At 41.9% G+C, this 144,179-nt stretch overlaps 3 protein-coding genes across 4 annotated transcripts; all 3 read left to right on the top strand.

Moving 5' to 3' along the window:
• Nucleotides 1-22,750: 22,750 nt before the first annotated feature.
• akirin1 (akirin 1) lies at nucleotides 22,751-46,958 on the top strand. 2 transcript variants are annotated; one of them, XR_013548999.1, is made up of 6 exons: nucleotides 22,751-23,303; nucleotides 33,461-33,604; nucleotides 35,451-35,582; nucleotides 37,486-37,557; nucleotides 39,311-39,387; nucleotides 43,544-46,958. XR_013548999.1 is itself a non-coding variant. In XM_078423382.1 (5 exons), the coding sequence occupies exons 1-5, from the start codon at nucleotides 23,114-23,116 to the stop codon at nucleotides 43,552-43,554; spliced, it is 549 nt and encodes a 182-aa protein (XP_078279508.1). In that variant the 5' UTR covers nucleotides 22,752-23,113; the 3' UTR covers nucleotides 43,555-46,958. The 2 variants fall into 2 exon arrangements, 1 of the variants encoding a protein (XP_078279508.1); XM_078423382.1 differs by lacking the exon at nucleotides 39,311-39,387 and having other exon boundaries at nucleotides 22,752-23,303.
• A 13,411-nt stretch (nucleotides 46,959-60,369) lies between these two features.
• On the top strand, nucleotides 60,370-111,656 carry rhbdl2 (rhomboid, veinlet-like 2 (Drosophila)). The gene is made up of 8 exons (XM_078423213.1): nucleotides 60,370-60,512; nucleotides 83,489-83,730; nucleotides 86,101-86,249; nucleotides 87,170-87,282; nucleotides 91,897-91,997; nucleotides 101,262-101,322; nucleotides 102,919-102,980; nucleotides 107,270-111,656. The coding sequence occupies exons 2-8, from the start codon at nucleotides 83,527-83,529 to the stop codon at nucleotides 107,447-107,449; spliced, it is 870 nt and encodes a 289-aa protein (XP_078279339.1). The 5' UTR covers nucleotides 60,370-60,512; nucleotides 83,489-83,526; the 3' UTR covers nucleotides 107,450-111,656.
• Nucleotides 111,657-124,679: 13,023 nt separating this feature from the next.
• gja9a (gap junction protein alpha 9a) lies at nucleotides 124,680-126,224 on the top strand. The gene has a single exon (XM_078423421.1). It carries the CDS (start codon nucleotides 124,680-124,682, stop codon nucleotides 126,222-126,224), a length of 1,545 nt encoding a protein of 514 aa, XP_078279547.1.
• The last annotated feature ends 17,955 nt before the right edge of the window (nucleotides 126,225-144,179 follow it).

The raw sequence follows: 144,179 nt of genomic DNA on the forward strand, positions 1-144,179 counted from the left end.
TTGACAGTCGATGAGGGCGTGGAGGACCACTGTGAGGGAGGGGGGAAACAATGAAGGATCCGGAGTGGGGGAACCGCTGTGGTGGGGGGGGGGGGGGACAAAAGGGGGAGCCGGCATGCTTCGTAACTCCCAATAACTCCCAGGGCGGCACGGTAGCGCAGCGGTAGAGTTGCTGCTTTACAGCGAATGCAGCACCGGAGACTCAGGTTCGATCCTGACTACGGGTGCTGCACTGTAAGGAGTTTGTACGTTCTCCCCGTGACCTGCGTGGGTTTTCTCCGAGATCTTCGGTTTCCTCCCACACTCCAAAGACGTACAGGTATGTAGGTTAATTGGCTGGGTAAATGTAAAAATTGTCCCTAGTGGGTGTAGGATAGTGTTAATGTACGGGGATCGCTGGGCGGCACGGACTTGGTGGGCCGAAAAGGCCTGTTTCCGGCTGTATATATATGATATGATATGATATGAATAGATTTCTACTGAAACTTACAAGCTTTTGTGCTCATTCTTATATAAATGGAAAACAATTAAAATAAAAGGATGCCTCTTTTCCCAGCTTCCAATTTTTCCTCACCATCAAATCGAACCATCACATCCATTCAACAGAATAGGCAATTACATTTCTTGTTATACTGTATAGGTAAAGCCTCAGGGTTCCAAACTAACCAAAATCAAATGATATGCAGTATAGGAAATTACTGTCAAATTTAAATAATCACTTTGAAAATTCAACCCTCATGAGAATGCCCAAACGATATGCCCTGCACTGTAAAAATAGTCGCACCACCATTGACAGCCAAGCTTTCAAGCTGTGTTCCAACCCTCTACAACCCTTTTTCCTCCCATCCAAAGCTTCTAAAAATCAACTCTTTATACAATTTTAGGTCATCTGTCGTCGTATCTCTTTACAGTATTTGGTGGCAAATTTTGCTTGTTAGCGCTCCTTTAAAGCACCTTGGGGCAATTTGAAGTATTAATATTTCATATAAAAAGCTATTGTAGATTGTGTAGATTAGAGATGTACGTCTGAAGTGATGAATCTGCACCTTTGAATATTATCCATTTAGGGGAAAGAGAGTTCTTGTTCTTTAACTACTCTGAGTGTATTTGAGCTTTAGTAGCCCATTCAATCATTTATACTTATTGAAGACACCATAATATAAGGGAACAACAGGAGGGAACTGTGGTGTAACTCTATCATACATTCTTGAGCAAGTGTGAACAATGGTGAATTGCTGTCACCTGACGGAGACCGTGGATTAAAAATTGTTTTTCTGCATTTTAATCACATTAGAAGAATATTGTGAGTCGCCTTGTGTGAAAATCACATAAAATCAAGGCCTTCATTATGAGCTTCATAGAACAGTGCCGTCAGGTTTCTCCCTATGGCACTGTGCTTAAAATGGTATTATCAAATTCATTGCTGCGCCCTTTTGACGCATTGCAAGTTTTTGCGGCTGCCTGCATTTAGCAGAGCAGTTGCAATCTCTGCAATCAGCTTTTAAACAGACGTACAACAAGACGTGCAATATTCTTCTAGCTATGGGGAACAATAGCTATCAAATATCCTCCTATTCACAGACAAAGCCCTAAACGGGTTGCCCCCCCTATATCAAAAATCTTCTAACCCACCACTCTATCTCCAGGTCCCTCAGGTCGGCCGATTTGGGGCTACTGACTATCCCTGCGGTCTAGGCTTAAGCTCAGGGGTGACCGCGCTTTTGCGGTTGCAGCTCCTAGATTGTGGAACAGCATCCCTCTCCCCATCAGAACTGCCCCCTCCATCGACTCCTTTAATGTCCAAGCTCAAAACCTATTTCTACTCCCTAGCGTTTGAGGCCCTCTGAGGGGGCGCTGTGAACGGTTTATGTATGTGCTGTTATGTTTGTGTGCCATTGTATGTTCTTTCTTAGTACCTGAACTGATGTACAGCACTTTGGTCAACATGGGTTGTTTTTAAATGTGCTATACAAATAAAATTGACTTGACTTGACTTGAAATGAACTAATCCTCTAAAGATGCTACACGTGTGGAAACTTGGGGGTCAGTTGAACTGTATGAGCTGGTATAGAACTGTGTCCATAGGAAGTATCTTCTACATGAGGGTAATAAAGACATTCGCAAGCTCCATTCAAGTGCTTATGGCAGGAGGTTCCGGAAAGATGTAAGGATGTGATTCCAGTCTCGAATAAAAATTATGCCTTTTCATATCAATGTGATTATGAAAAACCCAATAGAGCCAAGTTTGCATGTTGCACTACCGTTGAAAACATTTGAAGGATTTTTGTACTGGAAAAAGAAACTTGGACAAAATGGTTCCATCTCCCCAGCGTCCCTCCTTTATTTGATTCCTCAACGCCTTCCTTATTTTTCAGATACCAATATCTACAGCCTCTTGAGTCTCCACTTATCACTTTCCAACCTCTGCATTACCTCCATCTTCCCCTTCCTCCCTGAACTCCATCTACTTTTTTTCCCTCTCTCTCCTTATCTGTCTCCACCTGTCACTCACCAATGGCTCTCTCCCAATCCCAGTCTCCCTTTCCCCTATCTGGCTCCACTTGCTCATAATCTCGCTCCTCCTCTTCTACTCACACTGGAAATCTTCCCTCGACAGTCTCAGTCCTGACGTTGGGTCTCAACCTGAAACATGGCTGACCCTGAGTTTCTTGAGCAAAAACACATGGTGCTGGAGTCGGGCAGCATCTCTGGAGAACATGGTGACATTTCAGGTTGGGACCCTTCTTCAGACATATTGTATTACGGGAGAGAAAGATGAAAGAAACGTGGGGGCAGGAAGAAGCCAGTCAAGCGAAAGGTGGATACAAGTGAGGGGAATTCAATGTTCATACTGTTGGGGTGTAAGCTACCCAAGTGGAATATGAGGTGCTGTTCCTCCAGTTTTCCTGTGGCATCACTCTGGCAATAGAGGAGCCCAAGACAGAAAGGTCAGTATGGGAATTTTAGTTTTGTTTAATTTAGTTTAGAGATGCAGTGCAGATACAGGCTTTTCAGCCGACCGAGTCCGCACAGACCAGCGATCCCCGCACACAAACGCGATCTGTACACACTAGGGCCAATTTTCACTTATACCAAGTAGCCAATTAACCTACAAGCCTGTACGTCTTTGGTGTGTGGGTGGAAACCAAAGATCTCGGAGAAAACCCACACGGTCACGAGGAGAATGTACAAACTCAGTACAGACAGCACCCGTAGTCGGGATCGAACCCAGGTCTCTGGCGCTGCAAGCGTGTAAGGCAGCACCTCTACCGCTGAGACACCGTGCCAGGAGTTAAAATGGTCAGCAACGGAGAGATCCAGCAGGCCTTGGCAGATGGGGCATCAGTGTTCTGCGAAACAGTCGCCTACTCTACACTGGATCATGTTGAATTCTCCAATTTTAGGTAACTAACGAATGATCCCCAACCTCTCTTTTTAATCCCCTCTCTCTTTCCTGTGCCCCACACGGATTTGCACCCATTTCTCTCACTATCCACTTCCTGCTGTCCCCTTCACCTTCATCCCTTCCATTGCCCTCACAATTTACACCTCTTATCTCCTTATCTGGTCCTTGTCCATCCATCTGCCAATAAACCCCCTCACCTTTATCCACCTATCAGTTGTGTAGGAAGGAACAGCAGAAGCTGGTTTACACCGAAGATAGACACCATATGAAGAAGGGTCTCAATCCAAAATGTCACCCATTCCTTCTCTCCAGAGATGCTGCCTTTCCCACTGAGTTACTCCAGCATTTTGTGTGTATCTTCCACTTATCAGTTGCCTGGCTTTGTCCAGTCCACACCACCTCCAGCTTTCTTCCCCACTACAATCAGTCTGAAGAAGGGTTCTGATCTCAAACATGGCTTATCCATGTTCTCCAGTGTTGCTGTCTGACCCACTGAGTTACCTAGCACTTAGTAGTTTTTGCTCAAGATTCTGCTTCTGCTGCTTCTGCTGTCTCTGTTTGTTGTCGTTCGCCTGACTGGGGTCAGTTGACAGGGCTCACCACGGGGAGGTCGACAACGGCAGCTGACCTACAAGCAACACCTTGAAGCTCTCCGTGCTAAAGTCTCGGCACGGAACAACCCCCTGCGTTGCTTGGCCGGATTGTCATGGGGCGCCAGGACATCTACTCTTCGAACCAGTGCTCTTGCACTCGTGTACATTGCCGCTGAGTATGCCGTCCCAGCATGGTGCCGCAGTGCTCATACCAGCAAGGTAGACGCCACCCTCAACGACACCATGCGGATCATCACCGGCTGCCTATGCCCTACTCCGACGGATCTCCTGCCGGTGCTCGCAGGTATCGCACCCGCCAAGCTTCGCAGAGAGTTCTTCACTCATAGGCTGGTGTGCAAGGCCCCATCATCCTCTGCACCACCTCGCCCAGGATTCACAGCAACTGGGACCTGAAAGACTGCCATCTCATCACCCTTTCTCCCGTCATGCAGCGACCCTCTGTGGCTCCGGTTTCAACATACTAGGAGCATGGAGAACCAGCTGGGAACAGACATCGCGACCTCCTCAATTCACTGTCGCACCGAACACCACAGCCCCACCCGGCTCGGACATGCCCCGCAAAGAGTGGGTCGCCCTGAACCAGCTCCGCACAGGGGTCGGCTGGTTCAATGCCAACATGCAACTTTTGGGGGGTTGCGTTCATCGGCAGCCTGCGTGTGTGGAGCAGACCAGCAAACAGCGCAGCATGTCATTTTCGACTGCACTGTCTTCCGTCCCCCTGGTGGAGGGGCCCTCGACAACAGCACATTGCATTGGCTACAGCGCCTGGAGGGCGTTACATAACTTCTGCTGCCTCAAACGCAAGAAGAAGAAGAAGCAGCTCAAGATTCCAGCATCCGCAGTTTCTTGTGTCTACATGTTCATCTAGCAGTTTGCTTTCCCTTTTTATTTCAAGTCTATGACCTTTCATCAGAACTAAGAAAAGTTGAAAATCAAAAATATTTTAAGTCGCAGAAAAGGGAGAAGAATGGAAACAACACGAGGGAGAACTGTGGATTAGGTGAGAAACAGGTGAGACTGAAGGACACTCGTGATGATGCCAGCTTAGAAAGAACATTGAAGACTTGATAATGGTGGGCAATCCATTACAGGGAAATGAAAATAGAAGTGCACAAATGTAAACAGAAAAGAAGAGAGAATGTGCAAGTAAAAAATGTTTGGAACTGTTCGGATACAAAGCACTGCTGATACTAAACACTGCAGATGCTGGAAATCTGAAGTACAAATAGAGATTAATGCAATACAGCCAAACATCTATGTAGCAAAATAAACAAATTTAATAAATCAGGTTAATGATCTTTCATCGGAAATGAAAAGGCTAGTCATCTGAAATTGTTAAATTGAATGTAATATACCAGCAATTATTATATTTTAGCCATTGTGTCGTCAGGAAGTTAATGACAGAAGATTCTAAATACTGCACTGTTTTCTCAGTTTTGTGTTTGATAAGAAAATATTTAGATTGTTAGAATGAAAGCCTGTGGCGACTTTGCTGCAAACAGTCATGACAAAACAATGCTGCTTCAAAACACTGGAAAAACATTATGTTTATTATTGTTTGTAGATGTCCATGGTGATGATTATGAATCACCATTTGGTGATGGGAAATTTCATCCAACATGATGATCTGTAAAATGGATGGACAATAGCAATATAAATGGCTAAATGTGGCTAGTTCTTTAGGGGCAAATGTTTCCAGGTGGTGAAAGTTTCTTCCACCAGTTTAAATGATGTGTTAAGGATGTCCATAATTAAATCATGAAATGACAGCTATCCATATCTATAACTAATGAATTTCTTAAAACTGCTTTATGAATTAGTTAACATTCACCTTTTCTAAACGTTATCAAAGTATCTTGGAATTGTTTGCAAGGTCTACGTAACGTTTTTGCATGATTTCAGGTCATCACTTCGAAGGAGTTTCTACCAGCATCAAAAAACTGTTGAGAATTATTGGAAGCAAGTAGAGGGAGGACTCTTTATTCTGTCACATCTTTAACATTTGTTCAAAGGGAAGACTATATTTGGGATCTTCTCTTATGTCAAATGAGCACGTAATTGTGGTTCTAAATAATTTGTGCCAATGTGCTGGCAATTAAATTGAAGATACTTTAATAATTTGAATCAATAACAATAGACAACAATCTACCTTAAGTAAATAATAAGTTTATTAAATGGTTAGAATCACATGGAGGTATATGTATCAGCATGTAACCAGTTAGGGTCCTGAAGATGTTAGTTGAAGGGCAATAGGGACGGGTTACATCTTAACAGCAGGGGGACAAACATTCTGGCAGGCAGGTTTGCTAGTGTGGCACCTGTGGCTTTAAACTAAGTAGTGGGGGGGAGGGGTTAACAAATTGTGAATATGAAGATGAGGTAAAAAAAGGGAATACAGGAGATATTGCAAAAGACTCTCGGAAGAATGGGAACAGAAGTTCTAGAGGGGAAAAGAAATTAAGGGCAGGGCCAATTGTGACCGATGTGAGAGGGGAGGTAAATACAGAAGTTAAAGTGTTGTACTTAAATGCGCGTAGTATAAAAAATAAAGTGGATGAGCTTGAAGCTCAGTTAGTCATGGGCAAGTATGATGTTGTAGGGATCACTGAGACATGGCTACAAGAGGACCAGGGCTGGGAACTGAATATTCAGGGGTACACAACGTATAAAAAAGACAGACAGGTGGGCAGAGGGGGTGGGGTTGCTCTGATGGTAAGGAATGATATTCATTCCCTTGCAAGGGGTGACATAGAATCAGGAGATGTTGAATCAGTATGGATAGAAATGAGAAATTGTAAGGGTAAAAAGACCCTAATGGGAGTTATCTATAGGCCCCCAAACAGTAGCCTCGACATAGGGTGCAAGTTGAATCAGGAGATAAAATTGGCGTGTCAAAAATGTAATGCTACGGTGGTTATGGGAGATTTCAACATGCAGGTAGACTGGGAAAATCAGGTTGGAAATGGACCCCAGGAAAGAGAGTTTGTAGAGTGCCTTCGAGATGGATTCTTAGAACAGCTTGTACTGGAGCCTACCAGGGAGAAGGCAATTCTGGATTTAGTGTTGTGTAATGATCCTGATCTGATAAGGGGACTAGAGGTAAAAGAGCCATTAGGAGGCAGTGATCACAACATGATAAGTTTTACTCTGCAAATGGAAAGGCAGAAGGGAAAATCGGAAGTGTCAGTATTACAGTATAGCAAAGGGGATTACAGAGGCATGAGGCAGGAGCTGGCCAAAATTGACTGGAAGGAGGCCCTAGCAGGGAAGACGGTAGAACAGCAATGGCAGGTATTCCTGGGAATAATGCAGAGGTTGCAGGATCAATTTATTCCAAAGAGGTGAAAAGACTCTAAGGGGAGTAAGAGACACCTGTGGCTGACAAGGGAAGTCAGGGACAGCATAAAAATTAAGGAGAGGAAGTATAACATAGCAAAGAAGAGTGGGAAGACAGAGGATTGGGACTCTTTTAAAGAGCAACAAAAGTTAACTAAAAAGGCAATACGGGGAGAAAAGATGAGGTACGAGGGTAAACTAGCCAATAATATAAAGGAGGATAGCAAAAGTTTTTTTAGGTACGTGAAGAGGAAAAAAATAGTCAAGGCAAATGTGGGTCCCTTGAAGACAGAAACAGGGGAATTTATTATGGGGAACAAAGAAATGGTAGACGAGTTAAACCGTTACTTTGGATCTGTCTTCACTGAGGAAGATACACACAATCTCCCAAATGTTCTAGGGGCCGGAGAACCTAGGGTGATGGAGGAACTGAAGGAAATCCACATTAGGCAGGAAATGGTTTTGGGTAGACTGATGGGACTGAAGGCTGATAAATCCCCAGGGCCTGATGGTCTGCATCCCAGGGTACTTAAGGAGGTGGCTGTAGAAATAGTGGAAGCATTGGAGATCATTTTTCAATGTTCTATAGATTCAGGATCAGTTCCTGTGGATTGGAGGATAGCAAATGTTATCCCACTTTTTAAGAAAGGAGGGAGAGAGAAAACGGGTAATTATAGACCAGTTAGTCTGACATCAGTGGTGGGGAAGATGCTGGAGTCAATTATAAAAGACGAAATTGCTGAGCATTTGGATAGCAGTAACGGGATCATTCCGAGTCAGCATGGATTTACGAAGGGGAAATCATGCTTGACAAATCTACTGGAATTTTTTGAGAATGTAACTAGGAAAATTGACAGGAGAGAGTCAGTGGATGTGGTGTACCTCGACTTTCAGAAAGCCTTCGACAAGGTCCCACATAGGAGATTAGTGGGCAAAATTAGGGCACATGGTATTGGGGGTAGGGTACTGACATGGATAGAAAATTGGTTGACAGACAGAAAGCAAAGAGTGGGGATAAATGGGGCCCTTTCGGAATAGACAATAGACAATAGACAATAGGTGCAGGAGTAGGCCATTCAGCCCTTCGAGCCAGCACCGCCATTCAATGCAATCATGGCTGATCACTCTCAATCAGTACCCCGTTCCTGCCTTCTCCCCATACCCCCTCACTCCGCTATCCCTAAGAGCTCCATCCAGCTCTCTCTTGAAAGCATCCAACGAACTGGCCTCCACTGCCTTCTGAGGCAGAGAATTCCACACCTTCACCACTCTCTGACTGAAAAAGTTCTTCCTCATCTCCGTTCTAAATGGCCTACCCCTTATTCTTAACTGTGGCCCCTTGTTCTGGACTCCCCCAACATTGGGAACATGTTTCCTGCCTCTAATGTGTCCAATCCCCTAATTATCTTATATGTTTCAATAAGATCCCCCCTCATCCTTCTAAAGGAATGGCAGGCAGTGACCAGTGGGGTACCGCAAGGTTCGGTGCTGGGACCCCAGCTATTTATGATATACATTAATGACTTAAACGAAGGGATTAAAAGTACCATTAGCAAATTTGCAGATGATACTAAGCTGGGGGGTAGTGTGAATTGTGAGGAAGATGCAATAAGGCTGCAGGGTGACTTGGACAGGTTGTGTGAGTGGCGGATACATGGCAGATGCAGTTTAATGTAGATAAGTGTGAGGTTATTCACTTTGGAAGTAAGAATAGAAAGGCAGATTATTATCTGAATGGTTCATGTTAGGAGGAGGGGGAGTTCAACGAGATCTAGGTGTCCTAGTGCATCAGTCAATGAAAGGAAGCATGCAGGTACAGCAGGCAGTGAAGAAAGCCAATGGAATGTTGGCCTTCATAACAAGAGGAGTTGAGTATAGGAGCAAAGAGGTCCTTCTACATTTGTACCGGGCCCTGGTGAGACCGCACCTGGAGTACTGTGTGCAGTTTTGGTCTCCAAATTTGAGGAAGGATATTCTTGCTATGGAGGGAGTGCAGCGTAGGTTCACTAGGTTAATTCCCGGAATGGCGGGACTGTCGTATGTTGAAAGGCTGGAGCGATTGGGCTTGTATACACTGGAATTTAGAAGGATGAGGGGGGATCTTATTGAAACATATAAGATAATTAGGGGATTGGACACATTAGAGGCAGGAAACATGTTCCCAATGTTGGGGGAGTCCAGAACAAGGGGCCACAGTTTAAGGATAAGGGGTAGGCCATTTAGAACGGAGATGAGGAAGAACTTTTTCAGTCAGAGAGTGGTGAAGGTGTGGAATTCTCTGCATTCGTTGGATGCTTTCAAGAGAGAGCTGGATAGAGCTCTTAAGGATAGCTGAGTGAGGGGGTATGGGGAGAAGGCAGGAACGGGGTACTGATTGAGAGTGATCAGCCATGATCGCATTGAATGGCGGTGCTGGCTCAAAGGGCTGAATGGCCTACTCCTGCACCTATTGTCTATTGTCTATAACATTTAAGGATGCAAAAAAAGTGGGGGATATTGCATGGGGAACAACTGCTAAATATTACAGATAAATGAAAGGAATCACTGAACATATTATATTACCCTTGTGAATGCAGATATTAGACTTAAACCATACCAACGTACATTAACTGTTCTATCTTAGTGCATTTTCTCATATCACTCATTTTATTTTTCAAGTATCAGGCCTATGCATGGAGTCTGAACATCAAACTCTTGATCAGCTATTGGTTTTATTGCATTTTCATAATTGATCAGCCAGTAAAAATTATAGAGCTGTGTACTTGTCCTAATGAGCAGTAGAATTACTAACTCAGTGTTGTGATAAATTCAACTGTCAATATTTATTTTTAAAAGTATTCAGTCTGGTGTCATTCTTTCCACTCGTGTTGCAGAGAAGGTTCAGTGGAAAGCTGTAACATTGTTCACCAAGAGTCTGGCCTCATGTCATGGGCACAGAATCACTTTTATAAAGAGTAATAGATGTTGACCAAGAGAACACATCTGAAACTGTGGATGTTGGAATCTTAAGCAAAACACCAAATGCTGGAGGAAGCCAATTTTAATTAAAACTGAAAATCCTGTAAATACTCAGGTAGCATCAGTGAAGAGATTTCTGAAGAATGACTATGAACTTCAATGTGCCTAATATTTTCACTCTCTATCCCAATCCTGATCTCCCTGCCTTAGGCTTTCTACGTGTCCCAATGAAACGGAACATAACCTTGAGGAACAGCACCTCATTTTCCAAGTTAACACAGGGAGTCTTTAAGACTTAACAAAGAATCCAACAATATCACATCATCAGCCACTTTCACTATGAATACATTTGTAGATGCTGTTTATTTCTCTCTCCTCTTCTGGCAGATGTCATTTGTCTCGTCTAATTTATTCCTTCTCTAGACATGCCTAATCATGCTCATGCAGTCAGAACCTCCACCACTACATGTGTCATTCAGTCTCCCTTGAACTCCACTTGATTAGAGATCTTTCCTTTTGTTCTCTTCACTGCTTCCTGTTTTCCCCATAACATAAAACTTGGTTCCTTTTCTAACTTTCCCCAGTTCTGATGATAGATTTTCAATTTGAAACATTTCAAATTGTTTCTTAAATGTTGGACCTGCTGAATTGGAGGGGCAAAGTTTAAAGGAGATATGTGAGACACGTTTTTTTAACACAGAAAGTGGTGGGTGCCTGGAACATGAGGGAGATACGATAATGCCATTTAAGAGGCTTTTGGATAGGCACATGGATATGGAGAGAATTGAGGGATATAGATCATGTGCAGGCAAGGAAGATTAGTTTAACAACATCATATTCAACATGGACGTAGTGGGCGGAAGGGCTGGTTCCTGTCCTATACCGTTCTATGTAATATTTCTAACATTTACTATTTTTATATTGATGTTCCAGCATGTGCAGTGTTTTGCTTCTGAATGTCACTTTTTAAATTCATAGGACAGCATAATACTTGAATAAAACTAACCACAATTCTCTAAACTAGACCTCTCCCATGCCTATCATCAGATAGAGTTAGACCCTGGAGCTCGAAAGTTCACCACGATTAACACATACAAAGGTCTCTTTGAGTATACCAGACTGCCCTTTGGGATATCCAGTGCACCAGCCATGTTCCAGAGAACAATGGAGAGTCTGCTAGCCGATATTCCCATGTGCAAGCCATACCTTGATGATATCATCATCAGCGGAAAGACTGACGAAGAGCACCTCAGGAACCTGGAAGCGGTCCTGTCAAGACTAGAGACCAATGGGTTATGTCTGAAGAAGAAGTGTGCACTGATGCGAGAGTCAGTCGACTATCTCGGACATCGACTGAACAAGAATGGTCTTCGTCTTCTTCAAGACAAAGTTGCTGCGGTGCGGGAAGCAAAGCAGCCTGGGAACCAAAGCCAACTCCAGGCATACCTCGGTTTACTGGGGTATTACAGGACGTTTATACCCAACCTGTCACAGGAGATTGCACCATTGACTCAGATGCTGAAGGCAGAGTACAGATCAGCAGATTCAAAGTGTGGCAGGAGAAGCAGCAAGCCTGATCCCAAGTTCAAACGGGGAAAGGAACAAGAGCAGGCATTCCAGGGATCCAAGCGTCTTCTTCAGAGTGACAGTGTGCTGACGCATTACGATCCAGCCAAACCCATCCTGCTCCAAACGGATGCAAGCCCCTATGGCTTAGGTGCTGTGATAAGCCATGTTGAATCAGATGGACAAGAACGCCCGATAGCTTTCGCTTCACGCACTCTCAAGCCCAGCGAAGTGAACTACGCACAATATGAAAAGGAAGGTTTATCCATAATCTTCGGACTGAAGAAGTTCCACGAGCAGTTACATGGAAGGTCTTTCACCATTGTGACTGATCACAAGCCGCTGATGGGACTCTTTGAAGACCACAAGCCTGCCAGCCCGATGGCCTCTACTCGCGTAGCAAGATGGCATATGATCCTGTCTGCCTACAGTTACAAGATAGTCCATCGAGAAGGCAAGAAACACCAGAATGCAGATGCGTTGTCGCGCTTGCCAATCCACGAAGAGGACTCTTCATGGAATCATCCAAAGCTTGCCGAGCTTGATGAAGCACCAGAGACACTCATCAACATGCTCACCGATCTGGACACACGCCCTGTTGATGCACAGGAAGTGAAGAGAGCCACCAAGAAGGACAGAGTTCTCTCCAAGGTGAAGAACCACATCATGGAAGGGTGGCCAAGTGCAAGGAATCTTCCAGAAGAAGTAAAGCTCTTTGCCAGCAAGAAAGAAGAGCTGTCAGTTGAGGATGACATAATCCTGTGGGGATCATGAGTGGTCATCCCAGATAATCTGGAGATAAGGACTAGAATCCTTGAAGAACTTCATAGCACGTACCCTGGCAGTGTGAAAATGAAGGCATTGGCAAGATCAAACGTCTGGTGACCAGGAATCAACAAAGAGTTGGAACAACAAGTGAGAAGTTGTCCAAGCTGTCAGCAGAGTCAGCATAGTCCTGATGCAGCCCCAATCTATCCATGGGAGTTCCCTGAGAGACCGTGGAGTAGAATTCACTGTGACTATGCCAGCCTTGACAATGAGAATGTGCTGATTGTGGTCGATGCTCACAGCAAATGAATTGAAGCCATTCGGGTGAAACACTCAACAGCAGCAGCAACAGTGATTGCCCTGAGGCGGTTGTTTGCAACTCACGGGTTACCAGAAACGGTGGTCACAGACAACGGTACGCAGTTTGTGTCTGAAGAATTTGCCAAGTTCCTCAGCAGCAACAACATCTGCCACATTCAAACATCACCCAAGCACCCGTCCAGCAACAGACTAGCAGAAAGAGGGGTACAGACGGTGAAAGCAGATGTGAAGAAAGGAAAAGGATCAGACCTGGAACTAAAGATCCAGAAACATAGATACATAGAAAATAGGTGCAGGAGTAGGCCATTCGGCCCTTCGAGCCTGCACCGCCATTCAATATGATCATGGCTGATCATCCAGCTCAGTAGCCTGTACCTGCCTTCTCTCCATACCCCCTGATCCCTTTAGCAAAAAGGGTCACATCTAACTCCCTCTTAAATATAGCCAATGAACTGGCCTCAACTACCTTCTGTGGCAGAGAATTCCACAGACTCACCACTCTCTGTGTGAAGAAATGTTTTCTCATCTCGGTCCTAAAAGACTTCCCCCTTATCCTTAAGCTGTGACCCCTGGTTCTGGACTCCCCCAACATCGGGAACAATCTTCCCGCATCTAGCCTCTCCAACCCCTTAAGAATTTTATATGTTTCTATAAGATCCCCCCTCAGTCTTCTAAATTCCAGCGAGTACAAGCCCAGTCTATCCAGTCTTTCCTCATATGAAAGTCCCGCCATCCCAGGGATCAATCTGGTGAACCTTCTCTGTACTCCCTCTAAGTCTTTCCTCAGGTTAGGAGACCAAAACTGCACACAATACTCCAGGTGCGGCCTCAGCAAGGCCCTGTACAACTGCAGCAGAACCTCCCTGCTCCTAAACTCAAATCCTCTTGCTATGAATGCCAACATACCATTCGCTTTCTTCACTGCCTGCTGCACCTGCATGCTGCTTTCAATGACTGGTGCACCATGACACCCAGGTCACGTTGCATTTCCCCTTCTCCCAATCGGTCACCATTCAGGTAATACTCTGCTTTCCTGTTCTTGCCGCCAAAGTGGATAACCTCACATTTATCCACATTATATTGCATCTGCCATGCATTTGCCCACTCGCCTAATCTATCCAAGTCACTCTGCAGCCTCCTAGCATCCTCCTATCAGCTAACACTGCCACCCAGCTTCGTGTCATCCGCAAACTTAGAGATGTTGCATTCAATTCCCTCGTCCAAATCATTAATATACACTGTAAATAACTGGGGTCCCAGCACTGAGCCTTGCGGTACCCCACTAGTCACTGCCTGCCATTCCGAAAAGGACCCGTTTATTCCTACTCTTTGCTTCCTGTCCGCCAACCAATTTTCTATCCACCTCAACACTGAACCCTCAATACCATGTGCTTTAAGTTTGTACACCAATCTCCTATGTGGGACCTTGTCGAAGGCCTTCTGAAAGTCCAGATATAACACATCGACTGGTTCTCCCTTATCCACTCTACTAGTTACATCCTCGAAAAATTCTATAAGATTCGTCAGACATGATTTGCCTTTGGTAAATCCTTGCTGACTTTGTCCGATGATTTCACCACTTTCCAAATGTGATGCTATCACATCTTTAATAACTGACTCTAGCATTTTCCCCACTACCGATGTTAGGCTAACTGGTCTATAATTCCCCGTTTTCTCTCTCCCTCCCTTTTTAAAAAATGGGGTTACATTAGCTACCCTCCAGTCCTCAGGAACTACTCCAGAATCTAAAGAGTTTTGAAAAATTATCACTATTGCATCCACTATTTCTGAGGCTACTTCCTTAAGCACTCTGGGATGCAGCCTATCTGGCCCTGGGGATTTATCTGCCTTTAATCCATTTAATTTACCTAACACCACTTCCCGACTAACCTGGATTTCCCTCAGTTCCTCCATCTCATTAGACCCCCGGTCCCCCGCTATTTCCGGCAGACGGTTTATGTCTTCCTTAGTGAAGACAGAACCAAAGTATTTGTTCAATTGGTCTGCCATCTCCTCGTTCCCTATGATCAATTCACCTGTTTCCGACTGCAAGGGACCTACATTTGTCTTAACTAATCTTTTTCTCTTGACATATCTATAAAAGCTTTTGCAGTCAGTTTTTATGTTCCTTGCCAGTTTTTCCTCATAAATCTATTTTCCCTTTCCTAATTGAGCCCTTTGTCCTCCTCTGCTGGACTCTGAATTTCTCCCAGTCCTCTGGTATGCTACTTTTTCTGGCTAATCTGTATGCTTCATCTTTTGTTTTAATACTATCCTTGATTTCCCTTGTTAGCCACGGATGCACTACCTTTCCTGGTTTGTTCTTTTGCCAAACTGGGATGAACACTTGTTGTAGTTCATCCATGCGACCTTTAAATGCCTTCCATTGCATGTCCACCGTCAACCCTTTCAGCATCAATCGCCAGTCTATCTTGGACAATTCACGCCTCATACCCTCAAAGTTACCTTTCTTTAAGTTCAGAACACTTGTTTCTGTATTGACTTTGTCACTCTCCATCCTAATGAAGAACTCTACCATATTATGATCACTCTTGCCCAAGGGGCCTCGCACAAGACTGCTAACTAACCCTTCCTCATTACTCAATACCCAGTCTAGAATGGCCTGTTCTCTCGTTGGTTCCTCGACATGTTGGTTTAGAAAACCATCTCTCAAACATTCCAAGAAATCCTCTTCCTCAGCACCCCTGCCAGTTTGGTTCACCCAATCTATATGTAGATTGAAGTCACCCATTATAACTGCTGCACCTTTAGTGCATGCATTTCTAATTTCCTGCTTGATGCCATCCCCAACCTCACTACTGCTGTTAGGTGGCCTGTACACAACTCCCACTAGCGTTTTCTGCCCCTTAGTGTTTCGTAGCTCTACCCATATCGATTCCACTTCCTCCAAGCTAATGTCCTTCCTTTCCACTGCTTTAATCTCCTCTCTAACCAGTAACGCTACCCCACCTCCTTTTCCTTTCTGTCTATCCCGCCTGAATATAGAATATCCCTGGATGTTGAGCTCCCAGCCTTGGTCACCCTGGAGCCATGTCTCCGTAATCCCAACTATATCATAATCATTAATAACTATCTCCACATTTAATTCATCCACCTTATTACGTATACTCCTTGCATTGAGACACAAAGCCTTCAGGCTTGTTTTTACAACCGTCTTACCCCTTATACAATTATGTTGAAAAGTGGCCCTTTTTGATTTTTGCCCTGGATTTGTCTGCCTGCCACTTTTACTTTTCACCTTGCTACCTGTTGCTTCTACCCTCATTTTACACCCCTCTGTCTCTCTGCTCCTGCTCCCATCCCCCTGCCACATTAGTTTAAATCCTCCCCGACAGCACTAGCAAACACTCCCCCTAGGACATTGGTTCCATTCCAGCTCAGGTGCAGACCGTCCTGTTTGCACTGGTCCCACCTCTCCCAGAACTGGTTCCAATGTCCTAAAAATTTGAATCCCTCCCCCTTGCACCATTTTTCAAGCCACTTATTAATCTGAAATATCCTCCTATTCCTACTCTGACTAGCACGTGGCACTGGTAGTAATCCAGAGAATATTACCTTTGAGGTCCTACTTTTAAGTTCATCTCCTAGCTCCTTAAATTCACCTTGTAGGACCTCATCCCGTTTTTTACCTATATCGTTGGTGCCAATGTGCACCACGACAACTGGCTGCTCACCCTCCCCCTTCAGAATGTCCTGCAGCTGCTCAGAGATATCCCTGACCCTTGCACCAGGGAGGCAACATCCCAGCAGGAAGTCCTTGCTGACGTACCGAGTCGCACCTCAAGGAACGACTGGAAAGTCACCCAGTGAACTGATGTTCAGACGAAAGATCCACACTAAACGTGACAGTCTGCGACCCGATCTCAGCAAAACTGTTTGAAGGAAGCAAGCCTCAATGAAACAGGCAGCAGATCGAGGAAGCAAGAAGCGAGTCTTTGATGTGAATGATCATGTCATGGTCAAGAACTTTACACCAGGTCCCACTTGGCTTTACGGAATGATAGCAGAAGTCATCAGTGAAGTCCTGTGCAATGTAAAGTTGAGTGAGGGAAGGGTCGTTCGTCGTCATGTCGATCAAATGAGAGTGTACTTGCCAAAAGGTGACGAAAACACCAACTTCCAACAGAGAAGTGGTTCAATCAAGCGAGGAGCCACTGATAGTTCTGCCAACTCCAACCGTAGGTGTAGATCCTGAAGGCACCCCAGATGGTGTAGATCTTGAAAGCATTTCAGAGAGTAACGAACCTGATATCCACAGTGATAACACAACATCACAACCAGAGCCTGATATTTCAGAACACATGAAAAAATCCAACACGGACAGATAGACGCATGTCTAATAGAACTACAAGAACACCTAAAAGATTTGATGATTTTGTTCTTTATAAGTGAACCTACATATACACAAAGCAATGTGTCAGGTATTTTGTTTGTCACACATTTTAGTTACGATATGCAGGTCTATTGTTTGATATTATGTGACTTTAGACATTGGTATGGGTGTAGTTGATGTAAAGAAAATCCATTGGTAATATTAAGGTTTTGATATATGGTGTTATGATGAATCTACTTGTAAGTCGATTTTCATAATATTATTTGGAGAACAGTGTATTGTTCAATTATATACACATTGTGGTTTTACACATTGCACCTGGGATCGCAGATCACGTTTTTTGTGAGTTACATTACATTTATTATACATAAGAGGAATATTCTCACTAAAGAATATATCCAAGACCGGTTTAAAGTTGTAAACTGAGGTTAGTTGATTTACAAGAAGTCACTTGTACAAGCTAAGTTTTGGAAAATAAATTTCATAAGTTGTCTTAAGTCACAGAGTATGGATTTGTGTAAAAGATCATATACAGTGAAGATGAAATTGTGTTACCTGCCTCCAAGTTAAAGGGGGAGGAGTGTTGTGTATAAGAATATGATATGCATATTGAATGACTTGCGCGAATGTATGCCTGCACGGGGCAGACTCAAGATGGCGATAACATGACAACAGCACGTTTAAATACTTGTGCGTTCCGAGTTTTATTCTGAGTCCGATTCCAGCACAAATACAAAACAGTAATGCAAGCAAGAATATATCCAAATCTACAGCCACTTGACACTACCAAATGTTGGTTGTTTAAATACACTTTGAGAATGTTATCCAACTGTGGAGGCCACAATGGCCAATTACAGTTGTGACACCAGCCAACATCATCAAGGTTACCTCAATGATCATCCCAAATATGAATTGTGGTTATTTTTATTCAAGTATTATGCTGTCCTATGAATTTTAAAAGTGACATTCAGAAACAAAACACTGCACATGCTGGAACATCAATATAAAAATAGTAAATGTTAGAAATATTACATAGAACGGTACAGGACAGGAACCAACCCTTCCGCCCACTATGTCCATGTTGAACATGATGTTGTTAAACTAATCTTCCCTGCCTGCACATGATCTATATCCCTCAATTCTCTCCATATCCATGTGCCTATCCAAAAGCCTCTTAAATGCCATTATTGTATCTGCCTCATGTTCCAGACACCCACCACTTTCTGTGTTAAAAAAACGTGCCTCACATATCTCCTTTAAACTTTGCCCCTCTAATTCAGCAGGTCCAACATTTAAGAAACAATTAACATTTCAAATTAAAAATCTACCATCAGAACTGGGGAAAGTTAGAAAAGGAACCAAGTTTTATGTTATGGGGAAAACAGGAAGCAGTGAAGAGAACAAAATGAAAGATCTCTAATCAAGTGGAGTTCAAGGGAGACTGAATGACACATGTAGTGATGGAGGTTCTGACTGGATGAGCATGATTAGGTATGTCTAGAGAAGGAATAAATTAGACGAGACAAATGACATCTGCCAGAAGAGGAGAGAGAAATAAACAGCATCCATAAATGTATTCAACTTTTCTCCTCCTTCTAGTTCCTGCAGTGGATCCTCCAAAGTTGGAAGGGGATACTGTTCGACTTTCAGCACCTTATTTGCTGTGAGCTTGTAGTTGCCGCAGACTCTCATTCTCCCATCTGGTTTCAGAACAGCTATGAGAGGGCATGCAAAATCTGCTGTCTTCACAGGCTTGATAATGCCATCCTGCACCAAGTCATCCAATGCGGCATCAATCTGCTTTCTAGCAGCATATGAAACAGGAGCTGCCTTGTAAAACTGTGCTCCACTGTTTTCGTCTTGTGGATATACCTTGGCTTGGTATCCCTTCAATACTCCATGGTTGCTGTTATCAAACAGTTTGGCGTGTTTGTTGAGTACTGTGTCCATGGCATCTTGCAAACTGTGCATACTACTTGGTGGACTTAATCTTTGATCTGGCGTGTTCTGGCTGGCTAGATTTGACAACAATTCAGGGTACTTCCTTAACCAGTCTCTTCCCATTAGGCTTGCACCTTTCTTTACTACCACTAGGGTCAGCGTTTCTGGATTACTGTGAGTTTCGAACTGTACCTTTACCGCTGCTTGTCCGTAGATGTCAACCTTCTCGCCAGCTTGATTTCAGCTTGATGCTACTGGGATCTAGTCTAGGGTCTTGACCGAGTTTGCTGAAGACTTCTTCTGGTACGATAGTCCATGGACTTCCAGTGTCAACTTCTATTTGTACCTCAATGCCGTTCACTATCAAAGTGGCTGTATACGAGTCAGAGTTCGTCAACTTGTTGATTGATTCATCGTCCAAGTGGCTCATGGTTTCCTCTGATGATGAATTCGAAGCTGCCTCCTCCAAGTGGTTTGCTTTTCTCTGAGATTGTCCTCTCCTCCGCTGGTAGGCTCTAACAGCCTCACACTGACTCTTGGTGTGGCCCATTCCAGAGCACCTGAAGCACCTACCATCTCGAAATTTGCACGTCGCTGGCTCGTCGCTGCCACCACATCTCCAGCATTTCTTAGAGGAGTGACCCTTGTCTTTGGGTGTCCTTGGTTGACTCCTTGTCTTCTGTAGTCCAGACGCCTTCCTTTGAAGCTGATTGACGGAGGTAGGATCCTCTTGAGGCCTTCCGATCTTCTTGATCTGTTCTACATCTTGTTTGGCAACCTCCATCGCTGTCGTAATATTGACTACGTTCTCAAAGGTTAATTTTGGTGTACCCAACAGTTTTCGCTGGATGTTAACATCTGCACACCCTCCCACCAATCTGTCTCTCAGCATATTCTCCAGTTCCTTGAAATTACATCTATCACTTAACTGCCAAAGCTTTGCTAGGAACTGAGGGATTGTTTCATTTGCTTGTGTGCAGGTATAGAATCGCTATCTTTGCACTATTTCTGTTGGTTTTGGCGAGAATGAGCAATTAAAGCATCCTTACATTCCTTATACGTTTTACTTGCGGGCTTAGCTGGCTGCAGCAATGCACGTAGGGTGTGGTAACCCTTGCTTCCTAAACCTGTAAGGAACAATGCTCTTTTCTTCTCTTCTGACGTGATATCGTTTGAAGTGAACCAAGCCTCCAAGACTTCAGTCCATTTCTCAAAAGTATAACCAGATTCTAACTGGGGCACATTCCCAACGATTGGATTAGCCATGGTTACACTATTAATACTCGGTTACACAACAACACTATGTAACTCAATACAGTCACCACTTCATATGCATATGACCAATTACTTGGCGTAACATTCATTCATATATAACACTGCCCAATCGATCAACTCAACCATTAGATCGATTACTAACTTAGGACCAAATCTTGGTTCTAATAGCTTTGAGATATTCTCAATTCTAACGTTAGTCTAATCATATTTCACGCCATATACATGCACGCACAAAAGATGTCACATCGATTTATTTTCTTCAATGATCAATACCAACTGAGTTCATTAAGTCCAGATCTTGCTGCAATGAATTCACCGGTTGACTTGACTGTAGACCAAACTGTCTCTGGACTCAGGTGAATGGGTGACTTCTCGGGCTGGCCTCCTGGGCTGGCTTTGCTGGCTGATGCTACTGCTGGCATCATCTCACTTTCAGGTTACGCGACATTACTGGCTGGGCGACACGGTAGACCTACGGCTGGGCTAGTTGGCCACATCAGGGCTGCACCGCTTAACGATGTGTCGTTCTAACGTTATCACCGGCGCTGGTCTGCTCTCAAATACTCGGATACTCAGCTTCTCGTCGCGGTCGCTGGTGACAAGATGGCGGCGGCTGGACTTGAGCCATGGGCTGCACGGCACTGGAAACTCAATAATAAGCGAACACGATTGATGTTCTGCTGGCTATAGGCACTCGCCGATCGTGGGTTCCATGATTCCAGTCCAAAATTTGCGGCGAAGTTTCCAAATACGTAACGCGTCATTAACTTCATGTCCGGTCGTGAGAAAAGCTTCAAATTGACTGCAATACTGTTCCTGTTAGAGGAATCCCATCTTCGTCGCCAAATTATTATGTATTTGTGCTGGAATCGGACAGAGTAAAACTCGGAACACACAAGTATTTAAACGTGCTGTAGTCATGTTATCGCCACCTTGAGTCTCCCCCATGCACGCGTACATTCGCACGTCATTCAATATGCATATCATATTCTTATACACAATTACTAATTTGGAAATGGAAGAAAATTTAAACATGAATGGAATGTTAGCATTCGTAGCAGCGAATGGTATGTTAGCATTCATAGCAAGAGGATTTGAGTATAGGAGTAGGGAGGTTCTGCTGCAGTTGTACAGGGCCTTGGTGAGACCGCACCTGGAGTATTGTGTACAGTTTTGGTCTCCTAATCTGAGGAAAGACATTCTAGCCTTAGAGGGAGTACAGAGAAGGTTCACCAGATTGATCCCTGGGATGGCAGGACTTTCATATGAAGAAAGACTGGATAGACTAGGCTTATACTCGCTGGAATTTAGAAGACTGAGGGGGGATCTTATTGAAACATATAAAATTCTTAAGGGGTTGGAGAGGCTAGATGCGGGAAGATTGTTCCCGATGTTGGGGAAGTCCAGAACCAGGGGTCACAGCTTAAGGATAAGGGGGAAGTCTTTTAGGACCGAGATGAGAAAACATTTCTTCACACAGAGAGTGGTGAGTCTGTGGAATTCTCTGCCACAGAAGGTAGTTGAGGCCAGTTCATTGGCTATATTTAAGAGGGAGTTAGATGTGGTCCTTGTGGCTAAAGGGATTAGGGGGTGTGGAGAGAAGGCAGGTACAGGTTACTGAGCTGGATGATCAGCCATGGTCATATTGAATGGTGGTGCAGGCTCGAAGGGCCGAATGGCCTATTCCTGCACCTATTTTCTATGTTTCTATCTAAAAAAAGGTGATGACGTGCTTTTAACCATCCAATTGAAGGAAGTTAGCAGGTGTAAATTGATAAGCCTTGCAAACTTACTTTTCTCAGGACAGTTTCACACTTTTACTATATGTCTCAGTGATGCAATAGATTTCCTCAAGTGTTTAGTTTTGAAGTAAATTGGGAGATGGGTGGAACTCAGGACTTTTAATGCTGATCCCAGCCTATGGAGGCCTGCAGACGGTTCCTGTCTCTTTAATAGTGGACCTGGAAATGATAAGGGAAGGGGAGGGGAGAAGGGGAGGGGAGGAGGTGAAATCTAAAGGTAGACAATCACGCAGAACTTAACCCTTAAGTTCAGGAAATGAATATTGGATGGGGTTGTTAGTAATTAAGGATGTGATTGTGGGGTGTGGGCGGCCAGCAGGTTTGGCTGAGGCTGGTGTGTTTTGCCTGCGTATTGGCTGCCTCCCCCCGCAGGGGCAGTGAGTGGCGCCGGCCGCATTGTGACGCGGGCGGCGCGGCTGAGGGTGAGGCTGGTGCGGGCAGTGCGGCCGGAGTCGCCATTACTGTGTGAAGAGCCAACGCTGCGAGTGGCTCTGGGGGAAGCGCCACACCGACAGGGCGGCCTCACTCCACTGTCCCCGTCCCCCCCACCAACCCCCAGCCTTTGTTTTCTACAGAAATCCACCCCTCCCTTCCCCCCACCATCCCCATCCTTCGCGAACGATAAATCAGAAGGTTATCAGTAGGTTATTTTAATTGGTGAGCGAGCGGGCGGGCGGGCCCCCGGAGCGGTCGGACGTTGCCCCCTCTCCCTTCCCGGGTCGTCGGCGTCGCGAAGCTCTGGGCGTTTGAAGCAAGTTAGTGTCGGCGGATCATGGCGTGCGGGGCCACACTCAAACGCAGCGTCGAGTTTGACGCCCTGCTCAGCCCACAGTCGCCCAAGAGGAGGCGGTGCATGCCTTTAACAGGGCCCGGCACTGGGACACCTTCACCCCAGAAGTATCTGAAGACAGAGGCGGCGGCCTTTGGAGGAGAGAGCTCATCAGCGCACAAACTCACCCCAGGTAAGGCAGCGAGGGAAGGGAAAGCGGTGCCACAGCCACAGAGCGACGGCACGGCCAGACAATGGCAGTAAAAGCCGGCATTGATACGCCTGGGTGATAGAGGGTGCAGCTTCCTAGGGAATACTCCAACCTTGCATTCCAACTCAGCTTCTTGTCGTGGAGCCTCCTGCACCCGGGTTTGTAAAATAAAACACCCCCCCAAAAAAACGTTCTTTGCCATAGTTAAACTATGATTTGCAAATTAAAAAATCGATGCAGTTGATCATTTCTTTTCTTTCACTGCCACCCACTCGGAAATGGCTGCCATTTTCGCTTAGAGTTGTCTTTGATCGGTGTTACATACACCTCGGAGGATTTTCACACGAATAAGTCAGTATTTTAATATACCATTTGTCAGGGACGTGAGGACTTTGGGTGCTGAAATGCGGTCCCCCAGCTTTGTTCCTTTTATCGTCTGTACTGGGTGTCGTAATTACCCTCGTAATGTTTAAAAAACACAATTGAGGCCTTTTATTTATTGTTTATTAGTGTGCTGGCGTAGTAATATTTGCAACACAGGAAGAAAAGAAAATGACTCGCGTGAAATATTGTCTTACAATCTTGTTATCTAGTAACCAAGTGTACACGGCAATTAAGGTCAGTTTTTAAGTGGAGCCAACGGATCTTTCAGGATAATTATAGGCGTATGTATATTGCGTTAAACTGAAACAAGGACCAATCAATCTGTGATTAAAAATGGTTGTTTTGTTTTTGAGATGAGCGATTTGCTGATGATACAAAGCTAGATGGCAGTGTGGGCTCCGAAGAGGATGCAGAACGGATTCTGGGGTATATGAACAGGTTCTGGGAATGGGTAACACCATGGGATACGTGGAACATTGAGATTATGTACTCTGATTTTCAAAGTAAAAAGAAATGAAGATTTTAATGAAATAGCGAAAGATTGGATGTTATTGGTGTCCATAGGGGCTTGGGTTCCTTGTATTTTTTGTCTTTTTTTTTTACAAAGTAGCTAAGGTTAAATCTATGTTTCCCTTAAATAAATTGGGTGCCAGTAGATTTTTTTTTGCACTGATTATATAGACTTTGGTGAGATGTCACTTGGAATATTTTGTATGGGGCTTGTCTCCCCAACTTGAGAACAATTAGAAGTGCAGCAAAGACTCAGTTTTCTGAAATGGTGTGATTGCTCTAGGAGGATTAATTGAACTTTAGTACTTTGTTCTTGGAATGTAGAAGATTGACACTTTGAAATTTCCTGTGGAGTCTGCAAAGAGTGTTCAGCAAGTTGGTGGTTTCTCGGGCGAGTATGTCCAGAACTAAGGGTTACGGTCTCAAAAACGTCAGCCGTTTGGGGAAAAAATAATTCCTCCACATGAAGTGGTAATCATTTGCCATTCCCTCCCACAAGCGAACCATAGAAGTATACTGAGCATATTGGAAAATTATTATTATTTTTTTGGTTGTGGGACATATGTAGAAAATTAGTTGAGCGAACAGATCAGCCACGTTATTGATTGGTGGAATATGTTTAACCAATTGGATTTTTATTTGATTGTTGCTATCTTGATGGAACATGTCTGTATTTCTTTAAACACAGTATGAAGTGTTCATTGATGTATTTTGAGTTTTTGTGCAGATTCACATATGTTGGGTTTTTGTGCAATTGGTGAATTTACATATTAAGCATTAATGAACCCAAAGTGTTTGTTGGATTAGTGTGCTTTAGAGTAACAGCAAAATCCTATTTTTACACTGCAATTTTTTTCAAGTTTGAACACAGCAGTGTTATCTAATTTTGTATGTGCTACAACATTTGAGGGAAGTAAATTATGTTAGAAACTGCATTTGATTATGAGATTAACTTTGTGGCAATGGCCTCCCTGCATGTGCTTTCACAGAATTGGCCCCGAGCAGACTGTTCGTTTGGTGTGTGGGAGGTGGAGATGTTGTTTAGAGAATGGTAGTGTTAAATTTTTTGGAGCAGAGTACTCCTTACACTGTAGCACCGCTGACCTGAAATGGTCATGGAAGATGCCTAAACTAGCATTTCTTTTTGAGCATGTCTCTAAAATGGCATCTTCCATCATGGAAACTTGGTTTATTGTTATTATTCTAAGGATGCCGTTCCGCATTTTTCCTGATCTTATACTTGTTATAATTTGGCACTGAAGTAAATTCCAAATTATAGCCCTGCAGTTTTTATCTCTTTTTTTACTTGGTATTTTGCTTTCTCAGTTTCTTCTTTCGTGTCAGAATTTTCCATCTCCAGTCTCATATTTTTACCTTTGTTATATGTTGATATTAGACGGTTGTCTTCTAATATTCTTTCATTATTGTCACTAAGCACTTGACATTGCCCTACCTGTAGACCTAAATGCCTCTGAACTATTTTATGTGCTTGACCTTTTTTCTATTTGCATAAACTGTAGTTTTATTTGTTTCTTTTGTGTCCGTTGTCTGGATTTTTCCATTATCTTTTGTATTTAGCTGTATGGTGAACATGTGTCAAACAACAAGGGTGAATATATTTGTCTTAAATTTTATCTTCCGGCTGGAACATTCTTTAAACAAGATTTTAGTATAGTCCATAAATTTGATATTATACATTCATAATTTTAACAGGAAATGATTGCTATTGTTAACAATTTTATTTAGCCTGAAGCTATAATTGTTTACTGACTCGTGGGCTTAAATGGAAAGGCGAAAGTCGATACTGTATTGTTTTGTATTTATTTTTGATAAATGTGCAATAAGTAAAATCCCATAATATACCCATTCCATTGAGATGGCATTGTTTTAAAAATCCGCTTGTCTGTTGCTAATTTTGAGATTTGTTCAGTTATGTAACTGTCTCAAGACATAAGTGCTGTACAAGCATTTTGAGTACATAAAATAAGGAAGCAATTATTTGTTGAATTTTCTTTAAGCTGGAGCTATGTATATCTATACAACTAGTTCATTTTCAAAGCTAGTCTTGGCATCTTGCCAAATAGCTTTTTAAACGCAGCACATTTGATGTTTTCGAAATTACATTCTAGTGCCTAAAATTAGTATTTCTCTAAGTAAAGATGCTTTACAGATCTGAGTAATTGCTATCATTAATCTATCAGCTGTATTATTCATGTGTTGCCGAATCATGAACACATTTAATTTTGTTAACTTTTAACGTTTAAAAGATTGAAATCCTATTAATATGTTCTAACATAATTAATCTGGAGAATGAAGAGCTGTCTTCAAGATTAATGAATCTTGACTATTGACTCTTTAATGACTCTTGATTCAAGAGTCTTGAAGGGAGTAATGAGTTAATATCTGAAGTTTTGGTACATTTAATTTAAACCTGAAATGCCATGAAATAACTAAAACAACTGGCAACACATCGATCTTGTATCAAAACATACACCTCCAGATTTCACCTTGTGTCTTTCGAAAGGACTGATTATATTTTGTTGGAGAAAAATACAAAGCAGCAACCTGTTTCTTGTGCAAAAATATTTACATCATAAACATCAATGCTATAGCACTACCATGTCTGCATTTGGAGCTTCAAAGGAAATTGGTTAAAAAAACAATCAATCCTTTATAAAATGTTCAGTATGGTGAATTCTGGGGTATTTTTCTTTTTCTCCAAGACCCTTGTGTTGCCTGTTGTTTTGGCTATTTCACTCATTGAATATTGTCTCATTTGTGAAAATGTTTTCCTTTACTCGATCAGCAATTTCTGCTGTCACAGAAGTGAGACCAGCATTGGAAATAAGATTCGACATAATGCTTGAGTAACTCAGCGGGGGTCAGGCAGCATCTCTGGAGAAAAGGAATAGGTGATGTTTTGGATGGAAACCCTTCAGACTGAGAGTCAGGGGAGAGGGAAACTAGGTACCTCTAGTTGCCCTCTCCCCGAAGATACCTCTAGTTGCCCTTCGAGCCAGCACTGCAATTCAATGTGATCATGGCTGATCATTTTCAATCAGTACCCCGTTCCTGCCTTCTCCCCATACCCCCTGACTCCACTATCCTTAAGAGCTCTATCTAGCTCTCCCTTGAATGCATTCAGAGAATTGGCCTCCACTGCCTTCTGAGGCAGAGAATTCCGCAGATTCACAACTCCCTGACTGAAAAAGGTTTTTCCTCATCTCCGTTCTAAATGGCCTACCCCTTATTCTTAAACTGTGGCCCCTGGTTCTGGACTCCCCCAACATTGGGAACATGTTTCCTGCCTCTGACGTGTCCAACCCCTTAATAATCTTATACGTTTCGATAAAATTCCCCCTCATCCTAAATTCCAGTGTATACAAGCCTAGTCGCTCCAGTCTTTCAACATATGACAGTCCCGCCATTCCAGGAATTAACCTAGTAAACCTACGCTGCACGCCCTCAATAGCAAGAATATCCTTCCTCAAATTTGGAGACCAAAACTGCACACAGTACTCCAGGTGTGGTCTCACTAGGGCCCTGTAGAACTGCAGAAGGACCTCTTTGCTCCTGTACTCAACTCCTCTTGTTATGAAGGCCAACATTCCATTGGCTTTCTTCACTGCCTGCTGTACCTGCATGCTTACTTTCAGTGACTGATGCACTAGGACACTCAGATCTCGTTGTACGTCCCCTTTTCCTAACTTGACACCATTCAGATAATAATCTGCCTTCCTATTCTTACCACCAAAGTGGGTAACCTCACACTTATCCACATTAAACTGCATCTGCCATGCATCCGCCCACTCACACAACCTGTCCAAGTCACCCTGCAACCTCATAGCATCTTCCTCACAGTTCACACTGCCACCCAGCTTCGTATCATCTGCAAATTTGCTATTGGTACTTTTAATCCCTTCATCCAAGTCATTGATGTATATTGTAAATAGCTGCGGTTCCAGCACCGAGCCTTGCGGTACCCCACTAGTCACTGCCTGCCATTCTGAAAGGGACCCATTTATCCCACTCTTTGCTTTCTGTCTGTCAACGTTAACCAATTTTCTATCCATGTCAGTACCCTACCTCCAATACCATGTGCTCTAATTTTGCCCACCAATCTCCTATGTGGGAACTTGTCGAAGGCTTTCTGAAAGTCTCTCTCTTCTCCCCTGACTCAGTCTGAAGGTCTTGACCCGAAACAGCCTATTCCTTTTCTTCAGAGATGCCACCTAACCTGCTGAGCTACTCAAGCATTTTACTTCTATCTTCAGTGTTAACCAGCATCTTATGGTGAAGTTGTATAATGCATCTTTCATGTTGAGTGACATTTTTGATAAAAAAATGCCAAGGGAATTGTTCAACTTTCAACTTTGTTTTGTTCAAGTGTACATCTTCTCTTTCCACTGCTATCTTTTAAATCTTAAATGGTCCCTTAAATTGAGATAAAAAACTTTTTTTCTGCCTCTATACTCCAATTGCACAGACCCCTTCAAGCCACTTACTATTGTGACTTGGAAGTATAATTGCCATTCCTCATGTGTTGCTGGGTCGAAATCTCAAAACATGCCAACCCACTGGTGGATGTGCCCTCAAGATGACTGCAGCAATTAATGAACTTGCTGTTTGAAAGCGAGCTAAAAAGGACAAACGCTTCTCATATCTAAAATAAAAAGTACTTGAGTGCAATAACCAATAGAAATTTGGAGATCGGAGAAGTGGGACTAACCTAAACTCCTTTGTCCTTGTGCCTAAATTTGAGCAATTCTTTTGATTAAAACCATAAGCAAAACAAATGTGTGGCATGTAGAAAAGTACAGCACAGGAGCTACCCCTGTGGCCCACAATAAAGGAATCTTACCCGCCAGCATGCGATCCACATGCATCTATTCCCTGCATATCAACATGCCAATCCAAAATCCTAAACGCCTCTGTTGTATCTGTCCACCACTGCCCCTGGCAGCAGGTTCCAGGCAACCACCATCCTCTGTAAAAAATGAAACTTGTCCTCCACAACTCCTTTAAAGCTTACACCCTTTCTTTCTCTATTCTCTTCACCCCCTCCCCATTACCCTTAAAGCTATGCCCTCTAGTCTTTGACATTCCCACCCTGGGGAAAATGGTTCTGACACATCTATCCTATACGCCTCATAATTTTATATACTTTCAAGTCTCCCCTCAACCTCTGACATTCTTGAGAAAACAATCCAAGTTTGTCCAACTCTCCTTGTAGTCTGAGTCTGGTCTCTACCTGAAACGTCACCCATCTATATACTAAAACTCTTGCTGTTTGTTCCTGAACTACAGCCAAAACGGCACACGATAGCGCGACAATTTTAGGCCCACCTTACCGTCGTCCCTTTGGTGCTAATGGGAGGTTTCATTGGAATCGGTGTTACATTTAAGTTATTCACATTTTAAAGTTTAAATCCATCTCCATTGGGGGGGGGGGGGGGTGGATGGAGGAGGGGGGGGGGGACACAAGAGGGGGAAGGGAGGAGGGGGATCAGGGGAGTGGGGGAGGAGAGGGTGCTGCACCAATGCAGGAGAGGTTTGGGCCCAATGGGTCCACTTGGTCTAGTTCCTTCTATCCGGAGATGCTGCCTGTCCCGCTGAGTTACTCCAGTATTTTGTGTATCTCCTTGTAGCTAACACCTCCTAACCCAGACATTATTCTGGTAAACTACCTCCGCACTCTTTCCAAAACCTGCACATCCTTCCTGAAATGGGGTGACCAGTACTCTGCGCACTACTCCAAATGCAGCCAAACAAAAGTCTGAGCTACTTCCTGACTTGTACTCCATTCCCTGGCCAATGAAGGCGAGCATATAATGTGCCCTCTTTAACACTTCTATCTATTTGTATTGTAATTCAATTACAAAAAATGCTGAAAATGTCCATTAACTCATGAGCCATCTGTAAAGAGAATTAATATTTAGGGTGATGACCTTTCATCTTTTGCTTAGGTTTCTCTGGATTGTGGATGAGTAAGGCATTTTGATTTGGAGAAACCTGAGCCACTATATATCCCATTTAACGATGAAGTAATTTAACCCATTGAGGTGTAAACTCTTCAATCATTTTCTTTCCATGTAACGATGTTGTCTAACACATTTTAATCTATTTACAACAAACGGGCCAATCTCCAGAGATGCTACGTTTCCCGCTGAGTTACTCCAGCTTTTTGTGTCTATCTTTGGTTTAAACCAGCATCTGCAGTTCCTTCTTGCACAATATTTACCATTGTTATTTCCAAATCTTTTAAATTGCTGAAGCTTCACTACTGGTCTTCAAATTGTATGGGATCTTTATAATAGGTATATCTGTCAATTTCTATATTAGCTTCCAAAAGCAATGTTTCAAGGAAACACTGTACATGGATCGGAAATGCCGTTCGAAAGTTAAAACCAATGTAGGTATTTGACTATTAAAGTGTGTCGGAAGTAACTGCAGATACTGGTTTATACCGAAGATAGACACAATGCTGGAGTAACTCAGTGGGACATACAGCATCTCTGGAGAGGGGGAATAGGTGACATTTTGGGTTGAGACTTTGACTATTAAAGTGTTTAGTTAATACAAACCTGTAGCTTTGCTTTTGGTTGAATTCAGTGTAACTAAATCAAATTCAAGAATATTTGCATGTGGCAAAATATAGAGAAACAAATTTAGTTCAGGCAATGTTGGTTTCAAGTGTTAATGTCAAATTTGCTACTTGTCACATGGAAGAGTTGAGCAGACCAGGTGCTAGGAAGCTGCCTGGTGGAAAAGTGTGAAACTAGTCATTCATTCCCTGTTGTAACATGTACTTGAGTATTGTTCTGATAACTAAAATAAAGGTGTGAGATAAGGGGAGATGGACTTTAAAAGATCAAGAACTGAATTTGGTGAAAGGTTGCTTCAACTTCATTTAAGGAACACTGTGTTTCATGAGGAATCCAATGTAGTGATCAAATGACCACAAGTATGGCCTGCTCTCTTTGCTAGTGTTAAATGAGTGAGGAAACAAAATGAAGTTGAATTGCAAAGCTATTAAAACTGTAAATAAAATCACAGATGCAAATCCAAAATAAGAATAGAAAATTAAGAATAGTAAGTCGGCTAAGTGGACAAAATAATTGTACCAGTAACTTTTTCAAATGGCAGGGATTAAAATTTGATAATATGCTCCTGCAGATGGTTAGTATTTCTGATTGGAAGATGAAAGAAAGTACTGGTATCGAAAGGCAATAGCTAGGATAGGAAATGCAGATCTCTTTGTGGGTGCATCCAGTGCAGTTGATTAGAATTTTGGTATTTAAATCCAGTAATGAAGCTATGGAAACTATATTTTCAAGTTGGGATCATGTGTCACTTGGAGGGGATTATAGATTATCAGTGTTTGCTACCTTTGCCCTCCTTGGTAGACGCCAAGGATTGTGTAGATGGTGCACATGGCAGACAGTCAATTGATTAACAGAGTGCCATTCCAGCAAGCTGCTTGTCAAGTACTCGTGTTACTGCTGCACTCATTCTGGTTGCAGAGTATTCTGTCTCATTCCTGATTTGTAGTTATGGGAAGACTGCTTCAGTTGGCGAGTCAAGTCAAGTCACTTGCTGGAGTACACCCAGCCTCGGGCTTGCTTTAGTATCCACTACTTCTGTAGTGAGTCCAGTGAGTTTCTGCTTAATGGTATTGTCAAAATATTGACTCGTATCATAGCAATGCTCTTTTGAATTTTGTGTGGCTTTGGTCAATGCTCGACTTTTTTGTGCCCAGAATGTTGTTGAGAACTTGCTGCATGCAGCCATAGATGGCTTCTCTTGCAGAGAGGTTGCAAATTGAATCGAATACTATGCAATCATCAGTGAATGTTTCCATCATTGGCCTGATTATAGGTATAGATTATAGAGACTGCCCTGAGGAACACCTGCCATTTCCCACTTTCATTTTATTCATTGATTTCAGTTTTACTAGAACACAATCTTGGATCAAGGTTTAGAACTAAGTGGGCTTGGCAAAATACAAAACGAACCTTTTGAACAGGTTATTGTTCAATTTGTCTCGGTTTAGTTACAGAACTGCATTACTGGTCAAAAAGACAGTGCTGGAGCTACTTATCGGGCTAGGCAGCATCTCTTGACATTGTGGATGGGTGATGTTTTGAGCCTGGGACCCTTTAGACTGCTCCATTCTACTGGTCAGTCTAGTTAGCAAGTTGCCAATGTTATCTTGGGAATATGGGCAAGTCACAAGACCTTTATCAGGTTCTCAGTTGTTTCTTGACCGTGTGGAGTCAAATTCCTTGAAGACGGGGTTCTGTAAACATGGATCCCAGGAGAAACCCACGGTGGATCATCAGTATGGTATTCATGGCTTAAATACCAATATTGTCATATGGATGCTTTTGTCACGGTTAAAGTGAGGGTGTGGTCCAGTAGGGTTTCCTTCATTACCTGCTGCAGATTCAAACTGGTGGCTATGTTTAACCTGATGCCATGAAATTTGAGGTTGAGAATTGATGTTGAGGATTTCCAGGGCTGCTCCTTGCTGCATCTACGGTTGCTTCATCTAGTGAACCTGTCCTGTTGTTCTTTCGGGAAAGTTTCAATTTGTGGGTGAGTCTGATACATTTTAGCTATATTTAAGTACAGTTGCCAGATGCTTCACTTTTCTTTGAAGTGGTTCTCCCAATTTGGATACCTGTCTTCAGATATTTGTGAGGGTGATTTTTGTAAGGTGGTCTGGGCTGTCCAAACCTGGTACCTAGGCCCATGACAGATGGGCTATCTGGTTTTATTTAGCTTTACTATTTTATTGGTGGTGCAAATGTGAAGCCATTCCGGGTTAACTACGTTGCTGCATGTTCAGACTTATTTAAAATCTGGATCTAAGGGACGTTAATGAATCAGGTATATTTCTAGGCTGATTCACTCGTTCCATGTGAACATTTCCAAGACTAGATTTTTGCAAATTCAAATATCTCAGCTGCCAAGGCTACTCAATAGCCCTCATTTCTAAAATCAGCCTATTTGCCTGAGTTGGGTTACTAGTACAGAGCTTAACTTCCATGGCACTACCTGACTTAAACTTAAAATTATTTTTTTTAATTTGTATCGTGTGCTGGGCTTACCTTTTAAACGGGCAGCATAAACATTGTATAGATGTATTTATGGTTTACTTACATCAATATTTGACCTTGTGACATGTAACTTTCGTTCAAGTTTATTTTTCCTCACTTTGCTTTTTCCTATTGAAATTTCAGAACAAATATTTCAGAACATCAAGCAAGAATATAGCCGTTTCCAATGGAGGCGACAGTTAGAAGGAACTTTTAATCAAAGTGAAACGAACTGTTCTGCTGAGGGATCATCTAACAATTTGTTACTAAATGCACCAAGTTCACCGGGTAAGCAAGATATCTGAAATATTTTAATCTTCTCTGGTATTTAATCAACTTAACTCCAATACTCAAACTGCTTTCCATCAAACCTCTGGGTGGCACAGTGGCGTAGCGGTAAAGCTACTGCCTTACGGTGCTAGAGACTCGGGTTCGATCCTGACTATGGGTACTTGTTTGTACGTTCTCCCTGTGACCTACGTGGGTTGTCGCAGATCTTCGCTTTCCTCCTACACTCCAAAGACGTACAAGTTTGTATGTTAATTCGCCTGGTATAGAGGTAAATTGTCCCTAGTGTGTGTAGGATAGTGTTAGTGTGCGAGGATCGCTGGGCTGTGCAGATTCAGCGGGCTGAAGGGGCTGTTTCCATGCTGTATCTCTAAATAAACTCTGGTCTCAACCGGGAAATCATGTAGGCCTTGGCAGACTGAATTGAGGTGTTCAGCGAAACAATCGCCGAGCTTGCGCTTGGTCTTGCAGATATATAGGAGAATATACAGGATATATGTATTGATTGTTTTATAAAATTGTTTTAACGGAAGACATGGGCCCACTAATTCTTTGCCAACTCTTTTTGGGGCAATCCAGTTACTCTCACTTCTGATTTTTGCTCCTATCCATGAATATTTCTTTCTTTCAAATTGACCCAATTTCATTTTGGCTACAATGAAATGTGTATGTTTTGGATCATATCTACCCAGTCACTTAAATATTTCTGCTGATGCACCTTCAGTTGTTGCCAGTTTTTAAAAGATTGGACTCTTGTGTTTAATTGTCATTTGCACCTGGAATGGACCAATGGAAGTCTTGCTGCAGCTCCATCCTTTGGTCATTAAATCTTACTCTAGTAAAATCACATTTCCTCAATTTACTTTGTCAAATGTCTGCTTTTTACATACTGCAATCAAATATACTGTATTTGATAAATCTTTGTCATTTAAATGTGTTAATCTTTTCTACTCCCTCTAACACCCAAGATCTTCTGAAAAATGGATTGATCTGAATTGGATACAATATTTTAAGTTGTGCCTCTATAAACCCCAAGATCCTGTAATCTTGTGATCATTTACATCAACACACTTGAATGTCTACATGATCTCTGCTTCTTTGCAATTGTTCAGGTCTCTATGCTGGCGCTCAAGCACTATAAATGTTCAAATTAATATTTTTCATGAACCGTTAAAGGTTTCCTTGCCAACAATGTTAAATTGGTCTGTTATTTGCAGATTTCGACTTGCACCCTTTGTTTCATACCGCTTCTGTTTCCTGGTAGGATTGGGAGATTATGGTGAACTCTTCTGGAAACTCTATTACCTTTACTCTTAATAGTGCATCCTATCTGGGCTATGTTCACTGTTTTCAAGTATAGAAAATGGTCTTGATCTTAGACAGCCATTGGCTGCGCTTGTTTGGTATTGCCACTTTGATAAAGACATCCAAATAATTTGACAACTTCAGCCATGCTCTTTGCCTCCATACAAAACCCCTTTTTTGGTCTCCAATCAATTAGCTTCCCTTGTTCCTGCAGACTTATTTTGGATTCCCTTTATTAGTTTCTAGTCTATTTCATAGCCTGACTTTAACTTTTCCCTTTTTCTTTAACTTTATTTTGTCAGTAGTCATTTATTAACTTTGTCGTTTGTCTTTCTCTGCTTTATCTTAGTTTCCAAATTTCCTTGCAAAAATGATTCTATTTGGGATTACATATCATAATTAAATTACATAATTACATTGGGATTACATAGAACGAAAACTGAAAATGCTTAAAATCATACAAAAGACCTTATCAGAGGTATGGCCACTGACTGACTTTAGCCAAATGCATATATGTAACTGAGATTTTTTTCCTTCATAGGTACATTATCAAAGAAAGATCAGCCATTGTTCACATTACGACAGGTTGGGATAATTTGTGAGCGTCTCCTTAAAGACCACGAAAGCAAGATCCGGGAGGAATATGAACAAGTTCTTAACACAAAACTTGCAGGTAAAAGCATTACAAAAGTAATACATAACCTGGAGAGCCAATAAGTTGTTTCCACATGAGATGGGTAAGACTGAAGAAAATGTTACAATGGCGAGTGTCAGTTGCGGTCACTACTGAAATCAAAATTGTTTAAAAAAAGCCACAATATTTTTTCTCTTTCTGTTGAAGCTGTTTTGTCAGCAGGTCATTTACTGAAATGTACAATACAGGAAATCGTTTGCAGTTCAATGTTAAATTATATTGGAAATATCTTTAATCTCACTTTCCTGAAAATGATGCTTGCCATTTTCTGCATTTTTTTGGAGATTAAAAAAAAAAGAATCATTATGCAGGTGATTGATGCTCAGCATGGACCTGATGGGCTGAAGAGCTGTTTTCCATACTGTATCTCTAAACTATAACTATAAAAAATAAACATCTTTGTGTTTGGACTTTTGAATGTTCATGGTCAAGATTTTTGTATTATTGCTTAGTTAAGAGATACAATGCAGAAATGGGCCCTTTGGCCCACCGAGTTCGCGCCTACCAGCGATCCCAGCACATTAACACTACCCTACACACGCTAGGGACAATTTTACATTTATACCAAGCCAATTAACCTATAAACCTGTATGTCTTTGGAGTGTGGAAGGAAACCGAAGATCTCTGAGAAAACCCAAGCAGGTCGCGGGAAGAATATATAAACTCTGTACTGACAAGCACCCATAGTCAGGATCGAACACGTATCTCTGGCGCTGTCAGGCAGTAGCTCTACCACTACACCACCCCTGTGAACAAGAGCGAGCTGTGAACTAGAATGTTCCTTCGTGATGCTAGATTTTCCACCAGGGTAAATTTGCTGGACAAGTACAAGTATCAAATCTTTATTTTGAGAAATGTTTTTTTGATTTCTAATCTGTAATTTTATTTGAAGTTATGCTGAGAGAGCCTGTTTTAATTAATGGTAGAGTAGCCATTCAGCACTGAAAGAGGAACTCTGCCCTTGGTGCCTTCATTGAAATTTCCCACTCCCTTTCACTTTGTAGTTTTGTAACTTTAATGTAAAATTGAGAGAAGTAAGGAATTGTCCTACTCAGTTATTCTTGAGTCTCTAAGCATTCTTCCCCTATGTCTTCCTGTTAATGTGCAGTATTCAGACGATGCAGTTTCAGTCATTAAACACAATTTACCCTTTGAAGAAATGTGACATTTTGTTCAAGATAACGGTTTAGATTATTTTTTTGTTGGTACTTTGCCCATTCACAGCTGAACTATGAATTAAAAAAATCCTAGAACTTTTTGATAATGGGTCAATGGTGTTTAAGCTTCCCTTGCTCATTCTGACCCACTCAAAATGCACATTTTTAGCATAGTTGCCTGTGGATATTTAAATTTGTATGGGAAAGGACAACTTTTCAGAGCATTTGTTCCGTTCCGGCTTGAGGTAAAAAAATCAATATTGAATATGACCATTAAAGACTCGTATAAAAACATTTCAAATCTTTCAATGTCCTTCCCAGGTTATAGCAGTAATCTATTCCTAAGATCTGTTCATAATCCGAGCACTTACTAACTTGGAAACGTGGCTGTGAACAGAATTCCCATATGACAGAAGTTGCCTGTGGCAGCTGGATAACTCACCCACTCTCCCTCTGACTCCCAGATTCTTGTACATATGTAAGAGCTGTGTGTGAGTCGGGTGTTTGTAAGTTGAGGAACACCTGTAATGAAAAATGTGCAAATATGTTGGCAATCCCCATAACTAACCAATCTGTTTTGTTGATTGGAATATGGATTAGTGTGCATAGTGAAGGTTGTAACGTTCTCAGTTGAATCAACTCCAAACAATTTTAAATAAATCTTATTAGACTGTTGGAATTGGGTTATATTATGGAATAGTTTAAATATTTGCTTTTTGTTTCAGAACAATATGATGCTTTTGTGAAATTCACACATGACCAGATTATGAGACGATATGGAGAACGACCTGCCAGCTGTAAGTGGACATTTGTGAACTTTGTAATTTTGAATTAAAAAAACTCATCAGATAGATGTGAAAGTAAAGAGTAATTTGCCTTCACATTCTGAGCTCAGTTGATGGTCACAATGTGACTGACCATTGTGGATTAACTTTTGCAGTTCAAATTATGAAAGCTGAAAAGCAATTTAAACTTTTCAGCAGCAGTATATCAGCTAGCTTTAAATCAGTGATATTTGAAATATACTTGTATGTAGTTTGGACCCAAATAGGTTCCGAATTTGGTGAAATCATGCACTGGGAGAACAAAGTCACCAGAAGTGAAGTTTCTGTTTAATAATCATGATTTTTAAAAAAAATTGTGGGGGATGGGTGGGTGCGGGTTTGGGATGGTAGTAATCTATTGAATTAACTCTTGGGCACTCTAGTCCTTGTGATAAGCATGCTTTCAAGTGGGATTGTGTGATGAATACATAGTAGCATGAGTAGGCTATTTGGCCCTTATTAAGAATGTGGCTGATTTCACCTCAATACCATTTTCCTGCAGTATCCTTGTGTCTTTTGATCCATTTTAATAAACAAAATTATCAAAATGTGTTTCTGAACGACCTTAATGACTAAACCTCAGCCTCTGTGGTAGAAAATTTCAAAAAATTGTCACCCTCTGAAGAAACATATTGTCTCAGTTGTGACATAATTATTGCACTTGACTTAGTTCAGTGATAGAATTTCCATCTGAATGGGATATGCCTGAGTCTTTCAGTTGATTACCTGTACACGGTGAAATGCTCCCAGCAACTGGCACAATGTATGTATTTGTCAGGGTTGGGTGTTCTGACTGGAAGGTAACGTGCTAGTCAGAGAATTTGGTCCAGTATGACTGCAAGTTGCATATTTCTTGCTTTTGTAACTTACAGGGAAAGTGCAAAGAATCCCATTGCGATTAGCATAGACTGTATAAATTAAAGGGATTGAGTGCGCCAGTGCATCAGCCATGTGGCTTCTGAAGTTTTTCTAGTCGTCTACAGTATTGAAGTAGTTGCTGGATATCACAGGTGTATTGATGATAAACCCTGTGAAAACTAGTTAACATAACTTGACCAAAAGCCAGGCTTGGATGTTCAGGGCTTGCAGCTTGTTGGCATGAGCCTCTTCGTTGTTCAAGAAGGAGCTGAATGAAGTATTGCACTGCAATCATTAGCAAACCATTGCAATTTTGTGTTTTTGCACTCTAGAATAAGTAATTGTAATAGGCCTTGGATATTTTGAGATTCTTGTTGCAGTATTGATATGAAACTAAAGTGTCATTTATTGGAGTAACTTCCTCCATATTCTTGATTTCTGCTTCTGAGATTTCTTGCTGTCAAATTCTGCTAGATTACAAGAATGGCCATTTTCACCCGTAGTCGGCTTGTTTGGTCATGTTTGATCAAGGGATAGAGAATTATTCTTGAAGTCGACTTGATTATGTTGGGTGAGCAGATGGAACTTTAAAATACTGCTGAGTAATTCTATGTTTGGGAGTAGGGCAAATTTTGGATTTTTTTTGTAGACTGGGCAATCCCTCATACCCCTCCCCAGTTTGCTAGATATCAGTGCCTCTCTGTTCTTGAACATCTTAGCTAGGGTGTAGTGTGTTCTGGACCAAGAATGTTACTGTAACCTGTAGTTCTGCAGTGCACTGGGATCCATTCATTAAGGGATTGCTTGGTTCATTCAATCATCGCATTATCTCTTTTAACACTTTTTATTCTATGTGTGGGTGTCACAGGTCAACATTGATTGTCCATCCTTGATTGCTCTTCAGGATGGTGATGACCTCTGCCTTGAACTGGTACAATATGAGTGGTAGGGAACTCTCCCAAACCTGTTACATTTTGACCCAGTTCTAATGAATGTTTTTTTTCCAAGTTTTGGCTAATGTGACTTGGAGCAGAGCTTCTTGGTGGTGATGTTCTTGGCATTATTCTGCTAGGAAGTATTGATTGGGATTTTTGGGAGATGTTATAAAAGCAATGCATCTTATGGATGATCTTGGTGAAATTAGATGGTAGAAGATTAATTGGGTAACAGTTAAGCAAGTAGTTTATTCTGCATCTAGAAAAAAAGGTAAGCAGAAAATGGCCTTTGAAACTGAGAATTTGGTGTCCATGTAGTTAGGATTCTTAAGATATAATTGCAAGTTGGAAATGCAGTGGGAATATGAAGTTTGCTACCACAAGTATTAGTCGAGGTTGCAACAAAAATGAGTGAGCTTGAAAAGAATATTTAAGGGGTTAGTTAAAATTTTGCTTGAGAGCTGTGAAAGTTGTACTTTGTTCGTTTTGGTTCTTTTTTTCAAAAATGGTGTGGCAGAAAATATTTATTTTGAAGGGAGAATTAGAAAGAAAGCCAAGGATTGATTTGTTCAATGACCACCAGAAAATGAAATGGATAGAAGGACAAACTTGGGCAGAATTCATCTCGTAACAAAATATTAATGCTTAATCTAAAAGTAGAAAAAAAAATATCCAGTGTATCAGGCAGCATCTTTGTACAGAGTTGATGCTTTGTGTCATCTGTTTCAGATTGTCACCATTTTATGCCTCCAGCCAAGCCTTTACCTCCTTCCTTTCACTCGGCGTCAGCACCGCCACTTGATATTCAATCTATACATTTGTCTTTCTGCTCCTCACCCTCAAAAGAACTCAAATTTACTTCATATCTAACATTTCCCAGTTCTGAAGAAACATTAATCGTTTCTCTTTCCACTACAATAGTCACTTATGGAGCTGACACGTGAGTGGATGTTTCAGAAGTATTCTGGAGGTAGTTTTCATGTCTTTACATTCCAGGAAAGCATCTTTTGAAACAAAGCTGATGCACAAAATCTAAACAGAGCACCCACCAGGTGTCAACAGACTGCTTGTCATTCCTGGCTTTGATCCTTGGCTGAAATATATTTGTTCAGCCTGGTTAGCACAGTTGCCTGTGGATTTTCATACGTGATAGTGGCTGTGATAATGATATGTACTTGATCTACAGTGAGTCTAATTATGAGGTCCTGTGCAGTAGGTTTGCCAACAGTTCCCTCTGCTTAAACTCTGTTTTGTTCATCCATTACTTCTGTATGAAAGAAGATTAGCTGTTTTTGGAGTACTGGAGAGCAGATGGCATTTTGTGGACCACCACTGTGTAAATTATTGCAATCAAGAGATAAGCTAAAGGGGGAATAAAGAGCACCTTTTTCCCTCAAACCTGACTAGCTATGAATGGATTGGCTGAAATTGGTGCAATTTGGGTTTTATATTCTATAATATAATGTTTTGTTTTAGTTTAGAGATACACTGCGGAAACAGACCTTCCAGTCCACCAAATCCGTGCTGACCAACAATCACATTAGTTCTATACTACACATCAGGGACAATATACAATGCCCTCCATAATGTTTGGGACAAAGATCCATCATTTATTTATTTGCCTCTGTACTCCACAATTTGAGATTTGTAATAGAAAAAAAATCACATGTGGTTAAAGTGCACAGGTTTTAATAAAGGCCATTTTTATACATTTTGGTTTCACCAGGTAGAAATTACAGCAGTGTTTATACATAGTTCCTCCATTTCAGGGCACCATAATGTTTGGGACACAGCAATGTCATGTAAATGAAAGTGGTTATGTTTAGTATTTTGTTGCATATCCTTTGCATGCAATGACTGCTTGAAGTCTGCGATTCTTGGACATCACCAGTTGCTGGGTGTCTTCTCTGGTGATGCTCTGCCAGGCCTGTATTGCAGCCATCTTTAGCTTATGCTTGTTTTGGTGGCTAGCCCCCTTCAGTTTCCCTTCAGCATATAAAAGACATGCTCAATTGGGTTCAGATCGGGTGAGATTGACTTGGCCACTCAAGAATTGACAATTTTTTAGCTTTGAAAAACTAATTTGTTGCTTTCACAGTATGTTTGGGATCATTGTCTTGCTGTAGAATGAACTGCCGGCCAATGAGTTTTGAGGCATTTGTTTGAACTTGAGCAGATTGGATGTGTCTATACACTTCAGAATTCGTTATACTACTACCATCAGCAGTTGTATCATCAATGAAGGTAAGTGAGCCAGTACCTTCAGCAGCCATACATGCCCAGGCCATAACACCCCCACCACTGTGTTTCACAGATGAGGTGGTATGCTTTAGATCTTGGGCAGTTCCTTCTCCATGCTCTTGTCATCACTCTGATATAAGTTAATCTTTGCCTCATCTATCCTCAAGACCTTTTTCCAGAACTGTGCTCTTTTAAGTACTTCATGGCAAACTGTAACCTGGCCTTCCTATTTTTGCGGCTAACCAATGGTTTGCATCTTGCAGTGTAGCCTCTGTATTTCTGTTCAAGAAGTCTTCTTGAACAGCGGACAGTGATCATTGACAAATCCACACCTGACTCCTGACGTGTTTCTGATCTGTCGGACAGGTGTTTGGGGATTTTTCTTTACAGAGAGAATTCTTCTGTCATCAGCTGTGGAGGTCTTCCTTGGCTTGCCAGTCCCTTTGCGATTAGTAAGCTCACCAGTGCTCTCCTTCTTAATGATGTTTCAAACAGTTGATTGTGGTAAGTCGACGGTTTGGTTGATATCTCTAACAGTTTCATTCTTGTTTCTCAGTTTCGTAATGGCTTCTTTGACTTTAATTGGCGCAACTTTGGTCCTCGTGTTGATAAACAGCAATAAAAGTTTCCATGGGTGATGGAAAGACTGGAGGAAAGAATAGGTGCTGAGAGCTCTCTTATACCTGCATTAAGGAGGCATTTAAACACACCTGAGCAATTACAAACGCCTGTGAAGCCATGTGTCATGGTGCCCTGAAATGGGGGGACTATGTATAAACACAGCTGTAATTTCTATATGGTGGAACCAAAATGTATAAAAATACCCTTTAATAAAATCTGACAAAGTGCACTTTAACCACATGTGATTTTTTTTCTCTTTAACAAATCTCAAATTGTGGAGTACAGAGGCGAATAAGTAAATGATGGGTCTTTGTCCCAAACATTATGGAGGGCACTGTACAGAAGCCAATTAACCTACAGACCTACACGTCTTTGAAATGTAGTGGGGGGGAAGGGGAGAGAACCAAAGTACCTGGAGAAAGCCCACACGGTCACAGAAGGTAGAAAAACTGCACAGAGTCAGAATCGAACCCAGGTCTCTGGCATTGTAAGGCAGCAACTCTACAGCTGTGCCACTGTGCTGCCCCAAAGTGAAAGGCGAATGCTGCACATTCAAGGGTTTTTAAATCCTAAAGAATAGATCAGGGATTTAAGAACTATGTGGGGCTCGCAGAACGGAGATGTGGGGCAGATCGGTCATGATCATATGGAATGACAGCACAGCCTTAAGGTATTGGGTGGCCTTCTGTTCCTGGTTTCTGCATTTTGCTTTCCATAATCTTGTGCAAGTAGATGCAATTGGCACTACTAATTTATGATAATGAAGTTCTAATATTGCCTTGTTTTCTTTAAAGTAGCATAAAACATATACAGTAATGTGCATGATGAATTGCAGTAACCTTTATTTGAACTTGATTGAGTACATTGAACTGTGATCGAAACGTATAAGATTATTAAGGGGTTGGACACGTTAGAGGCAGGAAACATGTTCCCAATGTTGGGAGTCCAGAACAAGGGGCCACAGTTTAAGAATAAGGGGTAGGCCATTTAGAACTGAGACGAGGAAAAACTTTTTCAGTCAGAGTTGTGAATCTGTGGAATTCTCTGCCTCAGAAGGCAGTGGAGGCCAATTCTCTGAATGCATTCAAGAGAGAGCTAGATAGAGCTCTTAAGGATAGCGGAGTCAGGGGGTATGGGGAGAAGGCAGGAACGGGGTACTGATTGAGAATGATCAGCCATGATCACATTGAATGGCGGTGCTGGCTCGAAGGGCCGAATGGCCTCCTCCTGCACCTATTGTCATGGGGACATTACTAAATATTGGATTTTTTTCCTCATTTCATAACTATTTTCTTTTCTTGCAGATGTGTCCTGAAGCATTTTGTGCTTGAATGGGTGTTGGCTTTCACCTCGAGTCAGCTGCTGTACTTATGAAAACTCGTTTTGGTGCCATGTTTTTCCCAACTTCAACTTGAGGGATTTTAACTCTTCATCGCTGGCCCACCCTACCTCTTGTAAAAATGAAACTGCTAACTCTGCTACTGTGAGAATAACCTGCCATTTATTTCCAGTTCAAGAAGCTGAGTACCAAGCAACAGTTGTTAAACCTGCCTTTTTAAGAAGTGGCACTGAAAATGGGAATGTTACCTTCAAACCTTTTTGAAAGGATTAAAGTTCTGTCACAAGTGATTTAGTCTGAATTTTGAATGTCATTAAAGTAGAAATTTGTTTCTCTGATCTGAAAAATAGTGCACTACAATATTCCTGCAGAAATCTCCCTTGTAGAATAGATTTTATTTTTTTATTCAGTAGTGTCAGCTGCAAACATTTTGTATTGTTATTACCTGACTGCAGGTGGTATGTGCGTATCCAATCAAGTAATTGGATTTAGAGTTTGAGTTGGGTAAACTACAGTAGGATTTAAATTCCACAGATGAACTGAAACAGACTCGGTGTGAAATATTACCTGTTCTTTCGTGGTTAACTGGCTGATCACACAGGAATTGTACGCATAGGTATTGCCAAATGGATGATCTGGTTTCAAATTGGGTATGGAGTGGTTTGTGTCAAGAGTTTGATGGAACCAACTTTACCTTGTGAAAATGAAGAAAAACAATCACTTGTAAACTGATGTTTGTCATTGTATTTTGGTTAAAATTGTCTAAATGGCCTTAAATACCCTTGTGCTTTTTCTTTAAGCCTTGTTTTGTGGCGGTGATCTGTTTAAATGAATGTAACCCTTTTTACCATGTGCACCAGCAGTTTTAAATTGGCTCTAAATTTGTGCCAACATTTAAGAATGGGGTAGGTTTGTAAGATGTGAACTGTTTTTTAAGCTGAAGATTCTTCTAATTCTCACTGGTATTGGGCTTGAGCTTGGTCAGTATGATTTTCTTGCTGTCTTTCAAATACAATGTATTTGATCTCAAGATGCATGAGAACCATAGGCAAAAATTCAGAAACCGGATTATTTGGTATATTTTGGAGAAATTTGGTATAGTGCAGACTTAATTTGAACGCTTAATCTCAGAGAACTCCAAATCCAGCTGTTGATCATCTGTATCCAAACTGTGGGGGTGAGGGATTTTCACTATCCCATTAACAGATACAAAAATGAATAGTGGCATTGCAGAGACAATTGTCACCACAATCCCTTTGGGGTGGGGTGGGGGTGGGAAGAAGAGAATGAGGTTAGTTTAGTTAGAATGAATTCTAATTTTTTCTTAAAAGCATACCTAACCAAAGTGCAACTTTTACCTTGCTCTTTGTACATTTTTGCCCTGTATAGTACTAACAAGCTTAGTTTAAAAAAAATAAAACTTGACATACACCAGACATCTCCTTTATCCTTTTTTGATGTAAACATTTAATATTTTGAAACTTGGGGATTTGAAAACCTGTTTGCAAATTGATTTTGTAACATGCAATAGTCTTGGATGTGCTTGTTTGCTTGTTTTAAAAAAAATCTACATGGTTTAGTTGACTTCTGTTAATAAATCTAGTGGCCTTATGAAAACAGCCAGGTAAACCTGTTTTTGGCCTCGGTTGTCAGAGTTAAGGTTCTCAGATATTCATTATCAGTGATATTAGTGTTTTTATTAATGAAAACATAGTTACTTTGTATAATGAGGGTTCATATTGGCAGTTGCATACCTCCTTTGCATGACTAACCACATATTTTCATTGTGATGTTCATTATAAAAGGAAGCATGCTGTTGAGTTTGGAGCTTGCATTTTTCTGACACCTTGCCATGTAGCTGCATATGTGAAGGGTAATTTAGGATGATTTGTATTATAGTGATGCTTTTCAGTTGTGTTCATTTTTGCTATTTAATGGTAATGGCATTTACATGATTTGAGTACACTTGTACCATTGAAATTGGATAGTTAAGATTATAACTTTAGTCATTCAGTATCGTGACTATTTAGTTACACCTGAACGCTAAGATCAATGTTACAGTTTTCAGTGGTGTAACTGGAACAACAAAATTTTGGTTATTAGCGCTAGTGATAACGGTTGCAAGTACAGTACAGTCCAGGGCTACTTGAATGAATGGGCTGGGGGTGAATATTGATCAGGTTGGTCAGTGTATTGGTAATTGTTTATATATGCTTGCCCTTTCTGTACCTGCCTGTATCCCCTGACAATATCCTTTTTCTCAAAAGTTCAAGTTCCACAATGGTATCCAATACATCATGTATGAATGATTCTAATGTCATTTTAAATCAGAATATTCTGTATTTCCAGGCTGTAGTTGTGCTCAGTGATTTTCTTTCCAATTGGACTAGAGCCCCATTTTTAAAAAATCACTGCAACAGGAGTTTTCTAAATAATGCACTGAATTCATTCAATAATTTTACTCTTTTCTAAACTTACATGGAAAATTTAAAGTCCTGAGCTAATTAGGTCAAAAAAGAGTTACATCTGTCGGGTTGCGATTGGGCACACCTCTTATCTTCAAGTCCTTTACACTGTAATTTGAAACTTTATCGTAGGGAAAAGCTAAAATGAGGATGCTAGATATAAATATTGCTGTAACTAGAACAGTGAGCTTTGCTTTCTGAAAGTGGTTTCTGCAAATCCTACTGTGGGAGATTACAAAGAGGAATTTAGTAAGTTGATTTTGGTGGTAGTAACACAAATGTTTGTGTGCATGTATTTAAAACCTTTCCTGTATGTTTATACTTTCTACTTTCTCTCTTCTAATTTTTCTACAATCCTGCTGTGGTACCTTCCCCCAGAGTATTACAGAGGTCACAAAATAATGGCAGTATAAAGTGATGGCTGATTCCTGTTGCATTAGAACATCCAGCAAGTTTACTTGCTGGATATAAATGACAGAATAAAGGTCAACATTGAGACTTGTATGTAGCTTTTTAATTTTTGGGAGTTTAAAAAATAATTGTCAGTGCTTAGAACTAGTTTTCTCATAGGTGTTTGTTTGGAATACATATTGGAATCTGAGATCTAGGTTTTAAAGAGCAGAAGGAACACACTTGTTCTAAACACTTTCAAACACTTTCATGGAATGTCATGACTTTAGAATGTGTGCTTACCTAACATCCAGAACAGACAGTGGCAAAGCTATTGCCCCTCGACATAGCAAATCATAGCCCTTCTGTCGAGGTCAAATTTGCTATTTGTGTTCCATGTAATAGATGTACTGTTTGTGGAGACCATGCCTTTGTCAAGAAAGTTACTTTAATTCGCCATTCAATGCCATTTGTTTCATTGAAATTCATTAAACAAATACAATACCAACTGATTCTCAATTTTGTATATGTGAAAGGGTTATGTAAAATCTGTTTTTAACAAAACTTAAATTTTATTCCTGACCACGGCTATTTTTCAAAGTAACCCTCAAATAGAAATTGGAAAAATGTAGTGAGGAGCAGTGGGCTTGGTGAAATTATCCAAATGTTTTTTTAATATCTTGGAATTAATAATGCCAGAATGTGCAGCACTATGGTTTGATGACAAAAGACGACAGCTGCTGGAATCCTGAGCAAAAAGAGTTCTGTGGAACCTGGCGGGTGAGGCAACATCTGCAAAAGGAATTGGGCAAACAATGTCTTGGATCAGGAACTTTTATTATATATATAAATGCTTGATTGTATGATGACCTATCAATGTGGTTATAATTTTGGTGTTCCTCTTTTAACCAAGGATAATGTCAAACATTTATTCTTGCAATAATATTAGTGCAAGTAGTGCATCCAATTTGAAGTAAGTTGCATTTTGCTGGGGATATTACCATATTACAAGAAAATGTATTGCAATTTAGATGGCATGTCCTCTTTTGTAAATTTCTCTGAACTGTAGTAACAGGACCACTTGAAATATCCCAAACCTACAGTATTTTGAAATGTTATGATGCTTTTTGCATTTGAGTAATCTTTCCCAGTGCTAATATCCTTGCTTTTAGTGACTTGAATATGGATGCTTTTAATTTACACATCCAAGATATCTTGTGACTATATGTTTGCAGAATTGGAAGTTAAAATTTTAACACACATGAAGTGAAGCATTTTGACAGAAAGAAGCAATTTTGATTTGGTAGCAAATTCTGTGAAGGAACAAGAACCTGGGATGAATGTAGTGGAAGACACCAATGGCATTTACACACCATGAATGTTAATCTTCCTGTATTACACTTGTGTCTTAAACATATGAGGCAATTACATGTTTGTTCTTTAATAAGCAATATGTTACATTTGGAGATGATGTCGATGCCAGAAAAGTCTGAAGAGCTGTGTATTAGGCTTTCAAATTAATTTTTTTGATGAATTGGAAGCAGTGTTTCCACTTATGGGGAGAACACAACTTGAAACCACTATTGTAAGTGCTAGAGTAACTCAGCAGATCAAGCAGTATCTGGAGAACATGGATTGGTGACATTAAGGGTCCTGACCTATTCATGTTCTCCAGAGATGCTGCCTGACCTGAGTTACTCCAGGATTTATGTCCTTTTGTGCATTAGCATCTGCAGTTCTGTTTCTACATAGAAACCACTGTTATTGACATCACCATGAAACCCAAGGAAACTTCAGTGTGAATCTGGATCTCATTACCACTGAGAGTGGAAGCAGGTGGCTTGGATGCATTTAAGAGGTTGCACCATGACAATAGGCTGCGCCAATTTGTAGATGAGGGACATTGGGAATATCAAGGTGGGTGGTGAAGGTTACATCCAACATCAACAGTGTTAAATGGTCAAAGGTGTCATCTTGCCAGCGATCTTAAATATGCAGCGGCTGAAAGTAATATTTCGGAATTATTTGGAAATAGAAAGGGAAGTGTCTCGTATCCTAGACACCATACAATTTACACATGGTTATACATATTAACGACAAATTATTGTGTATGACTGCAGTTTGAGACAATCCTTCATGAGCGGCAATTTTGGGATAGCCTGTGTGAAGACGTATCCAAATTTCTTCACTTCAAAATGGGCACAGGTTAGCCAGGAAGTTGCTTCATTCCAAAATCTCTAAATCCAGATTATTTGCTGTCTGAGGATACTAGTTTGGGCGTGGGTGGGATGGAGGAGATAAATTAAGATTGCTGCTGCTAGATTGCCCTTTAGCTAGCTCCGTCATTGCTTAATTGAATTAAAGATGTTTGGATAATTGAAACAGTCTCCAATTACAGCATTTAAGGTAGGATTTTCCATTTCTATTAACTCTGTGTATTTATGAGCACTCTTATTTCCTTGCATTCCTGCATTAAACAATTTATTAACTTCAAGTAATTGAAGCCAATATATAGTTTTACAATGAGGAGGCATATTAAAGCTGAGGAAATTATCAAATTGAAACTATAGGAAAATCTTTAAACTATTGTTGCAGGATAGTAATACATTTATAAGATGTAATTCTACCAAATTTGAATCAAGCGATTCTAGGGGAAAAAATCATTTTTGAGATATGCACTGTGCTGTAAATCTAAAATAGTCGGGACCACCAGATAAACTAAAGGGCCTGTCCCACTTAGGCGATTTTAAGGCGACTAGGCTGTCGCCGAGCGTTCGCCGGGGTGTCGCGGGCATATCGTGAGAAGTCTTCCAAAGATCGTAGTGGATCTCGGCGCGTGATAAATGGATAAATTACTATGTGGATAAATTACTGCATTTAAAATGCGTTACTATTGTTCAACACAGGGTGGCAGTGTTGAGCTTGGTCAAACACGATGCTTCAACTACAAAGGAATAAAAACTTCAGTTGATTTTATATCTGCTATTCTTGTGTACTTTGCAACTTATATTCCAGATAAAAATAGTAATACTAAGATTATAGAGCTTACTCTTAATTTGGTACTTGTTTGGTTATTGTGGTATTTCTAAAAGTATTGGCCTCCGTTATGTACTAAATTATTTGCTTCTACCTGGGGGAAGTTAAGCCCAAATATTGTACTTCGTTTCTGTTCATGCTCAGTGTAACTGTTAATCAGAAGGTGCTGAGCCTTAAGGTCTGTCCATTGAAGCCTTTGCTATTTGGGTGGTGCTACGATTGGGACCTTCACTACATGCAATGCTAAACTGGACCGTTGTAGGTGGATGTCAATGATCTCGTGGAACTCTAAAGGAGCACATTTAAATATAATCTGAAGAAGGGTCTCGACCCAAAGCCTCACCCATTCCTTCTCCAGAGATGCTGCCTGTCCCGCCGAGTTACTCTAGCATTTTGTGTCTAGGTACTTTCCACTGCAACCACAGGATGCAACACTGCTTTTATCTGTGCAAGAAAGAACTGCAGATGCTGGTTTAATTCGATTTAAACCGGCATCTGCAGTTCTTTCTTGCACAGATAAAAGCAGTGTTGCATGCTGTGGTTGCAGTGGAAAGTACCTGGGGAGGGGGTGGTTTGGGTGGGAAGGGACGAATGGGCCAGGGAGTTTCGGAGGGAACAGTCTTTGCGGAAAGCAGAAAGGGGTGGAGATGGGAAGATGTGGCCAGTGGTGGGAGCTTGTTGGAGGTGGCAGAAATATTGGAGGATGATATGTTGCTTGCGACGGCTGATGGAGTGGAAGGCAAGGACCAGGGCGACAGGATGGAAATTGGTGGTGAAGTCATGGAGTTCTGCATGGCTGCAGGAGGTAGCACCGATAGTCATTAATGGAGCGGAGGTAGTGTTCGGGAATAGGGCCAGTGTACCCCTGGAACAGTGATTGTTCCACGTACCCGACAAAGAGGCAGGTGGAGCTGGGGCCCATGCGAGTGCCCATAGATACGCCTTGGATTTGGAGGAAGTGGGATGGGTCGAAGAAGTTGCTGAGGATAAGGACCAGCTCTGCTAGGCAGAGGGAGTAGTGGTAGACGGAAATGATTTTGATCTATCGCCTCACCTGTCCCTCCTGCTTCCCGGATCTTCCTGTCTCCACCTATAATCCTTCCTTTGTCCCGTCCCCCCCCTGACATCAACCTCGAGGGGGTCTCGACCCGAAACGTCACCCATTCCTTCTCTCCCGAGATGCTGCCTGACCTCCTGAGTTACTCCAGCGTTTTGTGAATAAATACCTTCGATTTGTGCCAGCATCTGCAGTTATCTTCTTATACTATATATTGATCTATCTGACATGTTTAACACATCACATGACCTACTTCTGCTTTAGATTTGTATCCATTGCTATTTTCGACCCCTGCCGTTCTCAAGGTAGAAGGAAGATTTGGTATGACTAGGTCTAACTTTCTCGTGTAGTTAGTAATTTCAATAATCTTCAAGCTGCTCCACCATAAAATCCTAGGTGCACGGAAATAACAAATGGCTTCAAATTCTGCTCTGTTTGTTGGGAATGCGCGGTTAATGGAGTTAAAAGTGACCCGGTTGTCGTGGTGGCTGCGGAAGGGAACTTGTGTAGGGAGGAACTGCAGATGCTGGTTTAAACCGAAGACTGGCACAATCGGCTGGTGTAATTGAGCGGGTCAGGCAGCATCTCTGGAGAAAATGAGTAGGTGATGTTTCGGAACTGCTTCTACATTGAGGTCTAGACAGATATATAGTTAAATAGGTACGCTTCACTTCTGTTCCAGTCTTCATCCCCTCCTGGATCTAAAACAGATGATAATAGTGTGAGTGACAACGTCTGCAGCCCTATGCATTCCCACCAAAGATAATAGAGACGGCAAGATAGACCACTCGATCCTAAACCGTAGTATGCCATGGCGCCACTGTAGGAGGCAGAAACTTGCAGAAACATTTAAAAAGAAAAATAACAAAAATCTATGAATTGATAGATGAGATGGATTCTGCATTTTATGGTATCGTTCCCCAAAAACACTAATTACACTAGGAGATGCATAGTTTTGCTTACTAAAATGGCGCATTGGACTTCAGTACAGGCGATTTCGACGGAGTGGTTCATCTTACTCCTCTAGTATCTTTTATTCCCACCACACAAAGTGCGCAGGTGCAGCACGGCCGTTTCAAAAGAGGTGCGGATTCGCGCGTTTATTGCCGGGTGAGAGTGAGCATGCGCGTCATCCAAGCCCAAGGGGAAGGCGGTGTCTGCGCGTCGGCTGGAAGGTGTCGCGAGCATGCGCATAAGCTGCAGGGCAGGGGAGCACGTGCGCGCGCAAGAGGGCGGAGTGGGGAGTCGGTTGGGCTCGCGAGGCGGCGGGAGATGGGCGTTTGAAGCGAGCGGCGGTTGGAGGCGTCGGGCGGAGGAGCGGTCGCCGGCGGCGAGGATGGAGGTGCAGAGGGAAAAATGGGGAAGGAGCTGGAGGATCCGGCGGAGGAAGAGGAACCGGGAGAAGGGCTGCAAAGCCCGCGGCCGCAAGAAACAGCTGGGGAGGCGACTGGCCAGCCGGCGGGAGAAGGGGAAACGCGGCCGGGAAGGGAGGCAGGGGAGCAAGGCCGAGAAGCAGAGGGCCGCCGACGGGCCAGCGGGGGTAGGAGAAGAAGAGGAGGAGGAGGAGGAAAGGACGGGGTTGAGCGATCTGGGAGAGGAGCAGCGGGAAGAACCCGAGCCGAAGGTGCTGGAGGATCTACAGGGGCAGAAGCAGCGAGCGCTGGAGGGCAGCGACCCGCCGGGGCCTGAGGGCGAAGGGCCCAGGGAGCAGTGCTCGACGGCCTTGGAGGAGGAGGCGGTGGACGAGGAGGAGGAGCAGAGTGTCGAGCCCGGAGAGGAGGAGGAGGAGGAAGAGCCGGGGAGAGGCCGAACGGTGGCGGTGGCCGAGCAACAGCGAGAGCTGGGCCGGGCGCTGGGAGCCGAGGCGGAGCAGGACCAGGGCGCGGCTTTGCTCGGCGGCCCCAGCCTCGAGGTGTTGAGCGACGGCCAAGTGGAAACGGAGCCCAGCAGCCCGGCCGACGGAGAGGGAGAGCGGGGAGAAGGGCTGGAGGGCCAGCAGGAGCGGCGAGGGGCCGAAGAGCCGCAGGAAGCGAGGCGCGGAGCAGGGGCGCCGAGCCTGGAGGAGCGAGGAGCGCAGGAACGGGGAGAGGTGGCGGGACGCTCGGAGCGCCGTGAGGGAGCCGGAGACGCGCTGATGGGAGAAGAACAAGCGGAGGGTCGCGGGGAAGCCGAGCTGCAGCAAAGTGCAGCCGCACCATTCAACTGCAACATCCTCTCAAATTAGGACTGACGAATTATTCCACAGCAGGTCGAACCAAACATTAAATAGAAGAAAAAGACTAAGCAAATATCCCATCTCTTCAATGTGTAGTCTGTTCTTGAATAACAGATTTTTAATTATAATTAATATGTTCTTAAACGAGTGGTCCTGCTTGTTCGAGTTCATTTCACCTTTGCAATCAATCTGATTTTCTACTGTTTGTCGTATTTACTGCGAATTGTTTGATATATCAATAAAATTCATTTCAATGTTTTTGGATGGTTGGCATTAGATTGTAGAGCAACCTAGGTAAGGAAATGAACAGCAACCAACAAACCAATATTCACAAGTTATAGGGGTAGTTAGGCAATTCGGCCCATCGAGTCTACTCCGCCATTCAATCATGGCACATCTCTGCCACCTAATCCCATTTTCCTGCCTTCTCCCCGTAACCCTTGACACCTGTTCTAATCTCGAACTTGTCTATGTCTGCCTTAAAAATATGAACTGACTTGGCCTCCACAGCCCTCTGTGCCATTGAGTTCCACAGATTAACTACTCTCTAACTAAAGAAGTTCCTCTTCACCTTTTTAAAAGAGTGCCCTTTAATTCTGAGACTATGACCTCTGGTCCTATATGCTTCCACTTGTGGAAAGCATCCTTTCCATATCCACTCTATGCCTTTCATTATTCTGCAAGTTTCAATGAGGTCCCACCTCAACCTTGTAAACTCCAGCGAGTAGAGGCCCAGTGCTGTCAAATGCTCATCTCATGTTAACTCTCTCATTCCTGGAATCATTCTTCTGAACCTCTGGACCCTCGCCAGAGCCAGCACAACCTCAGATATGGGGCCCAAATTCGTGCAGCCTACAATTTAATCTACGGCTCATTGTCAGTGTTGCAATATTACATATAACCAACTTTAATAAATAACTCAGGATGTTACCAAAGTAGATAATCTAACTTATTTTTAATTAGTAAATACCAATGGGTGCAATAAAATCAACCCTTTAGAAAGAATATACAGTGCTTTCAAGAGTTGTGTTGGAAAGAACAGATGCTGGTTTAAATCGAAGGTAGACACAAAATGCAGGAGTAACTCAGCTGGACAGGCAGCATCTCTGGAGAGAAGGAATGGGTGACGTTTCGAGTTGAGACCCTTCAATCTCGACCCGAAACGTCACCCATTCCTTCTCTCCAGAGATGCTGCCTGTCCCGCTGAGTTACTACAGCAATTTGTGTCTGCTTTCAAGAGTTGTTTCTTTTTCGTGTCTTTCTAATTCCGTAGAAGCACATATTTTTCATATTTTGGAGTACTGATGACACATAGTTGACAAATTCATAATAACATGGTAGGTATTTCATAAACCAGTGGACCTAGGTGACAATAGAGAAAACGAGCAAAAAAATAAATATTAGAGGAACTCATGGGTGAGGGTGTTTGTGGAACCAAAGAGATGATTCATATCGCAGGTCAAGATCTTGTAGTTTGATTTTTGACAACCAAGAACACTGGGTATAGAGACTTGACAATGATAGGTGAAGCTGCAATAGCCAGAGGCACAAATTGGCGACAGTTTAAAAACATAAGTAGGCCAATAGATCCTTCAAGGCTGCTCCATTCAACAATATCAGATACTGTCTGAAATTGCTGGCATGCAGAGATGGTAGTGTGAGAGCAGAAGAGCATGTACAGAAAAGGAACTGGCTCTCTGCTGCACAAAATCTGCTGAACATGATGGAAAATTAAACTAATCCCTACTTTCACATTATCCATATCACTATATTCATGTGTTTAACAAAAAGCCTCTTAAATGCCACTGTCATAACGCTTCCACTCTTGCCCTGCACATCTTAAAACGTTCCCCTCCAACATTAAATCTACGACCTTTTGTATTTGACATTTCCACCCCGGGAAAAAGATTCTGACTATGCCTTGGAAGCTATTCACCAAGGGAAGAGGAATTATAGTGTGCATTAATCACACTATTTGAATATGGAAATCGGAGATTAGGAGAAGGGGAGATGCAACGAGACCTAGGTGTCGTGGTACACCAGTCATTGAAAGTAGGCATGCAGGTGCAGCAGGCAGTGAAGAAAGCGAATGGTATGTTGGCATTCATAGCGAGGGGATTTGAGTATAGGAGCGGGGAGGTTCTGCTGCAGTTGTACAGGGCATTGGTGAGACCACACCTGGAATATTGCGTACAGTTTTGATCTAATCTGAGGAAAGACATTCTTGCCATAGAGGGAGTACAGAGAAGGTTCACCAGATTGATTCCTGGGATGGCAGGACTTTCATATGAAGAAAGACTGGATAGACTCGGCTTGTACTCGCTGGAATTTAGAAGATTGAGGGGGGATCTTATAGAAACTTACAAAATTCTTAAGGGGTTGGACAGGCTAGATGCAATTCCCCGATGTTGGGGAAGTCCAGAACAAGGGGTCACAGTTTAAGGATAACGGGAAGTCTTTTAGGACCGAGATGAGAAAGTTTTTTTTCACAGAGAGTGGCGAATCTGGAATTTTCTGCCACAGAAGGTAGTTGAGGCCAGTTCATTGGCTATATTTAAGAGAGAGTTAGATGTGGCCCTTGTGGCTAAAGGGATCAGGGGGTATGGAGGAAGGCAGGTACGGGATACTGAGTTGGATGATCAGCCATGATCATATTGAATGGCGGTGCAGGCTCGAAGGGCCGAATGGCCTACTCCTGCACCTATTTTCTATGTTTCTAAGATTGCAGGGAAATTGCACTGAGGTGAAAGATCATTGTATTGAATGGCAGTATAGGTACCTCGGACCGAATGGTATACTTCTGCCTTCCCAGCAGTTCCTATATTTTAAGTGTATCTCAGTGTATTTAATTTAATCTTACAAGTTTTCCTCTACTACCACCACTTTTTGTGACATTAGCAAAACTCCACTAAAGAAAATGCAAAGTAATCATTTGGAAACTTAAACATACTCCTCACAATCTATCTCTTTTATGGCTTCTAATTCACTTCACCCTTTTCACCATTTCTGAAAGCATTTTTGTTTTCATTCATGTTACTTATTAATCTCTATTAAAGTCATCTTGATGTTTAGACACAAACATGACACCACAGTTATTTAACCAGCTATAGGCCTAATTTTTGGGGAAAAATTTAAACGTTACTTCTGGCCAAATTATTTGGCTTTGCCCGTCTCCACTCCTCTTAGGAATACATCCAGTCTGCTCTTTGAAGGCTTTGCATTGCTCATTGTAACCATAATTTCCAGCTGTCGTTTTATCTTTGCAGAACAAGCCGTGACTTGTGAACCACATTCCTTCCCATGCCTATAAATAGAACACAATAATACAGTACAGGAACAGGGTCTTAGACCCACAATGTCTGCTGAATATGAAGCCGAGTTAAATAAATCTGCCTGCACTTGATCCACATTTCTCCATTCCCTCTGTCCATGTGCCTATCCAGTGTTCCATGCACTCACTACACTCTAAAAAAAATTGCCCTGCATATCTCCTCTAAACTTTGCCCCTCTCACCTTAAAAGCTATGCCCCCTAGTTTTTGACAGGACCGCCCTGGGAAAAAGATTCTGTCTACACTCTCTATGTCTGTTATAATTTTATATATCTCCATCAGATCTCCCCTCAGCCTCTGTTGCAGAGAAAACAATTAAAGGTTTCCCAATATTTCCTGTAACTAATGCACTCTAACCAAGGCAGCATTGTGGGGTAAACTTCTGCACTTTTCTACTCTCCATATCCTTGTTGTAATAGGGTGACCAGAACTGCACACAGCTTTTAGCTGATCATCACAGATGTCTAAAACTCCTTTGAGTTCTAATATTTTCTGAGTTCTTCATAAAAGCAATAACACAATTCTTTATTTTCCATAATCACACAATCAAGAGAAGCATTTATTTGTATTTGGTTTACTTCGCCAAAGGTTGAAACATTTTATTGATTATTACTTGATGTATATCAATGTTTGCAAGTAAATTCTCAAGTCTGAAAAAATTAAAACTTTCCAATAACCTTTCTTGGAAGTGCATGTTTGTGGACTAAATTGAAGCATTATGAAATTGAATACACGGCTGATTGTTGTCCAATTTAGATTCACAAATGATTATAAACTGAAATGCAAAGGTGCTCCAGCAGCTAAGAATCCTTAGAAAGAAAAAATAAACTTGAAAAAATTAAAACTAGAAAAAAAAGTATAATTCTTAATTTCTTATTGTCCTTTGTCATTAGGTGAAATATGAAACTCAAGATGAATAAAAGGAACAATTTGCATTGAAATAATGGCATAGAACTTGCATTTAAATAATTGTGATTCTAACCAGAATTATAACAATACCTTTTTGGGTTTGTCTATTTAAAGGTTAACTACGCCACATGTCGTTTCACTGTTCTCAGCTAGCTGTGATCACACTGCATAGGTCCACTCTTTTCCAAACAGTAATCCCTTCCTACTCCTGTGCCATTAAGATCTTTCCTTAGCTTTCTTAGTTCCAATTCTTCCCTTTAGCAAATCATCTGAAAAAATAGTAATCTTCTAAATAAGCATCCGAAACTACATTATTAACATGCCTATTGGTTCTTCGATTGTCAAAGTGGCACTCAGCATTATATATGCTGAAATTTCCTCCAATTAGGTGATGCGAAGCACAGAGCCATTATCACAAATTCAGTTTCCTCTCCATTCTCTGGTCACTTCACAGCTTCCGCTAGCAATTGTTTGAAAATGAATCAAAGTATTTGCCATGATATTGTCATATTTAACCCAGAGGTGAGTTTTGAACCACAAACCTTTGGATTCACTAAGACGACATTACGATCTTTATCAATGTCCAGCTTTGCCTTTGTTTCGCTCATCTGAAGCCATGACCCTCATCTCTGCCTTGATAATTTAAAAATTAACAATTTCAATGCATTCTTGGCAAATCTCTCTCACACCCACCATATATTTGGAGCATTTGAAGCACAGCTGCCCTTGTTATAACTATATATTTTCGCCCATTCACCCATCAACTAGTGCTAGCATCTGTAACGCTTTAACTTTTAAAGTTGTTATGCTTGTTTTCAAATTTTCCTCAGACCTTTCCCTCTTTTCATATTACCTAGTGAGGTAAATATAATTTTGGTGAAAGCCTTTTCCTGCAAGCAGCACAAAGAACAATGTTTTGTCTTTGAGTCTATGGTGACTAACTGAGAAATTCTATTTCCCTTCTAATTTCCCTGAAACATATTCTCCCCATCAATTCTCCACTCCCCCAGAATCTACCTCACAACTACACATCTGGGACAATGTACAGTGGTCAATTAACCTGCCAACCTACAGTGATGTGGGAGGAAACTAGATCTCTGGGGAGAACCTCTCTGAGATATCTGCTTTTCAGTCTGGTCTCTTGTTGGTTCCTGAATCGTTCTATCAATTGTGTTTATGTCCTCAATAACTGAGGCCAGAACCCCAACATCCTCTCCTCAAAACTCTCTACCTCTCCTTCCTCCTATAAGGATTGGTTCTTTGACTAAACCTTTGTTCATCTGCCCTAAAATGGCTCAGTGTCGAATTTTGTTTGATAACTATGCTGTGAACTGTGGTAAAGAACGTTTAGTTAGGTTGGAGGAATCATGTAAACACATGTTGTTATTGTCATTTATATGGTTTTCATAACTCTGGACCTCCGAAAGTGCTTTATGACCAATTTAGTACTTTCAAAGTGCAGTTACTGTTGTAGTATAAAAAATAATTACTATTTTCATTATAAAACATTTTCTTTAAAAACGATTTAAATTGCATTAAAAACAATTGATGTGAGGCTTTAATTTTTGATTCTAGAAATCCATTATCATATGTTGCCATGTGAGCAAGATGGCCCTTTTGCCTTTCAATACAAAAACTTTACCAAACACTGTTTTGCATGCAGCCATCCATGCCCTTTAACAATATACCATTCAAGCAGCCTATCTGTGAATTGCCCTGAAAATGGCCTGGTGAACGCAATTGAAATGGTGACAGCAGCACAAAGTGTAGACGTGACCAAAAAGGTCGAAGAAGGCAGAGCTGTAGATATTGTGTACATGGATTTCAGTAAGGTGTTCGACGAGGTTCCGCATGGTGGGCTGCACTGGAAGGTTAGATCGCATGGGATCCTAGGAGATGGATAGCAAATTGGCTCCATGGAAGGAAGCAGAGGGTGATGGTGGAAGGTTGCTTCTTGGACTGGAGGCCTGTGACTAGTGGTGTGCCTCAGGGTTTGGTGCTGGGCCTGTTACTGTTTATCATCTACATCAATGATTTGGATGAGAACCTGCAGAGCAAGATTAGCAAGTTTGCTGATACTAAAGTTAATGGTTTTGCAGATAGTGAAGATGGTTGCGAAAGGTTGCAGCAGGATCTGAATCGATTGGCCAGGTGGGCGGAGGAATGGTTGAGTGTTGCATTTTGGGACGTTGAACAAGGGCAGGACCTACAGTAAATGGTAAGCCTCTGGGTAGTGTTGTAGAGCAGAGGGATTTAGGAGTATAGGTGCAAGGTTTGTTAAAGATTGAGTCGCAGGTAGATAAGGTGGTCAAAAAGGGTTTTGGCACTTTGGCCTTCATCAGTCAGAATATTGAGTATAGAAGTTGGGAGGTCATGTTGCAGTTGTATGAGACGTTGGTGAGATGCATCTAGAATATTGTGTTCAGTTCTGGGCACCATGTTATAGGAAAGATATTGTCAAGTTTGAAAGCATTCAGAAAAGATTTATGAGGATGTTGCCAGAGGGTATGAGCTCTAGGGAGAGGTTGAGTAGGAAAGAACTGCAGATGCTGGTTTAAATCGAAGGTAGACACAAAATGCTGGAGCAACTCAGCGGGACAGGCAGCATCTCTGGAGAGAAGGAATGGGTGACGTTTTAGGTCTGAAGAAGGGTCTCGACATAAAACGTCACCCATTCCTTCTCTCCAGAGATGCTGCCTGTCCCTCTGAGTTGCTCCAGCATTTTGTGTCTACCTTTCGAGAGGTTGAATAGGCAGGGTCTCTATTCCATGGAGTGCAGGAGGATGAGGGGTCATCTTATAGAGGTGTACAAAATCATGAGAGGAATAGATCGGGTAGATGCACAGAGTCTCTTGCCCAGAGTAGAGGAATCGAGGTCAGGAGGACATAGGTTCAAGGTGAGGGAGAAAAGATTTAATAGGAATCCAAGGGGTAACTTTTTCACACAAACGATAGTTGGGTGTATGGAACAAGCTGCCAGAGGAGGTAGTTGAGGCTGGGACTATACCATCGTTTAAGAAACAGACAGGTACATGGATAGGACAGGTTTAGAGGGATATGGACCAAGCACAGGCAAGTGGGACAAGTGTAGCTGGAACATTATTGGCCGGTGTGGGCAAGTTGGGCCGAAGGGCCTGTTTCCACACTGACTCCATGACTATGACTCTATGTAGCTATATAAGACGAGGCAATTCCGCGGCTATTTGTGTTCACATTTGCGGTTTTTAACATTTTATGAAAGCTTTTTCCTCCTGGCAGCACAATGGATAATGCGTGGAGACAAGGGATAATTGACAGCTCGTTCCAACCTCTTCTGGCTTCCACTGCACCAATCAGCTTGATCCCGGTAGTCCAGAAAATTGATCAAAACTTTTACTGGCAAAAGCGAGCTTTGGGAAGATTACAGCGCATCTGTAAAACGTATCGAGCAGTTAGTTGGTAGATGTGGGCTCCTGATTCACAACATTAGCTCGTTCAAAAACATCTGGAAAGAGATCCTCAACAGACTTTGTATGAAGAACATCTGACCCAGGTAAACGAATTCTTCGTCCCCCGATGTTACATATGGTTAGGTTTGGGGCGAGTATATTTTCTAGTCGCGGTAATCTTACATTCATTTGTAACAATCGCTTCGAAGCTGTCGGTCGGAATCAGCAGTTGTGAGATGACTTAGGCATTGTTGCTCGGACAAGTAGTTGTTCCAGCCGTCCTTAAATTGTCATCAATGTGAAGGCTATTTTTCAAAGTTGGTGGCAGAGATCTGGTAATAAATATGTTCGTCCGAATGGGGCGGATATTCGGTTACTACGTTAGACTAAACAGGTTTGCTTTCTATTTTTAGAGGCGCCTGATTAGACTGGAATGCACAATAACCTGTTTACATATTAAAAGCTGCAGTTCTCTGTCTAATATGTAAATTGAGATTATTTGTTATTTAAATATTATTTACCAAGAACTAATACGAGTGAACCCCGATCGTGTAAACATGGAAAGATCAGGAAATATTTCCAGTGTCCGAAGTTTCCAAGGATTGGGATTGTCAGGAAAAACACTGCCATTTTCAGTTTTTCTCTACGGACAATGTCATACCCTTTCTTAACTTTCTTCAGACTGATCCGAAACGTCGCCCATTCCTTCTATCCAGAGATGCTGCCTGAGCCGCTGAGTTACTTCAGTATTTTCTGTCTATCTTCGGTTTAAACCAGCATCTGTAGTTCCTTCCTACACACTTTCGTGACTTGTTCTCTCCTTGAAGACTTAAACACACAATTCTTCACATTCAGAGACGAGGTACTTTTTAAAAACTGGAGGGTGAATGATCCAGAATCGGAAAGATTTAACACGGGTTTTTCAGGAATTCTCTAGAGCAAATGAAGGCAGCAGCTCTAAGGGGAAATTTACTCTTGAAAGGGAAATTCACAGAGGAACAGAATGCTTGAGGAGATGGAGTTGGCTAAGATACTAGTTTGTCGACAAGAATCAATAGTTTTGAGTGGAATGTTTTGGAACCAGGAGATACATGATAATAGTTAAGCAGGAGATAATAGTTAAGGGGAGAGCACCATGGCCTTCAATATCTGAGCAGTAGCAGCCATCAGCAGCAGTAGCAGCCATCAGCAGCAGTAGCAGCAATCAACAGCAGCAATCAGCAGCAGCAGGCGAAGTATTGTGTGGAGATAATAAGGAGTAAGACCTGTGTGATCTCCCGGACAAGTTTCGATCGCCTAGCTTGGGGTCGGAGAGGAATTTCCTGGATTTTTTTTCCCAAATTGGCCTGGGTTTTTAATCTGGTTTTTCGCCTCTCCCAGGAGATCACTCCGTTCTTTTGGGTGGGCGGTTGGAGCGGGTGGAGCAGCGGCCGGGCGGTAGGTTTAGTAACCGAGCACGGGGCTTTGTTTGGGGAGTATGAGTGCCAGGGCAGTTTATTGTTCTGGGTGTCGGATGTGGGGAATCTGGGAGTCTGATAGTCTTCCAGCCATCCACATCTGCGCCAGGTGCGATGAGATGGGGCTCCTAAGGGACCGTATTAGGAACCTGGAGCGGCAGATTGATGACCTCCGTCTGGTTAGGGAGAGTGAGGAGGTTATAGAGAGGAGTTATAAAGAGGTGGTCACTCCAAGACCACGGGAGGTAGACAAGTGGGTCACGGTTAGGGGGGGCAAGGAGCAGAGGAAGGGACGAGAGAGTACCCCAGTGGATGTACCCCTTGTTCCCCTTGGCAATAAATACTCCTGTTTAGGTGTTGTTGGGGAGTATAGCCTACCTGGGGGCAGCGATGGCGCCCGGGCCTCTGGCACGGAGTCCGGCCCTGTTGCTCAGAAGGGTAGGGAAAGGAAGAGGAGAGCGATAGTGATAGGGGACTCTATAGTGAGGGGGTCAGATAGGCGATTCTGTGGACGCAGTCGGGAGACCCGGATGGTGGTTTGCCTCCCTGGTGCCGGAGTCCGGGATGTGTCTGAGCGTGTCCAGGATATCCTGAAAGGGGAGGAAGAGGAGCCAGAGGTCGTGGTACATATAGGTACCAACAATATAGGTAGGATAAGGGAAGAGGTCCTGAAAGGAGAATTTATGGGGCTAGGAAGAGAGTTAAAAAAACGACTAGGTAGAGGATTGAAGTGTAGGACATCTAAGGTTGTAATCTCTGGATTACTCCCTGTGCCACGAGCTAGTGAGTATAGAAATAGGAGGATAGAGCAGTTTAATGTGTGGCTCAGGAGTTGGAGCAGGGGGGAGGGATTCATTTTTCTGGATAATTGGGCCTGTTTCTGGGAAAGGTGGGAACTGTATAGGCCGGACGGTCTCCACCTTAACCAGAGGGGGACCAATATCCTGGCGGGGAGGTTTGCTAGCACTGTTGGGGAGGGTTTAAACTAATTTGGCAGGGGGTTGGGATACAGCATGGAGCTAGTATAGGGGGTGAGGAGAAGGAAAATATAGAGGAAAAAACTGGTCAGATTGGGAGGCAGAACAAGAATGCCCCAGCACAATGGGGTAGGGCAAGTCTGAACGGCATTTATTTTAATGCAAGGAGTATTGGAAGCAAGGGGGATGAATTGAAGGTGTTACTGAACACATGGGAGTACAACATTGTTGCCATTACGGAAACATGGTTGAAGGAAGGGCAGGACTGGCAGCTCAATATTCCAGGGTATAGAATCTTCAGGAGAGACAGAGAGCAGGGAAAAAGGGGAGGGGGTGTTGCAGTATTAATCAAAGAATCTATTTCTGCTGTAAGAAGGGATGACATATTAGCGGGTTCCTCAAATGAGGCTATTTGGGTGGAATTGAGAAATAGAAAAGGGGCATGCACCTTACTGGGTGTATACTACAGACCCCCAAACAGTCAGAGGGAAATGGAAGAACATATTTGTAGGCAAATCTCGGGGGTGTGTGAAAACAACAGGGTAGTAATAGTAGGGGATTTCAACTTCCCGAATATTGATTAGGATAGCCAAAGTGTCAAGGGCCCTGAGGGTGCAGAGTTCCTAAGGGTCATCCAGGAGGGCTTTTTGAGCCAATATGTTGAAAGTCCAACAAGGGAGGGGGCGGTATTGGACTTAATCTTGGGAAATGAGGCCGGACAGGTGGCTGAAGTGTCAGTGGCAGAGCATTTTGGTGACAGTGATCACAATTCAGTGATATTTAAGGTGGTAATGGAAAAGGATAAAGAGGGACCAGAGGAAAGAGGAAAATTTCTAAATTGGGGCAAGGCCGATTTTAATCTGATAAGGCAGAAGTTGGCCCTGGTGGAGTGGGATCAGCTTCTCGTGGGGAGGACCGCATCAGAACAGTGGGAGTCATTCAAAGGAATAATTGAAAAAGTACAGAGGAAGCATGTTCCCCTAAAGTTCAAGGGTGGGACAAACAAGTCCAAAGAACCTTGGATGTCGAACGATATAGTAGGATTGATTCGAAAAAAAAGGGGGGCTTTTGGAAGGCATAAAGAACTTAAGGCACAGACATCATTAGAGGAATACAGAAGGTGTAGGGCGGTTCTTAAAAAAGAAATTAGGAGAGCAAAAAGGGGCCATGAGATAGCACTAGCGGGCAAAATAAAAGAAAATCCCAAAGTGTTCTATAAGTATATCAAGGGTAAGAGGATAACGAGGGAAAGAGTGGGGCCCATCAGGGACCATAGTGGAATGCTGTGTGTGGAGCCAGAGGATGTAGGAGATGTTTTAAATGATTTTTTTGCATCTGTTTTTACGAGGGAGGAGGGCGATGCGGACTTAGAAATGGAGCAGGAGGGTTGTGATGTTCTTGAGCGTATTTTTTTTTCTAATCTCCTCAACGGAGATGCGACCTTTACCGTGTCGTATCTCCGTTCGCGCTACGGCCTAACATCGTGGAGTCGGCGGCCTCCAGCTGGGATCGACCTTGAAGACTCCGGTCGCAGGGCCTGGACTTACCATCTCGGAGGCTTCGGCCGTGGGCCCTGCATCGGGAGCTCGCAGGTCTCTGGCTGGCGACCGGGTTATGAGAGCTCCAGCCGTAGCAACTTCGACCGCCCCGAAGCGCGAGGTACGATCGACCCGCTCGCAGGCCCTTCATCGCCCTGCGTGGCCTGGCCGCGGCACTTTCCATCGCCCGGTGGGGGCTCAGGACCTTCATCGGCCTGCTCGGCTCAGCTCGGCCCTGGGACTTTCCATCGCCCGGTGGGGGCTCAGGACCTTCATCGGCCTGCTCGGCTTGGCCCTGGGACTTTCCATCGCCCGGTGGGGGCTTCAAAAAGTTGGGAGCCTCGATCACCTCGTGGCACCACGGGAGAAGAATGAGGAGGAGATAAGACTTTTCTTTGCCTTCCATCACAGTGAGGGTGTGCCTAGAGCAATCACTGTGATGGCTGTTTGTGTAAAAATTGTATCTGTGTGTCCTGTGCTTTTTGTTGTCTACTGCCGGACCCTGACGTGAGAGGACGCTGGCGCTGTTTATTCGCCGCTTCTCCGTTAGGATAGTTTGTCTGTTTGTTTTTATGTTATGATTGTTTTTGTAAAGCGCTTTGAGCTTCTGGTAAAGCGCTATATAAAATAAATGCTTATTATTATTATTATTATTATTGCTATTGACAGGGAGGCGGTGCTGGAGGCTCTGGCAGGCTTAAAAGTGGATAAGTCTCCGGGCCCTGACGAGATGTATCCCAGGATGCTGAGAGAGGCAAGGGAGGAGATTGCGGGGGCTCTGGCACAAATTTTCAGAGCCTCTCTTGCAACAGGGGATGTACCGGAGGACTGGAGGATAGCTAATGTGGTGCCATTATTTAAAAAGGGCAGTAGGGATAAACCTGGGAACTACAGGCCGGTGAGTCTGACATCGGTGGTGGGGAAACTGCTAGAAAAGATTCTGAGGGACAGAATCAGTCTTCACCTGGAGGATCAAGGGTTAATTAAGGATAGTCAACATGGCTTTGTTAAGGGAAGGTCGTGTCTGACTAACTTGATTGAATTTTTTGAAGGGGTGACCAAGGAGGTAGATGGGGGTAGTGCAGTGGATGTGGTATACATGGATTTCAGTAAGGCTTTTGACAAGGTCCCACACAGGAGACTAGTCAAGAAGGTAAGAGCCCATGGGATCCAGGGCACCTTGGCAAAATGGATAATAAAATGGCTTAGTGACAGAAGGCAGAGGGTGATGGTAGAAGGGTGCTTCTGTGACTGGAGGCCGGTGTCCAGTGGGGTGCCGCAGGGATCGGTGTTGGGTCCCTTACTGTTTGTAATCTACATAAATGATCTGGATGTCAACGTACAGGGCATGATCAGCAAGTTTGCAGCTGACACAAAGGTAGGGGGGGTGGTGAATAGCGAAGAAGGGATCTGCAAGCTGCAGGAAGATAGAGATGAGATGGTCAGATGGGCGGAGCAGTGGCAGATGGAATTTAATCCTGAAAAGTGCGAGGTGATGCACTTTGGCAGAAATAACTTGGAGAGGGAGTACACCATGAATGGAAGGACCCTAGGGAAGACAGGGGTACAGAGGGACCTTGGAGTACAGGTACACAAGTCCTTGAAGGCAGCAGAACAGGTGGATAGGGTGGTTAAAAAGGCATATGGGTTACTGGCCTTCATTAGCCGGGGCATCGAATATAAAAGTAGGGGGGTAATGATGGAATTGTACAGAACACTGGTGAGGCCACAGCTGGAGTATTGTGTACAGTTCTGGTCACCACATTATAGAAAGGATGTGATAGCTTTGGAGAGGGTGCAGAGGAGATTCACCAGGATGCTGCCAGGGATGAAGGGCCTCGGCTATGAGGAGAGACTGGGCAGACTGGGGTTGTTTTCCCTGGAGCAGAGAAGGCTGAGAGGGGACATGATCGAGGTGTACAAGATCATGAGGGGCATGGATAAGGTAGATGGCGGGGAACTTCTTCCACTGGTGGAAGGTTCAACAACGAGGGGACATAGATACAGGGTAAGGGGAGGGAGGTTTCGGGGGGATGTGAGAAAGAACTTTTTCACCCAGAGGGTGGTTGGAGTCTGGAACTCACTGCCTGGGGTGGTGGTGGAGGCGGGAACACTCACAACGTTTAAGAGGCATTTGGATGGGCACTTGAAATGCTACAACATTCAGGGCTACGGTCCAAATGCGGGAAAATGGGATTAAAATTAGACTGTGTTTGGTAACGGGCGGCGCGGACACGATGGGCCGAAGGGCCTCTTTCTGTGCTGTAGGACTCTATGACTCTATGACTCTATGAACATTATGGAACAGGATGAATGTGGCAGAATTTGTGACAAGTTGAAATTTATAGAGGGTGGAGAATGTGCAGAGATATTTTCAGAAGGGAAAGACATCCATTTGGTTTCCACCTATGGAATGTTGCAGTGGGGGCCGAATTAAGAACATTTGCAGATGAGAAACCAAGAGAGTTGTAGTTGAATGCCCATTTGAGAACCAAATAGCATGGGAAGATTGTAGGTGGTCTGACTCAGCATGAAAGCAGTGTATGGCAAAAGAGTCAGTCAGAGAGATATATACCAAAGAAATACGTCTTTCAGTCGACCAAGTCCTTGCTAATCATCAACTACCCTTTCACACTAATTATACATTCATCATTTATTTTATTCTCCCCTTATTCTCATGAACTCCCTCCATATTACACCACTCACCGTCACACCAGGGGCAATTTACAGTGACCAATTATCCTACCAACCAGCACATTTCTGGGATGTGGAATGATACCAGAGCACCCAGACAAATCTATTGCAGTCACAGGAGGATGTACAAACCCCTTATAGATAACATCTAAGATCAGGATTGAACCCAGGTCTCTGGTGTAGCAAGGCAGTGCCTCCATGAGCTAAACCACAACAAAAACGTTTTTGGAGATTTGGACTTCTCAATGTGTGAATCATTAAGAATGAGGTTATATGTAAGTGGTTAAAGAGTTAAAATAAGAGGTAGACTGTGGAATCATCACTGGACAGAAGTGTTAAAGACGCTAAAGTGTTAAGCTGTTAAAGACTGCAATGTCATAAATGTGATAAAACAAGTTAAAATTTGCATTCATCCAGCATAAAAATATAACAAAATCATCTCAAAATATAAGTATGCATTCACCCCATTTGTTGCTGTGCATTTCAAAATTAAGTGCACTTGAAAACAACAATAAAATGAGATACATAATGAAATATATGCCCTGTGTGCATTTATCTCAGCAAAAGCACTTTCATATGACTAGCCACTATGCAAGCAGGAAATAATGCACAGTACGTTTTCCACAAGTAGCCTCTGACATTTCCTATGTGATCAATGTGTGCAAAGAAAGGAACTGCAAAAGTTAGAGTTAGGATAGAATTTTGCACATTTGTCAACAATGCTCATGGTCCCAAGCCAAGAGACAGTGCATGCCAGTTTCTCAAATCAACATCCCAATGTCTGGAACACTGCCAACTCGATAGTAAATAGTGTAGAACCATGGGTGCCTTTAGCTGTTTTGAATGTGTGCTCTGTACCCACAGATTGCCAAACAAAACTAACGAAGGAGTATTTTGATAGATAGGGAGACAGTCTGTCAAACAGGTTGCATTGTTTAGAATTTTCAATTTCCACAAGAGTGAAATAGCTGGTATTGGATAGGCAAGTCACATACACTTCACTCAATTGTCTCTCCTTAGGGTCGTCATCCTTCACCCCTTCTTGGTTCGCCAATCACCTTTTGCTTCTTTTTCATCCCTTCCCATCTCCTCTTCATACTGGCTATCTACCCTCTCCACTATTAGTTCTGATACAGAGTTTCAACCCAAAACATTCACCATTCCTTTCCACCCCCAGATACTGCTCAACCCGCTGATTCCCTCCAACAGATTGAAGTGTAAATCGCTACCGCCGCCTGTTCTATGTTTCCACAAAAGTCAACAATTGCATCATCTGATTGAAATAGCGTAATAATGATTTGGCACTTACCTTCCTCTTCAGGTCCTAAAATTCTTCAATTGAAAAACATGTTCATGCAATAGAATATTTATTATTGCATTTGAGAGGAAAAAGAGGGATTATATTTCACCCTAGATACTTTCTAGATATTGTAAACATTTAAAAGTAATTGAAAATAAGAATAACTGCAAAAGCTGGAAATCTTTGAAAATAAATAAAAATATAAAATTCTGGAAATACTCAGCAGGTGAGGTCGCATTTGTGGGAAGAGAAACAAGGTTAACATTTCGAGTTGAAGACCTTTTGTCAGAAAAAATGTAAATGTAACAGTGTGCTTTTAGTAGTAGTAATTTTTCGCAAAAAAATTGCTGAAGAACCAGCAGAAGACAAATATTTCAAAAGGGTTAAATGTAAAAACATCGTGGTCGAGAAATAACAAATTTGAGATTTCAAAGGGGTTAAAATGACTGAAATCTGAATAGGGCAACTGAGCTTGGTTGTGTGGAATATAGGAAAGATGGACTAACAAAACAAGCTGCAGCCACAGCTCGCTCAATCTGCATGTTGCCATTGAGTTTACCAGATAAACGTCTTGAAAATCCACCAAAGTAAAAAAAGTTAAGAGTCAAGAGAGTCAAGAGTGTTTTATTGTCATATGTCCCGAATAGAACAATGAAATTCACACTTGCAGCAGCACAACAGAATATATAAACATAGTACACTGTAAACCATATAATAAATGAGAAAAAAAAAGTTCAGTGTGTGTATATATACACACATGCATACATACACATAAAAAACAAACAACAGTAGTGCAATAATAGTCTATGTAGTTCAGAGCTTATTTGAGGTTGGAGTGTTTAATAGCCTAATGGCTGAAGGGAAGAAGCTGTTCCTGAACATGGATGTTGCAGTTTTCAGGCTCCTGTACCTTATTCCTGATGGCAGGGGTGAAATGAGTGTGTGGCCAGGGTGGTTTGGGTCTCTGATGATGCTGGCTGCCTTTTTGAGGCAGCGACTCCGAGGGGAGGTCAAAACCCGTGATGGACTGGCCAGTGTTCACAAAGTTTTGCAGTCTTCTTTGCTCCTGGGCAATCAACCTGGTTGCTGGAACCTGGCCGATACAACCTGTCAACATGCTCCTTACTGTACACCTGTAGAAATTCAAGAGAATCCTCTCTGACATACCGATTAAAAATATCAGAAATTTATATTTTTTCTCATTTATTGTTTCGTCTTTTTATTATTCCATGTCTTTTTTAATTTTACATTTAAAAAAACAATTATTCCTTCAATGCAATGGATTAAATTGGACATCTGTCTGGATTTTAATGGGGAATGATTAATGGGAAATGTGAGAAACATTAACAACAGTAATGCCAAATCATGGACCTTGTCTCCATGCTCCAAAAAATCTGTCCACTTGATACAAGCATGATTGGTGTGTGTGCCATCCAGCAAAGGAGTGGTCGCACATATCAAAATTCTTGCACTTTAGGATATTTGTTATATATCAGCATGTGACTAGTTTGTAAGTGCCTTGAAATCATATGAATCCAAGTTGATTCTGTTGATAGTGGCTGCAAACAACAGAAGTTGTGGAGGAGGGAAAGGTCACTACCAGCTACTGGGATTTCTTTGTTTACAGACATTTGTCAGTGTTAGTTTCATGGTGTAATAATAATTAAAGGAAAGGTTGCAGGGGATGAGTTTTGGGAGGAAATTGTAAGGGGGTTGGGAAGTAAGGTACTCCGTGATCAATTTTTGCTCTAACACAAGGGAAGTAAAAAGATTTCCTGGTATAAATTCCTTTTGGTTCTGTTTGCAAATTCTGCTGTTGTCAGCCTGTGGGCAAAGCTGTAATGGCTGTCCTACTTAGACCACAGTTAATGTTGCAGATAGATGATGAGATGGTCTGAAAGTTAAAAGGACCTCTTGGCCTGCTATCGTTATGTCTTTCCTGAAGGGAATGTTGCAGCAGAATAGAGTCTATTGCGTGGTTTTATCTTAAAATCAATCAACTTCTGTCAGGTGACTGGGTTAGAATCGAATAATAACAGATTTATAATAGTAACAATAATGATGGCAAAAATATTAGCATTGCCAAATCCAGGAGTGGACTCTATCCCTCATTATTGAGCTTCCTACATAGTGACTAAAATTTCCTATATCAATTTAGGAATTCAATGCCTTCTCTACCTTTTACACTAATCTCACCATCATCATTATTAGGGTAGTTACAAGTATTTCTGTACCAGTGCTTCTGCCAATCAATAATTTACTCATACATTTTCTCACCTATCTCTCTTGGACTAAGTGGAAGTCCATAGAACAGTGCCAACAGCGGACAAAGGGCTCGACCCGAAACATCACCCATTCCTTCTCTCCAGAGATGCTGCCTGAGTTATCTTCGGTTTAAACAAGCATGTGTAGTTCCTTCCTACACCAACAGTGTGGTTACTGCTTTATTGTTCTTTAGTTCACCCCTCATTAAATCACAATGAATCTAGCTGGATCCAGCTATCATCTTATTCTTTACTAATTAATTGGTCTAACCAAATTACCCAAATCACCCTAGGAGGAGAGGAGAAACCTTGCAAGTCCGCCAGGTTTCAGGAGAGGGGAGTGGGGGTGGGGGATAAAGGAGTTGAGGAAGGGGGTTGTTTGTGGATTAGTTACCTAAAATTGGAAAATTCAATGTTAATACCATTGGGTTGCAAGCTGTCCAAGCAGGATACAAATAAAAATTATGGAGCTGTTTAATGCAATGAGTGGCAAGAATATGCATTTTCTGAGTCTGTTTAATTATGACTTCTTCTTATGCCTGAAACGTAACATTTTAAATGGAGGGTGGATTAAGGGTGTTTTCCGCTCACAGTTCCTCAGTAACAGGAAAACAACACAAGAAGATTGATATGTTTATGTGCCCAAAACACTCAGCCAGACAGAGTCCCTTTACATTGCATGGAAAATGTATGACTATATTGGGAACAGTTTAGAAAAAAAATGAGGTGTCTGGCTCTTATCTATAATCATCGTCTAACTCATGACTCACTGCTAGCCGAAGTAAACAGTGAAAAAAAATGGAAAGAAAGTTATGCATTTAGTGTGGTGGTGCTGTTTTTCCGTACCTTAGCATTTGGGTCCTCCATCAACTTGGATGTGGATATAACAACTATGCGTTATGCGGGTGTTTAAAGATGAACTTTTTTGAAGAGGTGATAGTGTCAGATTTGAAAGCAAGAGAGACTGTATCTGAAGGGAGAGCACAGTTAATAACATCTGTTGACATGGGAGATGGAATGGAAGGTGTGTGGTCAGTAATTTAGTGGGATTAAAGTTGTGGGAGCAGCGTAGTCAAGATGTGTTCAGAAGGAAGATCACAGAGAAAAGAGAAGAGGGTGCTTCATTGGGGATCGAGCCAGGAAGAATATTAGAGGAAATTTGCTTCATGGGCTGGGGTAAAGGAGGAAGTGACGTAGGCAGCTAATCAGATAGAATAATTTTTCGTTTCAAAGAAGTTCATGAACGGACTAGACATGTGCTGCCTATCTGAATCAACAAGGGTTCTTTAAACTGGGAATCAGTTCCGTTGCTCTGCTCTGGACCTTTTCCATGGACACCAGGCACCCATATGAAATGAAAAAAATAACTGTGGTACTGTGCAATGTGCAAAACACTGAAAGCTATTGTTGACTCACTTGATGTAATCATCCTTGGCAACAACTTCCTGTTCAACATGGTGAGGCCTCTAATTGTTTGCTTTGGTATTATGACTGAGATCACAGATCTGGATAAATTGTACCAGTAGTGCTTAATATAGGTACAGTGGATCCCTTCTTCAGAATTACATTTCTGATTTCAGTAAAGACAGGGTATTAAATTAAAAGGTAAAATTTAAAGCACAGCATGTTTCATTTAAACTATTTTCTTTCCTCAATGTAATTTGTGGATGTGCCTGAGACTGTAATTTATTCACTCATGCACAAGAGCATCTTCATTTAAAGGAAATTTGATTCCCCTCTCTATGACAGTTGTTTTGTATTTCAGAATTCGAGCCCCAAACACAGTTTTTTTCTATGACACAAATTGTCACTGTAGTTACCTTGACAACTATTTTTAAAGTTTTTGTTTCATTAAGTATTTTCGCAGGGAAACCCAGCATGTTTTTGTAATGCAAGACCTAACTGAGAATTGGAGTAAATGAAAAATCACAGGAAAATAATAAGTGAAGAAAAACACCAAAGCAGATATCTGTAGCCTGTATGGTCTTTGAGACACACACATTGACCTGAGAGCCAAAGAAACATAGGAGAATGTGTGGGTCAGAGATAATTGAAAACTGATGATTGAAAACTGCAGATATGGCAAACAGATTTTGATGAATTAAAAAGTAAATAATAAATCAGAAAAAAAAGCAGATGCTGGACATATGAAACCAAAAGGAAAATCCTGAAAACACTCAGTTAGTGCAAGAACGGACACTGCGGCCGGCCGAGGATGGGCCGAGAAGAGGTGGTTAGGTTGAGGAAATGTCGCGGGAAGGTCGTTGGGCCGAGGACAGGCAACGGAGCGGTGGTCAGGCCGAGGATGGGCTGTGGAGATGTGGTTGGGCTGCGTGCTGCCGGAGGAATGAGGGACCCGGCAGGGGGCTGCCAAGAATGAAGAGGGTCGCGGTGGGGTGAGAGTGGGTGCGCCGAGAACGACGAGGGACCATCATGACTTAAATGAGTACATTTGTAACTTTGTCGGTGCCAGAAACGTGGCGACTCTTGGTGTACTTTGTGTATTGTATGCAAAACAAAGAATTTCACTGTACCTAGGTACATGTGATAATAAAGTATCATTGAATTGAATCATTGAATTGAACAGTTGGGCAGATTCAGATTAATTTATTGTCATGTGCACCAGGGTGCAATGAAACTCAATGTTCACATACAGAGTAAACGGCATATATAACAGTGATGATAAATACAACAATAAATACAACGACGAATGCAAAACAGCAGAATGGTGCTAGATTGCAATTCAAGTAGTGCAGAAGTATTAAAGTACAGTAAAAGGGTAACCCAAAGAGATAGAGTTAAGAGTAAGAGTATACAGCAACATCTTAAGGAAGGGTGTGTGAAAGAGGTAATTGGTTCAGGAGTCTAATAGCGTTGAAGAAGCAACTGTTCTCGAGTGTGGACATCCGAGCATTCAATCTCCTGTATCTTTTCCCAGAAAGTAGCTGAGGGAAAAGGGATTGGCAAGAGTGGCAGACTGACATTCTTGACGATGGTTCCTGCCTTCCTGGTGTAATGCACCATGAAGATGGACTGGACAGGAAGAAGTGACGAGCCTGTGATGGACTGGGCTGAATTCACCACTTCTGCAGATTCAGATGGTCAAGAACCGTTGCCAAAAAAGTCTAAGATGCATCCCATCAAAATACTCTCTAGCACGTCTGTAAAAGTTCAAGAGAATCCTTGTGGACATGCTGAATCTTCTCAGATGCCTAAGAATGTAAATAGACTGTTGTACTTCCTTGATCACTGGTTCAGTCTGAAGGAGTCAGGTTAGCTTGTCGGTGTTATGGATGCTTCGAAACTTGAATCTGTTGACCATCTCTGCAGCAGATCTGATGATGAGGACAGGATTGTGTTTACCCCTCTCTTCCTTAGGTCAAAAACTAATTATTTCACCTTGCTGATGTTAAGGGCTAGGTTGTTGTCCTAACACCACGACACAAGGTTTATGTACTTCTGTCTCATCATTATTGTTGATCCGGCCAACAACAGCAGTGTTATTGATGATTTAAAGTCTGAATTGTTATTTTACTTAACCACACTGTCATGGGTAGAGCAAGAGACTGAACATACATACCTAAGGGGCATCATTGTTGAGGGTCAGTGTGAAGGGAGGTACATTTAACTGTTCAGGTCTGAACCATTTGTCAGTCAGAGAAAGAGAGAAAGCAAGTTAATTTTCAGTAGCAGAGAGGGTGGGAGTGAAATAGACAGAACAGAGAGAATACCACTGATAGGGTGAGACTAATTGAGTTAAAACAACTGTGTAGGGAGGAACTGCAGATGCTGGTCTGGAGAAGGGTCTCTATCCGAAACGTCACCCATTCCTTCTCTCCAGAGATGCTGCGTGAGTTACTCTAGCATTTTGTGTCTATCTTTAAGTGAAAACAATGATTGGCAGTTGTTAGAAACAGAAGTCTGAAGAAGGGTCTCGACCCGAAACGTCACCCATTCCTTCTCTCCCGAGATGCTGCCTGACCTGCTGAGTTACTCCAGCATTTTGTGAATGTTAGAAACACATTATGCCTCTCTGTCTGTTTAGTGTGTTTATATTAGTGAGAATTGGACCTATCCAGTCAACCAGCCTATAGTATACTACACACAGCTGAAGAATACAAAGGGTTTCCAACTGCCAACATTTTTATCAGCTAATTTGGTGTCATCTATCCGATATATCCCCTTTGTGCTTCCCCTTCCTCCCTCACCTTCTCGGCTACAGAAGCTAAACCTCTTTTCTTTCTTTTCCAGTTCTCATGAAGTGTCTCAAATCTGAAACATTGACTGTTTCTCTTTTCACAAATGCTGCCTGATTTACTGGCTAATTCCAGCACTGACTCTTTTTTGTTAAAGAGTCAACTTTCCAAAATAATGATGATATGTGGACAGGGGAAGCAATAGTCTTGGTGGACCAAAAGTTTTGCAGAAACAGGTCACAACCCGAAACGTCACCTATCCATGCTCTCCAGGGAGTCTGCCTTACCCGTTTAGTTACTTCAGCATTTTGTGTCTTTTTTTTATAAACTAGCATCTGCAGTACCTTGTTTCTACATGTGAAAGGTAAGAGTTTACTGTAGGACTGAGGACGGTTGCTTCAGATTAACATGTGCCTTTCAGATGAGTCTGTCGGTAGTTTAATTAGAAAGTATGACACAGTGGGAGATTTTGACTCCGGAAATACGTGCACTAGAGTCTGCGGTGTAACTTATAAAAAACTAAGTTCAAGTAAATTCTTTTGTCCAAAGGATTTTTTCCTTTTCATTAAGCAAGTAACCCTACACTAAGATAATCTGATGTCAAGAGTTCAGAATGAGTCCCTTCTAGACTTCCTGCTAATGTTTTTAATGCTCCACATTATTAAATTGTTGAGCGTAATTTCCTGTTTAAATAGACATGATTGTAAACAAGCAATTAATTATGTGGGAACATGCCAGCCAATCTGCAATCAGCTCCTTGTATTTTTGTCAATTTCATTAAAAAACTGGATCTGACGTGCTTTTACAGTTTCCAAATGTGCTCTGAAGGTTTCCTGTGTTTTATCCTGTTCCTGTCATAATTGAAGATCTGAAGTAAAATTGTTGAGGGGCGGGAAGGGAAATGCTCCAAAGGATCTATATTGCACGCAAAACTGGCGCGAGAAGATTCCTTTTTATTGAAACAGGTTCCAGAAAAAATAATAAAGTATTTTAAGTATCAAGACTATTCATGATTTTGTTCTTCCTCCTTCCATTATTTGACCTCAACCTCTAATCCCAGCGATCACTACCATTAATCTTGTGAACATCTTTCCCCAGCTTGTTATTTTATTTGAAACACAAAATCTGGAGAAACTGAGCAGGTCGGTCAGGCAACATTTCAAGTGAACCCTTCAGATGGAAGAAAGTCCCCGACCCAAAACATCGTCTGTCCGTTTACGCAACAGATGCTGCCTGACCCACTGAGCTCCTCCAGCACATTGTGTTTTGATCAAAATTCCAGCATCTGCAGTTTCTTGTGTCTCATTGTTATTTTATTTGACTAATGCCACCCAGCTCCACCGATCAATCTCTTTCGGTTGCCCATTGAATCCATAAAAATGAGATCAATTCCATTTCCGATCTTCAACAGGCAGGTGGGGAGAGGGGGCGGGGTAGCTCTGTTGGTAAGGAATGATATTCACTCCCTTGCAAGGAGTGACATAGAATCAGGAGATGTAGAATCAGTATGGATAGAGATGAGGAATTGTAAGGGTAAAAAGACCCTAATGGGAGTCATCTACAGGCCCCCAAACAGTAGCCTCGACATAGGGTGCAAGTTGAATCAGGAGTTAAAATTGGCATGTCGCAAATGTAATGCTACGGTGGTCATGGGGGATTTCAACATGCAGGTAGACTGGGAAAATCAGGTTGGTAATGGACCACAGGAAAGAGAGTTTGTGGAGTGCCTCCGAGATGGATTCTTAGAACAGCTTGTACTGGAGCCTACCAGGGAGAAGGCAATTCTGGATTTAGTGTTATGTAATAAACCTGACCTGATAAGGGGACTTGAGGTAAAAGAGCCATTAGGAGGCAGTGACCACAATATGATAAGTTTTACTCTACAAATTGAGAGGGAGAAGGGAAAATCGGAGGTGTCAGTATTACAGTATAGCAAAGGGGATTACAGAGGCATGAGGCAGGAGCTGGCCAAAATTGACTGGAAGGAGGCCCTAGCAGGGAAGACTGTGGAACAGCAATGGCAGGTATTCCTGGGAATAATGCAGAAGTTGCAGGATCAATTTATCCCAAAGAGGAGGAAAGATTCTAAGGGGAGTAAGAGGCACCCATGGCTGACAAGGGAAGTCAAGGACAGCATAAAATAAAAGGGAAGAAGTATAACATAGCAAAGAAGAGCGGGAAGCCAGAGGATTGGGACTCTTTTAAAGAGCAACAGAAGATAACTAAAAAGGCAATACGGGGAGAAAAGATGAGGTACGAGGGTAAACTAGCCAATAATGTAAAGGAGGATAGTAAAAGCTTTTTTAGGTATGTGAAGAGGAAAAAAATAGTCAAGGCAAATGTGGGTCCCTTGAAGACAGTAGCAGGGGAATTTATTATGGGGAACAAGGAAATGGCAGACGAGTTGAACCGGTACTTTGGATCTGTCTTCACTGAGGAGGATACAAACAATCTCCCAGATGTTCTAGTGGCCAGAGATCCTAGGGTGACAGAGGAACTGGAGGAAATCCACATTAGGCAGGAAAAAGTTTTGGGTAGACTGATGGGACTCAAGGCTGATAAATCCCCAGGGCCTGATGATCTGCATCCCAGGGTGCTTAAGGAGGTGGCTCTAGAAATTGTGGACGCATTAGTGATTATTTTCCAATGTTCTATAAATTCCGGGTCAGTTCCTGTGGATTGGAGGGTAGCTAATATTATCCCACTTTTCAAGAAAGGAGGGATTGAGAAAACGGGAAATTATAGACCAGTTAGTCTGACATCAGTGGTGGGGAAGATGCTGGAGTCAATTATAAAAGCCGAAATTGCGGAGCATTTGGATCGCAGTAACAGGATCGTTCCGAGTCAGCATGGATTTACGAAGGGAAAATCGTGCTTGACTAATCTACTGGAATTTTTTGAGGATGTAACTAGGAAAATTGACAGGGGAGAGCCGGTGGATGTGGTGTACCTCGACTTTCAGAAAGCCTTCGACAAGGTCCCACATAGGAGATTGGTGGGCAAAATTAGAGCACATGGTATTGGAGGTAGGGTACTGACATGGATAGAAAGTTGGTTGACAGATAGAAAACAAAGAGTGGGGATAAATGGGTCCCTTTCAGAATGGCAGGCAGTGACTAGTGGGGTACCGCAAGGCTCGGTGTTGGGACCGCAGCTATTTACAATATACATCAATGACTTGGATGAAGGGGTTAAAAGTACCATTAGCAAATTTGCCGATGATACAAAGCTAGGTGGCAGTGTGAACTGTGAGGAAGATGCTATGAGGTTGCAGGGTGACTTGGACAGGTTGTGTGAGTGGGCGGATGCATGGCAGATGCAGTTTAATGTAGATAAGTGTGAGGTTATCCACTTTGGTGGTAAGAATAGGAAGGCAGATTATTATCTGAATGGTGTCAAGTTAGGAAAAGGGGACGTACAACGTGATCTGGGTGTCTTAGTGCATCAGTCACTGAAAGTAAGCATGCAGGTACAGCAGCCAGTGAAGAAAGCCAATGGAATGTTGGCCTTCATAACAAGAGGAGTTGAGTATAGGAGCAAGAAGGTCCTTCTGCAGTTGTACAGGGCCCTAGGGAGACCGCACCTGGAGTACTGTGTGCAGTTTTGGTCTCCAAATTTGAGGAAGGATATTCTTGCTATTGTGGGCGTGCAGCGTAGGTTTACTAGGTTAATTCCCGGAATGGCGGGACTGTCATATGTTGAAAGACTGGAGCGACTAGGTTTGTATACACTGGAATTTAGAAGGATGAGAGGGGATCTTATTGAAACGTATAAAATTATTAAGGGGTTGGACACGTTAGAGGCAGGAAACATGTTCCCAATGTTGGGGGAGTCCAGAACCAGGGGCCACCTATTTTCTATTGTCTATTGTCTATTGATTGCAGGTAATTCTAATGACAGGCTGACAAGCCAAAGAGGGATCCTGGCTAATGACTTCCATCCCTTACAAACATCTCATTGCCTTGGCACAACCACAATTATTAGTTCAATGCAAACATTAATGATAAGGGGCTTATTCTCAAATCTTGCTTTTGTCTCTTCACATTCATCTGAGGCAATACTTTTGAGCACCTCACTCAATTTCTTTTCTCCATCAGTATACCTTTAAAATCATCAATGCTTGTTTATTGTCTCCCATCAGTGTCATGCTAATGCCCTCTATTAATTTGCTTCCTCCTCTTTACTGAGCATCCTTGGTCATTTCTGCCATTGACTCAAATTCTCCCCTTCTGCTTTAGCAATGTTGCGCTCTTCACTGCCCAAGCACCATCTTTGAGCAACTTCTAAGTCTCATTATTTTTCACAACCCCCCCCCCCCCCTGGGATCTGAGACAATTTCTGATCACTGCCTTATATCTATTTTTAGCTGTAGTTGTCTATACCCAGTTTTAACACCATCTACTTATTTAATCTCTCACTACTCCATTCTGAGGTTCCCACCTGCTTCAAAAAGACCACTTATCATCCCCGTGCATACATCCCCATGACTATTGTCCATTGGCTCTGACATCCACCATCATGAAGTGCTTTGAGAGATTGGTAATGATGCACAATAACTCCAGCTTCCCAGCCAGTCTTGATCCACTGTAGTTTGCTTACTGTCACAGCAGATCAATAGCAGGTCATCTCCGTAACCCTAAACTCATTTCTGGAACACCTAGGCAATAAAGACTCGTACATTAGACTCCTACTTATTGATTATGGCTCTGTCTGTAACACCATCATCCCATCTAAACTCATCTCCAAACTGTGAGATCTAGGAATCAGCTCCCCCCTCTGCCAATAGATCCTTGACTTTCTGGCCCACAGACCACAATCAGTGAGGATAGGTGATAACAACTCTTCCAAAAACAACTCAAAACCAGTGCTCCAAAAGGACACATTCTCAGTCCCCTTCCATGCTCCCTATACACACTCATGGCAGGACAGCTAAATATGGCTCTAATTCCATCTACAAATTTGCAGATGACACCACTGTGGTTAGCTGGATTATGAACAATGATGAGACGGAGTGCAGGAAGTAGATTAAGAACTTAATGACATGGTGTCAGGACAATAACCTCTTTCTCAATTTCAGCAAGGCGAAGGAAGCTAGTTATTGACTTCAGGGAGCATGGTGTAGCAAATGCCCCAATCAACATCAATGGTGTGGGTGTAGAAATGGTCGAGAGCTTCAAGTTCCTTGACATTAATATTACCGATGATCTGTTGTGGACCAACCACATTGATGTGACAGCCAGGAAGCCACACCAGCGCCTCTACCTCCTGAGGAGACTATGGAAATTTGGCATGTCTCTGGTGACTCTTGCACACCTCTACAGATGCTCCATATAAAGAATGCTCATGGGATCCATCACAGCTTGGTTTGCAAACAGCTCTGTCCAAGTGCTACAGGAAATTGCAGAGTGTTGTAGATGTAGCCTAGTCCATCACACATACCAGACTTTCCACCATTGCCTCCATCTACACTTCACACTGCCTCAAAAAACAGCCAACATCATGAAAGACCTGTCCCATACTGATCATCCCTTCTTCTCCCTGTTCCTGTCCAGCAGAAGGTACAGAACATTGAAAGCGCACACCACCAGACTCAGGAACAGCTCTTCCCCTCTGTTATCAGGCTACTGAAGGGTCCTTCCATTAGCTAGGGTGCCAATTGATTCACCTCAACCCCATTGAGGAAATTCATTGGACTTTATCTAAGGAACTGATGCGTTACAATGCTGAGAACTATATTCTGCACTCCATAATTTCCCCTTTGCTCTATCTATCTATCTATCGTACTTGAGTTTGAACTAATTGTATCTACGTATGGTACATATCTGATCTGTTTGAATAGATGCGAAACAAAGCTTTTCACTGTACCTCGAACATGTGGATAATAATCTAAATGTGAAGCTGTGGAACTCTCTGCCTCAGAAGGCAGTGGAGGCCAATTCCCTGGATGCTTTCAAGAGAGAGTTAGATAGAGCTCTTAATGATAGCGGAGCCAAGAGATATGGGGAAATGGCAGGAATGGGGTACTGATTGTGGATGATTAGCCATGATCACGGTGAATGGCCGAAGGGCCGAATGTCCTACTCCTGCACCTATTGCCTATTGTCTAAACCTAAAACTTATTTGTCCAACTTCCCCACAAGCCCCGTGGAGCACATGACCTTTTAAATAATATAAGGTTCCATGTACTTTAAAGTAGCAAAATAACAAGGCATTTCATAGAAGCATTATCAGACAAGAAATGAAACTAACTAAAGAAGGAAATATCAGGAGCATACTTAAAAGCTAGGCTTCTAGGTTACGGGAAAATTAAACAGGAAGACAGAGAGGTTTTTAACAGGAATTCAGAATCTTCAGGGTATGAGGGTTACTTCGCTGGTGGAACAATGGAATCAGTTATGATCAAGATTTCTGAATTGGACGAGCAGTGGATGTTTAAAGACGGGGAGCGTCGAGGTCAAAAACAGGGTGAGGATTTCAAAATTGGGCAAGAGTAAGCTAACCGTGATCACATCTGATGGGAAAAAGGAAATTGGTGGTGTGAGTTGGGATGTGGGTTTAGGTCAGCTCGAATCTGTAAAGGATAAAAGATGAGAGGAAGAACCTAGGAAGTATTTGAGCTGGAGGTAAAAGAGATTTGGATAAGAATTGTAGGAAATGTGTAGGAAGGAACTGCAGATGCTGGTTTAAATGGAATTGTAGGAAAGAAGGATTGAGACTGGAAGGAAATGGGCAAAGTTGCAGTCAGGGAAATAAATGTTTTTATGATGAATCAGAGTCATCGGCGAAGCAAAGGAATTTGTTGTGTGGGCTTTTGCAATGTTCAAGTGAGTGGACATATTAACATGAACAAATAAATTAAGGGGAGGAGAACGCCTGTTGTTTAAGAAATACTGTCTGATTTGTTTGTAACTGCAACTCTGAATTCCAGTAAACATTTAATCCTTGCTTATCAAGAATATCCTTTCCTTAAAAATATTCAAAGATTCTTGCCTCCACCAAAAAGTTCAAAGGACTCACAACCCTTCGAGAGAGTATATTTTGCCTCATCGGTGTTACACATGCAACCCCTGATTTTTAACCAGTGATCCACAGTTTTAGATTCTCACACAAGATAAAACATCCTTTACATATCTATCCTGTTAAGACCTCTCAGAATGTTATGTTTCAAACGTCCCCTTTTGCTCTTTTAAACTCTGGCAGATACAAGCCTGCCCTGTTCAACCTTCCTTATTAAGTCATTCATAATTCCAGAGGTTGGTCTGTTAACTTTCTCTGAATTGCTTCCAATACATTAGTATTTTTCCTTAAATAAAGAGACCGCAACTGTACATGAGGAGACGAAAAGGGTCTCGTCTCGAAACGTCACCTATTTCTTTTCTCCAGAGATGCTGTCCTTCTAATGTGCCCAATTTTACATTTTCCCACATAAACTCTGTTTGACAAATCTTATTCATCCACATAACCTCTTTGCTTCACTTCATAACCTGCTTATGTCCTCTACATAACTTATTTTCCCATCTATACCTGCGTCATCAGAAAATCTAGTAAATATACTTTGATGCCTTTAACTCTTATTTTATCCTGTACAATGTTTAGATCCCAGGACCAATTTCTGTAGCACATTGCTCATTGTAGAACAGGAACCATTTATGCCTACCCTCTATCCACATCAGTATGTTACCCCAACACTATATGTTGATTGATATAAACCTACATTGGCTCATCAAAAGCTGGGTTTCATTTAAATACAGAGCAGTGGAGGATTGAGAGAGATGGTAGCAATGGAGCAGAGTAGCACTCCATCCTCGTGTTCATGGATCTGACGCCATGCACCAAAATGTCACCAAGGAGCATCATGTAGAAAATAAATACATTGTTTATTGTGCTGCTGGCACAGTGGCGCAGCAGTAATGTTGCTGCCTTACGGCGCCAGAGACCCGGGTTCAATCCTGACTATGGATGCAGTCTGTATGGAGTTTGTACGTTCTCCCTGTGACCGCGTGGATTTTCTCTGGGTGCTCTGGTTTCCTCCAGCATTCCAAAGATGTGCAAGTTTGGAGGTTAATTGGCTTCTGTAAAATTGTCCCTGGAGTTTAGGATGGAACCAGTGTATGGGTGATTGCTGATTGGTGCAGACTCAGTGGGCTGAAGGGTCTGTTTCCACGCTGTATCTCCAAACGAAATAGTAGAGAGTCAATATAATCCTGGGCAGCAACATGAAGAAGGTAGGTCATTGCAGATTATTCCCTGAATGTGTCTGTTGAGAACGTAAATTAATCACTTGATCTGGAACTTTTCTCTTCTTGGCCAAAAACCTGCTAATCATAATTGCCCAGACTGGCTAGACAGATATTTCTGGTTTTAATTAGAAAGAAACAAAAAGATTCTGGAATTATGTAAAAAAGGTTACTTGTGAAAGTTTTCTGATTTGTTAACCAATCAACAGCGTGTGGTGCTTTTAATAGCCAGCGGTTATCAGGTCTCGTGGTACATTGTGGCACTGCACTAAAGAAATACAACATGTGCCTCAGTTTCCCCTGCTTTTCCTGTTTCTACTCATTAACCAAGCATTGAATTCCTGAACTTAGGAATGTAATTTGGAACTGATGGCGATTGATGAGTTTGTAATTGCTTGTTGTGACTTTCTTTTTCAGTCGATAACGTTGAATTAGGATTTGCTCAGGTGATAAAGATGGAGATGGAGCCCAGAAACGCAGAAAATGAAAACCTGAATGAAGAAGGGAACAAGGAACCATCTCAATGTTGCTCATGTTGTCACAAGCTTCACACAACTGTGTCGAAATGGATGCTTCCTGAAGAGATCAGGAGTCGGTATATGGAAAGAGCAAATTGCCTCCCTCCACCACTCTTCATTATCTCCATAAGTTTGGCTGAGGTAGAGTCTGCATTAATGGAAATTTGCAACCTTGGGCTCATAAATATAAGATGAATGGAAAAAATCACGATTTCTCAATTGCAAAAGACCTTGCTTCCTAGGAGTTCATATCACAGCCCAATGTTGGGCATGTCCCAGATTCTATGACTCATAGTTCTCAATGTCTAATAGATAAATCCTTCGCACAATTCGTCTCTGACTGTTCCATTTATAATGATATAACTGTGTTACCCACTCTATTGTAACAATGAAACGTCCCATCTTCCTAGAAATATTTATACCTGTGATGGAACCTTTGATGGGGACCTGGTTATTGGTTAGTAGATTGGTAAATTATTAACTATCAAAAAATTCCTTTAGAGGCCAATTCTATCATCAAGACATTCAAACTATGTTTAAGTGTCTCTGGTGGTCAGAGACACTAAAAGATTGTTCAATGGGATCTAAATCTAGTTTAAAGGGATTTAAATGTGTTAAGTCTGTGTACTGAGGTAAAAACTAATCTTGGTTCTGGAACATAGTTTATGAATAACAGAGGTTTCCAACTCATCCAGTAGAACTCCACTCCAGAAGGAAGGTTATTGGAAGTATTATAACAAGAAAGATTGAGAAGCTGATTAATGTACTGATGTAGAATTATTTGATGCACATCTGCACCCAGATTGAATTTGTGCTGGGTCCGTTGATGAGGATCACAATTTGTATGTAATTTTTTAGTAAATGAAAGATGGTAGCATACATCTGAGGGCAGGTAAATTTGAGTAGGATCTTCCACAGGATCCTCTTGGCTCTGAGAGGTTTTTGGCCAAGGACTTTTGCAATGTCTGACAGCCCTTGAATGCTCTCCTTTCCCCTGAATGGGAAGGTGAGGTCATGAATTTACACCGATATTACTTATGCATGTTTGAACACTTTACCAAAGCAATTTTGTCTATCCATGACCTTTATTTTATCAAGTATAGGATGATAAAGAAAACTCAAATCAAAAACAAAGTTTTGTTCGAGGAGATCTTTGAACTACTCCTCCCAGTGTTGGTTACTACCTCATTCTCTTTGATAAACTGTCCTCCATTCTTGGGCATCAGCAGGATGATCCCTTGGATCTTTTTGGCCATTGATGCTCTTGATAATGTTGAAGAATCCAGTTTTGTCATATTTATCAGCTATTTGCCAGATGTCCTGTTCTTTCCACCCATCATGTGTTCTTTAGTGGACACATGTTTGTTAGACCAGTTTTCAGATGTCTCTTAAATCTATTTTTGTTATCCTTTTGTTATGTGGTGTCTAAGTTTTCTTGTGCTGCTGTTTACCAAGGCAAATAATAGGGAGAGCTTCTAATAAAGCATTATTTATTAAACATACCTAAGAGCAGTGCTGTTTTAGCAGTGTATCAAGGTCATCTCACCTTGTAAGTAGTGCTTGGAGGTGTACTCATATCAAAAGGCATGATGGTCTCCAGTCCCAGAATGCACAATGTTTATGTTTTCTTGGCTCTGGATCTCCTGATCATTATCATCAAACTAATCCTGATATTTTCAAGGTAGCGAAGCCAATAGTTTCTTCACTGGTGTGCATTACAATAGGCTTCAGAACAGAACACTGTGGGCATTCTGCAGCTCTTGTTGGCATTGTCAGATTGACTATAAGAAATTAGCTGAGTGAGGTTTTCTTTGTAACGTCTCTGAGTCTGAGTCCATTGATACTAATATTCTTGCTGTGTCATTTCTGTTGCTATCACTCTTCTGGGACCAGATTGTTGCAGCTGACTAGATTAGGCAATGGACCATCCAGCAGTTGTTGGCACCTGTCAAGGTGTGGAGGATGCAGGTATGCTTGTGGTCTCTTGCTTGGATGACAAAATAATTTATCTGCCACTGCCTGGACCTTGGTGTTGCTAGGAAACGCTGCACCTTTTTCTTTGATGAAACAAGGTGTTGATTATTTCATGTGTTCCAAGAATGGCATCAGGAGAAGGACCATTGGAGCAGCGTTTCCCACTCCTTCCCTGCCATATATGCTTTCCCACATGCGGGAATCCTGGCATTGAAGTCATTTTTGGAGAACTGTCTCCATTTGGAGCTTAGATCAGGGATTGCTCAAGGTCACAAGTGTTGGTTCTCACCGTCTGTGGATTCTAATCACATTGTTAACCAAAGTGTGCTGGATCTGTGACAGAGGCAATCATCCATGCCACAAGAGTGATTTGTTACATAACATGATTCAACAGCTAATTTCTGACCAAGCATACATTTTCTGTTTTTTTATGAATACTGAAGAGTACAGCAACAGTCATCTGTGGGGCTTTGTTATTTACTTTGGGAGAATGTTTGTATCCATTTTCCATTGTGAAATTCTCATTTTATTTTTCAGCTGGCTGTTTTTATTTATTATGCAGTCTGGATGCCTCAGAAACAGTGGATTACCCTCGAAACAGGAACTTTGGATAGTCCATTCATTTATAAGCCTGAGAAGAGGAATGAAGCCTGGAGATTTATTTCATACATGCTGGTTCATGCTGGGTAAGAGTTTATCTAATAAAGTTTGTTTTCCTGCAAAGATATTAATGTGCAGAAGATCAATGGTTGTAATGTTGCCTTCAATTACACAATTCTGGGTTATAATCATAGTTGAAGGTTGTTTATATTGAAAATAAATAGGGTGTGGCTATAATTTTTCAAATATTTGTATTGCCTGTGTGTACTGACACATAAAGTCAGTGACTGTGAGAAGAGGTTCAATTATTACTTAAAATTGTTGGCCTGCTATTAGTTTTATTATTAGGTTTCCACAAATGGGAGACTACCAAATCATGTGTGAAACAGTTCAACTGTGGACGGCACAGTGGCACAGCTAACACAGCTGCAGCCTTACAGCGCCAGAGTCCCAGGTGCAATCCTGACCTTGAATGCTGTTTGTGTGGAGTTTGCATGTTCTTCCGTCCTCTAGGTGTTCGGGTTTCCTCCCACATTCCAAATGTGGGTCTGTAGATTAATGGGTCTATGTAAATTGGCCCTAGTGTAGGGAATGGATGCGAAAGTGGTGTGACATAGAGGTTGCGTGAATGGGTGAACGATGGTTGGTGTGGACTCAGTGGGCTGAAGAGCCTGTTTCCATGCCCTGTCTTTTAGTTCAATTCAAAAACCATAATCCTTGAGTTTGTCTGAGTGGTTTCCAGATTGCGCTTTTGTTGTAAAAACGCACATGGGTATTGTGTACAAGAATCTGGCTGGTTTTATACAATAGGATTTAAAATTGAATTGAAACATTAACATTGTAAACAATGTTACAACTTCAACAGTGATGAGCTTTGAAAAGTTTGTTTTTATCATTTAGACCTTGAGGAATGAATGTTGTGACAGGCCAGAAGAGAGGATTTATGTAGATGGCTCAGGAGAATTATCACTATGAATAACCGCTTTGCTTCTTTTTATATCTGTAGTGTCCAGCACTTGATAGGGAACCTTCTCATGCAGCTTATTCTGGGAATCCCCCTGGAGTTGGTTCACAAAGGCCACCGGGTTGGCCTAGTGTACATCGCGGGTGTGATTGCAGGTGAGTTACTCTTCTTGTGTTTCTCATGACAAGCAGCTCGCCATATAGCCCATCAACTTATTGAGAGCAATCTCACTAATACCGCACTCCCACATTTCCCTGCAGCCGTATTCTCTTGCATATGTCCAGCAACTGATGGACTGAATGGCCTAATTCTACTCCTGTCACTTATGACCATATGACCTTCTAACTCCCCCAGATTCCCCTGAAACCATCTGCACTAGGAGCAATTTACAGCAGCTAGCAAATCGTTGTACGTGGGAGGAAGCTGGAGCACTTGGGGAAACCCACAAGGTCACAGGCAGCACCGGAGACCAAGACTAAACTCGGCATGCTAGACTAGTTCACTAGTTCACTACCATGTCGCTTTGTAAACTGGTACACATTATACATTTGCAATTGAGGAATATGTTGCTTCAAAAAGGGAAAGGAAAAAAACCGACAGGTAGCAAAGTCTGGAGTCATCATATCTGTGCTCACATGTTGGTTCATGTTGTAAGTAGCATTTTGAATCATATTTTGTAATATTTCCTTCTGCAAAACTGCTCCACACACCACTGTTCCTGACTTTCTTAGGGCTACAACACTTGGAAGAACTAGTTTTACAGCATAACTATCCTGAATTATCCAAGCTGCTATTTGCTGTGCATGTTACAACTTCAAAGGTTCTCGTTTTTAATTAATTTTCTTTAAAAAAAAGAAAAGTCCCAAGGCAAAAAGTTCAGCTGAACATTGCCTTCCCTCTGAGCAAACTTCTAACTGTGCTTCTGATCTGGTGTCTGATGTGTATGCATGCGGGTGCACATTTATGCAGAGGTCCCACTGGTCGGCACACCAGAAATTACAATTACTCCTGAAAATCTATTGGAGTATTTGCTGGCAACTTTGCTGGCAAGATTGGATGCATGGGTATCTCGAAGCCCCATAGCTTGATATGGACCACACAGATGATGGTCTTTAGTTTCTTCATCCCAGGTGGTAACATCAGAAAAGCGTGCTGCAGTATTGGGGAGGTGATTGAGGCTCTCGATTCAAGGAGAAGATTTATGTTGTTGTTGTTTGGAGAGCAAAAGGCATCACATGCACAACTGTTGGTAGAGCAACTCACTAAGAGTCCAGGCTTCCAGTTGTCGTGGGAATAATTGAATGTCCCACATCACCATGAGTACTCCCATCATCTCCAACGTGCCAATGATGATGGATTCTCTGGTGACTCTTTCCCCTACTGTCAAGACATCAAACGACTTCTCCCTCGTTGTGCTGTTGCTGTAACCACCAATTCTGTGGCACTATGCCTTGCGAGAGAAGGGGATGTGCAGTAACATGTGCTGTGCAATTTTCCGCGTGATGTACTTGCTGATGTTTAGCATAGCATGCAAGCTGTGTGTAGAGCTCAGAGAAGCGAAACGTGCATTAGAGTGGATGGGTTATAAGAGAACTTGTTCCAGGCGATGACTGACAAACTGTTGGTAAGTGAATGATGTACGCTTGTTTCCTTGCATACTACGTGACTAGTAGGAGAGGATGTTGAAGATGTCTCATTGACATTGACTCCTCATGTGATAGCTTTAAACATCTTCTGACATTATTTCCAACATCCTTGGAACTGTACTCCAAATGTTCTCCTTGATTACTGTCTCCTCCCATTGCCAATTGGCTATGTGCTTTGACTTCCCCTTTATAATAGTGGGGAAACGGCTTTAATCCCTTCCTGTTCATCTGCCATTACCTTGGGAGCTGCTGCTGAGAATCAGGTTTCATACTCCCTGGCTTTGCTCTGCCAGTTCCTGCAAAACACTATTCCACCAGGAAGCCACCAAGGACTTCCCCTTTAAGAACTCCTGTCCTGATTTTAATTATTTTTGGCCAGCTTGCAACGATTACAGCCACTCCTAAACAATTAACCCATACTGTAATAACAAGACTGTTTTATTATCACTGACTGGTCATTACTAACCTGGTAGTGAGGCTCTGGAATTAATATGTGTGCTTATTAGTTGAAATGGGTGCAAGTTTGATCCTAGATCCCATTTTCCAGCAGCACCCAAATATTCTCCCTTGTTGTTTTTATAGAAAGAACAATTTAAATGTTCAATGATATTCTTGGGAAATGTAATCTAGAATTACATGGGATTGAGTTGAGGGGGATGCGGGAGAGAGCATCAGAAACCTCAATAACATCCATCCTTCGGCAATTCATGGATAAGCAACATTCACATCACACAAGTACAAGCAAAAGATGTTGTCAACACAAAAGAGAGAATCTGCTATTACCTAACCCCCTGCAATCAACAGTCAGAGAATAATAATTGACAAGAATCGCATCTGAACTTGCTAGATAATGAAGAGGCTGCAGGGGGATTTGAAAGTCTGAAGACAAGGCAGTACTTGTGGAAGGGTGCTGCAGTGAGGGTGGTGTACACCATGGAATCCATGTGCCCTGGGGGTGACCAGCCACACCTTCATTTTAGCTGCGATTTTCTTTCTCATCTTGCTGGTAAACAGGATATTCATCCTGGAGGATCTTAAAGGATATCTCACCGCACTTCTTCCTTCCTTCTGTCCCTTGTTCTGCTTCTACTAAAACTCAGAGCCTTTTGCATCTGTGCACTTTTGATGTAGTTGGATCATGCCATGCTGTAACTTGGGTGAAGTGGAGGAGTAAATCCCACCAATAAAATGTTAATGAATTGCCCCGATCTAAATTGTTCTTTCTAACATGTACCAGAATGTTGTGTGCGTTTATTAGTCACTGTCACTACATTTCCACTCCCATCACACCCTCCACCCCCACCACTGAGTCTGTGCAGATGTCAAACCCCTCCAAGGGACACAGCGAGACAGTGGTTAAGTTTCTGGACGAGCAGACAGATTTTTGGACCATTGACCCAGAGGCACAAATTCAATTCCCATGAGAATTGGGGAATTTAAATTGAACTAATTAAATAAAAATGGAATTAAACCAAAGTCTCAGAAACATTAAGCCTGGAACCACTGGATTGTTGTCAAAATCTATCGGGTTCACAGATGTCCTTCAGGAAGAGATATCCATCATGCTCTCCAGCCAATGTGACTCCAGACCCGCCAATGTAACCAACCAGCATCTGTTGGTTTACATTTTCTTGGTTTTCAACATACACAGGATGTTCATTCTATGTTTGGTCCACAATGTCTATGCCAAAAATGATGCCAGGGTAAACTAATCTCCTCTTCCTTTACGTGGTCTATATTTCTCCATTCCCTATTTATCCATGTGCCTATTTAAAAGCCCCTTAAATGCCACCATGAAATCTGCCTTCACCACCACTCCTGGCAGTGGATTCCAGACAACCACACTCTCTGTGAAAAAAAAACTTGCCCCACATATCTTCTTTACATTTTGCCCTTCTTACCTTAAATCTATGCCCTCTTGTCTTTGACATTTCCAACCTGGGAGAAAGGTTCTGACCGTCTACCCTACATATACCTCTCTTAATTTCATATACTTCTATCAGGACTCACCTCACCATCTGTCGCTCCAGAGAAAAACAGTCCAGGGTTGTCCAACTTCTCCTCATGGCTAATACCCTCTAATCCAGGTAGCATTCTAGTGAACCTCTTCTGCAAATTCAGTGCCCCAATCGATGAAGGAAAACGTCCCCTTAACCTTTTTGATCTCTCTGTTTACTTGTGTGACCACTTTCAGGGAGTGATGGACTCGGACACCAAGATCCCTCAGTATATCAGTGCTGTTAAGGGTCTTGCCATTAATTGTATACTTTCTCCTTACATTTGACCTCCCAATGTGCAAAAACATCACACTTGCTCGGATTAAACTCCATCTGACATTTTCTGCCCATTTCTGCAGCTGAACTTTATTCGACTGTATACTTTGGCAGCCTTCCACTACCCACCAATTTCCGGTGAAGTCTGCAAATTTACTAACTAATCTTTACTGCTTGTTTTGCTGAGGAACAATTGGAAAGGGGTAATAAATGACTGTGTTGGCAGCAATATTTGTAATATGTGATTGAATAAATAAAGAGAGTGTGCACATTGCTATAATGGTCTAATCCTGCACGCTGGTGCAAACCCTGCCAGAGAGATTGTATGAGAAATTAGAACTGCATTAGAATAACATGCAACCACAAGCTAATCGGAACCATAGTTTCCAACTGGGTCTTGTGCTTCTGCTTTGAGAATCTATTTGTGGTACATTACATCATGTTGATCCAGATGCAATCCAGAGAGGAACTAAATAACTTTGTCAAGAAGTAATTTAGGCTTGTATATGATATATCTAAAACTGTGGTGAATGACCCTTTTTGCTTTTAACTAGGATCTTATCCAGTTGAACAGAATATTCTATTATGAATGGAACATGAAAGCAAAGCAACTCTGAATGTCTTCTAAAATACTAACAATCAATTATTGAAATTCAAAGACCGAGTGGGGCTTAGAGAATGTTTTTTCTTTGCAGATATTGCAACTGTCCATTTTAATATGTATAATTTCATTGACACCTTAAAAGAAAAAAGATTGTTCTTGATGAACATTGAATTAAAATATACAGCACGACCAATTGGGCATCCTGCAGTTGGACAGGGGAAGTTATTCTTTGGGTTTTTTTTGCAGGCTCATTGGCGAGCTCAATATTTGACCCCATGCTCAGTCTGGTTGGAGCATCAGGTGGAGGCTATGCTCTGATGGGAGGCTACTTCATGAATGTTGTAGTGGTAAGTAGTTGGAATTAATTAACGTTTGTTTGTTAATATATTGTGGGCTGAGTGTGTGTTGCGCTTCATCGAGCAAATGGTTTGACTTTTAAACAAAAGCTTAAATAAAGTAAATTTTACTTTATGTGGCTGTGTGTCTTGTTGCTTTTCACTTAGTATGGCTGTATGGTAACTCAAATTGCACTGTACCTTAATTGGTACATGTGACAATAAATTGATCTTGAAATCTCTTGAAATCTTGAAATTACCGCTGACAAATTCCTTCTAGAGTCTTTTCCCTGTTATTTCATCTTTTCTTAACTACCTGTCTGTTCCATAAAATACTTTTTTTGTGGTTGAAGGATAAATAATATGTAAATATCAACAAAGGTGCAAAGGAGACATAAGGAACTGTAGATGTTGGTTTACAAAACAAAGACACAAAATGCTGGAGTAACTCAACAGGTCAGGCACAATCTTTGGAGTACATGGACAGGTGTTGTTGCAGGTTGGGACTCTGCTTCAGATAAACCTGCAATGGATTTGAGTGCATTTTAAAGTATATCTGTCATCTGGACCTAAGGCATTGTTATTTGAAAAATCATTACACAATCATTACACAATTAGGTTCTTGCTCCCCCTCCCCCCATTCGTAACAAGGACAGAATCCCCTTGTCCTCACCTTCCACCCCATCAGCCAGCGTATCCAACAAATCATCCGCCAACATTTCCGTCACCTCCAACGGGACCCCACTACTGGCCACATATTCCCATCTCCTCCCCTTTCTGCATTTTGCAGAGACCGTTCCCTCCGTAACTCCCTGGTCCACTCGTCCCTTCCTACCCAAACCACTCCCTCCCCGGGCACTTTCCCCTGCAACCGCAGGAGATGCAACACCTGTCCCTTTACCTCCCCCTTCAACTCCATCCAAGGACCCAAACAGTCTTTCCAGGTGAGACAGAGGTTCACCTGCACCTCCTCCAACCTCATCTATTGTATCCACTGTTCTAGATGTCAATTAATCTACATCGGCGAGACCAAACACAAGCTCAGCGATCGTTTCGCTCAACACCTTTGCTCAGTCCGCCTTAACCAACCTGATCTCCCAGTGGCTGAGCACTTCAACTCCCCCTCCCACTCCCAGTCTGACCTTTCTGTCATGGACCTCCTCCAGTGCCATAGTGAGGCCCACCGGAAATTGGAGGAACAGCACCTCATATTTCGCTTGGGCAACTTGCAGCCCAACGGTATGAACATTGACTTCTCCAACTTTAGATAGTTCCTCTGTCTCTCTCTTCCCCCCCCCTTCCCCCCCCCACCCCTACTTCATGTCCACACACTCAGAATGTTAAACATCTTGATTAAAACTCCAACCAGTCCTTTGTTCCAACAAGTGATCTGCTAATTCTGCGGAAGCCTGCCTTGAACCAGAGGATTAGGAAGTTATAGTTAGAGCCACCACTATTTTCTCCCTCAATTCTCTTAAGGGGTGAAATACATTTTAACTGGACCTGGCAATTAATTAACTCTTAAAGCTTCTAGGTCCTCATACTTCAGTTCACACTTTTATCTGCAGTTTTCACTCTTTCTCTTTCACTCCAATGTCCTCTTTGTTATTTTATTGTGTAAGTAGACATGTTATTCACTCAGTAGCAAACCGACGGTGAGAATTATATAGGAAGGAACTGCAAATGCTGGTTTACACCGAAAATAGACACAAAACGCTGGAGTAACATAGCGGGACAGGCAGCGTCGCTGGGGAGAAGGAATGGGTGATGTTTTGAGTCGAGACCTTTCATCAGAATCTGTGCTTATCTTTGGTTACAATTGTTAATAGATTGCTGTAGAAAGTTGCTGGTTGAGATTTTGTGCAACAAAAAAAAGTTGACAGGTACATCTGTTTACACCACAAGACGTATGGAGCTCACTATCTATGTTCCCTTAACTTTGTTCCATGTTCTATTGCAAGGATTTTTTTTACAATTAAGTTTTGATATGCAGCATGGAAACAGGTCTTTCAGTCCTCCAAGTCCAAGCCAATCATTGATCACCCGTTCACACTTATTGTGTTGAGATGCAGCTGGTGCTATGTCTTCCAACGCCAATCACTCCAAAGAATGCCCATATGTAATGATAAATGAAAAGGCATTTTGTATTTTGTAAAATCGAGTGGAAGCTCTTGCTGTTGTACAATATGATCATTCTGCTGCACGCATAGAAATCCACTGTAACAATTTGCGGCAGGGCTGAAGAATTCATGAATTTATTAGCCGTGCCACAAGTGAGTACTGTGGGTTTTAAGCATGTGACAGAATGATCACATTTTAACAACAGCTATTTTTGTTTCTTAAAGTCCTGACTTTCCATAACCTACTTGACTGGAACATTAGTTGAATGGCTGGGTGGAAATTGAATATCAGACTCAGACCCTCCCTGGACATGTTAGATGGACACAAAAGCTTTGGTATCAAGAGATTCCTCCATGAAGTACAGGAATTTCCCAATGTTCTTCTTCACTCGTTTTTTTCCGATGAATTCTCATTCAAAATGTTTATCTTCCTGTTTTACAAATCATTATTCACTTTTCCAGAATTTTTCTTTGCTTTGTTGTTATTTGTTTCAAATAAATTTGGATCAGAATTCATAGCTTTTAAACTGTACTTTTGAGTTCCAGTCTCTTTACCTTAGTGTAAAGCTAAGCTAAAGTATAACATCTTTGGTGTTATGCTTTAAAGTGCAACACTTTAAAGCATAGAGCGTTTGAAACCATTACCAGTTTTCTCTTTGCCATTTATACAAAATCAAAGTAAAAGAATGACCAGAATGCTGTGAGATGATTGAAAACTGACTTGGTCTCAGAGGTGAAAGTCAGCAATTGCATTCCAGTTCATGACATTCTTCAGAGCTGGTCAATTTATTCTGTGGCTGTAAAGGATGGGATTTGTGGATGGGATTTGTGGATAATAACCTTAAACATAAGTGAGATCTTCCTGATCACCTGCCTTTCCCTTTTTTAATGTTTTCCTCCCTCTCTCAAATGAATCTATGGGCTCTGACTGGACTTTACTGTAAGTGGGGTAGGGGTGGATAGATACATTTGTACATTCTACATTAGATTTTTTGGAATAATTAAATTTGTATTATTGTTTTTTTCTTAAAGCTGTTAATTTATCTTTTCATATATCAAATTGCACATTTATAAGGCTAACAGGAATCATAGTAAATCATTTCTAAATGTAGATAAGCAGGCCTATGTTCATTCTGACATTAGATGGATTTAGGGTATCATTGAACTAAAATTAAGAGAATGAATTTTTGTGCTTTTACAGATATTATGGATGTGACGTTGAGCCATTTCCCCTATAGTACCATGAATCAGCATGCCTTTCATGCAGTCACTGAGTGAACTTGTAATGCAGCTGTAAAGAAAGAAGAATATAGTTCCTTTATTGTCATTGTAACATGAGCCATGTACAACGAAATTGTAAAATGTCAGCCAGTCAGTGCACCATTCAAACATTTCTAAAAGCTAACGATACATACAAGGTAAAATATTTTAAAAAAGATAAACAACTAAAATAAATATCATGAAAATAGCACGCATAAACACCCAACCCTACATCCTTCTGTCGATTTCACAGTCTCTTATTATGTATCGCCCCTGCGTTCCTTGGCGGCTACATTTAGTGCCTTTATAGCAGTGGGGTAAAAACTATTTTTAAGTCTGTTTGTCCTTGTCCTTGTAGATCTGTACCGTCTGCCTGACGGTAACAGTTCAAACAGGGAGTGTCCGGGGTGGGAAATGTCCTTTATAATACTCTGGGATTTTTTGATGCAGCGGGAACTGTGTAAGTCCTCCAAGGTAAGTAGAGGGCAGCCGACAATCCTCTGGGCGTTGTCAATGGCCCTCTGGAGCGCTTTCCTCTGAGCCGCTGTGCAGCTGGTGTACCATACGCATACACAGTATGTTAGGATGCTCTCAATGTAGCACCGATAAAAGGACAACAGCAGTCTCTGAGTGATGTTATTCTTCCTGAGCACCCTCAGGAAGTGCAGTCTCTGCTGGACCTTTTTCAGCAGCGCAGAGGTGTTCACGCTCCACGTCAGGTCCTCCTCAATATGGATTCCCAGGAAGCGGAAATCCGCCACCCTCTCCACACAGTCCCCTCTGATAGTTAATGGTACCATGTCCGTTTTATTCTTTCTGAAGTCTATTATTATTTCCTTTGTCTTTAAGGTGTTGAGGAGCAGGTTATTTTCTCCACACCACACTGTCAGCTGCTCCACCTCATCCCGGTAGGCGTACTCGTCCCCCCCGGTGATGAGTCCCACCACCGTAGTGTCATCCGCAAATTTGACAATGGTGTTGCTGTGGTGGGCGGGGGTGCAGTCATGTGTATAGATGGTGTAGAGCAGGGGGCTCAGCACGCAGCCCTGTGGAGAGCCGGTACTGAGGCTGAGGGCCGTGGATGTGTGATGGCCCACTCTGACTCTCTGGCTGCGAGCTGACAGGAAGCTATTTATCCACATGCAGGTGGAGTGTGGAAGTCCCAAGTCCCCCAGTTTGTCCACCAGTTTATGGGGAAGGATGGTATTAAAGGCAGAGCTGTAGTCCACAAAGAGCATCCGCACGTAGCTCCCCGGCTGCTCCAGGTGGAACAGTGCAGCATGGAGGGCTGTGGCTATAGCGTCCTCTGTGGATCTATTCGCTCTGTACGCAAACTGGTGGGGGTCAAAGCTTCGGGGCAGGAGTGATGTGATATGACCCCGGACCAGTTTTTCAAAACACTTCATCACCACTGGTGTGAGTGCGACTGGCCGGTAGTCGTTGAGGCTGGAAATGTGGGGTTTTTTGGGCAAGGGGACTATGATTGCGGACTTCAGACAGGATGGAACAGTGGACTGGGCCAGAGACTGGTTGAAAATCCTCGTACAGACTCCAGCCAGCTGGTCAGCGCAGTCCTTCAGCACGCGTCCAGAGACGCCGTCGGGTCCAGTAGCCTTCCTTGGATTGATGGCCCGCAGCGTGCGCCTCACCTCATGCTCCTCTATCTTGAGGGTTAGGCTGCTGTGGACCATGTGGTGTGATATGGCTGTCTCGGGTGGCTCCACTTCAAAGCGAGCAAAGAAGAGGTTCAGCTCCTCTGCCAACGAGGCGTCACCTTCAGCAGCTCCAAGGTTGGTCTTATAGTTGGTTAGATACTGGATCCCCTGCCACACCTGCCTGCTGTTGTTACTGTCCAGGTGGTCCTCTATCTTCCTCCTGTAGTCTAATTTGGCCTCTCTGATGCCTCTCTTCAGGTTAGCTCGGGCCATGCTGTATAAAGCCCTATCGCCAGACCTAAAAGCAGTGTTCCTCTCTTTTAACAGCCGCTGGACCTCCCGGGTCATCCAGGGCTTCTGGTTGGGGTAGACCCGGATGCGTTTGTCCACTGTGACAGTGTCCATGCAGTTTTTAATGTAACATAGTACACTGTCTGTGAACACCTCCAGGTCCCGGTGTTCAAACACATCCCAGTTGGTCCTGTCGAAGCAGTCCTGCAGCTGCTGAGATGCACCATCAGGCCAAGTTGTGATGGTCTTTGTGATGGTAGGAGCGGTTTTCCTGAGGGGGGCATATGCAGGAATTAAAAACAGGGACATATGGTCCGACTGACCCAGGTGTGGTAGTTGTCTAGCCCTGTAGCCCAGCTTGATGTTGGAGTAGACCTTGTCCAGTGTGTTAGCTCCTCTTGTAGCACATTTAACATGCTGATAGAATTTGGGGAGCATTTTCTTCAAGTCCGCGTGGTTAAAGTCCCCTGCTATGATGTGAACACCGTCAGGATATATGCTCTGTTGACTGCTAGTGCTACCATACAAATATCCGATAGCCGAGTTAGCATTAGCATCCGGTGGTATGTACACAGCAGTTATCATGACAACAGTAAACTCTCTAGGGAGATAAATGGGCCTGCATTTAACAGTCACATACTCCAGGTCCGGGGAGCAGTGACTGTCTACAGTCACTGTGTTTGTACACCAGGTGTTGTTCACGTACACACAGAGCCCTCCACCTCTGCTCTTACCAGAGTCTCTTGTCCTGTCATGACGCTGTGCTGTGTAGCCTGCTAGCTCGATAGCAGAGTCCGGAATGAAAGAATGAAGCCAGGTCTCCGTGATCAACAGGATACAGCTGTCCTTCACGGCGTTGTTAGCTGCAGTCTGCAGCCTAAGTTGATCAAAACAAGCAACAGAATATTTAATAGCATAGTGACTACTGTAAATGATCACACAATAAAATAAAAACAGAATACCAGAAGCACAGCAAAGAGAGAAAGGATTTGTTAGCATTTATGGCATTCTACTCTCAATTAGAACTGAAAAATGAAAGTACATTTTATTAAAATCACGTGCTAGTAACCAGCCGTAGGGGTTTTTTGAAAGTTAATTAAAACAATCTCCATTGAATTTCTAAATGAGAATCAGTCATTAGGCATGTGTCATGATTAAGAACAATAAAGTTTTTGTTAAGCTTCTGACCACGTGAAGGAAAATTCACTTTTCTCTTGGGTTGGACACACACTTTCTGGGTTTCCTCTGATAACCTGCGTGCTACTATCAAGTTTGGAACTTTTTTATATAGTCCTTTCATAGAGTTAGCTATTATCCACAAATTCCAGGAAGAAGATTTCGAAACAGTGGATATTTATTTTGTGTGGATTTGCTCGATTGAGCTTCCATTGTTCTCCTTTGACCTAAAGCCCATTTTCTCCTTTGCTTAAAGCCCATTTAACTTCTTTCATTCTGAATCCTTTATACTTTTATTTATCAAAAATGTACTTGGCTCGGGAGTTCAATTATATGGACTACTGTTGCAAACACAGAGCAATACATTTTACATCTCAGCTGCAGAAAATTGAAGCCACTTTTTAATCTACACTGTCCATCCAACGTGGGTCATGTCGAATATCATTTAAGATATGAAAGAGGCATAGCTCCATTGGGATGCTTTAACTGAATGGTTTTATGCCAATGCTGACTTACAATATTATTTCAATTGCAGAAATAACTGAAATCTGCTAAAGATACATGTAGTATAAGAAAATAACTGCAGATGCTGGTACAAATTGATTTATTCACAAAATGCTGGAGTAACTCAGCAGGTCAGGCAGCATCTCGGGAGAGAAGGAATGGGTGACGTTTCGGGTCGAGACCCTTCTTCAGACTGATGTCGGGGGTGGGACAAAGGAAGGATATAAGTGGAGACAGGAAGATAGAGGGAGATCTGGGAAGGAGGAGGGGAAGGGAGGGACAGAAGAGCTATCTGAAGTTGGAGAAGTCGACGTTCATACCACCGGGCTGCAAACTGCCCAGGCGAAATATGAGGTGCTCTTCCTCCAATTTCCGGCGGGCCTCACTATGGCACTGGAGGAGGCCCATGACAGAGAGGTCAGACTGGGAATGGGAGGGGGAGTTAAAGTGCTGGGCCACCGGGAGATCAGTTGCGTTAATGCGGACCGAGCGCAGGTGTTCAGTGAAGCGATCGCCGAGCCTGCGCTTGGTTTCGCCGATATAAATAAGTTGACATCAAGAGCAGCGGATGCAATAGATGAGGTTGGAGGAGGTGCAGGTGAACCTCTGTCTCACCTGGAAAGACTCCCGAGATGCTGCCTGACCTGCTGAGTTACTCCAGCATTTTGTGAATAAAAAGATACATGTAGGTTGGCCAAAAACCCACAAAATTCAACAAAAACTGTAAATGCAAAACATATTAAGAGAGCATTTCCTTTCAACTGAGGATGAAAGAGTTTTGACAGGAAATGCATCATGGAAACCGTTTCCCCTACAGTAACAGACTGTTGAACCACAATTTGACAGCAGGTTTACACTCCTACACACATAATATGTCCTCCAGCTCGTGATAGTATAACAATACAATTTAATGAATGTAAACACAATCTATCATTTGCTAAGATATTCAATTAATCAACCACACTTGCAAAAAACAATGGCAAGTTGCTGCTTATTGATTAATTACTTGGATTTTGCAGTGAAGGATTACTTGGATTTTGCAGGCAGAGTTTAGAGGTACAGCAGGGAAACAGGCCTTTAGGCCCACCGAGTCCACGCCGACTATCGATTACCCATTCTCACTAGTTCTATGTTATCCTACCTTCTCATCCACTCCCTACATACCAGGGGCAATTTACAGAGGCCAATTAATTTACAAAAACCCACGCATCTTTGGGATGTGGGAGGAAACCGGAGTACCTGGAGAAAACTCACGCAGTCACAGAGAGAACATGCAAACTCCACACAGAACAGCACCTGAGGCCAGGATCGAACCAGGTCTCTGGCGCTGTGAGGCAGCATCTCTGTATATGAAGAAAGACTGGATAGACTCGGCTTGTACTCGCTGGAATTTAGAAGATTGAGGGGGGATCTTATAGAAACGTACAAAATTCTTAAGGGGTTGGACAGGCTAGATGCAGGAAGATTGTTCCCGATGTTGGGGAAGTCCAGAACAAGGGGTCACAGTTTAAGGATAAGGGGGAAGTCTTTTAGGACCGAGATGAGAAAGTTTTTTTTCACACAGAGAGTGGTAAATCTGTTGAATTCTCTGCCACAGAAGGTAGTTGAGGCCTGTTCATTGGCTATATTTAAGAGGGAGTTAGATGTGGCCCTTGTGGCTAAAGGGATCAGAGGGTATGGAGGAAGGCAGGTACGGGATACTGAGTTGGATGATCAGCCATGATCATATTGAATGGCGGTGCAGGCTCGAAGGGCCGAATGGCCTACTCCTACTCCTGCACCTATTTTCTATGTTTCTATGTTTCTGCCAGCTGTGTCACTATACTGCGCTAAGACTGTCACTTATTAAATGCTGGGAAGCGGCTACCAAACAAGAAGTTCAAGATTTGTTGACGGAGAATAACTTCTGCGCTTACGTACATCATGAGGCAATTGAGCAGTAATGAGATGCAACAGATCATGATATTTGCCAGTAGAGTGGGAGAAAAATCTGATGCAAAAGCAGCATCTCTACCCACATCAGCTGCAAAAGCAAACATTCCGTACATTCCTCTAGTAGGAAAACTCTTTAAGCATTAGCTTATTACGAAATATACTGACTCTTACAGCCATACAAACATAATAGTTTTATTTATCAGTTAATGACTATGCCACAACACGGGGTAAAGACATTTTGATGCTAATTTTGAGCAGTATATTATTTCTAAAAAGAAAGTCTATCTCATGATTAAAAAGACCCATAAAGTTATGATGAATCTATTTGTTTTCAGAATTTTAAACAAATGTTGCCCGTCTTTGGTGTTTTCCGATTGGCCTTTATTTTGATAATAGGTAAGTGTTCTTAATTTTATTTATTGTTGTGTTCAAATATTATGGTATGCCCAGATATCACCATAGTCTCTGAGACCCACCCATCCAGCATATCCCAGTCAGATGTAGCTGTCAGCTGCCATATTGTGAGAAAATATCATGCAGAAGTTCCTATGTGGCATTAAGCACTGCTAGAGACTTGTGTGGGAGAGAATTATTTCATAACCTATCATTTGTGGAATATTAGGTGAGGTGGCCTTTGTCAGAGGCAGGATCGAGGCTTGAGTGATTCACCTCGTGATGCCCAAATCATTTTCTCCAATCTGGTAGGCAGCCTCTTTCATTCACACACAAACAGCTGCAGTTCAGAAAAGACTCATCAATAAGTGCTGGATTTATCAGCAACACCCATTTGGAGTGCTTCCAAAAGAAATGGACGGTGGACATTGGGTCAAGAAATTCCTTCATGTTGTGCCAGAGGACTGACAATATAAAGCCTGACAGTGTTAGGGTTGAATACTTGCAGACATTGTTCCAGGTTTGCCACAAGTAGACCTCCTATTATTGCAGCTTTCGCTAGTTACGCTCAAGCAAAAGTGTTCATTGTTGCATGGATCTCTGGTTATGAAATATTTTGTGTTATTTACTGTTAATAATAATAATAATAACACATTTATTTTACATAGCGCTTTTCAAGATACTCAAAGACGCTTTACAGAGCAAACAAGACATAAAAACAAACAAACAAACAAAAGATTTGTCCTGACGGAGAAGCGGCGAACAAACAGGGCCAGCGTCCTCTCACGTCAGGGTCCGGCAGAAAACAATAAAGACCACAAGACACACAATTACAATTTAACACAAACAACCATCACAGTGATTGCTCCAGGCACACCCTCACTGTGATGGAAGGCAAAGAAAAGTCTTATCTCCTCCTCATTCTTCTCCCGTGGTCAGGCAGTCAAACTGCTGCCTCGAGGCGATCGAGGCTCCCGACTTTTGAAGCCCCCGCCGGGCGATGGAAAGTCCCAGGCCGAGCCGAGCAGGCCGATGAAGGTCCTAAGCCCCCACCGGGCAATGGAAAGTGCCGCGGCCGAGCCACGCAGGGCGATGAAGGTCCTGCGAGCGGGTCGATCGAACCTCGCGCTTCGGGGCGGTCGAAGCTGCTACGGCTGGAGCTCCCGAAAGCCGGTCGCCAGCCAGGGACCTGTGAGCTCCCGATGTTGCGGTCTGCAGGGCCCACGGCCGAAGCCTCCGAGATGGTAAGTCCAGGCCCTGCGACCGGAGTCTTCAAGGTCGATCCCAGCTGGAGGCCGCCGACTCCACAGTGTTAGGCCGTAGCGCGAACGGAGATACGACACGATAAAGGTCGCATCTCCGTTGAGGAGGAGATTAGAAAAAAAGGTTTCCCTCATCCCCCCATCACCCCCCACATATACAGAGCTAAAAATAAATCAAAACATACATTTAAACGATAACAAAGACAAAAAAAGACAGAGAGACTGCCGGTGAGCCGCAGCTGCAGGGCGCAGCCACGCCCCCTGTTGTTATTTGACTATATTTTCTTGCTATTCAGTATTATGTAGCAACTTAATGACATGTATTTATTTATTTCAGTGGGCACTGATGTGGGCTTTGCCCTGTACAGAAGGTTTTTTGTTGAAGGATATGCTCTCCGTGTAAGTATTACAGAGGTTAATTAAAACCACTTGATTGTGCTCAACATTTAATGGCTTACCCCGAGGCTTAAACCAAATATTTGCCAAGCAGCAAACAAAATAGTGATTGGTAATGTTGTATAATAATTGTGAATTAATGATCACATTTTTACATCTGAATCAGAGATTGCTGGTTCAAGTCCTGGTGTTGAAAATTGTAACACAATCTAGGCTAAAACAAGACCACCCTTCAGATGAAACACTGAAGAAAAGGCCCTTCTGTCCTGTCAAAGACAAGCTATAGATGGCATCCACCTGTTGATAATCAGAAGGGTCAATTGTTCTGATCCACATAAATCACTCAATCGTCGTCAATAAAAGACGTTATCTGGTCATTTGTCATATTGCACTTTGTGGGCTCTTGCTGTATGCAGATTGTGCAATGACAAAGCCTCTTGTCATTCAACCACACCTGTTTCTCTACCTCCTCCCTCGCCTCCATCCAGGGACCCCAGCAGTCCTTCCAAGTGAGACAGAGGTACACATGCACCTCATCTAATGTCATCTATTGCATCCGGTGTTCCCAATGTGGCCTGTACATCATTGAGACCAAGCGTAGACTTGCCGTCTATTTCACTGAACACTTGCACTCGGTCCACCAAGTTCTACTTGTTGCTAACCATTTTAACACCCCTTCCCATTCCCGAGCTGACCTTTCTGTCCTGGGCCTCCTCCGTTGCTAGAGTGAGGTCACAAGCAAACTGGAGGAACAGGACCTCATATTCTGCTTGGGCAGCTTGCATCCCAATGCTATGAATGTTGAATTCTCCAATTTTAAGTAACCTCTGACTAACTTCTTCCCCCCTCCCCCACCTCTTCCCCCACCTCCCACTTTGCCCCCCACCTTCCCACTCCCCTTGGGCCCCACCTGTATTTCCACCTATTTCTCGTCTCTCCCCTCCCCCCCCCCCTGCCCCCCACAATCACTGAAGAAGGGTCCTGACCCACAACCTATCCATGTTCTCCAGAGATACTGTCTGACCTGCTGAGTAACTTCAGCAGTTTGTGTCCTTTTGTTTCTACAACAACTTTTCCAGTATGAGGGAAAATCCCGAACCAGTATATAGGGATATTGTATTCCATTCTTGCCTCATACCTCCTGTCCAATATATTTTTCCAATTTTTGATAAGAGCTAGCATCGGGATTTTAAAAAACATTACTTCTTTTTTCTTTAAAAAAAACACTTTCATGCTGCTCGCGTCTTTGTTAAAACAACGAAGCTGAGGTAATAAAGCACGGTCATGGTCATCGATTCCTTTCTTCCTCATGTGTTTTTCCATTTTCCTCTTAATCTTCCTGTTCACCTCAGCTGCTCCCTACGGGAATGAGTTTTGCAATGCCACCACTTTCTAAATTTAGATGTTTTACCAGAATTTGCTGTTGTGTTTCAGGTGAAATTATTTGATTCTTAGTCCTGTTTTAATGTTCATTCGTATGTCACATGTGCTGATAGTTTTCTGTCATAGAGAAAAAGGAGGTGTAGCTTAAAACGTGTGTTGATAGGTGTAGTGTTACGGTTAGGATACCAACTGTGATGGGTGGTTGGATGGGTGGAGGGGTATTGTTGAGGGGGATTTCACACAGTGGATGGTGGTCAGATAGGTGTAAGAAAGAACTGCAGATGTTGGTTTAATTCGATGGTAGACACAAAATGCTGGTGTAACTCAGCAGGCCATTCCTTCTCTCCAGAGATGCTGACTGTCTCGCTGAGCGCTGAGTTACCAGCATTTTGTATCTACCTTGTGGTCAAATAGGTGTTGAGGTAATGACAGAGGGACGTTACACACAGTGATGGATGCTCAGATGGGTGTAGAGGTAAAGTGAAGGGATTAGATAGTGGACCAGGGAGCCAGGTTTGGCAGATTGGGATCTTTAGGTACATGGAGGGGGGAGGGACATAAGAATGTTCACCTTCCAAGGGGGTCATGTTTCTGAACCTTACTCCTGAGCAGCATTTAAACATCGGATCCACAGGTGTCACCAATAGGACCTGTAACTGACCTCTAATGTGAAGAAAATTCTCAGCGGTATGCTAAATCATGTCTTGCTCTGTTGTCTCTCTAATGTCTACAAGCCTGTAAATCCTTAGCATCAGTTTACCATATATGAACTCCAGTACTTCTGTTACCTGCTGTCTGATTAGTAGAGATGTTATAAACTGATCTCACCAAGTGCACTGGTATAAGCCTTCTTCAGCGATTTTAAGCTGGGCATGCCATGTGAAGAATACTTTAGGGTCATTTTGGCATTTGCATGATTTTTGCTTATTTTAAAATATTTAATGGGTGATGATGCCATCTGTTTTACATTATCGGACACTCAAAACTACTCACAAGGTCAGTGTGAACTCATAGAATCTCCTAGTTTCCCAAGCTGACATTAGTCCTGGAGCTTATAGACACTGTGACAAACAACAAAAGCTTTGACAATATCTAATTGTCAGGATCAGATGGGTTTCTGCAAGATTCATGACTTCAAATGTTAAGAACAAATGTATGTTAGTAATTTGATAGTTGGCTTTACTTGCTTGGAAATATTATGAAACTGAGTATTTCTGAAGTCTAATAATGCATCTATATACTTTCATTAACTCTTCGCCTTCTTCAACCTTTTCCTGCCATTGGTGAGATAGTTCAATATTGTTTCTGGCTTTCCTTTCTTGCTGCTGTTGCTGCACACTGCTGAGAGCTGCTTTAACCCCCTGCTTTGGCAACTTAAGCAACAGATACCTGCAGAAGGTAAGAAAAGCGCTCAAAGTATAAATTGTATGAAAGGACTCGATGCATTTATGCCACATAGTGGTTCACTGAAGCTCTAATCCTATCCAATAGGTTCCTGGAACGACTGTATCATAAGGTTTTTTTTGTATTTTCTTCCAGGTTGCAGGTATTAATCCAATCATAGATTATTTTGGTAGATAACAGACATCAACTTTTTGAAGTATCAATAATTAATCCACATTAACTTTGCCTGGCAACACACCAAAGAGTTTACCTGAAATCACAATCCCAGTTATTTCTGATTATCCTTGGTTGTCTAAAATATGTTGAAATTGGGGCTCAGAGAGTCTCTTCATTCTTTCTTTTGGAAGCTGCGTCTCCATTAGTTTTACCTCTCCACCATTAGTTTTATCTCTCCACCGTTTTCTATGCTGGCCTATTATTAAAGACATTTCAAAACCCTCTGCTGCAGCATCCAAATAAATTTCTCTGAGAAGCTTCGGATCCTTATGCTGTTTCTGTATGGAAGGGTTCCTGGTTGAGACCAACCTGGTCCTCATTTTATGCCTCAGGTGTGAGCTATTGCACCGGATATCTATCAGCAGAGACAGTGGTTGATTTTTGATATGGAGACCGGCTCAGGACATCCATTAGCACTTAGCTTAGATCACTTGGCAGAAAGTGGAAGACAAATTTGTCTTTACGGTGTCATATTATAATAGCTACATGTATCACTGATCAATTAGAAAGTCTTGCTTGTTTCCACAAAAATTAAAAAAACAGGATTAAGTTTTGTCCCATAAGTAACTGTACAATAATATCAAAATAAGACACAAAGTGTCAGAGTAACTCAGCAGGTCAGGCAACATCTTTAGAGAACATGGATAAGTGACGTTTCGAATCGGGACCCTTCTTCAGACTGAAGAAGGGTTCCGATCCGAAATGTCACCTATCCATGGTCTCCAGAGATGTTGCCTGACCCACTGAGTTACTCCAGCACTTTGTGTCTTTTTTTGTAAATCAGTATCTGCGGTTCTTTGTTTCTACATTTTGGAGAATTATATCAGTCTGGAACAGCCATGTGACAATCTCAACAGGTTTGAATAGAATATAAATGTAAATTAATTTCTTATGAATAATTACATCATTGGTGGGGATTAGGGAGAGGTGCGTTCTCATTAAGGGTTATATTTTCCCAGTGCTGAGGCTATTTTGGAGATGGAGCGAAATCCAAACAGATGGAGCGAAATTTAGCACAAGGTTTCTATGGCAATCGTTCTTCTTAAACCATTCACAAACTCCATGTGAAAATAACCTGAAAATAGATGAACAAATTAGGTTATTTTGCTGAATGAATATAACGGTCAGACTGTCAACTGATCTAAGTGCTGAACTCGAACGATTGTTTTGAAGGAATTAAAGTGAGTCCAGAAACTGTTAGTCTGTAATTATCTTTTCTTCGCCGCAGTGAGAATGTAAAGAACTACTTTGATCCCTTGTTCTAATATTAGGTTTCTTACTTCCTACAGGTGTCCTTTGTGGCTCACATTGCAGGTGGTTTAGCTGGAATGACAATTGGCTATGTGGTTTTCAGCTGCTATGACCAGAAACTCTTGAAGGATCCCAGATTTTGGGCTTCGATTTTGGCCTATGTTGCCTGTGTCGTGTTTGCCATCATATTCAACATCTTCCTGTCTCCTGCTTCTTAAGCAATGAGGGGAGAGGAGTAATATGTTCTTACAGTTCCTTTAAAATATACAGTAACACTGACTGTTTATTAACAACAAGAATACAGAGAAGCTCTGTTGGAACAATCATTTTGTGTGACACTGCACAAGACCAGTGAGTTAATATTAATCCTTGTCATGAGCATAATTTGTTATAATTTTTGTTGCTCACCTTATTGTGTAATAGAGAAAGAAGAACATATGAAAAGCGAAGCTGTTCCTGGATAATTTTATGGTGCTGAATTTAGAGTTTAGCTTTTTTTGTATTAGGAAGAACAACTGTTACTGGTTTTTCTGAAATTGCAACTAGCGTACTAAAATAATCACAATTTTGAAGCAACAAATTGAATTCTGCACCTGCAGTGGCTTGTTGGAATTATCTGCATATGTATATAGAATTTGGCTACATTCAGATTCAGAAACTTAAGTCTCATTTTCAGTACAACAGGATCTTTAAACCTTTGTTACAGAACTTCCCAAACCATCATTGTCCTAGCCACTTTCCTTGTTTCTCTACAAATTGTTTTTGAATTTATTACAGTACATATTTTGTCCTTTCTATATCTAAGTTTTGCTCACTATTATATTACTTTAACTGGATAATCTCTTGTAAGACTGCAGTGGTGTAGTTGTCAGCCATTGCTTCTATGACATCTTCCTCAGAGCCCCTGGCATCAGCCTCTGTCCTCATGGTATCAGCAGTTCTTTTGGGTGAAGAATGAGTGGGTTAACATGTGATGAACATTTGACGGCACTGGGCCTATACTCGCTGGAGTTTAGAAGGATGAGGGGGGACCTCATTGAAACTTACCGATTAGTGAAAAGCTTGGATAGAGTGGATGTGGAGAGGATGTTTCTACTAGTCGGAGAGTCTAGGACTAGCGGTCACAGCCTCAGAATTAAAGAACATTCCTTTGGAAAGGAGATGAAGAAGAATTTCTTTAGTCAGAGGGTGGTGAATCTGTGGAATTTTTTGCCACAGAAGGCTGTGGAGGCCAAGCAAGTAGATATTTTTAAGGCAGAGATAGATAGATTCTTTATTAGTATGGGTGTCAAGGGTTATGGGGAGAAGGCCGGAGAATGGGGTTAGGAGGGAGAGATGATCAGCCATGATTGAATGGTGGAGTAAACTTGATGGACCGAATGGCCTAATTCTGCTCCTATCACTTATAACCCTATAACCTTAAGATAGATTTATGACAGTGAGGTGCCATTTTACTTTGATTTCCATCTTCATAGAGGTATTTTGTGTTCCTATATAAGTTGAATGGTGTGGTTGGGAGATACATCCATGCTGCTAGGTAACGTAAGGTGACACATGAGAAGTATAAACAATTTAGGATATATTATCCTTTTTAACCAGGTGATTTTGTCTCAACATTGGCATTAACTTATTTTAAATAATGAGGCTATTACTGATGTTAAAATAATGCCAAACAAAAGGTCTAGGCTCATGGTCTTATTTGTTGTGATTCATTTTGATTTTGGACTGGTACTAGAATGAACAAAGCAAAGAAGGATATGGAATTAATCCAGGCAAGTGGCATTAGTATAGATCAGCATGGTGGTGGGCTGAAAGACCCGACAATTCTATTTTGGATTATACTGGTACATATGGACAGCATGACTGTCACTGAAAAACAAAGAACATCTGGAATGGAAGTAAAAACTCGGCCACATGGCCCCTTGTGCCTGCTCTGCTTTTCATTAAGTCCATCCTTGCTGTTATCCTAACTTTAACTTCATTTTCTTGCCTGAATCCCATAACCTTTAATTTCCATGTTATTCAAAAGTTTGTTATATTGCCCAAGAAACCCTTACTCTTTTTTCTTCCAATGCATTCATGATTAATGGTTCTTTTGAGTATTGGTCTTACATATAAGATTGTTAAAGCTACATGGAAATCATATTTTAAGACAATAATGTTTTTGAGTCCATCTTATTGGAAATTTAAAAGTGGCAGAATCTGCTCGAAAATACACAGTGAATGCAAAAGTACTCTGATCTTAAAAGTGTGATATGAATACTGTGGTGAGAAGGTAAATGCATGCTGCAGATTAGTGTTACCTGCTCTTGAAACCCAGCACTAACTGTGTGTTTACAGCATGGTGGAGGACATTGTTCTGCAGTTACTATACTACTGGAATTATTGTAGATTAGAAATTGCTTACAGCTTTTCTGAATCAAAGATCATTGTAGGTCTGAATAAAAGACCTAATGTCAGTTTTGACAGCCAATAATAGTGCTTATTAAATTTATGATTAGATTAGTGAATATAGATTTATTTACTTTGTTTCGTACTGTATTGTATTGTACAGGAAAATTTTACTAATTTTTTAACAGGTAATTTTCACTAATTTTACTAATTGCTTTTCTGCCATGTACCTTTTGTCATTTGAAAGCGTTAATCAGGAATTTAGGTACATGCTTCCTGATTTTGTCTGTTAATTTTAATGGATGGAAAATGATGGACATGCACTCTTTAATTCAGGAGATGGGTTTCAGTTGAGGAAAAGCCATATCAGGTATGTAGATTTATAAAATAATCCTTGTTTACAATAAGGCCGACACCTTCACAGCGATGTTATAGGATGTGTGTCAATTGTAGATTGTAGGACCTAGACATTTGAGGCATATTTGGCATTATATTGTGAATAGTATTTTGAAATTAACTTAACAGTGGTTCTTCAAAGATCACCAACTTTTTTTTCAAAATAACGTGTGATTAGACTGAGGATTTTTTGCTTCTGCAATTTGAGATTTAGAATCTTGAATTGTTTAAGATGAAAGACATGTGTTCTGAAAATGGGAGACATTGAGTCCTAGATTTCTATTAGTCTACATGTCACATTGCATGTGTATGAGGTGTTGGAAATATTAAAATCATTATCTTTACTGATGCACTGGTAACTTGTGGTTTAATAACTCCGGGATACAATAGGTCAATTGCTTGTTTAATAAGAGCTTGTGTTCTTATAGCAGTGAAGAAGTGGGGTTTTTTGTTTTAGAAAACATAGACAGAGAAAACATAGAAAATGCAGGTTTTTATAGATGAGGGGAATTATGAACCACTGACACTCACTGAATGTCTGTGCTGGAATGACAGATACCAAACAAATTGAAGATGCTCTTCTGACAGGATGGCCTACAACCGCCTTTGTTTCATTGTTTGGACAGCAAGAAATACCATGCAGTCTCTTATTTATGTTTACCCTTACTACACATCATTTACAATCAGTACAGTGATGATCCAACCTCCTGCGCTCAGTGATGCTGGAGAATGGGTTAAGAACACCTAGGTGTTAGGGGGTAAAGGAAATTACAACATTTAACAATTGGTGTAAAGGAAGAGTTGACTTGCTTCCCCAGATAGAGCACGCCCATACTTCACTATTGCAAAGGCCGATTTATAAATACATTGTTTTTATTCATTTTTGTGAAAGAACGTTTTTTTACATTAACATTTAATACTTAAATTAACTCAACATACAATTGTATAGAAAAATCTGTCATTTTTTCATATCTGTTGAGAAGTTGTTGAATGTGTATTTACAGTTTTCATGACTTTAACAATTAAATGCTTTGAAGATGTGTTCACAGTGACGATACTGTCTGCAGGTTAGCCGGATGGCTTGTATTTTAGCTCCAGTACAGTTTCCCCAAACGTATCTGTGCTCTGCACAACCGCGGGGCTACATTTGTCGCACCGTCCAGCTCCATTCATCATGTGTGGTTTTGTTTTATATGTCAGAATGAACTGGACCACTCTTTTAGTGTCTGACTGATTAGTTTGTTCTATTCCTGCCTCTTCTCGATGCATGGGCAGAAGTGTGGGTCTCTGATTTACAGCCGGTTCCTTGACCCATTGAAGGAATGCATTCCTGGCAAACATGGTATTAAGCACCATTTTGTAAATCAAAAAGTCGGAGTGAAATGCCTCATGGGCATCCCAGTGCACTATTCCTGCACTATTTATTAGAGTGAAAAATATTTCCAAATACATGAGGCACTTGTTCCAAAATTTGGGCTTAAGTTTGTAAATTATGTATTTGTAATGTGGGAAATGACTGGTGTAAAATTATTCTGATGCGAATTATGACTGTTACCAAATGAAAAATAAACATTTAGAAAATTCATTTGCCTGTATATATTTTGATTGTGAAAAGTATAATGAATTAAAGTGGACCTGTGCTCCTTCACTGATGCATGAGTAGTGTATTTTGTTGCACAAACTTTAACTTACTCTAAATACCTCTTGGAGTTGTCTCGATTCTCTAGTAGAATTTTCCTTTCATTGCAATGTATTCTCTTAAAAGTTTTATTACCTTTTGCATTGTTAAAAACTAAATTCAGGTAAATGCAGAGTCAAGGTTTATTGTTAGAAAACACTAGACCAAGTGAACCCGTTGGGCCCAAACCTCTCCTGCATTGGTGCAGCACCCTCTCCTCCCCCACTCCTCCTCCCCTCTCCCAACTTCCCTCCCCCCCCCTCCCCTCCCCCTCACTCCCCCTCTCCTCTCCTCCCCACCCCCTCCCTCTCCCTTCCTCCTCCCTCCCTCCCTCCCTCCCTCCCTCCCTCCCTCCCTCCCTCCCTCCCTCCCTCCCTCCCTCCCTCCCTCCCTCCCTCCCTCCCTCCCTCCCTCCCTCCCTCCCTCCCTCCCTCCCTCCCTCCCTCCCTCCCTCCCTCCCTCCCTCCCTCCCTCTCCCCCCCTCCCCCTTCCCTCCCCTCCCCCTTCCCTCCCCCTCCCTTCCCCTCCTCCCCCCTCCCTCTCCCTCCTCCCCCTCTTTGTAACATCTATCGTATCCCATTTTGGCTGTAGTTCAGGAACAAACAAACAAACAAGAGTTTTAGTATATAGATAATAATATTAACTAAGACCAAGGTACACGTTATGACAAAAACCATCATTGGGCAAGATTAGCTGGGATATAACTAAGGTGATGACCTTTACCAAATATTTCCATTTTTACAATGCACGTGTTTTCAACAATATATCACTGTAATCCCAATCATCAGATCATTGCCAGTGGTTCAGAATCATGGATGTAGCTCCAGATATCAGATACAACTGAACAATTTAGAGCAAGAATCTTGAATTCAATGACACTCATGAAGTAATTCACTTCACCAGTGACCTGTTATTTGTGTGAAGGCTACAGTATTTATATCATATTAATGTACCACAACATAGCCACTATGAGCAATGCCGGGGACACAATGAACTGCAGATGCTGGAATCTTGAGCAAAACACCTAGTGCTGGAGTAACTCTACGGGTCGGGCAACATCTGTGGAGGGAATGGATCGGCTGCATTCCGGATTGGGATCCTTCTTCAGATTAATTATGATAAGGGGGAGAAAGCTGGAAAAAAGGTGGCTGGAGCAATGCAGGAGTATTTAGACAGAGAAGCCATTGACTATGATAGTGAACACAAAGATCTGTAAGATATCTAATGAATATTATATTAGAATCCCTGGAAGAGAGTTTATAAAGATACTGGCTACAGAGTCAAGAAATTACTTGTAAAATGTTACCCCTTGTTTATATGAAGAACAAGAACAATGATATTCCGACCACAATCTCATCCGTTCAAACAACATTCTCCTCCATAACCATTCCTTTACAGGGAAGTCCTCCGCTTCTCAATTAAACAGTTCATTTCTCAACAGTGGATCTACAAGAGCAACTCAACGGTTCTGCTCCCCCCCAACCTTGGACGGCAGCCCGTACCCTTGTCATATTTTCACCATCCCCTCTGACGCCCATCTTTTAGATACAGGATGGTCAGTCCTCAAGAGACCTTACCTGTGTACACCTACGCCCACACCTCAACAAGTCCCAGGCTTGCCATGACCTAGAGCTCTTCTTCTGTCGCCTTTTCTTCAGGGCCATTTTCTACGGTAAAGTGTCCTCGCCTCCCAGTGACAACCCTTTCTCCCGTCACCAACATTCCTCCTCCTCTTGGACTCCCCCTGCTGGCCTTTATCTCCCCAGTGCAACATCAACTGCCTTGGCCTCTCTACTCCCTTTACCCACTCCAATCTCACCCCCTCTGAATGCATAGCCCTCCGCTCACTCAGCAACAATCCCAACATTGTTACTAAACTCGCTGACATGGGAGGTGTCCTTGTAGTCTGACCTCTGCTGTGCTGAGGCCAGGCACCAGCTCTCAGACACCCCCGCATATCTTCCCCTTGTCCATGACCCCACAGACGAACACCAGGCCATCATCTCCCTGATTGCTTCTCATCACCTCTGGCAATCTCCACTCCACAGCGTCCAACCTTATCGTTCCCCAGCCCCACACTGCCCGCTTCCATCTCCTCCCTAAAATCCACAAACAGGATTGCCCTAGCAGGCCCATTGTTTCTGCCCCACTGAACTCATCTCGACATACCTTGATTCCATCCTGTACCTCCTTGTGCAGTCCCTTCCCACCTACATCTGATACACCTCCCAGCCCCTTCAAATCTTCACTTTTGCCCCCATTGCTTCATCTTTACCATGGACGCTCAGTCCCCTTACACATCCATCCCACACCTGAAAGGTTTCAGGGCCCTCAATGATTCCTCTTTGAACAGAGACCCAACTAATTTCCCTCTGCTAATACTTTCCTCTGCCTGGCAGAGCATGACCTCACCCTCAACAACTTCACTTTGACTCCTCTCACTTTCTCCAAGTTAAAGGTGTAGCCACAGCAATCCTGCCTTTTTGTTTGTTATGTCAAACAGCCCTTGTTCCAGGTGTACATTGGTACATCCCTCTACTTTTTCTCTGTTTCATCGACGACTGCATCAGAGCTGTCTCCAACACCCATGCAGAACTCATTGATTTCATTAACTTCACCATTAACTTCCACCTTGCCCTCAAATTCACCTGGAATATTTCTGACACCTCTCTTCCCTTTTGTGATCTCTGCCTCCATCTCAGGGGATAAACTATTGATTGATGTTGACTACAAATCTACCAACTCCCATGCATATCTGGACTACATGTCCCCCCACTCAGCCTTTTGCAAAGACACTATCCCTTACTCTCAATTCCCGTCACGTCCAACATGATCCCACTATCAGTCACATCTGATCACCTCCAAACCTTTCCCCACCTGCTCTTGTACCTGCTCCATCCAGGGACCTCGGCAGTCCTTCCTGGAGAGACAGAGGTTCACATGCACCTCTGCTAACCTCATCTGCTTCATCCAATGTTCCCGATATGGCCTCCTCTAATCGGCAAGCATAGACTGTGCAACTGTTTCGCTGCACACTTGTGTTTGGTCTTCCAAGGCCTACTTCAACTCCAGGTTGCTAACCTTTTAAACACATCTTCCCATTCCCATACTGACCTTTCTGTCTTGGGCCTCCTCCATTGTCAAAGTTGGATCACACAAAAACTCATTTTCCCCTTGGGTAGCTTACAACCCATTGTATGAACATTGAATTCTCCAATTTTAGGCAACCTCTAATAAACCCATTCCCCCTCCCATTTCTCCCCACACCCACTTCTACCCCTCCCCCCCCTCCGCCTGTGTCCCATTTAGATTTGAACCTAATTCTCTCCTCCCCCTTGCCCTCCACCTACATTCCTTCCTCTAGCTTCACAATTTGCAACTCTTCAATCCTTTTGTCTCGCACCTTCAGTTTTTACATCTTTGGCCTTTGTCCATCCATCTGCCTGTCAAAATCCCCCCTCACTTGTGTTCACCTATTACCTGCCAGGATTTGTCTTGCCCCTCCTCTCTTCTTGCTTTCTTTGCCCCACCCCCCATAATCAGGCTGAAGAAAGGTCCCAACCTGAAACGTCACCGATCCATGTTCCCCAAGAATGCTGTCTGACCTGCTGAATTAATTCAGGAGTTTGTCTCCTTTTTTGTCAACAACACCTTATCTGGTTAAGGATCTCGGAAAATTATTTTCAACCAGATGCAGACTAATGAGTGTAAAATAGATGTAAAATATTATATTGCACAGTTTTTATCTTCTTACTGTAATTACCAATCTATTCATGAATGTTGAATAAGCATTTGGAAGGTTAAGTTCACCTTGAAATGCAAATAACTATAATGATTGGCCTCATTTAGTCATGGCTCATAACATCAGTGACATCTAGTTAAATTGAGCAATATTGATTTTTGGACATAGAATTTTCCAATACTTTGAGGACAGTTAACAAGGGTGACATGGACTATTTGTGTAGGGAATGTGAGATTTTGCTGCTTTTGTCAAGTCAAGTTTATTGTTACATGTACAAGTACAATGAGGTAGAGTTACATTAAAAATAACAGGCACATAGACTGAGATAGCACACGGAAAGGTAAATTACATAAATTGCACATAAATTCTACAAGGCAGTGTGAAGAAAAGGGCTGTTTTTAAAAACATGACAATTAAAAAAACAGTACATGGTAGTGCAAGAGGTGGTTCATAGTCTTCCATCGCCGAGGTAGCGTTGTGTAGGTCGGTTCAAAAACCTGTTGGTTGTAAGAAAGAACTTAGTCTTGAATCTGGTGGTTTGGGACTTCTGAACCTTCTGCCTGATGGTTGCCTCGAGAAGAGGGCATAGCCTGGATGTAGGTACTTGATGATAGATGGTGCCTTCTTGAGGCAGTGCCTTATGTGCATGCAGTAAATGGTGGGGAGGCCTCTTCCGTTCTTGTTGGAATTGGTGCACCAAGCCATGATGTAACAAGTCAGAATCACAACTTAAATTAAAGATTGGTGCATCATGTATGACAATGATTGGTTAACTGCCATGATTCACACATATTTAAATGCTTTTCATTTTAGTTTTTAAGGATCATTTCTATATGTATGTGAGGGTGGAACTGCAGATGCTGGTTTAAACCAAAGGTAGACACAAAATGCTGGAGTAGCTCAGCGGGACAGGCAGCATCTCCGGAGAGAAGGAATGGGCTGTTTTTAAAAACAAGACATGAATGCACAACTCAATTCAGAAGGGTCTCGACCTCGAAACGTCACCTATTCCTTCTCTCCAGAGATGCTGCCTGTCCCGCTGAGTGACTCCAGCATTTTATGTATATTTCTATATGTATGTTCCATTCCATTTCAGGAACATTTGAGCCAGGTGCTGATTTTGTTACGCCTTTCAATAGACAATAGACAATAGACAATAGGTGCAGTAGGCCATTCAGCCCTTCGAGCCAGCTCCGCCATTCAATGCGATCATGGCTGATCACTCTCAATCAGTACCCCGTTCCTGCCTTCTCCCCATACCCCCTCACTCCGCTATCCTTAAGAGCTCTATCCAGCTCTCTCTTGAAAGCATCCAACGAACTGGCCTCCACTGCCTTCTGAGGCAGAGAATTCCACACCTTCACCACTCTCTGACTGAAAAAGTTCTTCCTCATCTCCGTTCTAAATGGCCTACCCCTTATTCTTAAACTGTGGCCCCTTGTTCTGGACTCCCCCAACATTGGGAACATGTTTCCTGCCTCTAATGTGTCCAATCCCCTAATTATCTTATATGTTTCAATAAGATCCCCCCTCATCCTTCTAAATTCCAGTGTATACAAGCCCAATCGCTCCAGCCTTTCAACATACGACAGTCCCGCCATTCCGGGAATTAACCTAGTGAACCTATGCTGCACGCCCTCCATAGCAAGAATATCCTTCCTCAAATTTGGAGACCAAAACTGCACACAGTACTCCAGGTGCGGTATGTTCTCTTTTGTGAAATTTATGTAACTGACTTTGTACTGTATCCTATCCATACTGCACGATGCCCTGTCTCACACAGTTGCCACCAAACCAAAGGATGTAAAATATTGCTGTTGTGCAGTTTGTGGCTGAGTGAAGATTTGATGGTCATGATGTAAACGAATTGACAATTCAATATGACCCACGGTGATTCCAAACTCTGTAACCGTAAGAATGTGATTGGAAAATCATTGGTTATTTTAAGCCATGGATGCCTTGCAGCCAGTAAATCAGTTCATTGAAGAGGGAATTATTGATGCCACCAATAAATTGTTGGCAATTGCTGGACATCAAAATCTGATCTGAAATGTTCCAAAATAAAATGAACGTGATTTCATTAATTAAGATGGAGCTTCTACAAACAGATATGTATGCTGGCACATTTAAATAAGAGACCAATTTAAAAGAAAAAGCCACTGTAAAGATACAGGAAGAAAATACCAGGAAACACCAAGTTGAAAATACTGCAGGTTTCTGATAAGATCAGCAGGAAGTAGGAAGAGATTGGAGCCAACAACCATGGAATACTGGTAAATTTACTCGTGGAATTCCAAATATACATCAAAATGAAAATGGAAGGAGAAGACTAATTGGTTAATTTTAACTCCCACATCTCAAACAAAACTGCAATAGTAGGTTTTTTTTTCCACTGAGAGGAAGCAACTTCATTTGTCTTTCTTCTTCTGTGTTTCTTTGTCTATTGTACAAAGAGATCTGTTTCATACTAACCTGCATTTGGTTATGTGCCTGAAGTATATGGAGAAAATCATTGTTCAGTCATAGGAATTTTTACATGTGGTCTGAGCCATACCAATTTTAAGATCTTCTGGCTACTTTCTGCAGCTCAGATATGGCACCTTGAGAAAGTGTGTCTCAGGATATTCACTGTGTGTGTGTGTGTGGAGGGCATGAAACATGCAGTGTTTGCACTGGTAAGGGTGAGGGAATGAACTTGTCGTATTTACACCGTGACGGTAAGGTTATGAACTATTATGTTATCTTGACCAATAATAAATGAACATTTGACCCATAAGATTCCTTGGGGATACAGCTATCCACATGTTTCCAGATTGAGCGTGTGCCAAATCCGTTTTATTCTGCGGGGGTGGGAGGTTTGGGGGGTGGGACCGGTTCGCAGTTTAATGAATCTCCTGAATGGGTCAGTAATTTGTCTTCAATTTAATGAGCTATAATTTTAGGTAATGAAGTTTTATGAGGAACCAGATTGGATGTATTATGCAAATCTATACCAACTGCATCCATGGATTAATTCTTGTCTATTAGTTAATTACCTTTTGAAAACATTCAAGTAGAAATTATTTTTCGAAGTGAATCAAGGAGAACGATAAAAGGTGTTTGGATGCAAGAGCAGTAGCGATCTGGTTGAACGATGCTGGAGATTTGAAGGGCCGTATGAACTACTACTGCAGTGTTTTGCTTTCAGCTCATATGTTCTACATTGTTCTATATGTTCTATGTTCTCATATGTTCTACTGGGATCAGCCAATCTTCCCTGTCCCGTCTGCAACTGGTCCAAAACGCCGCAGCGAGACTCCTGACGGGTACCCGTAAAAGGGACCACATCACCCCGATTCTGGCCTCTCTCCACTGGCTCCCTGTACGGTACAGAATCAACTTCAAGCTCCTCCTATTCACGTATAAAGCCCTAAATGGACATTCCCCCCCCCTACATCAAAAATCTTCTAACCCACCTCTCTAACTCCAGGTCCCTCAGGTCGGCCGACTTGGGGCTACTCACTATCCCGCGGTCTAGGCTTAAGCTCAGGGGTGACCGCGCTTTTGCGGTTGCAGCTCCTAGACTGTGGAACAGCATCCCTCTCCCCATCAGAACTGCCCCCTCCATCGACTCCTTTAAATCCAGGCTCAAAACCTATTTCTACTCCCTAGCGTTTGAGGCTCATTGAGGAGGCGCTGTGAACTGTTTGCGTGCTACTGTATGTTTCATTTTTTTCCTTAGTACCTAATCAGATGTACAGCACTTTGGTCAACGTGGGTTGTTTTTAAATGTGCTATACAAATAAAATTGACTTGACTTGACTTGACATTGCAACAGTATGTGCGCTAATGTTAGGCATTAGTTCTCTTCACATTTAATTGACAGTTTTATCACATTGTTAGTCGTTGGTGCACAGAGCCTACCACTGTAGCCACTTTAATTCCCCATCCCACTCCTGATTTATCTGTCTTGGGCCTCCTACACTGTTTCAGCAAGGCCTAACACAAGCTGGAGGGAAAAAACCTCATCTTCCACCTGGTCATGATGCAATCTCCTGGACTCAATCACAAATTCTCCAACATTAGTTCACAAACACATCCTTTCTATCTATATCAGAATTGGCCTTCTCTGCCTAACATCATTTAGGCTCGATTAGTTTCCTTTCTGTTTATTATAGTTTGATCTGTGCGACAGCCATGGTATTAACAACAATAAAACACAATGTGCTTCTAACTGCTACTCTATTACATTAATTCATTTGGTACCATCTTTTATGAGACATTCGCTTTGTTCTCCCCATCCTGTTCCCACCTTCACTGCTACTGAAAACTTGTGTTCTCGCTTGCCCAACCCTGACAAATGGTGTCTGACACAAAACATTCACTATTTCTCTTTGCACAAATGTTGCCTGATCTGCCAAGTGTTTCCAGCATTTTCTGTTTAAAAAACAAAGTCAGAATTTCGTTATCACTATAAGGTAACAACGGCCCCCGAGACTTTAGTCTAGATATTTGTCTGGCTTTAAAATTCTTATTAACAGTCTCCCTAATGTTATTTCAAAGAGCTCTAAAATAAGTGAAATTCATTAAGAGCGGCAGGGTTCAGGTTACAAATCTTCCTTGTTCATAGCGCCCTCTCTTAAAATCCTGACTGCAGGAAGAGCGCTTAATGAGTTCCTCCACGATGCAGGCAGTACTCTTTCAGCTGTGAGAGTGTTAGCAGGGAGGAAACAATAGTGCGTTACAATGATAGATCGGGAGATGGTAGACGGAGAGACCTCTTGAAGACCCAGGACATGGACTGTTGCGGAACCTGTACGGGCTTCTGAATAATAACGTGGGCAGGAGGCAGCTGTATTGTGCAAAGGGCATTCATGGGCATGAAGTTGCCAGGGAAGTGGGTACAAGGGCATGAGTGGCTTCCATGAATGCCTGCACTATTGCAATACCTGCACTGCAGCCAGATCTAATGTAAAAATCACATTTATCAAAAAAGGTAGGTTCCCCATTTTGTTGGTAGGGCTCTTTGTGACTTCTGCAATGCCACTGTTTCATATCCCAGCAGTGGCAGCCTGCAAAGATCCCAAGGCCAATTTCAGAGAAAAAGAGTGATCTGACTTTGACTTTTATTTTAAGAGCTGAGCAAGGCACCTGCATTAGTCACTTAGTGCTTGGTATTCCCCAAAAGTGTACTTGTGGATTGCTGATGGTGTGAAGGGCTAAGATGAAAATTTGGCGATGCAAATGAGCATGAGTGCTTATTCATTAAATTATTGGAAGGGGTGAGTTAAGAGTGGAGTGAATTGAGCAGTGCCTGAGGCTAAAAATGGAGTTGGTTCAATGTGGCATTTGAGGATGTGTTTACTGACCTTGACCTTATAAGGACAACAGCAAACTTATTTTGGCGCCTCATATAGGCTCACTTACACTGCATGGCAATCTGTGCAAGGGTCCTGACCCAAAACATTGTCTACCCATTTCCCTGCACAGGTGATGCCTGATCCGTTGAGTTCCCCCAGCACTTAGGCTTTTGCTCAGGATTCCAGCATCTGCAGTCTCTTATATCTTCTTTATATATGACTCCTGGCATTGGTCACCATGGCAATCTGTGCTGATTACTTTCCCAGGGTGTGTTTCAAGGACCTCCTGCACATAGAAGCTACTCTGCTATTTGCAGCATTCAGAAACCCAGAACATCAAGAACTGAACATGAAGCAAACACTGCTCCATCAAACCTATTTCTTACATCAATAAAGTGTGCTTTGTCCTAATTATGTTGAAGGCAATCATATTACCTTGTGGTTAGATAGAAACATATAGTTTTGAAATGAAATGGGAGACTATTCAGTTATGTGTGAAATTGGGCATGACCCATTAATTTGTTCCTGACTCTAAAAAAAACATTATTGATCAGATTGGATCTACATTTCAACATCCTTACAAAATCCATTTTAACCTCAGTTTTACGTACAAATGCATAATTTAATCATGATTTGTGTAGGTGATTTTGATTATATGTGAATCCAGAATCTTTCTTCTTTATCGTTAACATGTTTTATTTTAATTGTTTTGTATGCAGGGCAGAATATCCTCCAGGCATCCATCTCACTATTACAGGGATGTTGATTAAGTTTATTTATGCAACCACAATGCAATCCATTGCAAATTGATTTGTCTCTGCTATAAATGCCCCAGCAACAGTAATAGAGATCAGCAGCACTCAGACACACTTGGCATTACTTAGCGCAGCCATCAAAACGTATCTTTCAGTCTGTTCCCATTTTGACATTGGATTGGTGAACCTTAGATATAAAACCTGTAGGTGCTTGGATTCTACAGCCAGGAGCTTCAATGGATTTAACAAAGGTCAGTTCCTGTTATATTCTGAAAATTGTATTCAGTGTAAATCTGAAGAGTGCTCACTGTAATGAGGCGGCCAAATGGAATTTCATTTGAATCATAGATTCTTTTAGGTGCTGAAACACTAACATTCCAGAAATGGCATTTTAAAACAAAGTATAACAAAAACAAATGTGCAGTTAATTACAGTGATCATACTCTGAATAAAATGTATTATTATTTTAATTTGACAACAGTGTTTGTGGTATATTGTGTGAAGTTCTAAAACATTAACAATTTTGTGTTTCGTTTGCCTGACAAGAGAATATTTTTGTGGATGAAGTCAGGTTTTCCAATCTTCCAACATGCTTAAATGACAGGATTGTTGAAGGACTCTCAAAAATGCTGTCAAATTCCTAAAATAATTTTCGAATGAATCTTCCAGAACTACATAGGAATGGCAGACAATAGGGTCTCTTCCAACACAAGGTTGATACTCTGGAAGTAGGTAAGTGTTTGAATGAGGAACAATGACACTGCACTGATCCCCTCCCCAACTTCATATCCCAAATCCACAGGAAATCCTCTTCCCAATCTTCCTCCTAGTGTCAGATGTTGATTCCCTACCCAGCCCTTTTCCCTGGGTGGTCTCGCTAACCTTCTTCAGTTGAAATGAACTTGCTGGGTACAGGGATTCTTCACATTCTTATGTTAAGGTTCAGATAATTGTATGATACAATTGTTTTGTTAACATGTTGCTGTTCAACCTGTCTTTTAACCTGTGAAGACTGGTGCGACATACAGGATTCCATGTGTTGGTATTTTATGGTTTTGTGGAATCTTATTGCAAGGGAAGTGTGGCCAGCATCCCTGGGATTCAAATCAGGCATAATTAATCACAAATCCACTTCCATCTTCACAGAGAAAATCATATCTCCATGATCATAAAAGATGCAAGGAACTCCATTTGTGCACAAATCTTTGTAGGTAAGCTTTCCCTCATTGTTCCAATCTTGTGAACCGGCCCATTTATATACAGCCCCATAAAATGCTTCCTTCTCTGGCCCTTCTAGCTTATGGCATATGGATTTATAGACAATAGACAATAGGTGCAGGAGGAGGCCCTTCGAGCCAGCACCGCAATTCAATGTGATCATGGCTGATCATTCTCAATCAGTACCCCGTTCCTGCCTTCTCCCCATACCCCTGACTCCGCTATCCTTAAGAGCTCTATCTAGCTCTCTCTTGAATGCATTCAGAGAATTGGCCTCCACTGCCTTCTGAGGCAGAGAATTCCACAGATTCACAACTCTCTGACTGAAAAAGTTTTTCCTCATCTCAGTTCTAAATGGCCTACCCCTTATTCTTAATCTGTGGCCCCTTGTTCTGGACTCCCCCAACATTGGGAACATGTTTCCTGCCTCTAACATGTTCAACCCCTTAATAATCTTATACGTTTTGATAAGATCTCCTCTCATCCTTCTAAATTCCAGTGTATACAAGCCTAGTCGCTCCAGTCTTTCAACATATGATAGTCCCGCCATTCCAGGAATTAACCTAGTAAACCTACGCTGCACGCCCTCAATAGCAAGAATATCCTTCCTCAAATTTGGAGACCAAAACTGCACACAGTACTCCAGGTGCGGTCTCACTAGGGCCCTGTACAACTGCAGAAGGACCTCTTTGCTCCTATACTCAACTCCTCTTGTTATGAAGGCCAACATTCCATTGGATTTCTAATGGTAACATTTTCAATCCCATGGTGAGTTAATCTTTTTGGAAGAACTTCAATGATTTTTATTTAGTGTGCATTAAAGGCATTGTGGAGATGAGCAAGACTGATAATAGATATGTACTTTCTTTGATGGACTATGTCCACATAAAAAGATCACTGTTAGGGAGAACATGGTATATTGTGCTACCACATGATGTAAAATATTCATAATCATATCATATCATATATATACAGCCGGAAACAGGCCTTTTCGGCCCTCCAAGTCCGTGCCGCCCAGCGATCCCCATACATTAACACTATCCTATACCCACTAGGGACAATTTTTTTAAAACATTTACCCAGCCAATTAACCTACATACCTGTACGTCTTTGGAGTGTGGGAGGAAACCGAAGATCTCGGAGAAAACCCACGCAGGTCACGGGGAAAACTCCTTACAGTGCAGCACCCGTAGTCAGGATCGAACCTGAGTCTCCGGCGCTGCATTCGCTGTAAAGCAGCAACTCTACCGCTGCGCTACCGTGCCGCCCTCATCCCTCATCTGTATGAAAGGTTATTCAAATGAGCGAGACTATTGATTTGTGAGGTTATGATTCAGCACTGTCTATGCCACAGATTCCAAGTATCTATCACATGTATCCCTGTGATATTTGATTAAATAGTTAATTTGAGTATCCATCATAACTTCTCGAGTATTTGTTGGTAACGGGTGCTTTGAATAGACATTCTCTCATGCCATTTTGCAAATGTTGCATGCATCAATACAAAAAAAAATAACCTGCCATTCTCTTATGGCACCACGGAGTACGCTTAAGGTTCAGGGATGTGAGAACAAGAATGGACCATTCACCCGTAGAGCCTATTCCATAAATTGTAGAAATCACACCATAACTGATCTGAATCTTAGGTCCAACTACTCTCGACTCAGTACCCACAAATACCTTTCCTAACAAACGTATCAATTTACAATAGACACACAAGGAACTGCAGATGCTGGGATTTTGAGCAAAGCACAAAGTACTGGAGTAATTCAGCAGGTCACGTAGCATCTCCGGGGGTGATGGATATACGACGTTTCGGGTCGGGATCCTTTCTTCTCCAGAGATGCTGCCCGACTCGTTGAGTTTATGCCAATTGACAAAACATCACATTTCTGTTGTCAGGATTCCGCACGGGAATAAGCGTCGAGGATGGGCGACTGGAATTTCCTTGGAGGGATTTTGGAGGAAGTGCACCTTCACTCCACCATCGTTGGGAAAATATGGCTGACCATCCTTTTCATATTCCGCATGCTTGTCCTGGGAGTGGCCGCTGAGGATGTGTGGAACGACGAGCAGTCAGAGTTCATCTGCAACACCGAGCAGCCAGGGTGCCGCAACGTCTGCTACGACAAAGCTTGCCCCATCTCCCTGGTCAGATTTTGGGTCTTGCAGGTGATCTTCGTGTCCTCTCCGTCCCTGGTGTACATGGGCCATGCCCTGTACCGGCTGAGGGCGCTGGAGAAGGAGAGGCAGAAGAAGAAAGTCAAGCTGAGGGGTGAACTGGAAGAGCAGGAGACAATATTGGACGGTCGGCGCAGGTTGGAGCGTGAGTTGAGACAGCTGGAGGGCAGGAAGTTAAACAAAGCTCCACTGAGGGGGTCTCTTCTGCGGACCTACGTCTTGCACATCCTCACCAGGTCTGTGGTCGAGGTGGGGTTTATGATGGGACAGTTTTTATTCTACGGACTGGAATTGGACCCTCTGTACAAATGCGAGCGGTTCCCCTGCCCCAACGTGGTGGATTGCTTCGTGTCAAGACCCACCGAGAAGACCGTCTTCATGCTGTTCATCCTGGGTATCGCCGCAGTGTCCCTGTTCTTAAACATCCTCGAGATCATCCACTTGGGCTGCAAGAAGATCGAGCTGGGGCTCTTTGGATATTACCCCAAACTGAACGGGGAAGTGGGAGACCTGTGCATGAACAAATCGCAGAAAAGCTTGAGTATTCAGCAAATCTGCGCCTCGGCGTCTCGACCCTCGCAGACCATGGTCCCCTCCGCTCCCAGGGGCTACGATCTGCTGCCCGAGAAAGACGTGGAGTCCACCGCCATGTACCCGATCTTCATTCTGCCGGCCGGCTTCAAATCGCTTCATGGTGACCAGAGACAATGTGACAAAGGCGAGGAGGAGCAAGGATCCGTGGCCAACCAGTGTAGCACCAATTATCATGCAGCCAACGAAGGACAAAAAAAGTCAGATGGATCAGAGATCCCAAGCCAACGCAACGAAGAGTTGGACCACTCCAACACTGCCTCCGTTGCCGTTGGCAACTCCATACCAAGCTCCCATTCAGGCAGTCAGGTAGAACTGTCGGCGGCCGGTGTGTTGCACCCGTCCCTTCACGCGGGTATGGCATCATTCACTGCATGTCCAGCCAGCTCCGGCCGCAAGCCACGCCGAGTCAGTGTCTCCTATAACTGCAGGACAGTGGTTGAGCGCAGTGGCTCTGCCGCAGAATCCGAGCCAAGCTACAAGGGAAGGTGTGACTTCAATGCTCCCCGGGCCAGCGCGGCTTCCAAAGCAGACCTCAAACGGCCCAGCAGACCCGACACCCCTGATTCAACCTGCGAATCCAGCTCAGGGTCGAAGCAGAGTGGGAACGGCGACAGCCCCCAGGCCGTCTCTCCCTCACGGAGAATGTCATTGGCAAGTAACGCAAGCGGCAGGCGTGCTCCCACTGATCTCCAGATATGAGCGTTAGTTTAATTAATACCTTATCCCTGTTCAATGCAAGAGTATATCATTTGGTTCTTAGAAAACTAAGATTGTTTGGTCTCATACTCTTAGGTTACCTTTCTATTAGGGTTATGTGATGTCAGTGGGGTTATAAAAAATGAGTTACAACGATTGCCCCAAACAGATCTCTCTTTATTCGACACCATTGTAAAGGCAGTTTCTATACCTTCTCAAAGTCCAACGTCGATAGCCATTACTGCTCGGGGATGGAATGGAGGTATAGCTTACGCACACACCTCACTCTGAGATAACAAAAAACAATCTTCCAAACGCTGTTTCTTGATTAATTTGTCTTTATTAAAGTAGCACAATTCAAAGAGTAATTCATAACTTTTTGTTCTTATCAACTGTTTCTTCTTCAAACAATACAGTAAAAATCGTGTAGTCGTTACCGTGTGGTCCTTGTGAGTGTGGCTGGCGTGAGTGTGGCAGTCGTGAGTGTGATTGGCACGAGGGTGGCAGTCGTGAGTGTGACTTGCGCAAGTGTGGCAATGTGTACAGTTTTGGTCTCCTAATCTGAGGAAAGACATTCTAGCCTTAGAGGGAATACAGAGAAGGTTCACCAGATTGATCCCTGGGATGGCAGGACTTTCATATGAAGAAAGATTGGATAGACTAGGCTTATACTCGCTGGAATTTAGAAGACTGAGGGGGGATCTTATAGAAACATATAAAATTCTTAAGGGGTTGGAGAGGCTAGATGCGGGAAGATTGTTCCCGATGTTGGGGAAGTCCAGAACCAAGGGTCACAGCTTAAGGATAAGGGGGAAGTCTTTTAGGACCGAGATGAGAAAACATTTCTTCACACAGAGTGGTGAGTCTGTGGAATTCTCTGCCACAGAAGGTAGTTGAGGTCAGTTCATTGGCTATATTTAAGAGGGAGTTAGATGTGGCCCTTGTGGCTAAACGGATCAGGGGGTATGGAGAGAAGGCAGGTACAGGTTACTGAGCTGGATGATCAGTCATGATCATATTGAATGGCGATGCAGGCTCGAAGGGCCGAATGGCCTACTCCTGTACCTATTTTCTATGTTTCTATGTGAGTGTGGCAGTCATGAGAGTGGTAAAAAACTGTATTCTCTCCATCCTCCGAGACTAAACTGACCCACAATCTCTGTGGCTACGCTAGCTGCCTCCCATGTGGACACTCCCCCATTACGTATCAAATCACACACACAGCATGCAAAAAAGACAGAAACTAGAAATATTAAACATAGCCATAATACAATGGCAGTAACTAAATTAAGCGTAAATTGCTCCTACAACTATTTTAAATACATTAAGGTCATTTGACCTTCGAAAGTGTTTTTCTTAATGAGAAATAAGTTAAAGGATTGAAACCCATGGACATGGTTAAAATTCAAATAAGCAATTCGGGTAATGAAAATTAAAACTGCTGATGCTGAAAACCTGAAATAAAACAGAACATGTTGGAAAAATGCAGGCAGCATCTGTCGAAAGGAAAACAGAAAGGGAAGCCTACATCGGAACTGATGGAAATATTTAGGGGAACGTGGTCTCTTAATTGTACTAGGAAGGCTGGAGTGAGGGAACTAAGGTGTAGCCCATGGTGTTGCCTATGTCCTGAAAATCAGACTTCAGTAAACACTGCGTTGGGCTTTGCTTGTCACGGGCTAGTGTCATCCTCAATGCTGAAAATACAATGCTGACCTACAAGCAACACCTTGAAGCTCTCCGTGCTAAAGTCTCAGCAAGGAACAACCTCCTGCGTTGCTTGGCCGGATCGTCATGGGGCGCCAGGACATCTACTCTTCGAACCAGTGCTCTTGCACTCGTGTACAGCGCCGCTGAGTACGCCGCCCCAGCATGGTGCCGCAGCGCTCATACCAGCAAGCTAGACGCCACCCTCAACGACTCCATGCGGATCATTACTGGCTGCCTACGCCCTACTCCGACGGATCTCCTGCCGGTGCTCGCAGGTATCGCACCCGCCAAGCTTCGCAGAGAGATCTTCACTCATAGGCTGGTGTGCAAGGCCCCATCGGATGGCAAACATCCTTTGCACCACCTCGCCCAGCATTCACAGCAACTGGGACCTCAACGCCTGTCATCTCGTCATCCTTTCTCCTGTCATGCAGCGACCCTCTGTGGCTCCGGTTTCAACATACTAGGAGCGTGGAGAACCAGCTGGGAACAGACATTGCGACCTCCACAATTCACTGTCGCACCGAACACCACAGCCCCACCTGGCTCGGACATGCCCCGCAAAGAGTGGGTTGCCATGAACCGGCTCCGCACAGGGGTCGGCCGGTTCAACACCAACGTGCATCGTTGGGGGTTGCGTTCATCAGCAGCCTGTGTGTGTGGAGCAGACCAGCAAACAGTGCAGCACGTCATTTTCGACTGCACTGTCCTCCTGGTGGAGGGGTAGACCTCACGGCTCTTGACAACAGCACATTGCACTGGCTACAGCGCCTGGAGGGCGTTACATAATTTCTGCTGCCTCAAACGCAAGAAGAAGAAGAATGCTGAAAATCCGTTTTAATAGTCCAATACATGAAGTGTGAAACGTATCAGCAGAGCAAAGGTTTGCCGACAAGGTTATTGGAGGTCATCTTTTATTATTGATATTCCTCCACAATCTTCCCCGATGCCTTGTACAGATATTGTGTACAACAGTGTCTGCAAAAGGACAGGCAATTGATTGAAATTATCAAAAGATACTTACTCTTAACAGATTAAATCATTTCATGATTATTCAGATTATATTGAGAAAGGGTTTTCCAAACCTTTTATTGTTGGGATGGCTATTTGGGTTTACTGGAAACCAGAAATAACTCATAACTTCACACCAGTTTTATAATTCATCACCGTTAGAATTTTGTCAGTGGAGATTGTTAGCAACTTTACACTAATGTAGGAATAACCAATATGATGAATTAAATATTTTTGTGGATATTATTTTAAGATAGAGTGTGAAAACCCTCCTTCATTTAATTGAATGTTCTATGCCAAGCAAACAGGCTAATTACAACCAAAACTATTCCTTGGCTATCATTGAGCTGCAAACATGCAGGGTGATTTAACAACTGGCTGAACATATTTCATGTTCTATTGAGGAAATGTAAAGACATGTGATGAAATGTAGAAGCCTGATTGTAAAACATTTTTCTCAATTTCACACAGGGTATTTGTGCAACGTTTATAAAAAACATTTCACAATCACCCTAGTATACTTCACCTCCAGTACTTTTATTCTTCTTACAAGCAATTCTTCTAAGCGTGATTTCATTCTTTTTTCTGCTTAAGATGTTGGTTTTAAGCTGCTAATTGAATAAAGTGAGCTGGCTGTGACTTTTTGCTGTAATTAAATCAGCACAAAGCTTTTATCCTATGTTCAACAACAGTTCAACAGTTCAACAGAGCTTTATTTGTCATTCAGTACCAAGGTACCGAACGAAACTACATAGCAGTCACACACAAAAAAGAACACGAGACACATGACCCCAACACAAACGTATAGGAAGGTTTCCGATTCTTTCCCAAATTCAACATTGTGCTTGTTGGTGAGGACGGATTGGTTTTTAAGATGAAATTATCATTGATTTGCTTTGCAGCAAGGCATTGTTTACAAACTGCACCATCTATGGGAATAAAATGGGACTGCATGCCTTTAGTTAATGGAGTGTCGACCAAACGTTAATAAATTTGCTAATTGATCCTATTTGGAATTAGTCCAAATGTTAGACTTTTGGGTTATAATAGTTATTTACAGGGCACATAATAGAGAACCAAACAACTCGTGTTTACTGCAGGTTTTTAAAAATCAACATATATAAATTTGCCAATCGTTTATAACGATTTTGCTTTAAAGCGAATAATTAACAAATGTTATTTGATGGACCAATCTAATACTACAATAAAAATATAGTTTTGTGGGGGGATTGTGTTATAATGGATGAAATACTGACATTTTGTAAGTAGTGCATCTGTTTGATTTTGTTAACAATATACCTTGGTGCCACTTTAAATGTAACTTCCATGTCATTGAAAAGTGTCCGAAAAGGATGACACTAGCAGATAAGCCATCTGCTGCACTGCAATCTGTTTCCCAGCATGACCAGAGGGGCTTCAATGAAGCAGGCTATGTCTTGGAATGAGAGCATCTGCAAATATTGCCCAGGTCTTTGTGACCAAATTTTCCATATGAGTTTGATTGAACATCCAAATACCTTTAATACTTTACCCTCTCACTTTTACCTTCCTCAGTTTTCATTGTATTTATGAAAGAGTGAAGGCATATTGACTGTATACTATAAAGCGAACATTGTGTATAAGAAACAATGATAGAGTGTGCCATAAATGTAGAATGGGAGCTCGTTGAGTGGCAAGTAAATCGACAGTAGTAAAAGTTGAAGCTTTGGGATGATGGAATCATAAATTTAAATATACTTTATTAAGTAATATGGAAAAGGTTTGGAGGTCTCCCCACTGAAAATTTCTCTCTCTGATCGTTTACCCAATGTCAATGGTACACTTTACTGCATTCATCTCATAGCACGCACAATTCTGATTTTTCTCTCACTAATTACTTTCTTTCAATAGCAGCTCTTTAGATTTCACTTAATGTAAATTTTATGTGCGTACATATAATAATGAGGTCAGAGAAGTTAAGCCTTGCCCGCTATCTGTTTTTTAAGCCATAAACTTCCCATGGCTCTTTAATTGTCTTGGACGATCTGTAATTGAAGAAAATATGTACTTTATCTTCAATTGTGTATCTGGAAATACTTTAGGTAAACCATATAATACAGAATTATGAAGAACCCTCGTAATTATAGTGACTAGCAGAGCTCTTTAATATCTTAAGAAAGAATATTGAATCTTGGTCCAGATTTGATGTGGGAGGGAGGAAGAATAAAGGCAGGAGGCAAGAGACGGATTGATACTGCCGCAGTGAGGACACCTTGTGGGGTTTGGATTTAAAGGAAGAAATAACTTAAGGTTCACAATATGCTGAGTTTCGGACTGAGTGGGTGGTGCTATTGTCATTTCTTTTTATCCTTCAGAATTGTTCACCTTCTGAATGCAACTGTACAAATGAAAAAGTAAATCAAATAACTCTGAACATTGGTAGGACCCTGAACTTACGGTTCTTTCAACATGCACTGATTCATTGTTATCAATGTGAACAAACTAAAAACGATTCATCTATAAAAGGCAAGACGATTAACGTACACTAAATAAAATGATTGAATATTTCAGATGAAGTTTGATTGTGATTAGAGAATCATCCTTGAATATTTGTCATCCTTTAGGAAGCAAATGTTTACGCGCTATCCAGCAAATTTTGCAGATGTTCTCATATCTTTGGGATGAGGAATAATATTTAAGAAACTACTTAAGGAGAATGAAATAAACACTTTCCATCATTGAACCATCCCAGTAACATCATAAAGAAGGAGTTATTTTCAGAGCTCAGAGTCTGCAGTTATCAATGTGAATATAATAACATTGATTTATATCAAAGACCACACTTTTAAACATTTAATAAATTGATAAATTAATATTTCAGATGAAGTTTGATGGTGATCTACAGATTGATCTTTAAATCTCTCTCATCCTTTTGATAGACAAAAGGGGGGGGGAACAAATATCAGTCTGCATCACATCACTGTATATTTATGTATGGTCTTTAATACAATAAATGTCCCAGGGCACCAAGGATGAAAATAGACATGATGCAATTAAATTATATAATAACTATTATTTAAATCCATGAGTTTGTCTGTAATTAACATGATCTTATTTGGGAAACACTAAAATTGACTCAATTAGTGGTCTACAGCTGCAACATGGGAAATGTGGCAATTTATTCCTCGTCATCATTCAACTGTAAGATAATTGTTAATATAGCCTAATTCCTGTGACATGATCATTTATTTCTCCTTTTCTTCCCTTTCAGGTCACAGTACTTCAGCTCTTAACCATTATGAAAAAACAGAGTCAGTGACCAATGACTTTAGGAGCTGCTGAAATTTTGCATTGAACTGGAAAGAATTATTATATGTTCTCCATTCACTGGAAATACAGTGAGTCCTGTGCTTCATAGGCTAAGAGCAGTCAGTTCTCTCATTTCTCAGCACTGAGGGGCAGTAGAGACAGACTTATCACATAAAAAGTTGATATTTGTAAGAAACATAAGTGCTGCAATAACCAAACTTAAATGACACCAATGTTTCCATTCAGATGCTATCAACTACGCTCCAATTATTCACCTGAATTTTGGATAGATTTTATATTCATGGTTGTACAATTGGCCTAATATTGGTATTTAGATCAAAGAAGGCTCAGAAACCGGTGCAATGAGCTACAGTGCTGAGAGTAAGTAGTGGCAAGTAGGTTTTATGCCACAATAAGCTCACCTCACTTACAGGGAAATTCTAATCTTCTGAGAAGCAAGTACCTCCCAAAGTCAGAGAACAATAAAATTAATGAACCATCACACTGCACACCCCTGAAAGTCACTTAAGGACAGCCACAAGTGAGGCCTGGGAGAAAGTTGGCTAATTATTACACACATATGGAAAATGAAAAGACACAGTTGAAAAGCAAGGGAGAATTCAACAGTAACCATAAAAAGATTGTGATAATGATGCACCACTTTAAATATGAAAATGTCAATGTCTTGAACATTAACAATTAACATTAGTATTAGGAAGCACACTTGCCTGTTAATCATGAATTCACAGCAATGTGATGATAACACACATTTTTATTTTGCCCACACTACTCTAGCATTGAATTCATGCCTTTCCCTAGTTTTGTTCCTGTTTCCTTTCATGACTTTTCTAATATCTTCCATTTTAGGACAGGGATCTCCTGGTTAATTGATTCTTTAGATTAATTGATTGCCAGCCTGATGTTAACATTTTGATTGCCATCCTGATGTTAACATTTCAAAGGTCTTGATCTCTTTCACAGCTCTGGTTACCTGCACTCTTCTAAGAAACAACTTACTTTTGATCTTACCCAAAATCTTCCCTACCTTGCAAACTTGAGTTTTGTTTCGAATCATTCATGCCAAAAATACCTAGAAGTGTTCTGAAGCTTCAATTCCAAGCCCATTTCTCACACAACTCCATGCTTGGTTCCCTCCATTCAATTTTCTGTCCTGCAACAAAACTGGCAAGCCCACATCAGAGGCACAAATGACAGGCGATATGATTCTGGGTATGGGTAAATGACCCTTAGTACTCTCCCTAATGAGTTTGCAACCTCTGACACCATTGGCCACACTATCCTTCTCTGTTCATTCAGGTAGCGGGCTCTTCCATATTTATTTCCATCACGAATTATCCAGATAGTCACCTGCAATAACAACTTCTTCTCATATCTCAGGAGTCCCATAAAAATATCTCAGTGGCTCTATTTTTCATCTAATTGCTTTCTCGCATTGACATCAGCTAAAAAAATCATCAGTTTTTACAATTTTATGGAGACTTCGCCACATCCACTTTTGACACATTTGATTTGTCACACAGTTTGTCAGACATCCAGTTAATGATCAGCAACAATGTTCTGCAAGTATTTTTGGTAAGAACAAAGCCATTGTCCTCGATCCCCACCACAAATTATATTTCACGAGGACTCTCGCCTTCCTTTCCCTATCTGAAGCTAAGCCTTATTGTTTGCACCTCAGTGCCATTTTCAACCTGAAGGTAAACTTTTAACTCACTATCTGTGCAGTCAGCAAAACCTCCCGCTTCCACTTCCTTAACATTGTCCAACATTGCTCTGCTGCTGATGTAAACCTCATCCATGCCCTTGTTACCTCCAGATTACATTTTTCCTCTCACCTTAACCTATCCACATCTTTTCAGAACCATCCTAACTTGCAGTAAGTTGTGCTCCCATTAATCCTGCATTTCTAACTGTGTTGCCAATACCATAGTTTTAAAATTACAATATTTGATTTGAAACCCTTTCATAGCCTCAGCTCTACTTATCTCACTTGCTGCATCCACTATCTACTATGTATTCAATTCTGCCCTTTTGTAGAGTCATAGTAATCCATCATTAGTGGTTTTAACTTCAGCTGCCTGGGCCAAAAGTCTGAAATTCACTAATAAATATATTTGTTTCTCTACCTTCTATACCCTCCTTTGAGACATTACTTAAAACATAACTATTTAACCAACCAATTGGTAATCTGCCCTAATATGTCCTTTTAAAACTCCACATCAAATGTGATTTAATAATTCTTCTGGGATGTTTTACTACATGAAAGATGCTCTGCATGCAAGTAGTGTTGCTGTAGAACATACTAAACAGTTGTCTCATTCACATTGCACGCTCCTTTTCTCAACATAGCCTGACTTTTCCCAAAATGCCTAATGCATTGGGCTCTCCCTGCCTCTCTTTAACACATCCAAATAAATCTGATCCCATATGATCTCAAATTTGTTTGTTCTATCTGACTAATCTGATGCACCCTTTACTATGACAGATTGGGCACTTTCAAGGCGCCATTTTATAATGTATCACCACTTAGAAAAACATCTGTCATGATGATGAATGTATTTCTGCTTTTTCCTTATTTTAGTTCAGTGTAGCAAAATCTTGATGATTATTTAGACTGTTCTCAGCCATCATAAAAACTGGATTTTTACTGCCCAACAAAATACCTCCATAAAGAGACAAAAGGACACAAAGTACTGGAGTAACAGCAATCAGGCAGTATCTCTGGAGAACATGGCTAGGTCATGTTTTGGGACCGGACCCTTCTTCAGAAGGGTCATTTTATCCCGATAAAGGGACTGTTGGTATGGGTCACTAAAAAGCACTTTGCATAGCTGCTAAAGTTGTAATTGGCTGATAATGAAATGTACAATACCCAATAATATCATCCTGAAACATCTAAATTTGGCTTTGCATAATTGACTTTCAATTATTGTAAGTCGTCAAAACAATTCTGAATTTAAAAAGCAGACTGTGATGCTCGTTTTTATTTAGAAATATTCATTCTAGTTTCTACAAGACAGGACACTTGTCATGGAATGGGTACCTTTCCAGGTGGAATTACCTATGACTTGAGGTACACATTTTATTTCAGGAGCAACTAGTTTTGCAGATTACTTTATTCAACCAGCGGTGAAAAATAAATAAGTTGCCGTGTCTGATCTTGGGGCCTCCAATCCTCTCGGAAAATAGGACATTTTTCATAGTAGTAATCAAAGTATTGGCTATTGTACTTGAATCCTTTGCACAATGTATATGTCTATTTAAGTCCAAATTTATTTAATGGAATTGTGGTGACAATGATTCCAATATACATAAGAGTCATACAGCACAGAAACAGGCCCTTCGGTCCAACTTGACCATTCCAACCAAGGCACCACATCTAATCTAACCCCATTTGCCTGCATTGGCCCATAAGCCATCTAAACTTCTCCTTTTCAAGCACATGTTCTAATGGGTTTTAAATATTGTTATTGTACCTGCCTCCACAACCTCCTTTTGCAAGGCATAATTGGAGCACATACGTTAGCGTGGGATTTGGAGTCCATGCAAATCCTGAAAATGTAGGTTTCATGCCGGAACCTCTGCTAAAATTTGTTTGAAGGTGGGGTTCTGATTACCTGGTTGTCTGATTGCACAAATGTTATTGAAGGAGGGAGTTCCAATTGTGAAGATGATGAATCAGTAAATCACAAAGGCAAAAGCATGCGAGTTTGGGAAAACCTGGCACGAGCGGGTGAAAGGGCATGTGGGTTCGTTGTTAGAGAGGAAAACACTCCTGTTGTTCCTTTCTCATCTGTCAGATGTGTCCCTCCCCACCATTCCTTGTTGATCAGATTTCACGTGTCCTGGGAAACCCATCTCATAGACATGAAAACAGTGGTGAAAAATAAGAGATATGCAGTCCAATTTAAAAAAAATGAAAAATAAACTTGGCTCCTTGGTGCCAGTTTATTGTCCATCTGTCAATCTGCCTCCCTCAAAAGTGAAAATGTTTTGGAGGAACATTGGGTTGTCTTCAATCCTTTTAATATTTTCCTTGCACAACCCTTGTTGTATCTCTACTGCCCATCAAGGTGTAATGTGATGGTGGCAATAGGAGAATTACTCCCGAATGATACAACTGCCGAGTTGCATTTTCAAGTTTATTTACTTACATAATATGCAGAGCAAGCCTTCAAAGACAAACTGGGGGAGCACAGAAAAAAATCTGTTATGCTTCAACTTATTGTTCCTGTTACGCTGCCTTTAAAATGGAGAAACGTTTGATTAAATAAATAGGATTGATGCTGTTATTCCCTGCATTTGGACTGTTACTCCAAGTACTGCTGGCAGTATTCTCAGCACACTGCATCACTTTTCTGATTTTTCATCTGGTACATTCACAGTTAGTTTTAAATTCAGACAATTGTAATAATATAACATTTGATTCTCATTAAATGACATGGGAAATGTTTCCTTCCATAAATTGAAACAGTCTATTGAAAAATACATTGATGTGAATTTCTAGAATAAATCCATTTAAAATGAGAGTGACTTAACTGAGAGAGAGGTATAGCCTGAATATATTACAACCCTAGGACGTAAAGAGTTATGTGTCCACTGGTTTCCCAGTATAAATTAATTATAAATAAATAAATTATAACCAATGTCAGTTTTAGAGAAGAAAACTAGTTTCTATAACTTGTAACAATAAGCTGTTATGGCCCAGCAAAAGCCATCCGTACTAAAATAAATGGCTATTCTGGAGTATAAAACACTGTCTAAAACAAAAATTGGAGTAATTTATTTTAGTACGGATGGCTTTTGCTGGGCCATAACAGCTTATTGTTACAAGTTATAGAAACTAGTTTTCTTCTCTAAAACTGACATTGGTTATAATTTATTTATTTATAATTAATTTATACTGGGAAACACCTCAGTACAATCTATCCACAATATGTCAAGGTTGTCCTGACCCATGCCACATCTATAATCAAATTGATTTCTTTGTTTTAGGTTTTAGAGTTACCAATTAAAGAACCAGATGGAATACTCTGCTTAAGTAGCTGTGCATTTTACCCTAATTGCAGTCAGTGATAACACTTTTATTAATGATGCTGCAAGTGTTACACAAACTATGAAAGATAGTGTTGGACTTTAGTCAGGCACCTTCATAGGTAGTTACTGTAATTGATCAAATACCATCTGTGTGAATGCAAATGCATGAAGCAACTATCTTCAACAATTCCCAGAGTCACATCTGGAGTTTCTTTGTAATTGCAATATAATTATTTTGGATTTTTCTTCACTGACCCGTTTAAATATAATAACAGATCAATCTCAGACAAAAGAATAAAACAACAGTGCATTATCTAAATAAATATTATGCATTCAGAGTGAGTTTTGGGGGGGGGGGGGGGGGGAAATCTCTCAGAAAATCCAATGAGAAGGCAAATGTTCTCATTCTGCCAAGAACCTGAAAGTTCCAAAGTTAAGCGTTGGCATTGATTCAGTTTTTAATAAGGGTCCCAAATTAGAATTATATTATATTTTTACTTTTCAAATATTGTTACACAAATAAGTTATTTGACCCCTGAAGCCTTTTCTGTCATTTAATAAAGTCATGGCTGCATCTTAATTCCCTTTTCTGTTTTGCCATATTACTCTTTGACATCAAAGGTCTGTTGATCTTATTGATGAACATTTCAGTTGCTGCTCCATCCACAACTTTTGCGGGATAAAGTTTCAGATTTCTACTGACTTTTGAGATGAACATAACATGGGCAAAACTATGGACGAGTGTCAAATATAAAGATAACCAGATGCACATCAAATGAGTATATATTCAGTGAATGTATAATGCTCAGAAATATTTTGAGATTTTACTTCCTTGTTGGTGGCACTTAATAGGTTATGACCTCTGGGAATCAACCATTGACAAGCTGGTATCCCCCAAGTGGAAATGTTTGAAAGGATCACACCTATATTTCTATCGATCAAACTCCCAAAACAGAGATTTGCTGTAAGTTCAGCATATATTGGGATTCATATTTTGAAGGACCATAAGGGGACTGAACTTGTGAATGGAGGCACCACACTGATGTTGGGAGGATGCTCTTCTGAGCAACATGGAGACTTAACATTACACCCTTTGTGTTGTACCAGCCCTGGGGAGTGTAGAAGAGTGAATGTGTGGTGAACTGATCCTAACACCGAGAAGAAATGGATTAAGCATGACAGTCCTCTTCGAATTTCTAATACTTATAACGCTATTCTCATGATGCCAAGTGCTTATTACGCAAATTAAGTAAAGCATTTTGTAGAAGTTTTACAGACAGTCAAATAAGATGAAATAAAAGTAATATGATCTACGTTAATGTGTGTGGTATGATCTCCAATCTGAACCTCCATATGAAAGATGAATGTACTAACTGGCTACTTTGTGGGTAATAATTCCTGCATTAGACACAATACTCACCACTGATCTTTGTCGTCTTCAATCTAATTTGAAACAAATTTGTTTGTTATTCATTTAGGGGTTGATTTCATGGTGCTGGGAATTCAGTAATGAGACAGTAATTTGCTGACTGTCAGCAATGAAATTAGAAGGATTCGGCTGATTACCTTTGCCTGGCATAAAAAACTATTTTTAGATAGCGGTACATTTAAAGCTAGAAGCATTTTTGAAATCAAGTTCAGGAATTAACTACAAATCAGGTTTTGAATTATTTCATTTAACAGCAGTGGAAGGAGCTGAGGATAGAGAAAAAAAACAGAAAGAAAGCTAGCATTGAAGACAGATAAATTACTTACATATGGGAACATTTCACACTTAATATTGTGACAAAATAAAATCTAGATTCACTGAAAGCTGTAAATTTATAATGCAATTTATTTGGAAAACATTAATTTGCAGACTGAAGATTGAATCTTAGAAGCTTTATTCCCCCAATTCTTTAAAACTCCTGACATATTAAAATATATGTTTCTCCCTTTGTTGTGTGTCACTTCCTGACTGAATGGTAATGAAGGAGCCTTCATCAGGAGCTGCAGTGGTGCACACTGGAGGTCTTTTTCTTCCAATCATCCTTGTGAACTGATTCCTTCTGATGACATCTCTAACACCTGAACTCTGAAAGGGAGAGTCGTTAAGCTGGACTTTCTACCTACCACATTGCAAAACAAAGTGAAACGGAAAAGAAACATAATCTATATGCAATGCAATACCCTTAAGTTCTATAGTGCCTCTAATGTAGTCAAATATCCAAAGGCAATTCAGGGGAGTGCTATCAACATTTGACACCAAGCCACTTAAGAAGATATGGGTGGACCGACACTTGGTTGAAAAGATAAGAGGAACTGAAAGAGTGAGAGAGAAGCAAAGTAGCAGGAGGTTTTATGGAAAGAATTTAAGAACTTTGGGTCTTGGGGGCTGAAGAAACATCTGTAAAAAATAGATCAAGTAAATTCAAGTAGAATCAATGGGCAAGAATCAGAGGAGTACAGGTATCTCAGAGGTTTTTAGGCTGAGGCAGCATGAGAAGGCAAAGAGCATTCAGAAATGTGAAAATAAGGATGAGAATTTAAAAATCAAGTCACTGTTTAACAAGGATTCACTGTCAACAAGAATTGCAGTGATGGATGAATGAGTTGAGAATCAATATTTGAATTAAAAAAGGAGACAAGGAAAAGAATGGTGTAATGGTGCGGGGATAAGTAGGGATACCATGGCTAGTGATTTTCTGTTAATGACTGTATAGATATAAATGGAACCAAGGGATTGTAGATTCACTATCTTTGCTGTAATTACATGGGATGTCAATAGTGACTTTGATCGATGGTGCTCAGCTGACTGTCAACCTTTAAACAAGGAGTTCATGGGAAAATATTCAGAAATTTGGAGAGGTTGGAGCTAATGACATGAAAGAACAGCGGTACCTCTCATGACTCAAAACACTCCAATGAAGAACTTTTGAATTCTAGTCACTATTGTAACATATATCAACATACATCGTCGTATTAATGGCTTGCAACAATCTTCAAATTTGAAAACTTTGCAGAGTTATGTGAAGTTAATCTCATGAGTGTTTGGATTGTGATGTTCAATGAGATGTTAATATTTAACCAAATTTGTAAAGGATTAGCAGAAAATATATCATTAACAGTCTGGGGAGGGATATGTGGATGTCCATGGAATCACTGATAACCATAAGCAGTAACAAATTGCAGTTTCCTTACCTTAAACTTTAAACATTACCACCTTAAACCTTAGGAACTTCATAAGCTGAATGGTCATGGTTTATAACTTAGTTTATAAAAGAGAGAAAATATCTGTTCTAATGAAACGACAATTACTTTGTAAAAGACAATAATTATTTTGCTGCTCATAGGCATTTTGTGGTAATGGATCTTGCAATATCGCACCCCCACAAAACAAAAGTGCATATTTGGGATTCATTCATGCACAGTAGTTATACACCAATGAACCAAAACATTATGACCACTGACAGGTGAAGTGAATAATATTGATTATCTTGTTACAATGGCACCTGTCAAGGGGTGGAATATATTAGGCAGCAAGTGAACAGTCAGTTCTTGAAGTTGATGTGTTGGATGCAGGAGAAATGGGCAGGAGTAAAGACCTGACCTGGCCAAATTGTTATGGCCAGACGATTGGGTCAGAGCATCTCTGAAACGACAAGGCTTGTGGGGTGCTCCCGGTCAGCAGTGGTACCTGCAGACAGTGGTCTGAGGAGGGACCACTAACCTGCGACAGGGTGTTGGGTGCCCAAGGCTCATCGATGCGCGAGGGCAACGAAGGCTATCCCGTCTGGTCCGAACCGACAGAACGTCTACTGTGGTACAAGTCACAGAAATTTTTAACGGGAGGAATGTGTCACAATACATAGTGTATCGCACCCTGCCGCGTATGGGGCTGCGTAGCCGCAGACCGGTCAGAGTGCCCATGATGACCCCTGTCCACCATCGAAAGCGCCTACATTGGGCACGCGAGCGTCGGAACTGGACCGTGGAACAGTGGAAGAAGGTCCCCTGTTCCTCTGAGTTCCGTTTTCTTTTAGATCACGTGGAAGGCCATGTACGTGTGGGCCGTTTACCTGGGGAAGTGATGGCACCAGGATGCACTGTGGGACGACGACAAGCCGGTGGAGGGAGTGTGATGCTCTGGGCAATGTTCTGCTGGGAAACCCTGGGTCCGGCCATTCATGTGGATGTCAATTTGACACGTGTCACCTACCTAAACATCGTTGCAGACCAGGTACACCCCTTCATGGCAATAGTACTCCCTGATGGCAGTGGCCTCTTTCAGCAGGATAATGCGCCCTGCCACACTGCACAAATTGTTCGGGAATGATTTGAGGAACATGATGAAGTGTTTACGGTGTTGCCCTGGCCTCCAAATTCTCCAGATCTCAATCTGATTGAGCATCTGTGGGATGTGCTGGATCGGCAAGTCCGATCCACGGCGGCTCCACCTCGCAACCTACAGGATTTGAAGGATCTGCTGCTAAAGTTTTGGGTGCCAGATACCACAGGGCACCATCAGGGGTCTTGTAGAGTCCATGCCTTGGCAGGTTGGCACTGCTTTGGCGGCACAAGGAGGACCAACAGCATATTAGGCAGGTGGTCATAATGTTTTGGCTCATCAGTGTACGTCCTGACAATAATCTTAGTTGCAACATTATGTTCTGCAATAAATGTACAATAAAGATTATTTTTGCAACATGAACAATATTACAGAATCACTTTCATAAACTCCTGTTGGTGGGATATAATAATGTAGAAATAAGAATAAAAGTTTCAAAAGAAAATGTTATAAACAGCGACCATTCAACCTATATGGCTTCCAATGCAACAACTCATTAAACTCATTCTCCAGCTATATTTTTCTGTAACCCAGCACATTATTTTCTCTCAATCATCAACTTGCCTTTTATTTATTTTGTCTTTAACTTACATTAAAGTGAAATTTATAATAATCAATTAAGTCGACCAGTATTACTTTGGGATGGGAAAAACCAAAGCACTGGGAAGAAACCCATGCAATAACAAAGAGACCAGAGAAATTCCGCACAGACAAACCTGGGTCGCTGGAGCTGCGCCCCCCCCCCCCCCCTTCCACCGTTACCCCCTCCACCTTCTCCCCTAGAGTCACCTTGGAAGATGCTGTCAACTGTGGGGGAGAAGGAGGTGGCAGCTGCAGTGGAGTGGACAAAGAGATGGAAGAAGTAGCAGCTGATGAGAGAGCAGGGAGTCCCATAGTGACTGAGCGAGTCCTATCTTTGGCAATGGCCTGAAGAAAGTACTGTTGGCCAGGAGCTAAAACATGAGCCGCAACAACAGCCGCTTTAACTGGACCATGCAGCAGTTGCTGAAGGAAGGCTTGCTAGTGCAGACAGCAGCATCGGCGCCTAGTTTTAAGGTGAAGCCCGGTCTGTTGAGATTTTACTGTATAGTCTTCTTTGGCTGGATAGCAGGCAAACAGAAGCTTTTCACTGTACCTCGGTATATGTGACAATAATAAACTGAACAATGCTATAAGAACGTATTCTGTCAAATGATCACGCTAATGCAATTTAGCAGTGAAATAAATCTAACTATGCAATTCATTTTGTAGGCACAAATTTCAAAACATTTCACACCTAATGAAATATAAAGCTTTGTTACAAGGTTACAAGATATACAACTTCGACCAAACGAGACCCTCATATATAGAACAAGATGAATGGCTAATTTACTCGTGACTAGATGTCAGTTTTAGTGTTATTGGTTCCGAGAAAAATAATCAACCGATATCAGGAGTGCTCATTTAAATTTCATTGTGTGCTGGGATACATAATGCAATCTGAAATCAGTCAACATATTGCTCAAATAACAACTCTGTAATATTAAAGCAAATAAAGGAAACGGGCTTGCAATGATTTCATTTTCTTGTATTAATGATTTATTTGACAGGGATGAATTTTATTTTGAAATTATATATTATGCTATTTGTTTGCATGTTGTCGTGAGACATTTATGTTATAATGCTCCAATAAATACGATTAATGCAAATGTTGGCTAAACAACAACTGAAGGATATTCAACTGGAACTTTCTGTTTCTCTTCCCACAGATAGGACATGACCTGCTGCGCATTTCCAACAATTTCTGTTTTTATTCCAGAAATAATCCCATAACTTGTACATTTTAACTGACTTTTGGGTTATAAAAATGTGGAATGCATATCAGTCACCCAGGAATATGTGTATAAGCAAGTAAGTGATTGTAAAAGTCCCTAGATTAGGAAAGGTTTTCATAGATTTTATATTCTCTGGGGTTTTCTAAATTTTCACATTGTAATTTCATTGCAATGTGATTGCAAACTTTTGCATTGATTTGAATTTAAATTTGTTATAATTTAATGGTACACCTCTGAGTACTTTGTTTACAAACCTGTTGTACTGCTGCAAGAATTGAATTGTTCCATTTTGGTACATATGACCTTAAAACACTCATGTCTCTTGATAGACATAAAATGTGCCTCATGTCACATAATGTCACAAAATACACATTATTACAGGTGACAGAGGGCATCACCCGGATTTGAAAATATATTTTAAGCTTGGAGTTAAGATTTAGTATAAAACATGTTAGACCATATAATTCAAAATTACTACTTTAATGATATTAGGTTTCACATTATTACATCTTCAATTTCTAAAAGTGCTCATCTTGACAAATAATCTCCTCTTTAAAAACTAGGCAGTGCATTTCTATTGCTGTGCCATTTTCCAGCACTAGCATGAGTTTGCAGATGACACTAAACTAGGTGGTATCGCAAACATTGAAGAATGTTATCAAAAATTACAACAGGATCTTGATCAGCTGGGCAAGTGAGCTGAGGAATGGCTAATGGAGTTTAATGCAGAAAAGTGTGAGATGTTGCATT

The sequence above is a fragment of the Rhinoraja longicauda genome, chromosome 27 (genome assembly GCF_053455715.1).
Source record: "Rhinoraja longicauda isolate Sanriku21f chromosome 27, sRhiLon1.1, whole genome shotgun sequence".
NCBI lineage: Eukaryota > Metazoa > Chordata > Chondrichthyes > Rajiformes > Arhynchobatidae > Rhinoraja > Rhinoraja longicauda.

What these genes read in the sequence shown, in the direction of transcription:
- rhbdl2 (XM_078423213.1), top strand. Translation starts at nt 83,527, where the DNA reads ATGGAGATGGAGCCCAGAAACGCAGAAAATGAAAACCTGAATGAAGAA. An exon ending in CATCGCGGGTGTGATTGCAG is followed by an intron (nt 87,283 to 91,896) that starts GTGAGTTACTCT and finishes TTTTTTTTGCAG; the next exon opens with GCTCATTGGCGAGCTCAATA. An exon ending in GGCCTTTATTTTGATAATAG is followed by an intron (nt 101,323 to 102,918) that starts GTAAGTGTTCTT and finishes TATTTATTTCAG; the next exon opens with TGGGCACTGATGTGGGCTTT.
- akirin1 (XM_078423382.1), top strand. Translation starts at nt 23,114, where the DNA reads ATGGCGTGCGGGGCCACACTCAAACGCAGCGTCGAGTTTGACGCCCTG. An exon ending in AGCGCACAAACTCACCCCAG is followed by an intron (nt 23,304 to 33,460) that starts GTAAGGCAGCGA and finishes TTGAAATTTCAG; the next exon opens with AACAAATATTTCAGAACATC. An exon ending in AAATGCACCAAGTTCACCGG is followed by an intron (nt 33,605 to 35,450) that starts GTAAGCAAGATA and finishes TTTCCTTCATAG; the next exon opens with GTACATTATCAAAGAAAGAT.
- gja9a (XM_078423421.1), top strand. Translation starts at nt 124,680, where the DNA reads ATGGGCGACTGGAATTTCCTTGGAGGGATTTTGGAGGAAGTGCACCTT.